This window comes from Rousettus aegyptiacus, unplaced genomic scaffold, assembly GCF_014176215.1.
Source record: "Rousettus aegyptiacus isolate mRouAeg1 unplaced genomic scaffold, mRouAeg1.p scaffold_m13_p_10, whole genome shotgun sequence".
Classification (NCBI taxonomy): domain Eukaryota; kingdom Metazoa; phylum Chordata; class Mammalia; order Chiroptera; family Pteropodidae; genus Rousettus; species Rousettus aegyptiacus.
This window is the reverse complement of record NW_023416285.1, coordinates 67,880,907-68,025,085: the sequence shown is the minus strand read 5'-3', so window position 1 is coordinate 68,025,085 and position 144,179 is coordinate 67,880,907. Positions and strand designations below refer to the sequence as shown.

At 34.8% G+C, this 144,179-nt stretch overlaps 1 protein-coding gene across 2 annotated transcripts; it reads right to left on the bottom strand.

Moving 5' to 3' along the window:
• Window positions 1-26,136: 26,136 nt before the first annotated feature.
• LOC107519004 (cytochrome c oxidase subunit 7B2, mitochondrial) lies at window positions 26,137-140,160 on the bottom strand. 2 transcript variants are annotated; one of them, XM_016161199.2, is made up of 4 exons: window positions 139,582-140,160; window positions 93,050-93,214; window positions 84,484-84,590; window positions 26,137-26,556 (listed from the first exon to the last, which is right to left on the bottom strand). In XM_016161199.2, the coding sequence occupies exon 4, from the start codon at window positions 26,497-26,499 to the stop codon at window positions 26,254-26,256; it is 246 nt and encodes an 81-aa protein (XP_016016685.1). In that variant the 5' UTR covers window positions 26,500-26,556; window positions 84,484-84,590; window positions 93,050-93,214; window positions 139,582-140,160; the 3' UTR covers window positions 26,137-26,253. The 2 variants fall into 2 exon arrangements, with proteins under 2 accessions (XP_016016685.1, XP_036083858.1); XM_036227965.1 differs by lacking the exon at window positions 139,582-140,160 and having other exon boundaries at window positions 93,050-94,721.
• Between the last annotated feature and the right edge of the window lie 4,019 nt (window positions 140,161-144,179).

Genomic DNA, 144,179 nt, shown 5'->3' with positions numbered 1-144,179 from the left:
TACATAAAAATATATGCGCTGACATTTATCAAGTGTTGTATTCTGTCAGTACGTTGTTCAAGGAGGAAAGTAAAGCCCTGCATAATACGTAGGTAATGCTACTATTTGTGCTGACATTTGGAACTTAGATCCAGAATGGAGTGAAAGCTTCTTTTTTTCTGCACATATGTTCAAATGCTACTATTTCAATTTGTTACTTAATTAATAACAATGCAAGCAATAATAAGATTTTTACACTAATATCCTGACATTCAATATTATGATGGGTTGTCTCCAAAATCAGATAGAGTGGTTATCCAGAGCACTGAAATTTTAACCTATATTACATTACCCTTCTCACAAGATTTATACACAACAAACATGAAAAATGGGAGCAAGTATCTTAGGAAAAGCTATTTTTAGTACTGAACCTCAAAACTTGTAGCCATTTTAAGTCAGTACCTTTGAAGCTTGACCCATCACCTTCTCTATTTCACTCAAAATGGCCTCCCACACACACCTTGACCTAAAGGTTTTTAATATTATCATGTTCTAATTTCACGGCCGAGAGAGGAAGAAGATATACAAAAAAGAGAAGAAAAAAGTAGACTCCTGGCCAAGTTAGTGAACTATAAGAGTCGAGGAGGCATTAGAGAGAGAGTCAAGCTGTGCCAGCCCTTTGATCCACAGATTCACTTCACTTGTTGGCCGTTACGGCCTGTTCAGCAACTGACATAAAATAAACAAATTTCTCCTTTAGGAGACATAAGGAGGAGAAGAGTGTGAGGGTTGGAATCTTGAAATCTTTGTTTCCCCTGGAAACTACAAAATGACAACACTTAAATCTACACTGAAAACTCAGTCCTATATTCGGAAATCCGATTATATTTGTAACTAAACTAAATCTCTTAATTTGGATATCCCACCATTATCACAAAATTAACTTGTCCTAAACTAAACCTATGATTTTCTTCTAAATCCGTTTTTCTTACCATGATAGCTCCTGTTCTGGTTACCAGTAACTTAGACATTAAAGATTAAAAAAAACACGGTATTCCTCCAAGCATCATTGACTGAAGCAAGAGGAACCCCTGCGCAGAGCCACACACTTTAGACAGCCCTGGGTACTGTACACACACGCACATATATGTGCACATGTGCACATACATGGACATGCACTTTTTTATTAAATTTATTGGGGTGACATTGGTTAACAAAATTATACAGGTTTCAATTATACAATTCAATAATAAATAATATATATATTGCATTGTGTGTTCACCACCCGAAGTTAAATTTCTTTCCATTACCATATATTTGACCTCCTTTGCCCTTACCTATTTCCCCCATCCATCCTTGCCTCTGGACAACTAAGCTGTTGTCTGCGTCCATGAGTCTCCATTCGTTGTCTTGTTCATTTGTTGCTTTTGGTTTTATATCCCATATATGAGTGAAATCATATGGTTCTCAACTTTTTCTGACTTATTTCACTTAGCATGATTATCTCAAGACCCATCCATGTTGTTGCAAATGGCAGTATTTCATCTTTTCTTATGGCTGAGTAATATTCCATTGTATATATGTACCACATCTTTTTTATCCAATCATCTGTTGAAGAGCACTTTGGTTGTTTTCATATTTTGGCCACTGTAAGTAATGCTGCTATGCTGCTGTCACCATACACCAAAATTAAATAAAAGTGGATCAATGAGCTAAATATAAGACCTGAAATGATAAATTGCATAGGAGAAAACATAGATATTAAACTCATGGGCTTTGAATTTAGAGAAATAAAAGCAAAAATAGATGAATGGGACTATGTCAAACTAAAAAGCATCTGTCACTCTGAATCTGGCACTCAGACTGAACTCGGATGAACTCTACCACTAATATTTTTTCTCTTGACCAGAACCGTTTAGTCTCCATAAAAAATATTTCTTGTATTTCTTTGCCCTATATTTTTGAAATAAAAAGGAACTACTTCTGAATGATGGGAATGTATGGGGACTCTGGAGGATGATGAGGATTTAAGCTGTGGATGTACTTAGGTAAGTGAAAAGACAAATTAATAAACTTGTCAAATACTCCAGATTGCAATAATGAACTATTTCTCATTAGTCCCAGCATCCATTTTATTGTTCTCTTTGTGTTCCAATTTTTAGTTCCAAAGGTACTCAGGAATTAGTATCACATTACCAAATGCTCAATTAGACTGTAATACATTTAGCAATATTAACAATTCATACTGATTTTAATTTGTACATATAAAGGTCTAGAGGAAATGCATGAAGCGTGATACTCATTCTTTACATTGGCAACCAGATGGATGTTATATCCTAGAACTGTATTTTAAATTATAATATTAATTATAATTTGAATTTTGCATCTTAATTTTAATAAATAATTTAGATTGTTTCTGAAGGAAAATCTTCCCTAAAAATATGAAAAAGCTTGTTAAGTTCTTAAATTTACCATTTTATTAAAGATATATTAAATAATGTATGTTTGAGTACAATTGCATTATAATTTTTAATCCCTTAAGCTATTGCTTTCATGAAAAATTATTGACCAGAATATTGGATATGTATAATAATGGATAAAGTTGGCTGTCTTTGATAGTTTGCCAATGTTGTTATGTAAAAATCACAGATTAACTCTATAATTAATCTGTCATTATGGAATTTTATTTTCCAGGATGAGAGGATACAACATGTTTTAATTAAGAGTTAACTTTATTTATAACTTTTAACTATTCATGCTATGTTGACTTGCATTGACTCGAGCACTGGGATCTTATAAGGTGAAGGGCCAGCTTAGTTTTTCTAGTCTTTTCCTATTCCCTCATTTTTCACATTCAACCCCTCACCAATTCCTGATAGTCCAGCTCCTAAATGCTTTTTGAATCTTTCCCCTCTTTGATAGTTAATTGTCTATGTCCTCAAGTATTTAACCTGGATGATGACAGTAGTCCTCTTACTGGTCTCACCTGTTCTGTTCTCACTCTAATACAATCTATTTTTCACAAAACCAGAAGAGTAGCTTTTCTATAGATCAAACATGTGACGTTGTTGCCTTGCTTCAAATACTTAAAGACCTTAAGGGCATTATGCTGAGATAGAGTAGAGAAAAACAAATATAGTATAATATCAAGTATTTGTAGAATCTGGAAAAGATGAACTTGTAAAAACAGAGAGTAGAATGGTGGTTACCAGGGGAGAGTTGTGGGGTGGAATTAGAGAGATGTTTAAGGCTTCACACTTGCAATCAGTAGACAAGTCCTGGAGATCTAATGCATAGTATAGTGGCTATAAACAATACTCTAATAGAAACTTCTAATTTGCTTGAAGACTATAGATTATGTGTTCCCACTGCAAAAAAAAAAAAAAAAAAAAAAAAAGATAATTATGCAGCATGATAGAGGCATAATGCTATGGTGGTAATCATATTGCAATATGTAAAGGTATCGAATCACCAGGTTCACCTTATAGTTACATAGTGTAATCCATCATATCTTCATAAAAAGAAAATTTAAAATAAGTAAATTAATTAAATAGGTAAATGTTTAGAAAAGAACACTATGATTATTAGGAATCAGGGACAAACTAAAGTAAAAAAAATTTGGTAAAACTAAGCTAATTTTTACTGCGGGAGTTGTGGTGGTGGTTGTAGTGATGGTGGTTGATAGAATTATCAGACTGATAATATCTCAGTGACTCGATATTTGGTGAGACTTTCAGTAAAATCACAAGATCTTGAAGATAAAAATAAAATACATAAATTTATAATCAACCCCAAAATGATTTATGGTTAAAATCTGAATGTGTTATCTCGACATTCAAGGACACCGAATAGCATAACTTCAATGTTTAATCTGTCATTTTCTCTCATAATCTATTCCTAGTCATATTAAATTTTTTTAAATAGGCTTTGTTTCCTAGAGTTTTAGTTTCACACCAATATTCAGCAGAAAGTACAGACAGTTCCCATATACCCCCTTGACCTCACATAAGCATAGCCTCCTAGCTATCAATATTCCACACCAGAGTGGTACATTGTTGCAATCAATGAACCCACCCTGACAAATCATTATCATGCAAAATCTGTCATTTACAACAGAGTTCACTCTTGGTGTACATTCTATGAGTTTTACAAATGTATAATAAGCTATAGTCACCATTATAGTATCATATATTTCACCATCTGAAAATCCTTTGTGCTCTGCCTGTTCATCACGCCCTCTTCCCTAATCCCAGGCAACCACTAATCTTTTCACTGTCTTTATAGTTTTACCTTCTCAGCTTTTCTACTTGCTTTTAGGAGAGAGTGACAACTCCTAAATGCCAGACCAGAAACACCCAAATGTTCTTATTTTCTTAACATGTTCTGGTATCCCTCTTACCTCAATGTGTTGATCTATCTAGCTGGGCTTCTGTGTACATGCTACCACCATTTACAGACTTACACAGTATAAAAAGGATTTATTTTCATTTCAGCTGAAGATGAAAGCTGTGTACCCAGTGTCTACCCAAGGCATCAGGACCCTATTGTTTAACAGGAAACAGAGAACCAAACCAAATTAACTTAGCTGGAAAGTAAATCTATTGGCTCATTTAAAAGAAAATACATGTGGTAGTTCCTGCTTTAGGCTTGACTGGATCCCAAAATTCAAATGTTTTGAAGAAATTATTGTCTTTTCATTCTCAAACTATGTCTGTATCTTAACAAAGATGGGAGATCTTGATTTTCTGTTTTCTTGTAACTAATATTTCTGCCATAAAAATATTATAATCCCTTTTCTACCAGTTTCTATATTAATCCCTTAAAAAATTCTGGAGCTGTGTACTGTTCCTAATGGTAAGGATTAATTTTACAGTTCAGCCTGGATTATATTCTTTCTCTTGCTGCCAGAAATCTCACATATAGAGGAGAGAAACTTCCCCAAAGGAAGAAATACAGACAAGACATAAAGGTCATAGATAAATTCTGTGTCTTGTAACCTAATAAGTCTCCAAAATTTTTCATGGAATAAATTTTGACAATCTGAAGACTAGACAACTGAAATTATTCTTAACCTCATTTTTTTCATATTCATTTTATGCACATGTAGTTTAAATTCACTGAAAATGTATGTAACTCTCATACCTCGTTTGAACTCTCCACAATAGCCTCTAACAAATGTATATCTATCTAGTAATAGTTAAGAAAATAGAATGTAAATTAACAACAGCCATGCCTTTTGATAATTTATTTTTTTTCAAAAGTATCCTTAATATGATTCTTATATTGTTTTTACAATGAAAAGTCTTCAGAAAAAAAAGAGAGAATTCTTCCAAAAAGAGTAACTTTAAAATATTTCGAAGGTTATTTCTATTGATATAGAAACAACCATACCACTAGCTATTTTTTTTAAAGAGCCAACTTTCGCAACTATATCAGCCTTGTATGAGAATTAATAACCTCTCCATTATGTTGGACAACTTGATATGTACTAATTGTATTTCTTGAACTCTATTCTGAAGAGTTTAGGCCATTTTTGACAGCACCAGCTAATAAATACATCACCTTGAAGGAATGTTGTAGATATGATTATTTTTAGTAATACGGATAAACTAAAACAAAGGGAGAATTTCTGATCTGCCTGATTTACTTACCCAATCAAAGAAAAGACTGAAAGAAAGAGGAGATGTCATCACCAGCAGTTTCTGCAGTCCTCTGCTTGCTCACAATCCCTGACTCGTTCATTAACAAATTGGTTTGGAGTGACAGCCTCTCACAGGCACTGTACTAGACACTGCACCTCTCTGCATTCTTTGCAATTGTCTTCCAATTATTTCTCTTGAGCTAAGAATATATTATTATAATTCTTGTTAAGTATTTTTTCTTTATGTTTCTATTGCGTTTATGATTTATTTTAAAAATTTTGGCAACATGCATAACCATGTAGATGATGACATTCTCCACAGCACACTTAAAAGTTTACTGGACATGTCAGGTGGGTCATACAGTACAAAATTTCCAAAACAAGTGATATATGTGGGTATTTTTGATAGGAAACAAATTTTAGTTCATTACAAAATTTGAAAATATAACCATTACATTTCGTAATTGCAAAAATCAGCAAAGGATCCAAGCAGATGATTAATGAAAGAAGAAAAAAAAGACAGCTAAATAAAATTGAAAAGCTTTGACCTTGTTAATGATTAAATAAAAAACAAGTAAAACAAAATGCAATTTCTAGCTATAGTATTGTCATTTAAAACATATTGGTACTATAATATGCAGAGTGGGTGGTGAAAGGGCCCCTTATATACTCCTGATAAGTACATTTGTTTGGTAGAGCAATTTGGCACATGAATTGTGAAATTTTATATTTTTAAAGCCTTTGATTCAGAATGTTCTCTTCTAAGATAAAATCCCAAGAAAATAATCAAAGATTGGGATAAAGATTAATGTAGCAATTCTCATTTTATGTAAAATTCTCATTTTAGCATTACTTATAACAGCGATAGGGAAAAATATTTTAAATCATAGCCATGAGTGAATAGTATATTTATTATAATACACTAGTGAATAAAATCGAGAATTTTGTTTCCTTTAAAATTTATTTATGAGTAATTATTATTCACATGAAAAAGTCTCACAATATAATATTGTGATCAAAGTCAGATACAAAGATCGATGAGAGCTCCAGAAGTAAAAGAGATACCGCTTTGAAAAAAAACATACCAAAATGTTATTATAATTATTAATGAGACAATTCTTCACACTTATTTTCTTCTTTATAAGTTTCTGAGTATTGTAAGTTTTCTTCAATGATTGTATATTTGTTTTTAAAACAGAATACAATGAAATTAATTTTTAAAAGTAACTTGTGGCTTCTGTTTCAGGTCAGCTGACTAAATACAATTTTTTTCTCTTACTTCTAGACCCTCATAAAGGGACAATAAAGAATAAAAAGCATAAGTTAAAATAATAAATAAAGTGGGACAAAGCCAATCAGCAGACAGAAGATTTATCTACTGTGGAAAAACATTGATCCTAGAATTTAAGAGGATAGAAGTGGAGGAAGCTGACCTTCCAGATATAATTTTGAAAAGGGCCGAATTAATCTCCATTTACCCCTATGTAATGCAAACCCATACAAAGTTGTAGAATAAAGGAGAGGAGGATTTCTTCATAATGAAACTGAAGTGGCTTTTTGTAGGCGAACTAGGATAGTGGATATTTACTTCAAAATCAAAATTGATCAAATTCTGCCATTCAGAAAAATTCCAGTTCCTTCCTCAATTATTCTAGTCTTCCAGTTGATAAGCTCCATCCATATGCCCAGGCTTGCCAGTCATTCTCAGTATGAAATGATAACCAAAATTCCTAGAAACTGAAGAAAAACCTGCAGCAAGAGAGAGATCATAATAAACAAATGTGAAAAGTTACCATGGTGGGAATATCAATTATCAGAGAATTGAAAAGAACATAAAAAATGATATTAACCCTAACACAGAGATTTGAAAAGGTTTTGTAGACCCCAAAATGAGAGCAATGTGGTACAGGAAAGAAATTGCTAAATATACATCTATCATACAAAGACATCCATAGACAATGATTGAAATGGATTAATCAAGCAATATCATTTTAAGTTTTATAATGCAGAGATACAAGAAGAAAAAAACAGAAAAACAGTTAGAAAACTGTAAAATGGTCTAATGAAAAAGACACGAGAGAAGGAGGTGGTATGGGAGACTATTATTTTTATTTTAAGCCTTTTTTACACTTCATTTTTAAAACCATGTACTTGTATTACTTTATTACAAAAAAGTTAAAAATAGCAAGAAAACATGTTTTAAAATGTTTCTTTTCAAAATAACATGATTTCTAAACAAAATTCAGGCTTCTAAAATCACACTTGCTTTAACTCTTATCTAATTCAGAAATGAAAAATTATCTCTGAAGTATTAACAAGAATGACTTATTTTGTTGTTACTGAAATTCTGTAGTCAAATACGTACTTATATAAGTTAAATATTGAGAGGAAACTTTGGAATTTCATCAGTTTAGATAAGCTGTTACCATAAATGAAGTTCTCTTAATATTTTGCTAAATATCTTTTATGTCATCATTAAACAGACAATGCCAACAACAAAAATTAAATTCTGCTTTTAAAATGTTGATGTTTTCCGGTTTATTCTCCTCTGTGTTTTCTATCCATGACCTGCTTACATCAAAGCCATGTGCTCACTCAGAAAGGTGTTGGTGAGTCTAGGCAGAAGTTGGCTTCCACAGCCTTTAGACGAATAACGCTCCTTAGCTCAATGTCAGGAATCCTCTGCTGAGATCAGGTTCTTTAAAAGTCAGGAATTTTCACCCATTCAAACTACAAAACAGCTTTGGACAAGTTGATCCAGCTTTGAACTGCCTAGAGAGCAGGAACATGCCATTCTCTGCCGAAGTTGGTAAAGAGCTTAGCAGATTCAAGGATATGAAAAAAAATCAGTAGACTAAAGCATTTTGGACAGGGAGAATAATGTCTCAAAAACAAATCAACTAATGCACAAGTCTCTTAATGCTTCTCGGCTGTTGTGATCCCAGAAGACTGCCCCAGCAAAAAAAAAAAGGCTCACTGTAAAAGGTCACAGGAAATGATTGATTAAATGACTGTATCAAAATGGAAAATTCACCCATCAAAAATATTCTGAACAAATTTCAAAGCAAAAAATAAAATAAGAAAACATTTGCAACATATATGACTAAAAAAGAACTGCTACTTCTTTACTATATGAAGAAGTCTTACAAATTAATAAGACAAGAATATCAGTAAGAAAATACACAAAGGAAAATAACAGACAATACATATACACACATACATACATTAACATACAAAATGGTCTTATTTCAAAATGTCCAATACTAGTAATAATCAAAGAAATGAAAATTAACATACAAATGACATGGCATTTTTCACCTCTTAGTTTTCAATTCTGTTTTTTTAAAAAGAGAATACTACGTGGAACTAAAGCATACTGAATTCCTTATAATACTGCAACTGCTATGTACAATTGTTGGAAACTGGCAACATTCTTCTAAAAAGGGTTATGATAACATATATCAAAAGTTTAAAAATTGTTTTACCTAGTAATTTCTCTCATAAGGCTCTGTTTAAAAATATCAAAAATGCAGATTCAAGGTTCATATATATTACTGCATAATGTAGTGTCATTTCCAATGGAAACAGTGAGAAATGTATACGTCTATGCAGAAGAGAAATACCTTAAATAGGGTCTAGATAGGTCATTCTCAACTCATGCAAGCTTTCCAAGCACAGTAAAATACATTTAGTTAATAAAATTTCTACTTATAGGTAGTTAAGGGCAACAAATAAATAACATACAAAATCCTTAGAACAGTGTCTGGCACATAATAATAATGTGCTAACATTATTATTTAATAATTATTAAATATTAGTATTTAATGTTTATTAAATACTAAAATGACTTATTCAATGAAAAACTTGCAACTGAAAACTTTATCAGCTTCTACCACTAATTAGATGTAATGGCAGAGAGGTAAATAGTTGAAAGAGTAAAGGGTTTGAAATCAAACAAATGAAAATAACCATACAAAAATTACATGTTTATTGACAAAATTTAAAGAAATAATGCATTTAAAGTGCATTTATGGAGACTCAAACATCATAGTATTCAAATGAAAGGCACATTGTCATCATTATTAATCACTGTAATTACCAACAATATATATTATATTATAATATATACAATTATATATATAATAAAGGAATATATTAAATGTATATATTTTTATTGGGGAAATTTTCAAAAGCAAGGTATAAATATAAAAATAGAGTAATAAGAAAATGAATTTCCATGTACATAATTCTAAGTTTGAATGTTTTCAATGAACGTCCATTCTTGTTTCATTTCTGCGCCCACCCACAACACACACACTGGATTATTTTGAAGCATATTCTAGACGGTATTTTATTTATAAATGTCTCAGGGTGTAGCTCTAAATTATGAGCATTCTTTTCTTTTTAACGTAACCAAAATATCATAACTAAAACGATTCTTTAAAATCATCACATGTCCAGTCAGTGTTCAAATTTTCTGTCTCATACATGATTGTTTCTTTGAATCAGGATCCAAGGAAGGTTCATAACATTGAATTTTTTTCTTTCTTAAGTTTCGTTTAATATATATGTTCTCACTCGTGCCTTCTTTTTCTTTCTTTGGCATTTATCTGCAGAAGAAAATGGATACTTATCGAAAGAGTTTCTTAGTCTTGATTTTGTTTACTATAGCTCCATGGTATTATCCAAAATTTCTCTTTCTCCTTAATTCTTATAAATTGGTAATCGGGTTTGAAAAAAACTTTCATTTTGGGGGGAAAGAGTAGTTCGTAGATGGTATTTGCATTTCCACCAGTAGACATTATAAATGTGTGATTTTTCTCTTACTTTGTGATATAAGTAGTCACCAATTATTGCTTAGATCCATTCTTCCATTTGAAATGTTATGTTTTAATTCTCATCTTTACTTATTGGCTAAAACAATATAAATAGAAGCTTTTCACTATTTGTTAATTCTTTGTCAGAATTCATATAGAAGAGGCAAATATATGCTAGATTATAAATGTGTGTGTGTGTATTCCAATTTTTAAAATGCTAAGATGATTTCCTAATATTCTCTGAAGGGATTAGTTGATTCCACAACAAAGTTTTTTCTAATTCTCATAGATGAATACTTCTCATGCTATAACAGATACTAATCAGCCCCAGCGTCTGGTTGCCCCTCCTTGGAGGTCTGAATACCAGCTCTTGCAGGACTCCAAATTCAAAGATCCCAGCACCAGCCACGCAGTGCCACTTCTTCAGAGATATAAATACCAATTCCGTTGACCCCTCTTTATGCTTCTGAGTTTTATTACTGAAACTTTTCTCTTGGTTTCTTTTGTCCACAGGTGATGCTGTTACCTGTAGTTACTACTTGCATGATATCTTAGTATTCCCATTTTTTTCTACTTCTATGATTTCATTTTTAAAATACGTAAATCTCAGAACAATTTGGAATCGATCTTATAAAGAGTGCCAAAAGTGAAATCAGTTTTATCTATTTTTCTTATGATTAAACAGTCCAACATTACTTACTAAAAAGTTCAGGTTTTCTTACACATTGATTGTTCTTACAAATGAATTATATAATCAACATGACAAGCTCCAGACCAAAGCATTTAGTACATTATAAAGGTAGATGGGGAACAAATTCTTGTTGGAGCGAAGAAGTGCTGCTGTTGCGACACTCAAAAGAAACAGAGACAAAGCAGAAATGCTAGCATCCTTATTTCCCCAAAGCAGACTAGCATCCTTGTAGCCAGTCTTGGGATAGTGCCCCCTGCAGGCAGAGACTAACAGAAGCCAACACGAAAACGCTGTTAGTAGAAGTTCAGATTGCAAGTCTAGTCAATAACACGAGAGGAGGTTTTGGAGCTGAGAGACAAGAGTATAATAACCGGCTATTTACAATATTTTCCTATTGCAAAAGAGTGTTGCCATGAATAGCATTCTGCATATACTTTTTTCATTTATTTGCCCATGCACTTTGAGATAAATTCCTAAAACTGAGATTACTGGATCAAAAGATAAATGAAGAACATTGTCAAATTCTCCTCCAGGGAGACTTACCATTTTTGCATTTCCAACAGCAATGTTTGATAGTGCCTGTTTTCCCTCAGCTTCATCAACATATAGTCAAAATTCGAGGTTTTCGCAGGTGTGATTGTTGAGAAATAGACTCTGAGTTGAACATTTCTCATATTATGAAGAATCATGAATATTTTTTATGTATATAAGAGCTATTTCCATTTCTTCTGTAAACTGTCTATTCATATCTTTTATGTCCACTGGTCTTTTACTTCTTCCCCTTCAGAGGCTTTTATATTTTAGTAATTGTAACTTTTCCCCCCAGCTTTATTGAAATATAATAGGTAATTAGTTGCTCGTATTTATATTATTTAATTCAATGTGTTTTTTCAATTACAGTTGGCATACAATAATATATCAATATTTTCAGCTATATAGTACAGTGATTAGAGATCTATGTAAATCACAAAGTGATCACCCCCTAAATCTGATCCCCCACTTCCCCCTACATATTTATTATGACATTATTATTAACTACTTTCCCTATGCTACACTTCACATCCCCATGTCTATCCTGCAGCTATCCATTTGTACTTCCTAATCCCTCTTGCTGCAACTATCTCCCCAACCCCTCCCATCTAGTATCCCTCAAAATATTCTCTGTATCTATGGGTTTGTTTCCAATTTTGTTGGTTTGTTCTGTTTTTTTAGATTCTACATGTATACGAAATAACAGGATATTTGTCTTTATCTGACTAACTTCATTCAGCATAATATCCTCTAGATCAAGACAATATCTTTTTCCATCCCCTTCCTTTTAGTCTGTGTGTATCTTTTAATCTGAAGTGAATCTCTTATAGGCAACATGGGTAGGGGTCTTATTTTCTTATCTATTCAGCCACCCTATCTTTAGGCTGGAGCACTTAATTCTTTTTCATTTGAGGTACTCGTTGATAGGAATGTAGTTGTTACCATTCTTTATTCATGCTTTTTGATACATATTTTTTTTCTTCTTAAGGAAACCTCTTTATCTGTTCTTTGACTCTAAACAATAGCTTTGCTGGATAAAGAATTCTTGGTTATAGATCCTCGGTTTTCATTTCTTTGAATATTTTGTGCCAATCCCTTCTGTCCTGCATAATTTCTTTTGAGGAATCAAAAGAAATGCCTGTCTTATGGATGCTTCTTTGTAGATAGCTAACTGCTTTTCTCTGGCTGCTTTTAAGATTCTTTGTAATTAACCTTTGGCATTTTAATTATGATGTGTCTTGGTGTGGTCCTCTTTGGGTTCATCTTTATGGGACTCCATGAGTTTCCTGGAGTTGTAGGTCTATTTTCTTCATCAGGTTAGGGAAGTTTTCCATCATTATTTCTTCGAACAGCTCTTCAACTTCTTGTTCCCTTTCAGGTACCCCTATGATCTAAATGTTTTTACATTCAATTTTGTCTCTTATATTATTATTATAGTCCTGGCTTCTTTTTTCTTGCATTCTGATTGGGTGTCCTTGGCTTCCTCATCTTCTATATCAGTGTTTCAATCATCTTCTTTATCCACTCTGTTGATTCCCTCTAATATACTTTTCATCTCAGATAATGTGTTCTTCATTTCTGACTGGTTTCCTTTTGTAATTCCCATTTACATTTTTATGTTTTTTATCTCAGTTAAAGTTCTCACTGAGTTCATCTATGCTTCCCTTAAGTTCATTGAGCATCTTTATAACCAGTGTTTTGAACTCTGCATCTATTAGATACTTGACTCCATTATTTCTGGATCTCTGTTCTGTTCTCTCATATGGCTTCTGGTTCTTTGTCTTCCCATTCGGACTGCCTTTCTGTGTCTGTTTCTATGTACTAAGCAAAGCTCCCAAGTCTTCCAGTCTTATTATTGTGGCTTTGTCCAGTGGCACAGTCCTGAGAGCTGAGCTACTGGCCAAGTTTACCCTAGCCCGTGCCCCTCCAGGGTCACCTGCTAAGATCAGTAAGCAATCCACAGATGCTGTACTTATGGTTGCCACAAGAGGCCACACCAGAAACTGAGGCCAGCTGCCACTACTGTGGGTCTTGGGTTTGGTTCAATAAAGAGCATTGAACCCAAACAGGGTACAACTGGATGTGGCTTGGGTGGGGCTGTAAATTGGGGGAGGAGGATTTTCAGGGAATCCTCTGGGCAGAGTGACCTCTGTTATGCTGTTTGATGACATCTCAGCTATGGCACAGCTGTGTCCATACGCTGGGAGTGGGGAGGGCTCAACAGAGGAACAATGAATACTGCTGGCTCTTCTGCCAGGGAGAGAGAGTTGCCTCTGGCCTTCACTCCAACAACTCAGTGTTCTCCTGTAAGTCCCTGGTGCCCCCCAAGTAGCTGACCTGGCATTGGTGCTCAGTGGTAGCAGATCCATCACCGTGAAAGTCTGGTTGCAGACGTGGTTCCTTTCAGAAGCATCTGCAGCTGCCATAGCCTCTGTCTCACTCAGTCGCTCCAACTGGGCAGCCTCGAGTCTTTGCCCCTTCCTACCTTCTACCATCAGAGGTTGATTAATTATTTTTCTCCCTAGTTGTAATGCTTCTGTTCATCTAGATCCCAGGCAACTTTACCTGTTGTTTGCTGTGTTTTTGTCCCAACTTTAAAGTGGTTGCAAGAGGGATGAACAAAGCCTCTATTATCTATGCTATTTTTAGGTTCTTCTCCAGTGATAGCAACTCTTTTTACTGACATAATTTTAAAACAGCTTTTCCTATTAGTTATTGGATTTTTGCAATGCAAAACTTATTTCTTATGGTTAAGTTTATCAATATATTTTCTTACTGCATCTGGATTTTGATTCGTAATTAGGAAAATTTTCTCAGTTTCAGGTTATAAATAAATTCTCCCACGTTTCTTCCTGATTCGTAATTTTGTTTTGTGTATTTTAAGCTCTAAGCCAGTTGTAATTTAACTTTTCTACAATGTCAGAAATGAATACAACTTTATCTATTTTCCTTATGGTTAATTGGTTATCCTAAAACTATTTATTAAAAGTTCATCTTTCCCCCACTATTTCTTCCTTTATCACAGTATAGTTCCTATTCTATGTATTAATCTTCCTTCCACAACAGCATAGTGCTTTAGAAATAGAAACTCTATTTAAAGCATAGAGAGTCAGCCACTACTTCTGGAATTTTCATATGTCCTGAATACTATTTGCTCTGCTAACTAAATTTCATGTTAACTTGCCAAGCTCCAAAGAAATACAGCATTTTAATATTTTCTTGGAAAACTTTTAATGTTATAAATTATTTCAGGGAAGATTAAATTCTATACGATATTCAGTCTCCTGATCCAAAAAATTTTTTTGTGTTTTCATTTGTTCATATAGACATGTATTTGTAGGGCATGTTTATATAGGTGTATTCTATGTGTTTATTTTCCTTTGTAAATGGAATTTTCTCATCCAAATCATATTTTTGACTATTAATTTTATGATTTTATAATGTGATATCACCCTAGAATTATCTTATTATTTGTAGTTTCCCCACCAATTCTTTTGGTTTTCTACATACTTAATTCTGTCAATTGCAAATAGGAGTTAACTCTTCACTTCCAATTCTTATGCCTCTAGTTCTGTTTTTCCTTAAGTACTTTTGTAAGCTAATATCTGTAATAAAAAAATGTTAAATAGTAATAGAAATCGAGAATATATTTGCCTTGTACTGGACATTAATCAGAAAGTCTCTAATGTTTCTTATTAGATAAAATGTTGACTATGTGTGAATCATATTGTTTTTAAAGCATAATAAAATTTAGATATTGTTAAGTATCTTTTGCATCTATAAACATGAGCATATGATTTATCTCCTTAGTTCTATTAATATAATGGCTTACTCAATATATTTAATATTTAACTATCATTGTACATTGCATTCCCGAAATGCACATGATCATCATGTGGTACAATCTTTATAATTTGAAGAGAAGGGTAAATAATACACTAATTTTATTCCTGAAAGAAATTTGGATTTTTCCTTTTTTTCCCTGTTTTAGATTAATTTTAAAAGACTGGTGATTTTCTTAAAGTTTGGCAAACTTTTCATCTGAACCCATTCAGCATTCTTTTTTTTTTTTTTTAAATTTACTGGAGCAATCTTTTTAACTATTTCCTCTATTTATTCTACGGTAATTGGTCTGTTTAGACTTTACATCTTTCGGGCCGAGTTCATTTTGATAAATTGTATTTTGCTAGAAAACTATTCATTTTATCTAGATTGTTAAATATATTTGCATAGTGTATACAAAACACTATATTTGAGGGAACTATTGCTGTTTCTAAATGTCTATATTCATTCACCCACTTCAGGAAGGAACTGAACTCATGGGAGACAGGTGCCAAGATTTTCCCCCCAGTGGCCCTGGGCTGGGCCTGGCCTCTGCAGTATCTTTTGGTGAAAGGGGGTACTCATATGGATACCTATATGGACCCTAGGCCTCTGAGAAATGTCCTGACTACTCCCCAGGGCATTTGCCTCCATCCTCGCCCCAGGTTCTGGGTTCCCTATACCCCTGACTCCACCTCCTTCAATCCTGGGTTGTCTATATCCACAGCCCTTTGGGACTTAAAGTTATAGGCTTCGTTGAGTGCCCCTTTCCCTAGGTGGCTGGTAGTAGATGGGTAAAGTTCTGGAGTCCTCCTTTCTGCCACCTAGCCCAGCTTTAAGTTAAAAAAAAAAAATATTATTAAAAATGTAAGTTTAAAAATATATAGATGATTATCTATATCTATCTATCTATCTATCTATCTATCTATCAATCAATCATCTATATAGAGAGTTGACTAGTGGTTGTTTCTTATGTTCACCATTTCACATAAGTAAGTTCACTTTGGATTAATTTATTAGTTCTTAATAATGTGTTTTATTATACTTTGGTATTGGGGTTAATTCTGTTTGCTTTTTTCTTTCCTTGTGAAATTTCTTTTTCTTTTACCAAGCAATTAGGTGTTCAATCCACTTTTCATTTTCATTGTTATAAGTACTTTATAAACTGGTAATTTATAAATTTTTCTAATACTTAATTTAGCTATATTTCATTAATTCTTAAATAATTCAGAATTCTCATAGATATTTATCTTCAAGAAAATCTGCAACTTTGGTTTCTATTTCCTCTTTGACCCAGGAGTTGGATGATAGTTAATTTTGTGTGTCAGAATGACTGGGCCATAAAATATCCAGATATTTTGTCAACTATTATTCTGGGTGTGTCTATAAGGGATGTCTTAGAATGAGATTAACATTTGAATTGGTGGACAACTGGATAAAGAAGATTGTCCTCCCTAATGTGGGTGATTATCATCCAAACAGTTGAAGACCTGAAAAGAATAAAAAAGTTGACCCTCCTACAAATAAAAAGGAACTCTTCCTGCTGACTGTTTTAGCTGAGAAATGGTCTTTTCTGTCCCTTGGAACCAGACTGAAACATATCCTCTTCTTGGGTCTCTGACCTTCCAGCTTTCAGACTGAAACTTCTGAGGCCTTTGGATTTGGACTGGAGCTACTCATGGGCTCTCCTGGGGCTCCAGCTTGTCAATTCACTCTTCATATCTTGGAACCTATTAGCCTCTATAATCACATGAGTCAACCTACTTTCAACAAATCTCTCTCTCACTCTTTCTATCCATAGATACATAGCTAGATATAGATGACAAATAGATGATAGATAGATAGGTTATAAAGATAGATGAGAGAGATGATAGATGATAGATAGACGAATAGATAGATAGATAGATAGATAGATAGATAGATCTATACTAACACACATACATACATACACATGTATAAATAATAGCTTATGAGTTGTGATTCTATAGATAACTCCAATGCAAATTGTTTATAGTAGAGTTTTATTTTTATTTTTAATTCCAGGTGGAAGGGGCTTTCTGTTTTATAATTTGGGGGAAAAATTGTTTTATTGCAGTACGGTCATAGTATTTATATTATCTCAATCACACACAGACACACAAACACACACATTCTTACTGTTTCTATTAATCTTACTGTTTTGGCGGAAGAAGGAAACAGTCTATTTTGGCTTGAGAGATATGTAAATCTCCTACCAGTTATGAATGTTTCCAATTTCTCCTTTCATCTCTTGTGACTGACTTCTATTTTTTAGGCAAGTTGTTGCTGTGGTGTGCAACTTATAGCCCTAAACTGCCTACATGGAACTGCTGAATTGGAGAAAAATAAACTTTTGTTTTCTTGAGAGTACATTTTAGATCTCTGTTTAGCTTAGCATTCCATTACTAAACTTAACCATAGACACACTTATGAAGTTTGTAGTTCTGAAGAGAGATTGGTATAGTGACAAGGATCTTTACAAAATGGCCAGTTCCAACTAATGCAAATAAAATGTGACATGCATATTGGACTAATTAATAAAAGAAAATGCTTTCTGTTACTTTGACTCTCTCTTCTCCAGAACCACTTCAGATTCTAATAATTTGGTTTCACAAACTGGCTAACGATCTTCCATTCTGATGAGATCCATAACACAACCCAATAATGTTGAATAAATAAAGAATATAAAACATCTATCTTAGCACATCAGGCTACTATACCAGAACACTGTACACTGAGTGACTTATAAACAACAGAAATGTATTTCTCACAATTCTGGAGGCTGATAAATCGAAGATCTATACACAGGAAGATTTGGTATATGGCGAAAGCCTGCTTCTTGGCTCATAGGTAGCTGTCTTCTTGCTGTGTCCTTATATATAGTAGGAGGGTCAAGTGAGACCTTTGAGGTCTCTTTTATAAAGGCACTAATCCCATCTAGGAGGGCGCTGCCTTCATGACCTAATCAGTTTCCAAAAGCTCTATCTCCAAATACCATCACATTGGGGATTAAGTTTCAACATGAATTTTGGAGGAATACATTCAATCTATAGTATATTTTATTAGTTAAATTACTATATAAATATGTAGCATGTAAGTAAAGATCAAATAGTCTTGCTTAAATTTTTATGAGACATATAAGAAAAAGTAGTTGTAAGGAATATGAAATTTCTCTTCTAATTGTCCTAGAAAATTCCTTTTAAGTATTATTAATAGCATTTTTGTTTCATTTTACAGAAGCAATGATCCTAAATTTCCTTATTCCTAAGGTAATAACTGAAGACTTGACCACTTTGAAATTGTATAACATTTAGCAAATAAAACTCCAATTTTTTTCTTGTCGGTTAGATTCCTTAATTAGCCAAATATCAATGCATTTTTTTCCATCAAGATGAAGTAAAAATTACATGTGTAATTTAAGATATTTTGAAATTACAATTTTTACCTAACAGGTTTATTATTTATTTTGCATTCTTTTACATTATAAATTGTATTATTTTTAAATTTATTTTTATTATGGTGACATTAAAAATCTGGTTCAGGTATACAATTCAACAGTAAGTCAGATATATTTTGCATTGTCTGGTCACTGTGCATAATTAGCTTTCTGTCATCACATATTTGACCCCTTTTATTCTATCTATCTTCCCCCTCCCCCCACCCTCTGAAAACCACTAAACTATTGTCCATATCCATGAGTCTCTGTTTTTTTTGTCCTGTGCGTTTGTTGCTTTTAGGTTTATATTCCACAAATAAGTGATATCATGTGGTTTTCAACTTTTTCTGTCTGGTTTATTTCACTTAGCATAATTATCTCAGGGTCCATCCATGTTGTTGCAAATGGCAGTATTTCATCTCTTCTTATAGCTGAGTAATATTCCGTTGTATGTATGTACCACAGCTTCTTTAGCCAATCATCTATTGTTAGACACTTCGTTTCTATGCCCTGGCCACCATGAATAATGTTGTTATAATTATCAGTGTGAAACTATCTTTTCAGATATATATTTTCAAATCTTTGGGTAAAAACCCAATAATGGGACTGCTGCTGAATCATATGGTAGATCAATTCTTAGTTTTTTGAAGAATCTCCATACTGTTTTCCATAGTGGCTGTACCAATTTGAAGTCCCACCAGCAGTGTCTGAGGGTTCCTTTATCTCTGCATCCTCTCCAACACCTGCTATTAATTGTCATGTTGATTATAGCTATTCTAACAGGTGTGGGATGGTATCTCATTGTGATTTTGATTTGCGTTTCCTTAATAGCTAGCAATGTTGAGCATCCTTTCATGTTTGTTGGCCATTTGTATGTCTTCTTGGGAGAAGTATCTGTTCAGGTATGAGTTTATTTTAGAGCCCACTCTTACAATATGATGGAACCCCTCTTCCAGGCCATTCATGTGACTCAAGCTCAAGACAATTTTAAAAATGAAATTTTGGAAATGTGAGTTTTAAACTAGTGTTAGCTTTCGTATTATCAAAATTAAATCATAGTGAGCACTCTTAATATTAGAGAATGTAGCATTCATATTTAGTCTCTATCATCTAGAATAGTACTATCCCTTAATAATTCATAAAAGGGCTGAAATCCTCCTCTTCTTCCTCCTCCTCATCAAATTTCCATCATTTATGTATTAATTTTACCAGAAAAAAAATGTATAATTTCTCATTAATCTTTAATTTAACTGATTTAATCTGCAAACTCTGTAAGTCAGGGATTATCTCCCTCAATTTCATAATGAGAAAATGGGAGAGATAAGCCAGATAGCTAAAAGAGGCAGAGCTAGTCTCTGAATATAGATCTTTCTGAATTCAAGTCCATAATATTTTAGAAAGTTGCCTTTATTGCAAACATCTAGAAAGAACAATATTTCAGAAGAGTGACAGAACATTGTTTTCAAAACTGTATTTTTATTTCTGTGGTTGGCATCATACTAGCCATTTAAATGTTCTCATTTATGAAGCAGTTTTAAAACTCTCCTGCATGTACTATATAATAAAACATCCATATAGATCTTTGTTGTTGTTGTTATATTTGTCAGACACCCATCAGTTATGGTTGTGTGCCTGATTGGAAGATCTTTCATTTCAAGAAAATGTGAAATGTTTCCATGGAGATCAGCTTGAGATAGCCCAATGACGAACTGCTCAGCTATAATTTCATACTGGTTTCTATGGTTTCCAGATAGAAGAAAATGAAGTTGCAAATTTTTTTGTAATGTAAAAGGTTATTGGAAAATAAGAGATACTGCTCAAATTAATGTCATCTCCTCAGGAAAGCAACCGTTGTTATTTCAAAACATGAAAGATTTAATGATGATGTACATCTTTTTTATACTTGTAACAAATGAGGAACTATCATGATAGTTAAACAATTTCCAAAATTAGGAGAAACTTTTCTTAAAATGGGTTAGTTCATTGTTGAAATTTGTTTTAACAATGGTTACTAATAACTGACTTGCATTCTCCATTTAATTTTTCTTACATCATATCTTTAAAGATGTCATATAGTGCATCTGTTAAATCAACTAAGGACATGAGTGAAAATTATGACACGGAGATATTCCTTTATTCATTATTTATATCAAAGGCCAGAATTTATACAGTTTTTGGATATTCTTGTTATTATTATTTAGAAGGTTGTGCCATGAATCAAGAACTAGTAAATACTAGACCTCATATTCAAATCCAATTAAAGTGGCTGCACGTAAATTAAACTGATAACAAGCACATCAACCTTTTGGCCCTATTTTACACCTTGATTCTTTTACTTTTCAATCTTCACAGTGCCGGCATGCAGCCACGCCAATTATTTATCAACTTACCATCATCACTTGGGATAAAATCAGGGTTGTCTTTTCTCAGAAAGCAGGCAAAATTCTTTATAAGGAAGTAGACCAAAAGCCAGGAGACACGGATTCTATTTTTATCTTCATTTTTAAATGACTTCTATGTCTCTTAACCAAACTCATAATCATTGGTGTGTATCTATTTAACAGGATACATGACCAGCTTACAAACCGTACAGAATTACTGTAAATTTCACATGAGAAAAGCATTAAATCCTTTAACAACTTAGTATATAGATGTAAAAATCTTTAAGGATTAATTCTTCACTTATTATTCATATTGAATCACAACCTAGCAGCAACATGTAGCCTTGATATTTGTTTTTCCAAAAACTGAAAAATTTGTGTTAAAATGAAGTTCTCTTCCTCTGCTAACAGCAAGCAAATGTATGCAATAACTGTGGAGTAATATTTTCCTCATAATAATATATAATAATGTAATTTCCCAAGAAGTGTGTGAGATAATATAAGAATTATGTAGTGGCTGGTAATTTGATAAATGTATTCAAAACTTAGTTTTAAGATACATGGAGAACAACAAAACAACATACATCTGGTGTTTTACATATGATCAGAATATAATATCCAATGAGAAAGATTAGAAACACTAAGATTCAATATCTAAATTTTGTTATAAGAAACTAGAGGCTACAAATTTTAATATAGTAATTTTAAACATATATGTGTGTATATATATATATATACATTACTTAAAATAACCATGCTTTTAAAAATATATGTATATATGAGTGTTAACTATATTTATATAGATATATGTATGTATGTGTGTGTGTATAATCTTTACCAAAACAGCTGTAGATATATATATACACACACATATTCTCTCTCCCCCCCAACAAACACTTACACATACATTTATAAACCTAAATAGGTAAGCTTTAATCCTTATTTCAAATCAGAAAATATTCAGGGTGAAGGTAAGGAAGAAAGTAATTGTTTTAAAATACTCATGACATACCATATGCATTCCCTATCCCTACTTCCTCAATGATACATTCTCTTGATAATGTTTTTCACTCCCATGGTTTTCATAGCAATTGATGATAGCTCCCTATCTTCAATAGCTCCAATTTCAATCCTTCTCCAGAACTTCCAACCTGTACAACTGAAGAAAGACGAACAGATAGTATACTTTGGAAGTAAAGTGAGAAATTCTAAAGCTTATTCCTGAAAGTGGACAGCTTCAGCAATACAGTTTAATTCCAAATTTACAAGAACCAAAAGAATAGAAGAAATCCACATTCAAGCACTTCAGATAATGGAATTATTACAGAGTGTCTCCAAAATAAACATATTTATCACACTCAAATAATTCTGTTTAAATCGTAAAATATATTCTATGAGCAGTACATTAAGTTGTTTATAGTACACAGTTGCTCATTTGCTTGGAATGCATAATGGCCAGAGGTACAATTCTGTATTTTATCATGGGGACCAGCTAAAGGTTTGGCAGGCTGGTCAAGGAATTAGAAGAAATGCTATTGGAAAACTGGTGACAACAGTCTGAAAAGACGGACTTCTCCAAATGAACACAGAATGGAAAGACATTTATGTACCATATACTCACAAAAAGGATACTCAGCAGAGAAGTATCTAATAATCAGAAGGACGAGATGGCCCATTCTCACGGCTTTCACTCTCTTTCTCTGCCACTCTGAGTTTTCATAATGACTCAGAGGCAAAATGGATATGACAGCAGGGGTGAAGGTTATGTGTATGGGCTCAACATGATGGACTTGCCCGCATAAAGGCTAATTTGTCTGTAGCCACTGATGAGTGCCAAATCTAGCAAATGGACAGATCAACCTCCATTTGGCATCATTCCTTGGGGGAGAGGAGAGAATCAGGTAGCTAGCAGTTTGATTTCATTGGACCATTTCCATGATGGAAAAAGGTGACATTTTGTTCTCGTTTAAATACACAGTTACTAACAATGTAGATATACCTTCTTTCCTGTGACTTTTCTGTGAATATCTCCATCCATGAACTTCCAAAATCCCTTATTTAGCACCATGGTACATGACAGCGCATTTATACTGACCATGAAATTTTATTTTATAGCAAATGACATACAGGAATGGGCTCATACTTATGGGAGTCAATGAGCTTACCATGTTTTCCATCACTAATAGGGTTGTGTAATGACCTTTAAAAGTGTTACTTACAACAGCAGTTGGATAACACTGCCTTGCAAGTTTGAGGCATCTTCCAGGATGTTGGACATACTCTAAATAACCAAAAAATACATGATTCTATTCTTCCTAGAGCCAGAATTTAGGACTGGGAATCAAGAAGTAGATATGAGAGTAGCTTCTCCAAAATTACCCCTAGTGATCCACTAGAGAAATATTTATTTCCTCTTCCAATGTTTTTGTAATTTGCTGGTCTAGAAGTATTAGGCTTCTACTAAGAATTACAGCAATAGTTCCACTAAAATGAAAGACGAGAGTACCACCCTTCCACTGGCAAAGGGACTTTGTATCTACTTTAGGGGATAGATTTAGTGAGTTTTATGAGGAGAAAATGCATCATGTCTTTTTGCTATTGTCTTTATTTTTTAAAAAAGGTATGATTAGAATAAATGTGCACTGATGTCAAGTTGACAAGGGGTGGATTACTGTGGCTTCTGTCAGCTTAGCTAGGCACAAGTTCTAATTCCCATAATTAACCCAATATTCTATCCCATTCATATTGGTTTTGCCTCTCTCATTAAACAATAATTAGTATACAGAATACATTTAAAAAATCCTACAAATGAGTAAGACAAATAACTGAATAGAAAATTTGTAAAAGAAACAGAAAAGTCACACAAAAGAAAAAAAGCAAACACAGGATGTCCAATCTCATCAGTAATCAGGAAAATACAAATTAAAACATGAACTACTATTTCATACTCATCAAAGTAACAAATACTAAAATGGATGAGAACTTTGAGGAGGAGCTTAGAAGGAGCTAAGAACGAAGGTTGGGATAATATAATCATTCAATCACTATAGGGAATAGTTTAGTAATACTGATAAAACTGAGGGTGAATATTCCCTAAGACCTACAAATTCTAAACCTAGGAAGGACTGTAGAGAAACTTTCACATGGTAAAAAGTGGATGGAAACATGTAATGTCCTTTATCTAGAGCAAATGATATTAATATAGATTTGAGATTGAAGAATAAGAAACTTACTTTAAAGTTAGTAATTTAAGAAAAGGAGGTGGTCTCCATTGCCAACTGTGGTAGACAGCCTATAAAATAATCCCCAATGATCCCTGCTTTCAGGTAATCATGTCCTCCTTTAATCTCATCCCTTTTTGTATGGCCTCAGTGACTCACTTCTAGTAAAAGAAACAAAAAATGGTGGAGGTGATGGAATGTCACTTGAAAAAATAAATTATAAAAAAATTGTGGCTTCTTTCTTGGGGACCCTCTTTTATTCTCAGGGATGTCAGCTGTACAGTGTGAGCTGCCCTATGGAGAGACCCACATAACATGGAACTGGTGTCTCCAGACAATGTCCATAGAGGTCCTGAGGTCAATTGACAGCCATGTTAGAGAGTATGGATGTAGGTCCTCATCCAGTTCTGCCTTGAGATGATTGTATGCCTATCTGACACTTTGATTGCAGAAGTGTAAGATCCTGATCCAGAGGCATCCAGCTAAGCCATCCTCAGGTTCTAGAACCACAGAAATTGTGAGATGATGTTTATTGTTTTAAGCCAACACATTTAGGGGAATTTGTAAAATAGCAATAGATAACTAATATGCCCCCCTATAATAACTGTAAACCCATACCCACAGTGGTAAACAAATTCATTATTTTAGACTAACAGGGATATTGAATTATTTAAAGTCACTCATTAATTCATTAATTCAACCAATAATTTCTGAAGTCCAAATTTATCAGTCTCTATTGTAGGGATAATGTCATGAAAGAAACAGTCCCTAGCTATGCTTTTATGAAGTTCTGCACACAGACAATAAACAATACAATATATCTTATGCTGATAAAGATAATTGCTACAGAGAAAAATGAAGGAAGCAAGCAAGATAGACAAAGCTCAGTCTAAGTAGAGGTAGTAATTTTAAAAAGGGTAGTCAAAGGACTTTTCTGAAAAGATGACATGTGAATGAAACCCTGAAAAGTGTGATGGAGTGAGTCACACAGGATCTGTAGGAATGCATTCCAAACAGAAAGAAGAGCAAATGGAAAAGTCTTGATGCAAAAGTGAAACCGAACACTACAGCATTTCAAGGATCCTGTGAACATTTCTAAGGATGTTCGCTTTAACTCTGAAGTGAACAGGAGTCATTGGGCTTTAAAAAGAGGAATGATATCCCCAGGATAATAACTTTAAATGATCATTCTGGCTTCTGTGTTTTAAAAAGATTATGTGTATTTTGGGGTAGAGTTGGTAGGTTTGAAGAGAAACAAGTGTAGAAGCAAGAAGACCAGCTATAAAGTTTTTATGATAATCCCAGTGAAAGTATGGTGGTTCAGACCAGGGAGAGAAAGACGAAAACTCAAAAAGTCAGATCATGAATATGTTTTAAGTCAGATCATGAATATCTCAATGAGATTTGCCAGACAAATTAATTCATAAGGTACATATATGTGTATATCCACTGAAGGATACCTAGTATAAATCGTTACACCAGTAGAATACATGATTTATTAATTCTACTTTCAAATATTTGTTATGCATAAACCCCTGTAATGTAGACCCACAGTTACTGCCTTACTTCCAGGCACGAAAATGATTACTTTCAAAAACATTTTAAAGGTTTCAAATATAGTTTAATTTTTCAATTACGTTACATTTAAACAAGCAACAGAGTGCTTAAATGACAAATTAGTTTTGAAACAATTCTATATTACAGTAACTGTGATGGTTAGTCGTCATTCCACTCTTTTGGGGTGACTCTGCCAACAGGGGACAGGTTCCACTTTATTCCAATCTGTATGGTTGCAAATATCCAGGCAACAACACAGAAAGTGATTCCACTGGCTAGTAAAGTATTACCATATTTATCATGAAAATCTGGGGAGTGTTTTCTGTGGCTCTGTCTTGCCCTAATTTGCCGAATGCTTCGAATCTTGAAACTTCTTAATGCATTTCTAGCCAAGGGAAACATCATGAAAGTGTGATAGAATTGCAGTTGATTGCAGCTGCCGGTCTATTTCCTTGCAGAGACCTGGAAAAACAAAGATGAGCAATGACTTCTGATATGTATTCATTTCCTCCCTCATCGAATGTTTTGCCCACACCACTTCTCGGAGTGTGGCCAAGGCATGTAAGTTTTGATATCATGATATCTGGATTTAATTCTCAGCTCTGCCCCTGATTAGCTGTGAAATGGGGCAGTTATTTAACCTCTCTTTGCCTTAGTTTCTTCAATGGCAAACTGAGACAATAATGTCTAACTCCAAGGGGTATTGTGAAGATTGCATGTAATAATGCATAACAACCACCACAAGAGTAAATAAACACACAGTAAGTGTTAGTTTTTCTATTCTTCGCAAACAGCCAATGGCTTGCTCTCTAGAGACTACAAAATCATCAGTATGGCTGACAAAATGGATAACATAGCTAAAGTTACCAATTCGCTCCACTCTTCCTATGTCTACTATAAGCTCTAATTTCAGTCGGAATTACAAGGCATTCACAGAGTATGTAATAACTTTTTCTCCTGTTCCTTTCCTCCCTCCCAATCCCCTTTCTCTTCCCTCATTCTTCTTCTCTACCTGTAATTCCTGCCTTGAACCTTTCTACAGGTAAAATTCTCCTTGTCTTTTAAATCTCAGCTTAAAAATCATTGCTTCCGTGAAGTGTTCTTCAGCACCCCACAAGAGGCTGAATAAGTCCACTCTTTTCTGGCGCTTCGTAAAACCCTTCTTTTGTGGTATGATGCATTGGCTTTATCATATTTAAGACTATTTTTAGAGCAGTTTTGGGTTCACAGCCAAACTGAGTGGAAAGTACAGAGAGTCCCAAATACACCCTGACTCCACACATGCATAGTTTCTCCCTCCTATACCACAGATTTGTTACAGTCAATGAACCTACATAACAAAAGACTTCAGACATGTCTTTTGCAAATATTTCCTCCAAGCCCGTGGCTTGTCTGGCCATTCTTTAGAGGAATTATCTTTATATTCTCCTCCAAGAGACTACAAGTTCTTCAAGAGCAAGAGACGTAAATTTGCATACATAGTAGCTGACACAAAAGCCTAAAAACAACTTTTTGAACTAATGTGACATATAAATAAATATTAGTAGCTTCATAAGAAGTTAAAATTTACACCGAGAATGAGTTACAAATCATGAAATCAAATGTAGATGTCATAATAGCCCTAACAATTTTATTTTTTAAACAGGTATATGGAATAGGAGATCTAGAAGCAGAAACAAATAGTTCTGTCAATTTCTCTTCTTTGTGCAAGCTGCCAAACAGTGCTCTTATTCTAGCAACAACATATGTTAACTGTGGCCCAAATGCAACATGGATACAAAAGAGCCTGAGGTCAGTACTTGTAAACTTATAACTATTCACCAAGATTTGCCAACACACATGACTTTATTCCCAACTTAGAAAACAGAACCCAAAGGCTCTCTTTTCTTTCCTACCAGATGGTTAACTGGTAGTCTTCATAACTGTAACAAACAGAGCAAAAACAAAACCAAATGCATTTCTTCTGAGGTTCCAAATATTCAGAGTGTTTTTCCTGTTAGTCATGAATCTGTCCATCAAAAGGCACCAGAGTTTTAATTTGTACAGAATTCAGAGAGTAAATTGAAGGTGAAATGGGTCAGGGTAAGACAGGTGCAGCCTTAATCTAATACAAAACCACTTGTGCCAAACATTGCTTTTAGTCTTTAGGAAGGCATATAACCTGAGAATAATCTGGTATAATAAGGATCTCTTGCTGGTCATTGACTCATCCTACTGCTTTATGACAAATCGATTTCATTATTCTTATCCTCATGATGTTATGTTGAAACTCAGATACTTTGTCACTAGTAGTTTAGTTCATCATTTGGCTATCTATAAAGATTTTGTCTTCCATCTAACCTGAATCTTCTTGTACCAAGAAATGCCTATTACTAAGAACTTTTCTTCAGGACCTCTTTTTGTAGTTTGTAGTTGCCATTTCACCCTATAATAGAAAAAATGCAGGCTTTCCATTTTTTTTTTTCTTTATCAGCATCAGCTACATGCTTTTACATCTACTTTCTTTCCAGTTTTGTTTATAAAGCACATGTAAGATCTAGGAACCCATTGATTAGAGAAATTTTCCATATTGTTGAACTCCACGTAAATTCCTCCTACAATAAATTTTGCATTAGTGGAAAAAAGCCCTAAGCCTATTACTAAAAGAATTGAAGTTCTAAGTTCTAATATCCATATGAAAGCATAAAGAGAAAATTCAATAATAAAATGCAGGTAGAGAAAACATTTCTAAAAGTAGATGCTTTCTGATGAAAACAGACCACAAAAAGATGGAAGAAGACAGATTTCTCTAGGTAATAAGAACAAAGTAGAAGTTCTCTCATGCTTCTGGCAATAAAAGAAATATGTTCAGAATAAATATAAATAGTTCAAGAGCGTGAAGTAACCTATGAGGATGAAAAGGAAAGAGTGTGTCATCTATTTTATATAGTAATTTTGAAACTCAGTTTGGAAAAAATAACTAATACTAGAACTCAAACTGTAATAAGGAGGTATATAGATTTGAAGCTTCAGTGGTAATAATAATTTCAAATCACTAAATGCTATAAAAAGAAGTAAAGCAATAATGAAGAAAGAAACTAATATTTATTGAATACAAGCCAGAATTTTGCACAGCTGCAAAAATGTTATGAAATGGAAATTATCTGCATTTTACATAGAAAAACAGATGACAGGATGGGATATGAACTCAAGTTCTTTGATTCTAAATCCAGTTCATTTTTCGATTATATCATATCTTCTTAAAGTATATTCAATTCTGAGTACTGGAAACAAACAAGTCAAACAACAAACATCTCTGTGTGGTTACCAGAGAGGGCCTATTATGTGAAAATGATTCAGTTTACTACATATTTATTGAGTGACTATTGGGTGTCAGGGCTTGGGCTGAGTGCCAGATACTGGTACCATGCCTACTCCTGAGAATTATGGCAGAGTGAGGGAATGAACAGAGCCACTGTCCTAAGGTAGAAGACAGCCTAGACATGAGCACAGGGTGTCCTTCGTCTGCAGAGGAAAGATACATTTCAATCGGAGTTCTTGTAATGGTTTTAGAGCAGCGGTCTCCAACCTTTTCGGTACCCGATGATCTGAGGTGGAGCTGAGACTGCAAATACAGATACAGCTTCACTCCAGCTGTTCACCTCCTGCTGTGTGGCACAGTTCCTAACAGGTCACAGACCTATACTGGTCTGCAGCCTGGAGTTGGGGCTCACTGTTTTGGAGGAAATGATACCTAGGCTTGATCTTGAAGGATGATGAAAAAAATAGGAAAAAAAAGAAAACTGGGGAGGAGCCGTAGATGATGCAGCAATCTGGCGAGATAATTAACACTGCTGAAGCAGCAAATGCCCACAAATACGCCCAGAGGGACGAAGAAAGGACAGCATTTTAGAACTTTATATGCCTCTCCATGGCTTTTGGACTAAATTCTATGGGTCACTATTTGTCATTGTTGAGAAAACAGCACTCAAAGTCAACCTTTTCCGGGGGTTAACAATGAAAATTCTTAAATCTGTTTTTACTCTCACAATAATATAAAATATAAGAAAATAATAGGAGACCTGTATGATGCAGTGTATCAGTTTCTAGTGCCTGTGTTTATCTTTGTTCTGGATTTTGGTTGTACTAGGTGCACAACAGCTATTTATCCTGGACTAATGTGAAGATAATGGAGGAAGCTTTCATATTTAAATGTGTTCAGGCCAGAGACAAAATGAAGAATTAGAAAAATTGAGCCATACAACAGCTCACTATATAGCACAAGCATTTGTATATAAAAGAGTTTGGGGCCACTAAAAACCGTGTTACAGTTTCAGGACAATATGAACTGTTACATTGAATTAACATTGCAAATTGAATTTTTGCTGTACAGGTTGGTTCAATTTTTTGAAAATAAGTTCTGTTTTCATAGTTGTATTGTTTTAAACATAAAGAGGATGAATTTGGTTTTATGTTTACACATATATAAGTGATTCTATAATGAAATAATTTAAGATAATACAAGTGATATGAAATAATTTTCTCCCTTTAAAAAGATTCCATATGTAATACAGTTTGAGAAACACTCATAGTTGAGGAGAAATTACCAATTGGTTTAATCAGGAAAAGATTGAGGTGGGAAAAAATCTGGGAGAAAAAGCACTTAACAAAGATGATTGTTAGCTGGAGACTGGGTGGGAAGACAACAAAACGGCAGGAAAGTTAAGAGATTAGCTATGTGTTTGTTTCAAAGGTTCATGAAAAAGATGATGATGATTTGAATTAAGTACTGACAACAGAGATGGAAAGGAGATAGAACTGAGGAATATCAGAAAATAAAATAAGAGAGATTTGGAAAATAAGCTACTAAAAGTAAATTAAAATTTCCATTCACTTAACCTCTGGGTTAAGATTTTGGCCAAAATCTCTGTCTCGATTTCTGTTAAAAATCAGCAGACATTGACAGTGTAGCTTGTACCTGACCTCAGGGAATTGGAGTTTGGGTGATCTAGGTACAGAAGGCAGCAAGGTCAAAGTGAACATAATTGAGGTGCTCCACAAATAGGCAGGTCTAGGTACCTGAATAGAAAGAGGAGGAGAGATTCCAAAAGGATTTACTATATGATCCTAAGGGGGAAAAAAAAAATCAACTTAATCAAGTCTAAGTATAGACCAACACAGACCAATAAATAACCTGCTTAGCTTTGAAATAAGGCTTTCTATCTAATATCAGGAAGAAAATCAAAGACTGTGTCTTATTTCTCAAATGTGCCCAGATATTACTATTAAATATTTAATAGTAATTATCACACGGAGGTGATAGTCAAGATGGGATTAAGTGAATATCAAAGTTTCCCAACCTGGACACTATTGACATTTTGGTCCAGGTAATTCTTTGTTGTGGCTAATGTCCCGTGCACTGTAGGGTGTCTGGTACCACCCCAGCCTCTATGCACTATATGACAGCAGTACCTTCCCCACTTCAGTTGTGACACCAAAAGCATATCTACAGACATTGTTAAATGTTACCTGAGAGCAAACTTATCCCTGGTTAAGAATCATTGTTGTATACAGAGCAAAATTTCCCCTTGTCATTTCTCTCACAATCTTTTAAATGACATTTTTTTAAATTCAATATAGAAAGCTTAAATTCTAAGAAAATGTACTGTCCCATTCCCTGCCATGGGATGCTTAAAGGTTTCCATCAACATCTTTTCCTAAATTATTCTCAATTTTAATAAAATGTTTTGCAGTACAATTTAGATGAACTACTTAATCTGTTAGGGCATTTGCTTCCTCATCTATTTAAAAAAAAAAAAAAAGGTGTAACTGATTTGTTTTTTCTAAAACTTGCCTGAGCCCAATTGATCTGGAATTTTTGTTCATAAAATATAAATTTTGGGCTTCATGTCAAACTTACTGTAACAGAGTATCCAGGGAAGTGACCCGAGAATCTGTATTTTTAAAGCAAGTTCTCAGAAGAGTTTTGTCAGACAAGTCTATGGAACACTGAATCAGATAATCTCTAAGGTCCTATCTGACTTTTACACGCCAGACCTTTCCAAAGAGAAAAGTGTTTTAAGAAGACCATTTATTCTTTTAGGCCACTGAAAAACTACAGTAGTAATTAAGTTCACCACCATGGTAATTTAGAAAGCAGTACCTGAGTGACCTTAAAGAGTTAATAGGGACCGCCTGGGAATAAGTTAGTCAACAGAAACATTTGGCAACATTTAAAAACATTAAAAGCACTAGTAATACTAGTGTGTGGCAAAAAATGAATGAGACATTTTTGAATGAAGGCTCCTATGCTACTTTACTCAACTGTAATGTCTTCCTTTCCACCTGCTTTTATTTCTACTCTTCTTTTTACAGCTTCAGAATATCAACACAAAATAAGAAATGATAAAAAGACAATCTCCTTAAAATGAAAATGCACATAACCTGTAATCTCGTCCATTCATTTATGTATTTCTCAGAAGACTATGCTTCTCAAGAAGGGATTAAGTGTACACAGTGCAAAGTGTCTCCCATCAAGACTACTTAAGACTTCAGCCTTTTCATAATAGGAAATATGGGGATCCTGAAAAAAAAAGCAATGCTGCTGGTGGAAATGCTGAACAATGGTTCTATTTCATACGTAATGGCGTCATCTTCTGGGTCATAGAATTGATGGATGGTGCAACCATTTGCTTAAGCTGTCACTTTGTTAAGCCTAAAAAGTTACATAAATGGATGCTGCCTGAACAGATAAAAAAAAAAGGCAGATTATAGCAGTGGACCGATATGCCAGGAAGGAGAAATAACAGAGTGGACGCCTTGTGAGCTGATGTCCTCAAATAGCAAATTTTGCCTGAAGAGTGATTGAATAGAAAATATGTCCTCTCCTTCACATTTCCACAGCCAAAGTCTAAATGAACAGACTGTTTCGATCCTGTGTAGAATGCTGCAGGTATTCAGTAATGTCCATCCTGGGAGCCACAGTGCTTACTCAGGCAATTCCTTACACGGACCTGATCACTTTAATGTGGTTTACTCATTAAGTACCCATTATATTTTCGTTAGTCAAAAGTGCTTTCGGCTATATTATTTTTCATTCTTTTCTGATAGCCATGTGTAAGAGAACAAAACAGTAACAGAGGTTGAGGGTTTTTCTTCATGTCACACTGCAAGTCAGTGGCATTACTGTGTAATATTTCTTTTTTTTTTCTATTACACTTTAGCAGGCCCAGAAAATTTTCTCATAAGAGTAACCACAATAGCTCTCTTCCTAAAACTTAATACATTGCATGAAATAACATGGTCACCAGTATATGACTGATATATTTATATATCAGTATTCTAAATTAAACTTTTATATATCAAAGACAATTTAATTTTGAAAGACATTTACCAAGTGTTTCTATTTTTCGTGAAAATTGTTTTCTGTTGCTAATCAGATATTAGTAAGGGTCTACTCCAGAAGTAAATTTTAACCACATTCCAAGTTCAGATTGAAATATTTAGTGCTGCAAAATAATCCTTTCCTCCTTGTTCCTGAAGTCTCCAGATTTTTCATTTCTAACTTGGACTACCTCTCCCCTCCTAAATTCTGCTCAAAATATATCTGTACAAAAAGCCTTTATGAGTAAGGCTTTTGTTACTGCCATCACCTGGACAACTTATGGAGCATTTGCGGAGAAATTCCATTTGATAAGACAAGCACGGAACAGCCCTGAAGTAGTTAACTGTGACCACTTTGCAAGTTGTTTTACCAGGCTAGTTCTGTATTTCAGTGTGTCTGTGTTTTCGCTTTCATAAACTGTGGAAACTTTTTGAAAAATTTAACAAGATATTGGCATTTTACCTTTTCCTTTTTTTTCCTTCCAATTTGTATTCATTATTTGGAAGTGAGAAAGACTCTGGCCAGAGGGGCTGACTTCAGTAAACTAATTTTTTTCCTTGAAGATGCCTCACAAGAAAGCAAGATACAATGCACTTTGCAAAACCTTGAGGCATGGTGTCTGCTTTAGTGAATTGATATTTCATTTTAGCTTTTAAGTTCCTGAGGAATGGACACTAAAGAAGAAAGCAAGGCTGACAGAGGTTACCTGTCTAACCATATGTAACTGAAATTCAAATCATGGTACTTGTTCTGAAATCCTAAGATTTCCAATTAAAATTCTAGTTTCAAAAAGATTATCTTCAGTTTCTCTTTCATAAATCTACTGGAGTCTAAAATTTCAGACTAAATGGACATTCTTAAACTAAATTAGCATAACAACCATTTGAATAATTGTTAATTAGAAAAGTATGATTTTTATGCAAATAGGATATAATTATGATTACTATACAATCTATACAGCTTAGAACCATTGTTGACAAAGGAACTGTGGGCTTCTTTATATAGATCATGTATGTTATCACATTCATAGAATCCAAATCATAAGATCAGAAAGACGCAGACATCGTTTTAAATTGCCCTTTAATGTTTTTAGGAATCTTTTTGTCACTGCCCATTTATGACTTCATATTATAAATATATGTTGAGGAAGAGCATGGGTAGAAATAAGAGGATGAGGAGGAGAAAGTATATATAAAAATCCAGCTACTTCGATCCTGGATTCACATTCTAATTGAGGGAAAGGTGGAGAACCAATCTCATGTATGTATTTTTCTAACGTAAGCTAGTTATAAAAGGCACAAAGATCTATGTATAGAAACATGTAAGGGACCTGAATCTTTTGCCCTGCTCTAGAATCAGGACATTGACTCAGAATGGAAGTTGGATGGCTTCCTAAGAGCAACAGGTAGCTGTTACCTGAGAAAGGTGTGATACACACTAAATCGGGGTGGGGGAGGGGCAGGGAAAGATGACCATTATACCGAAAGAAAAATGTGATCCAATTATTATGTCTATTGGAAGTGGGGAAAACAGATATTAATTCATTGTATGATGAGGACCAGTAGACTAGATTTTCTCTAGTTTTTTCCATCTCTAACATTTTGTTTCTATATTAAAAGTTACAAATAAATGTGTTGCATTGGCCTAGAAAAGTCAGTGTGAAGAACAATTAGTATTGTGTGAAGGTCACATGTATATTCTTCTTCTGCTACTTATTTCTCAAATTAAAAGTTACCTTTTCAAGTTTTTTTGTAAAATGAAAAGGTCCTCTAGAATATCCTAAAGATCATTGCAGTTATTTTGTTGCTAAAACATTCAACTGAGCTTCTATTATGTGGCTACAGCCTGCTAAAAACTGGAGTTTGCTATCCAGGAATACTTAGTTAGCAAGAGGGACAAAAAAAAAAAAAAAATGATCGTAAGGTTTCAATTTGAAAAGTATTATAATAGACATGATCAGAATGCTATGTCACCAAAAATAAAAGACAACTTTCTCATCTAAAGAGCTCATGAAGAGCTTCCTGGATGAATGAGCTAAGTTCTGAAACAGGCTAACCGGGATAAAAAGAAATGGGGGTAGAAAGGTTTATGACAGGATTTTCTCAAACTATCAAGGCTAAACTTTCAAACACTTTACTTTTAAAGGTAAAATACTGTATAAGTCAAGAGACTCTCTTTTAATGTCAAATTCATAACAACAGTACATGCAATGGTGACACATAGCATCATATTGAAATAAAGCTCCTTCTGGCTTTTTGCCAATTCCATAACACATTTTCATTTCTCTTGAACATCATACTGCAATAATAAAAATTTGTTTTTAATGTTACTAAGAAACAACAGCAGATAAGCCTCAGAGACTTCTTTGGAACAAATGTATGCAATTTACAAGAATGGATAAACACAAAATAATCAGAGTAAAGATAGTTAGAATCTAAATGTGTTTATAATTAATAATATCCAAAGCGGAGCCATTTCCTGTATTTATTTCAGAGTTCATGATGTTGCAATCTCACCTATAATTTTGTAATTTACATTAAAGAGCCAGGGAAAATAACTAAGAAAATCTTGGAATTAATACTGGGAAGATAAGTAGTTTTCATGCTTCATCCAGCATTGGATATAAACTAGATTATGAAGGTATTTCCTGAAGTATGCCTTACAGTCATAGCACATGTTATCTAAAAGTCTACAAATAGTGACTGCTGAAATACTGGCAAAGACCAAAACTATTGATACAACGTATACCCAGTAGCTAGATGATGAGAATTCTTTATATAATTCATTTTTTAACTGCAGAAAAGAATCCAGTTTCGAACAACTACTTAATGAACCCTGGGTGTTATCTGAGCTTCCATTTATTCTTCTTGAATTCCACCCAGTTTGCACCCCAACATTCTATACAAATATATATTATAATGATCAATAATGACCTCTTTGTCTTTAAAATGGACATATTAAATTACTTTTCTTGACTTTTCAACTACCATAACACCAATGATGTGTTCCTCCTCTGGATATCTCTTCTTCCACTAGCTTCCCTTAGTTTTCTTCCTATTTCTATGGCTATTTCTTCTTTATAAACTCATATTCCTCTAACAGGTCCTTAATGTTGGCGTTTTTAATGGCTCAGCCATAGGTTTCCTATTATTTTCACTTTATATTCTCTCCCCCTCCCCTCCCCATCTATCTCTCTCATATTCCTAGCCATACTAATAAACTTACTTATCATGGGTGATTAGATGACTCTGGACGTTCAAAAGATAATTCAAACACAATTTGATGTCTCGAAAATCAATAGGCTTATGTGTACAACCATGCTCTTCCACTCTTAAACTTGGTCCATTCCAATGTTTTCCAACCCAGTAAATATCCCCTCTGCCCATGTGATTAAGCAAGTTAAACTTAGAAATCATTCTTGATGTCTTTAACTCTCTCGAAATATTTACTACAACACTGAATTATTTTAATTCTTCATCCTAAAAACACCTCAAATCTGTTAAATTCTCTCCTTCCAAACTTCCTCCATCATAGTTCATCTTCTTTTCACATGCTTTCTTTAATGGTGTTTCTATAACACCTCTGCCTTTTTCCATTCCACATCTATTCTCCCTATTGCTAAAAAGTGATCTTTATGTATTTGTTTTTTGTTGTTGTTGTTGTTAACTATAGTCACCAAGCTGTATATTAAAGTCATACAAGTTATCTTATAACTGGAAATGGATATCCTTTGACCAATGTCTTCCCGTTTCCACCACTTCCTTTCCCTGACAATAACCAATCTATTCTTTGTTTTTATTTTTATTTTTTTTTTTGAGTTCAGGTTGTTTTGTTTTGTTTTGATTCCACATATTAGTAAAATCATGGAGTATTTGTTTTTCATTGTCTGATTTATTTCGTTTAGCATAATACTCTCCAGGTTCATCCACATTGTCCCAAATGGCAAGGATTTCTTTCATTGTTATGGCTAAATATATGCAATGGAATATTATCTCAGCCATAGATTTGGCAGAAGTTGTATGGTAGTTAATTTATGCCTCTGCATTCTGGTAAGTGGCTAAATATATAGATAATCTCTGTGCTTTTTATTGATAAAAGTTTTATCTATATTCCACCTCGACAAGAAAAAAAAAAAGTAAAGTATACGTGTAGCTATATTTGAGTCCAAGCTCTTTTCCAGAATGTTTCTGATTAAGATCTTAATCTGTAGTAACATTGCTGAATATATGAATGAATATATATATATATATATATATGTGTGTGTGTATATATGTGTGTGTGTGTGTATATATACATATGTGTATACATATACATATATATGTGTATATATATGTATATACACACACAAACACAACACTCTGGAAAAGAGCTTGGACTCAAATATAGCTTAAAGCAGAGGTTAAGTGAAGGAATCCTGTTAAATAAGCATGGAGTTCAGCCACCATTTGTTCTATTTTTCACAAAAAGTAAATTTGAACTTCAGTGTTCATGATTTTAATGTGTGTGTAACCAAAGTTACTAGTTTGGTTACTAGTTGGAGACTAGTAACTAAAGCCCAAACCTTTCTAAAGTTGGAAATCTATCTTCTTACAACTGTGATGCCAAAGTGTTCTATCTTCAGGGAAAAGATGGGTCAGAAAGAACCCACTCAGCAGAAAATTACAAAAAAACTAACTCAACACTTGAAAATACCTAGTGGACATTGATTAAAAATGGTGATTAAAGTTTTGGAATCAAAGACTAGCCCTCCTGCAGGTTTACAGCCCATTTCACACTGTCTCACACCCTCAAACGAAATATAATTTAGAGATCCTAAACTCACAGAAGTAAATGTAAATACTCTCCAGAATAATGAACTTTTATTCCAAATCTCAAAGGATTTTCACAATTAAAAGTCTAAGGAAAATGAGCAGCTCACAGACAAAAATACCAAATACCAAGAAAACAAGGCACCATGAGCAAGAACCAAAAGAGCAGAAGAAATTCACACTCCAGTACTTAAGATAATGGAATTATCACAGACTGTCTCCAAAATAAACATATTTATCACACTCAAAGTATTCTGTTTAAATCTTAAAATATATTCTATAAACAAGAAACTACAAAGAATGACTAAGGAGATTTGAAAAAAACTGAAAAGAATTTCTAAAAATATAAAGTTAAAAATCCAACCAATAGGTTTAATGACAGTTTAGCCAAACTAAAGAGAAAGTTAGTGAACAAGAGGGGAAATATGAGAAAATTATTCAAAATTTAGCAGATAATAAAAAGAAAAAATATATTAAAAATTGTTTTTGAATATGTTCAGAGGCCTAGAACCCAGAGTCATTTTGGTAAGTGTACATAGTAGTGAATTACAGGAAAGTACGCCTTTCAACTGGGTCTCCCAGGGATTTCCTCATTCTTTTGACCCTTAAAACAACTCTGGCCCTGAATTTCTCAGTCACTTGAGCTAGCTGCAAACCAAACACAAGAAAATTTCTTAGAAGGCAAGTAAGTTATAGCTATAGCAAGCTAAGTGTTCTCTTAGCAAAGTCTCAGTTCTTCCTCAATCAGAGCCTTTTTAAGTGCGTAGAGAAAACTTTAAAAATGATGCTATGACAGCACAAGCTAGAGCTACCTAAAAAATAGTGCTCACTTCTTGTATTCAACTACCTTGTCAGCAGAACCAGTAGCAGGGGGCCACTTAAATGGTAGCATCTGGAGTGCAATATAGTTTCCTGCTGTTTTACTGATGCCAAGGTATCCATTAAAGAACTGGCGCAAGTTCCAAATGCACATTAGAAATGGACGTTACTAAATATACAGTTTCCTCTTCCTTCCATGTATAGATTATATTGCTTTAATTGGTCAATTATTCCTATTGTGTTCTCCTGGTCCCAGGACAGGGGAGAGAGCTGAACTGTCCCTGTATTTGTTATGGTACTACTATTGCTTGTGGATAGAATTAAGGTTGAGAATGCATTTTCCGGAGGCTATTAGTTCCTTTTAGTTTTACTTCTGAAATCTGAATGTTTGGCCTCAATATCCCACGATATTTAAAACTCGAAGGTTCGTTGCTTTGCCCTCGGGCAAAGCATCTGCTGGTCAACATGATGAATTGCTTTTTTTTAAATGCCCTTCTCAGACCTTTGGATGTATTAGGGATTAAAAATCAAGAGAGCTTAGGAAGAAATCAGAAATTCTAACTATAGGTCAGAAGTTGTTGAGAACAGTGAATCTTAAAAAAAATAAAAATCCCATCATCCGTTAAGGCACTTTATTGATCTCTTTAATCAGGACTGTCATCTTTTCACCTATTGTCTACATTATTTTATACCACCTTGGTGAGACTGCAAATAACCATATATAAACAATGTGATCCTGAATGTAAGACCCAGGAAATTCTAGTCTCAGTTCTGCAACTTTATTAACTATGTGATCTTGGGCAGGCTGCAAACTTTCATTGCTTCACTTCCTCATATGTAAATAAGGATAATAATAATTATTGTAGGCTAAGAAAAAATGGCTTTGAAGAGGTGTAATAAGTATAGGAATGTAGGTGATAATGAAATAGTGTCCAGCAGAGGCTGGACAACAAAAAGGCTCTTAGTTCTGTAACTGTATATAATTTATTAACAATGTCTGCCCTTATTTTATTCCCACTTAATCATAAACTTATTGAAAAGAGGAACTCTTTTATTCATATTTGAATTCCTAGCACCTATGGAGTATTTTGCATATAAAAGTTCTCCATAAATGTTTGCTGAGTGAGTAAATTCTGACACAGTTAAGTCAAGATAGGTGTCTCGCTATAGGGCCATAATGGAGAAAACAAGGGAATGGGGGAACAAGAGAAGAGTTATGCAGTTTTCACTTGTCATATCAGTTAAAGGACAACATAAAGACATGTATTTACATGTGCATATTTACACACACACACACACACACACACACACACACACACAATCGTTTCAATTTCCCTTTCTAAAAAGGGTTTAACTTCACAAACTTAACTTCACATTTCCCATTTCCGTGTGTGTGTGTGTGTGTGTGTGTGTGTGTGTGTGTGTGTGGTCTTTATATCAGATGGTCTTAGAGCAGATCCAAGGAAAGAATCCTGTTCCTACCAATGGTAATCAACCAAGGTGATCTATTTGGTCTTAAAGTTTTCTTTAATATATTTTCCAGAGCAATACAATATTTAAGTCTTCATGCACAAAATAAGGCCTCTCATTTTGCTCCTGACCATTTCCATCAGAGTTCATGAGTATGATAATAATTCAGACAAATTTAGCCATATTTAATCAGACTTGATATGTACTAATTTAATTATCTCCCCACCCTTGCAACATCATATGAACTTAAGAGGCAAGAGATCCAGCACAGAGCAGGCACGAGTATATGTTCTATATGACTTCTTAAATGGAAAACCAAAGCTTCAATTACATAAACTAAGGGTGAAACCATCAGAGAATTCAAATATCATTTATATTTAAAGTTGTATCCACATAGGTATGTATATGTAAACATATATACATATACACATACACACAAAATAGATAAATGACCAATGACATTAGCAAAAAATGAATTTTCCATCTAGGTTTTACTTAATCAAATATTTGAATCTCTTCATATAGTCTGAATATAATTTATCTCTACACAAGGAAGGTCATTCAAATTCTTGCAGTATATTAGGGAAGACAGAAAATAGTTTAAAATATAAAATGTAGTCACAATGTCAACACACTCAGGTCAGCCTCACTCTGGAAGTAGTGATCTGAAAGATTGCCCTTCCCAAACTGTTTCCCTTCTCAAACTGCTACTATGCCAAAATTCTCTAACATTTTTGCTTATTTAGGATTCTTAATTGTATACATTTAGGCAATAAGTATTATGTAATTACCTCTGTTTAGATGCTATCAATTTCTAACATTTATTTAGATATTTAAAAAGAAAGTACTGCCACATTAAATGTGTATATTGATTCTACAGAATAAAGAAATGCCAAGGAACAATATAGTAAGCTACTTTAGATGCTTCAGTGGAGTGATAACAGTCCAGTATCTGATCTTCATCCTCTCAGAAATTCTTTGACGATGACAGTGAGAAGTCAGCAATCTAAGGCCCAGAAAAGGGGTCTCACCCTGCCATGCTAATACACCCATTTCAGACTTCCAGTCTCCAGAACCTTGAGAGATAAATCTTAGACTTCCAGCCTCTAGAACTGTTGTTTATAACCTACTCGATGTGTGGTATTATAGCAGCCTTAAGGGAGTAAGATAGATGTTTTAGCCAGACAATGACTAAGCTTAATTTCATGATCCAGAGAAGGTATTCCTACTACAGTAACTGGAAACATATACCCTCCTAATTCCCTCATTGTACTCTTCTCTTTGACCTGACCTGAATTTTTACTCTCAGGCTCTCTCTCTCTCTCTTTTTTTTTTTTCAAGTTTCCACAAACAGTCCATTAACAGTTTCTTTCTAGAAATTCAGATACAAAACTGGTTAGGTTATGCTCTCTGTGAATGTTTTCAATAGTTTAAAATAGCCATTATTTCCTTGTTGGAAAGTGCTTCCAATTTTGACAAGTGATTCTCTTTGAAAATATTACTTTCCTTACTTTCTATGGCTAACAATAGATTTATGACTCATTATTTTAGGGCCTGGTTCTTCTTTCAATGGCTGCTTTCAATGACTATATGCTGGATTTAAAATTTGCCTGAACTTTTCCTCAAATTCAAAGAAATTATACTAATTCCCTGTCTGACTACACTCAGTACTTCTTCAGCGCTCTAGTTTTATTAATTTTTCATGTATGTTACTAACTTTCCACCTAAAATTTTTGTGGATAGTCTTACTATCCACTAAGTTGATATACTTGACTTTAAAGGGAAGGTGATGTCTGTCATTCTTTTTCCATTTGCAACCGTTGTCTATTTCCTCTAATTCTATGCACAAGGTATCACTTGTTGGTATTGATGACTATATAGAGCTTACCCACTGTTGCTATTTTCTCCTTCTCTACTGTACACCCTATTCCTCTTTTATACTACCATCCATGTTTAAAGTTCTGGACCTCTCTTCCTCTAATATCTTATTGTTGGTGAGTAGAAATGGTAGCTGATTATAAACCCACTTGTGAGTGATGAAGAAACAATATTTCCTATGGCTGATCCTGACTACAAAAGGGAAACAATTACAATGTATCAGAGATTTAACTAAATGTAAAATTTACATTTTCATCATTCAATTCACACAGCAAGTCATCACTCAGAAACCTAAGGGACTGTATAAGAAGACAATTTATGTCTAGTTTGAAATATAAAGATGTACTATTTAATTTTCAAAAAAGATAATTGATGTTTCTATACTTTTGAAATAAAATGAGTTTTCTATAAATTTTAATATTAGTATTTGTTACCTCAACTACATAATTACCTCAATGCTAGACATTATCTCTGATACCACTTGACAGTTAAAAAATAAACTGCAAGTATACATAGTTTGCTACCCAAAGTCTTTAATATTATTAAAGATAATGACTAAAAAAGATAAGTTATATTCTTAACAGTAAAATACAAATATGACTTCCAGCATGTAATTAAGAGTATATCTTACAAGACCAAATTTTACAAACCAGAGTATTAGGCTTTCTGAAGCCAAATTTTAACATTTTAGTCATATATTGTTAAAAGAATCATCTCTATTCAGTTTGGTGTTCTAATGCTATTATAAAAAGTCATTGTATTTTAGGATAATTTTAAATCTTTCATCATGGAAAGCATAATGCTCAGTTTTTAGAATTTTACATTTTCCTGAAGTATACTACACATTACTGTGTATTACTTTTATTAGCATAATTTTTCACTGTTCAGTGATAAATATGTTGTTTAAATGTTTTGGTCTAATTGGGTAATATTCCAATGAACAGTCCTCTACATCAGGTATGAATATATAATAATAAGCTCCTGAATAATGTCTTTTTCTCCATATACAAAGTAAAATCTGTTATAGCAGTAAGATACATCTAGAGACAAACCTTCTATAATATATGATGTTTACAAGAACAGCAGATAGGGTTCAATGGGGCAAAAGTAAGACAAATTAGAATAGAACTTTAGAGGTAAATTTTGGCTCAACATGAAGAAGAAAATTATAAATATTAAAGCTATCTAATAGGGAAACAGTCTTCTTGGGGGTAGGGAGATCCCTATTATCTGAGATGTTTCAAGAGGGCTGATGATGGTGAAAAATTCAAATGTTAAGCAGGATAACAGTCAACATCATTTCCAAGTCAATGTCAAAAGGTGAGATGACAATAATTGGCAAATTTAAAAAAGATAGTAGACTATTTAAATTGAAGACTATTTATCTAAACATATATTTTTTGTGTATTAGGAATTTTCCTGTGCTCCACTGATAAAACAGCAAATAAGACGTACTTTCTGATATCATAAAGCTTATACTTCTTTGTAGAAAAAGGACCACAAACAATTATAGACAGTTTGGAAACCACATGCCCTTGGTTCTAAAAAAGCATGGAAAGTAAAGATCGTCTAGTAAACTAAGCCCATGCTTGCAACATCATGAAAGCTGGGAACCAAAAAATAAAAATAAAAATAAAAAAGATGTTCTTAAAGAAATTTTCATGTGATATAAAATAGCAAATAAGTCATGATGGCAAAAACTTTTTAGGACTTATTCAACATTTACTGTTAAGATGTTTGGACTAGATACCGATGGCCATGAGAGGCCACTATAGAATATCAACCAAAGAGTAATAGTCTGATGATATACATGTGTTACAGAAAGATGACTATGTACAATTTAAAAAGAGGCAGACCCGGAAGCAAAATGAACACTGTAATAAACTCAGTGAGAAGTGATCAGAGTTTAAGATAGTGGCAGAAGGGGAGAAGATCAAGAAATATTAACTTCTACTGAATTTGATAACTGATTAGTTATAGAGAAGAAAGATAAGAGAGTAATTAATAATGCCTGTTGGATTTCTGACTCCTCCTTTCTTTGGCCATTTTATTTTTGCAGATGAAGAAGGAGCAATAAAACAAGCCCCTGTACTCAGGAGCAACTCAGTAAAGATTACTTACTCTATACAAAAGAGAAGATCCCCAAAAATTCTATCCCATATATCCAGAGTTCTTCTTGATCACCATACAATAGCTAGTTTAAAGTTAAGCACTGTAGACTGTTTTCCTTCTTTTAACCTACACATTAAAACAAATAATTTGCAAACATAGCAATAAGGTGGTCTTAGTCGACCTTATTTTTAAGTCAACTTCTCAATCTCCTCTTACCATTTATGCCCTCCACTGGATGCATTTTACATGTAAATATTCTAAAGATACAGAAAAAAACTGCTGCTTCAACAAGAGTGAATATAATGCATATGTGTGTTAGTAAGCTTATGCTATGGATAAAAAGCTAGTCCTATATGGAAATCAATACTACACTGTCTTAAATGCATTTTATGTCTCTGATAATTATAATGTTTTGAAAATTTATTCCATGAGGGAAAAAAATAAATCTTTAATAAAATTACCTTACTGTTAAGAGTTACTTTTCCTATGTACAAAGATATCTATCCACTAAGCTGAAAGACAAGGTCATGAAATACCTTACTAAATGTCTAAATGATTGAAAGCCAAGAATTTTTAGGAAATCTCTGCTTGATGTGTCAAAATACACTGATTTGGAAGTGATCCTTTCCTGTAATTTATCCTCATGCATGGCAAGAACAATGTCTGAGGAAATATTTTGTTGACTTAAAAGATGAAGCAGAATTTCATTATTATTTATTTGCTAATGAAATTAAGAGAGTATATGTCTTAATTATCTTGGACTGCTATAAAACAATACCATAAATTAAAGGGCTTAAAATGATAGCCGTTGATTCCTTACAGTTCCGGAGGCTGTAAAATCCAAGAACAAGGTGCGGCTGATTTGGTTCCTGGTGAGAGTCCTCTTCCTGGCTGGCAGACAGCTGCCTTCTTATTGTGTCCTCACATGTCAGAGAGAGTAAAAGGCAGAGAGAGAGAACTCTCCGGTCTCTCTTCCCCTTCTTATAAGGGCATTAATCCCATCAGGGAGGCCCCACCCTCATGACTTCATCTAAATGTAAACACTTCCCAAAGACCCTAACTCAGTACCATCACATTGAGTGTTAAGGCTTCAACATATAAATGTTGGGGGAACATGAAATTCAGTTCATTCTGCCCATAGCTCCCCAAAGTTCATGTCCTTCTCACATCAAGTATACGTTTAGAACTGATACTTATTTAGTATCAGTTCTAAAGACTGAAATTTAAAGTGTCATCTCAGTATCATCAAAATTAGATATGGATGAGACAAGTTATAATTTATCCTGAGGTAAAATTCTTCCCCAGCTGTAAACCTGTGAAAACCAAACGAGTTATGTGCTTCCAAAATACAACTGTGGAACAAACACAGAATATATTCACATTCCAAAAGAGAAAAATAGGAAAGAAGAAAAGGTAACGAATCGCAAGAAAGTCCAAAACCTAGCAAGGTGAATTTCTGCAGATCTTAAGGCTCAAGAATAATCCTTTACCAGACCTGCTGGTATAGTAATCTTGTCTCCATAGTTCTGCTCCAAGGTTATAAATACAGGGCAGTCCTAGCCCAGAGTCTTCAACTGGAGGCCATTTGGTTTATTGAAACCAAGGCAGTGACCCATCTCTGAGTCACCTTTAGGTCGTTTTTCTCTCTTCTTGAAAATAGTACCCATTTGCAAGAGTATCATTCTATCACCTCATCCTGCCAATTCAAAGGAGCCTAACAGTCTTTGTTTCATCCCACCCCTATCCCCTTCAGTTCAAATTAGCAGTGTTTCTGCTATTTTAAAGATTGTGGTATATTTACCTCTGAATGAGATGGGAAGCTAATTAATAGTAATGAGTAAAAAATGACAATTTTCATTTTCATTTCGAAATATTACTGCTATGTTAAAAGAAGCTATGGAGGAGTAAGAGTGAAGGGAAGTTCTTTTAGATCCAGGCAAAAAATAATTGGATTTAGACTAGCATAGTAGCAACAGAAGTGGTAAGAAGTGGCAGGATTATGGATACACTTTCAAAGTAGAGCCAACAGTACACCCTGATTGGAATGTGGAGATAATGACAAAGAGAAAAATCAAGGATAATTCCATGTCTTTGGCCTGAGCAAGTGAAAGGGTGACATTCATGGGGATGGGCCCAGTAGTATATTGGGAAAAGGACAGAATTTTATTTTTGGATATGTTAGATTTGAGATGTCTGCTAGTCATCTAATTTAAAGTGTTAAGCGAATATTTGAATATGTAGGTTGGGAGACAAGGAAAGATTGAGCTAGAGATAGAAATTAGGGGTCTTTAGCACATAGATAATATTTTTGTCAGCTCAGCATCAGAAACAAACCTGTTTCTCAAATCTCATTGGGTTAAAACAACAAATATTTCTTTCTTATTCACATTACTTTTTGGTAGCTATATGCTGCACTTCTGTTTGTGTCTTCTTATTCCATCATCCTGGCTGAAGGAAGAACCTCTTTTTGGTATATACTAATCTTGTTTCTTATGAAAACGCAAAGTGTAAATTGTTGACATGAAAAGCTTCTGCTTAGAACTAGCATATTGTCACTTCCACTCATATTACATTGGCCTCTCAGTCAATCACATGATCAAGCCACTTACAGGGAGGCACTGTTCAATGCTAGTTACACTGCAAGAGAAAAGAAAGTGAAGTGAATTATTGAGTGGAATGGTGTAATTTATCAGAGATTATATAAATGTATTTAAAACTCTAAAACTAGGAAAAATCACCCAATAAATGAAGATGGCAAAGTAAGAGAAATTACCAAAGACCGAGACCTGCATCATCCTGCCATTAGAAGGGTGACTAAATGAAGAAAAATTGACAAAGGAAACTAAGAAGCAGCTACTGGTGAAACAGAAAAGAAGAAGAATGTGCTCCACTGGTAGCCAAATACAGGAGTTTCAAGGAGAAAAGAATTATTATTTGTGTAAAATGCCATTGTAAGTTAGTATGAACTAACAAATGAACATTGGACCTAGCAAAATGGAAGCCCTTGGACTTAGACAAGGAAATTTCAGTGGAGAAAAAGGGAGTAATAGCCCGAATGAAATAGTTTTAAGAAAAAATTGAAGAAGAAGAATTGGATATAGTCAGTATAGATAACTCAGGAGAAACTCTGTTTTGAACAAAGAGCAAATAAACAGGTCAGTAACTGAAGGGGAAAAGGAGAGAAAGAGAGACTGTGTGTGTGTGTGTGTGTGTGTGTGTGTGTGTGTGTGTGTGTGTGTGTGTTTTAAATAATAGGAGATAATAGCACTTATATCTCAAGAAATACATAAGAAGCAGTATACTAGGGAAAGCAGACTCTCATGAGAGAGCAAAACAATATAGAGTGTTAGTTCCTGGTTCAGTCCTTACCTAATCACATGACTTAAAATAAATTATCAAACTTCCTTATGCCTCAATTTCTTCAGTGGTAGATGGAGGTAATACCAGTGCCAACTTCATAAAATTGGAATTATTCAAATGACATAATGTATCCATCTTTCCCCAATTAAATATAAACTCCATAAAGACATAGATTTCCCTTTTTTAATTTTTTTTTGATGTTATAGCCCTAGGGTTTAAGAGTCCAAGACTTAGTAGGCATACAACTAATAATAAATAAAAAACACCTGAAAAGTATTTATATGACACCTGGAACATAGTAAATATTCAATAAATGTGACCTATTATTTCTATCACAGATTAAGTTTACCACCACCTTCACTGATTTTGGGGAAAATGATCTCTTCCAATGAACATTTCCTTATGGTTGAAGTGGGGGTGAGGTGGAGGGAGAGCAGATGTGAGAGGGATAATCTGAAAATCAAATTCCTATCAGTAACTTTGAAAACTTGAAAATTTGTTCTGAAGAGTACTCATGAACAATGCTAGAACCTTCTCTGATTCTATCATTTCTGTTTATACTTCTCCTAAAAGGGTTTATAGTATTGCCTATTCTCATTAATTTTTCTTTCTACTGAGTAATCATGAATATAACATGCATTTGTCAAATCATGTTATCTTCTGAATTCTCTATGCTATTTTCTCCTGAGAATACCGCAGTTATAGGTAAAGACATGCAGATCTTGAGTTTCATTATTTTTTGTGACTAACCAACCAAAAGGTGTAATGACTACTAGAACAAAAAATAAACACTGTATATCAAATTCAATTATGAGTGACCAACTTAAACAGTTTCCTACTGTTGCAAATTAAAACAACGTGCATTTTATGCTAATGTATGAGATCAAGCATATAGAATCAGTAGACATTTTTAAATATAGCTAATGCCTTGCATACTTAATCACATCAGCTGGTGATCCATTGAGTAATCTGATATAATAATTAGCTACATCAGCATTAAAATATTTGCTAGTAATTTGAGCATCTGTCAATTCATTCAGTAGAATAATCAATGAAACTAAATTTTTACCATAGTAATTCAATAGTCCCATTGCCTATTTTACACAGCTGTGATACTCTCATTCTTTTCAAATTACAATATTTTATGAGGCATGCATATATTTTTATTCACTAAAACACTAAATTTTCATAACTTCATACATTCAAAAATATAATGTCAATCACATATTAGATGTTACTCTTACATTATAGATACTGGAAATGTTTACATTCATTGATATCATTTTTATTTGACAAAGAGAATGTCTTATACCAAGAAGAGCTTAGAAGTCATTAACCTAAAAATCCACAAATGTTTACTGAATAACAGATGCTACTAGCTACAATTCATTTAAAACCTATATTCCAGAGACTGTAATTAGAAGTTTATTTACATTACTACCTCTAATTCTTCACACAACCAAAAAAGACAATGTTATTTCCAAATCACAAATAAAAATTTAATAAGCTTGATTAGAGTCAATGACTTACTCATGGTTACATGGCTAGAATACGGTTTCAACCCAGTAATCAAACAGCTGTGATTAAAGCCAAAGCTCTACTCTAAATCTGTAACTATTATGTCCCATGTTATCACATCCCTAACTAAAAAGCAGGTTATGAGATATAGAAATGAATAGTACAGTCCCTGCCTCAGGGTCTGGTTGGGGAATAATTTCGGAACTAATATAAAAAATTACTTTGAGAGAAAAATGTATAGAATGATGTAAGCATATGATCTTTGGCAGAATTTGCTTTCCTGAAAACTTAAAACATCAGATCTGTGATTACATGCACTTGAAAAATAAATACATCCCTAATTTTACAGCTTTTTTTGTCTTCGGGTTGTTATGCCTGTATATCTATGTACCATACAAATATCTACTTTTGCTCTAATTTTTAATCTATTCAAACAACTTCAAAATCTTTGTTTATATGTTATACCATAAGTAACACTTGGCTTTGGTCCATACTGATCATCTCCATAAAATTAATGAAATTAAGACAGTGCATTGTTTAACAATACTATGTAATTTTTATGATGTAGAGTCAATGCCATCATTTATTATACTTAAGAAACCATTAAATTTATTTAAAAAATAATTCAAAATTAGTATTTTAGAGACTGTAGATGTTAGACTTTTATAAAATGTGATTGACCTATAACCAGATACTTAGCTGATATCTTAGAAATATTATTTCATGTTAGGGCCCTGATGCTTACCAATGATTTAGAAAAATTTGGCACTCACAGTGGGAATAGCAAGTTTTGGTGAGAGAAAATCCACATTGTTGAACACACCATCAGTTCAGTTCCATAGTCACCCTATTTTGGCACTTTTAAATGTGCCTACTTCATAAGTGAGTTAACCCTAGAAGACTAAGAAAGTAGAATGTACACCTATAAAGTGAGTCATCTTATTAACTTGTTTCCTTAGACTTTTCTTTGAAGCAGGGTCTTGCAAATGAAAACTCACACATGGGCCCATTTCATGAAGTCAATTCACGTTTTGTTCATAAATGATATGAACTGAATTCACATTAGCTTAAGCCAGAAAACAAAACAGTTCATTTAATTGGAAAGATTAGGCTGATATCTACATCAGACATCAAGTAATCAGAGAACAATGACAGGTCTCCGAATTGGTCAGCTCTGCTTCCTTCTGTGGTTTCCTCATTCTTTTCTACTAAAGGTAGGAGGAGTCCTTTGGCAGAGGTCATGATTAATACAATATCATAAACTTATCTTCTATTTTCCATTATCTGTATATAATATTTCATAAAAAGCTTCTAACTCATTCATCTTGGGTTATGTGCCAATCCCAGTCACAGTCAGACCTCAATTATGTTACAAATCTTTCTGTACAACCCAATTACCTTTGTGAACAGCAGTCCCATCAAAACCTTAAGGAGTAGGAGAGGGGCAAAGCGCAAAGAAAAAGGTACTAGTATTAGCAAAACCAATACTGGGCAGATAAAAATCAATCTGTGCATTATGAAAAAATAATATTTTGTAAAATATAAAGTACCATATAAATTTAGCCTTAGTAAAGATTGAAAAGGCTTAGAGAAATAGAAGAAATTATATAAAACAAGTGAATGATCTATTTCTGTATTGTTAAAAAACCAACTAAAGTATAATTCTCTACTCCAAGATCTGTCAGTCATAGATCAGTTCTATCATAATAGGTTTTAATTCTCACAACTCGATGGGTGTTTTACAAATAAGTGCTGACTACTTAGCTTTATCTGTACTGCCAACTAGAAGAGCTACTTATACTTAGTATCATATTTGTAAAATATTTAAGATCATCAATCATTAGCTCCTTGATTCTGAAAGGATCATCTTTCAATTTTCTTCCTCCCTCCCTCCTTCTCTCCCTTCCTTCCTTCCTCTCTCTTTCTTTCTGTCTTCTTTTTGTAAAAGTGTTTACTAAGAACAACAATTACATAGAAATATAATACACTTAAGGCACACAAATAGAATTTAGCATCAAATTACAAAGAAATATAAAAGTATCCCAACAAATTTTCAGAATCTACTTCATTACTCCAAGTTCTAAAAATATATTTTAATAGCATTAGAAATCAACAGATAAGGTGGAAACTTTTATTATTTTATGTCTAATTGCTTGTGCAGTTGTTGTCTTGTCTGATTTTAAAATTAGTAGAGCTTTATTCACATGTACATTAAATGAGTGGATGACAAAGAGTTAAGGAAATTTATAGCATCATGGGTGTGGAGCATGCTGCCAATGGTTACACCTAACACAATACTGCTTCCTGAAAAACTCTCAACTCTTTTTAGAAAATGAATGAAAAAGAATTCCAGAAAATTTGATTCAGAAATTTGTGTGGAAACTCCCCAACAGTTATCTTTTAAAAAATCATATTTCTTCTCATTCCAAAGCTTAAAGTCTTTTTGTTGCCACTCCTTCACCACATTCTACCCAAATTAAAAGTAATGGCATGTGTGTTAATATATTAAAAAGAAAGGAAAAAAGAAAGCTTTGGTAGCTAGGGGAGATCTTCTTTACCTAACCACATGAGTAGAGAAGAAAGAGGGGCCACCCATGAGAGAGGAGCCTGTTATCACACAGCAATCCTGCCCAATAGAAAACATGACTTTTCCATCTGCCAATCTGATTAATATTTCCTCTTCTAGGAACAAAGAAGGAAAATAAACAGAATAAAAAACCCTATCTTCTACAAAAGTTTCAGGATTGGTGATAAGAAAAGATATAATGTATGTGAAGTATCTACCAAAGTGACTGACACACAGTAAACATTTAATAGATGGAAGCGATTACATCTTTTTTTGATATTCACAATAGTTCTTTCTGGTTTTATTTTCATGATTAAAAGGAACTACATATTCCTGAAAGGAAAATAAAAAAATGTAAGTGAACAAAAAAGTAAAACTGAAAACTCTTGAATTCCTACCAATTGGATTATTTAGTTATAACCACTGGTAAAACTTTGGTATAGAAATTGTCATTCATGTTCTTCGTAACCTATTTTTGCATCTAAATATGTAGCATGAACATCTCATATCAATATCAACATCATTTTAATGCCTTTGTACCCATGTAGTATGTCCTGTACAGCCACCAAATACTTTAACCACTCTCTCATTGCTGAGCACTAATGTTGATTAATGTTGATTTTTTCTAATAATTGATACTGTGATAAGCATAAATGTAGTTAAATATTAGTGTGCTTGCCTATTTCGAAGAATAAATGTTCTAAGTGTAATTGATATCTATAATTACAATCATTTTTCTCATCCATAATAGTCACTTGTTCAATAATTGTTTTCCACTTTAGACTGGCAAATAAATTTGTGGGAGGTTCAGATATATTTTCTCCTTCTCTTTTCTCCACCTTACCGAGATAATCTGGCTTTATACTTCCCTTCAGGGTTTATAGCCTGGACGAAAATGGAAGCAGCTGAAGAAGCCTGTCCTTGATAAAAAGCAAAAATTATGGAGGAAATTACGTCAAATATTCCCAGGGTGAGGGTAGGAGGAAAGCAGTAAGGTAAGAGTGCCTGTTTGGAGAAAAAGATGTCTATTTGTCCCTTTGGTAGTATATACCATAGTTGGTCCCCACGGAGGTGACCGGACCTAAGAACATATGGTAGCAGGATAGCACATCTAAGAAACACTACATGGAGGACAGTAGAGAAAGTTCCTGAACTTCAAGGGTCTGCTGTGGTCTTGGAAAAGATGATGATACTAATAACCATCACAGAGAGAATCGGGGGTCTCCTTCCATCTTCTGATAATTTCAAATTCTCCTTGTGTGAGATTAGAACTGGAGATCAATAAAGACTGATAAAGAATTTTCTAGCAGAATGTCTGACACAATGCACTCAATATTTATTGACTTGAATTAGAAAAGAAAAATACAATGATAATATTGGTAAAGTATTGTGGGGACATATTAACTGTAATTTGGGAGATATTGAAGAGACTTTATTACACAGACAACATCTGAGATAATAATTCTAGGAGGCTGTGCAACACCTGAGATAATAATTCTAGGAGGCGGTGTCTGCCAGAGCTGTGCTATATGAAAACCTCAGCACCTGCTCAACAGGACTTTATTAAACTGCAAGGAGGCTGAAGATGAATTCTGAAATTACTCTCATAGCCTTCTTGGCTCTACTTACACTATGTTCTCTCTGTTTTTTCTCCTGAGGTTTCAGTCTACGCTAGTTTTAGTGGCCTCTACTTAACCAGTTCCCAACCACCCATGTAATCCCACCACTTGAAGTGTGTCTTCTCAATTTATTTTTTTTGTAATGTGTATAGTCTCTTGATATCTAATTAGTTTTATAATCTCTCCTACTTTTTATTATAGTAAGAACATTTAATATGACATCTAACCTTTTAACAAATCTATTGCTAAATATGATATTAACTCACCACCCTATGGCTATCTCCCTTGTAGCTTGGGACACCAGGTAACAAGGCTTTTAACAATGTGAGCTGGGTACTTGAACTTGAATAATGTGTTTCCAGATTGAAAAAATGTCATGAGTAAAATCCAGGAAGGAAAAGTAAAGGGAAATGTTGTAGAACAGCACTGTAGAACAAACTATCAGATTCAAGAGCAGCCCCAAAATTCCATGGTTTAACATGTTTGATATTGTTGGTCACTTATATTTAGTCAAGTTTCATTTAAATCAATATAAATGGAACCAATAAATGACGGCTATTACACAATACTTAAAAGCTGAATTGAAGAACACATTTTCTTTCTACGACAGACAATAAAAACATTATACATAACAGGATAATGCAAGGCAAAAATTGCTTTTTTAGTTTCAATGACATTAATGTGTCTGTGAAAAGACTTGTCTTGTTAAACCCTTGCTATTTTTTAATATATAGGTATTATTTTTTTCAGTTAAAAAATCTGTATAAAGTAAAATAGTTATTTTTAAGAACTCAGAAATACAAAAGTTAGAAATTTAAAAAGAACTTCTAGTCAGCATGCCATGATCAAAATGATAATTTTTAGAATTCTCAGAACTACCAGGATTGTTAAACACTGAATTTTTTGTCATCTTAATTATACAGATATATAATAATAAATAAAACTTACTTAAAATGTCACAAAAAGAAATATTAAAATTAAAGCAAGACAGTAAATTCATACTCTCCATGTTAATGAAATGCTGCACAAAAACAACAAGGAATCCATAGGATATATGATTTTATCTAAAAGCAAAGCACAAAAACTGTGTTGACCTAAGTTAGCCCATGAATAATCCATGGAACAAAATTATTTATCCTCAGAATTACAGATGGACTTCAGTGTGGAGATTTCTATTTCTAACAAGCACCATGCTGATTTGGTAAGCTTCCCCAAATATCTGTTTATTCTGTTTTCTGCTTTGAACCCTAAGTCACCCATGGTGTGTTCTAATTAGTATTTGGTTTTTAAATTTCCCAAAACTTTTTTATTGGGAAGCAAAATTAAGTCAAGATTTAGAAAAACTTTACACAACTCCATTTCATGGCCTGTGAATCCAATCAACGCTCCAAAATTAGGTTGATTAGCTAGCGTGTGGATTATCGAGGCTTTTTACTTCTGTTCCTTTGGTTGCCTCTTTTTTGACTATTCGCTTGCCTCCCTTCATCTACCAAATAAGACCCACATATAGAAAAATAAAAAAATAAATAAACAAGTAAACAAGACTACTGAATACAGAACATAACAGATCAATATTATGCCTCTCCAACTTATTACGTTAGTGCTAGTTAAAAACAACCATTACAAAAAAATAATCTCAAAACAGAAAATAGATTTAAAAAATTGCATTCTCTAGGAATGCTAAAATTGTTTATTAAATTAAAAGATCCTTTTGCGTTATCTGTCAATTTCATTGATCTATCACTGCTAACTATTACTATAGAAATCTTAGAATGAGCTATTTCTGGTGGGTATATTACTATTTATGGCATTAATAATATAATCCTGGAACACCAGAAAAACACATAATATGAAATAGGACCATACATTTTATTGAACCCAAGGGAGAAAAAAATGAATTGTCATCCAAATGAACCATAAAGCTTCATTCCTGTAGTCATTCCTCTAAATATTAAACCGAGCAAGTAAAGAGTTGTGGTTTTTCAGTATTTTATTTTTTTCTGTCTGTAAACTCTGAATTGGTTTCTGTAAACTGATCAGAGTACACTCTTTGGGGAATTACTTTTATAGATCCAATTAAAGCGTATCCTACTAGCATTCAGAAAGTTCAGGTTTAGCAAACGTTTCCAATGCACGTTACACTTCTTGGGATTTTAAAATAATAAAAAATGTGAGACCGTCTCTGGAATTGCCACTTAGTAACTAAAGAAAATAAAGGTTATTGTACATTTTCATCAAAAATATTTTTGGTGTGTTTATTTTTTAAAAGAAAGCAAAAATATACTTGTTTCGACAATGGAATCTTAAAATCAAGTATACTTGATATGAAATTCTATATTTATAATTTTTCTATCTGTCATATAAGCATATCTTTATACCACAATGTTTGCTTACAATAGAGAAACAGGGAAATTTGCGGTAGGAATAGAGTAAGCAATTCATCTGTATTAGGTGTGTTCTTTGTGAATCTATTAACTTACTCAGCAAATGTTTATTAAGCCCTGGTCTATAGGTAGGCTCTGTAAATGATTCTCAGTTTGTACCTTAAATGTATGGGTTTTATTTCCTTTGGAAGGGGACAGCTAAATTGTCCCTGAAGAATCAGACTCCTGAATCTTTTATTCATACATATAACATTTGCAATATTTTGAATGATATTTTTAATGAATAAGTTGGGTCACTTAATTTTCAAAACTCAAATTTATATATATAGCTAATTTATTACTTTATTATTGCTATGATTGTCTTGTTGCTCCCTTTTCATTGTCACTACCAATCTCCCAGCTCATGATTGACTGTCCTTTGTCAGACAAAGACAATCAGAATTACCCCAAACTGTTTTCCCTGCCTTTGGTATCCCACTTTCTAATCCATTATAATTATTTTTAGCTCAAACTTATTCTGGGTCACTATATCCTCTTGGCCCTTGTAAGCTATGCCTCTTACTATTTCTAAGACAAATCTGTTTAAACAAAACACATTAACAGTCTCTTGGAGTCTGTTGAGGTAAACACTATTGGATGATCTCTGGACTCATGCCTGACCATCATTTTGAACCATTTATTAACCCAATACTCTGTTGATAAAACACATGATTCTTTTTTCTTATGAATCAAACCTTAGCCTGGTCTCACTTTTATTATTATTTTTTTTCTCCAAAACTTTCTTAGTGAGAGTGGAATTCTATTGTGAACCTCAGTCTCTATCAAGAGGGTACTTTGTTTTAGCCTCAGCTAATACTTGAAAGTCCTAATATCATGTACTAATTAAGTATCTAGGATTTTGAGTAAAAATATTATCAGGAAATACCTTTGACATTTTATAACTCTAATGCTGACAAAATGATATTATTTTGAACAAAAGTGATAGCTTTTTAAATAGATTTGTAGGTGAATCTTGACAGACCTTCAGATTTCCACTTGTCTCTTTTACTTCACATTGGGTAGAATTGTCTAGTGAATGACCTAGGGAACTTCTCTGGAGTGCTTTGCAGTTAGTTAGCCAGGACAAAGTGCTCTCCTTCTTCCAAACTAAACTCCCAGAAGGACTGGGAGCCTCAAAGATCTAAAAGTGCTGGAGAGCTGGTTTTCGAACATTCAGCTAAATAGCTAACACCTAGGGCAAACTGTCCATTTCTTCCCATGAAAGGCTATTCTCACATTTGCCTTATTTAAAGAAAATAATAGGTGCTGGAGTCCCTCTCCTGAAACCAAACTCATGGAGCATACAACTGCACTCTCATCTAAGCATTCTTTGTACAGGACACTGAAAGAACAGGGGATTTCTTTATCTGCTGACCCTCCTGCCTGCGAATACCAGCTTATATCCAGTGATGCTTACTGGTATTCGCCCAAATCTTTACTAGACACTACAAGAAAAAATGATACTGTAATTAACAGCTATTTTCAATTCTGCCTTTAGTATATATCAGTGAAATAAGATAACATTGTTCAAATGGATACAGAGCCATGAGCATCTTAAATCCTCCAATTATTTCAGTTATCACAAAGATCCAAGGAAACATGACTGCTTTAATTCCAGAATTAGCTTTTGACATCTGTAGTAAGAATCCCTATTGCATTCTTGCAAGATCAGGGATCCTTTAGGATGGTAAATACTTAGCTTAGAACCTTTCAGTTTCTCAACCAGATTGTCTAACATCTTGTCCTTCAGATGCTTAAACAAGAATTAAATAAGGGTCTACACTGACCCAGAGGAGATGTCATTCAAGTTATTTCTATATTACTCAAACCAGCTATTTTTGCAAGATCAATTACTCCCATTGCAGATTCCAGGGAGTCAAAGAGAATATGATTCATTAGGCATCAGCAATCTCCAAAAGGATCTCATAACCCAAGTGAAGTATTTGGCACGGAGGTCAGCCATATCAGATCTTAAATGCTCTCTTTAACACTCATTGCTCTCCCACTTATTAATGAATTAGATTCACCTGGGAGGTCAAGTTTAATGAATGTTCTAATTTTTCTCACTCCATCTGACAAAGTAGATTGAGAATGAGTAAGTATAAGAAGACTGAGGATCAACCCAGGCCCCAAATTAAGTACCTAATACTCTTGGTGTCTCTGAGTTTCCCATTAGTTTTCTTAACACAGAAGTACTGCTGCCTTTGCAAGCAAGGTTGAGGGACTTACACAAAATTTACCTCAAGAAGCTCTAAATGTATCCTTTGTATGTATAGATCTTTGTATGCATAGATCTTTAGAGCTTAGAAAAGTGAGCTCCAGGCACAATGTCAATAGAGTAGAGATAGTCCTTTCCTGGAGACAGTTCTTTCCTACTTTAAGAGGACCTCTTAATAGACAAAAGACATCATAAAGGTACTTCTGTATGAGAGAATTCAGGCTGAGGTGGTTTCCATTCATGTGATTAGGAGAAACCAGACAGGTTTGTTAATCTAAAGGGCCAGTATTTAGGTGAGGAGCCCAAACAATTGTTGGGGTTATGATACGTGTTTTTGACTGCACGTTACATGGACAGATCTACTAGTCTAAAGGAGATATAAAGTTCTAGACAAGAGAATTAGGTTGAATTAATAGGAAATGCCTAGGAATGTGTTCTTCAATATGCAAGAACTTGATTATTTAGCTAGTTTCTATGGTTTATTTTATGGAATGTCAAATGAACATTGGTTTTATGCAAATGCTGATATTGAGAAAATTATGCATAACAGAGAATTTTGCAGTTTTTTTAAAAAATTAATTCCTTTTTCTGGGCACACAACTTTAAGTCAGATAATCACCCCCCCACACACACACACACATACGCACACACACACTACTGTCATTTTATATAAGTTAAGCAACAAATTAGTTACAATTTTGCAATCTATTTGAGGGAGTCCTACTTTGAGTTAGTTCTCCAAGAGTTTGTAACCACCATAATAATTGATTTATTATGGTCTCGGTGCAGTCAAACTAAGATGCCACATTTGCAAAGTGTCTCTTGCTTGGGTTATTTTGTAGAGAAGCATGGAAAAGGAAATTGGAGGTATACGGGACTTGCTTAAATTACCCCTACAACTATCTATAGTGAAATAACTAAAACTTCAAGGATTGATTAGCTGAAACAGTCCTATAAAACTGTGAAGGGATTATACCTGAGGGGATTTCTGTTAAGGCTTAAAAAACAGGCTTCCAGGTCTAAAAGGTACCTAGAGAAGCCTACCTTTCACTCCCACATGCTTAGTAACAATTACCCTCAGGTCAGTGATCACCAACCTTTTTGGCACCAGGGAGTGGTTTCGTGGAAGACAATTTTTCCACATATCAGGGCACGTTACGTTTCTTATGCACTTTATTTCTATTATTATTAATTGTAATATATAATGAAATAATTATACAACTTGCCATAACGCAGAATCAGATGCCACCAGATGCAGCTATACAACTGAAGTACATCAACTCACTTGCCACTATAAAGCCTGCCACCAAATGCAGCTTAATTGTCTTTTGCCACTCACTCATAGGGTCTTGATATAAGACTACGAATAATTGATTTATTCTGGTCTCGGTGCAGTCAAACCTCTCTGCTAATGTTAATTTGTATTTGCAGCTGCTCCCCAGGGCTAGCTAGCATCACCGCCTCAGCTCCACCTCAGCTCATCAGGGATCAGATTCTCATAGGACCGTGAACCCTATTGTGAACTGTGCATGAGAGGGATCTTAGCTGCATGCTCAAAGCAATCCCTGGCACGCGCATTTCACAATAGGGTTCACAGTCCAATGAGAACCTGATGCCTGATTAGCTGAGGTGGAGCTGAGGCAGTGATGCTAGAGCTAAAGAGCGGCTGCAAATACAGATGAAGCTTCCAGCGCTTGCCTCACCTCCTACTGTGCGGCCCAGTACCTAACAGGCCACAGACTGTAACAGGTCCTTAGCCCAGGGGTTGGGGACCCCTGCTTTAGATGGTTTTGAATCACCTATAATAAAGAAGATTCCATAAACTTTCTTAGCAATACATATATGTGGCAAATGACTTCCTATTTCATTATTTTCTGTCTTAGAGAAGATAAATCATCCATTTTGTTCTTTAAATGAAGCAATGGCCCAGATGTCATATAGGAGTTCCTTTCAGTCTTGTAATTCTATGGATTCTAGCGTTTGGTAATCTTGGCAAAGCCCCTCAAGTCAGGTCTCCGAGTAGTTCAGGGCTGTGCTAGTAATTTCTTCATTCTCTATTCCTTACATCCCCAGAAAAAAAAAGTATCAATGAGCCAGAGATTCATTGAAAAAACAAAATGTCATGTTGCCCTCTAGAAGAGGGTTGCCAGATAAAATATTTGGAATTCACTTATACTAAAAAATTCATTGTTTATCTAAAATTCAAATTTAATCATGTGTCCTATAATTTTATTTGTGAAATCTGCTAATGCTACTCTAAAATAACCTGACTTTAATCTCATTTAGAATGGCAGAATCTTAGCATTGGTAGAGAATTTAAAATTACTCTAACTCAAGCTTCCACTCAGTTATATTAACAATAAGACTCTAAGGTAACCTTTATTTAAACACTTTTAGGGATAAAAGTTTTATTACCTTCTGAGCCAGACCATCAAATTTTCAGTCACTGCAAATTTCCAGCATGTTCCATCTTTCATTGTGCCTATATGTGTTTTGAGGTAATAAACTTTTTCTACTGGTTTTCAGTATGCTATGTGGAGTTAAGAAATTCTGTGTTTCGACTGCTTACTACTTTTTGGAAAAGATATAATTCATATAAGAGCACAGTTTGTGTCTGACTATTGTTGTCAGATGTTAACATCATGAGATATTTACCTAACTAGGATCCCGTCTGGCCTTTCTTATTACAGATCAAAAAAAATAAAAATAAAAAAAATTCCCCGTTTCTTGTAGCTCATTCTGCTTTGTTTGCTGTTTCTTCATGATACTCTGTGGTAAACTGACTCTCCTTTAATCTTTTCTCTGGATCCTTTATTAAAAATCTGAGTCCAATCAGTGTTCCCAGTCTAGTTACCATGATCCAGTTATTATGCTTCCAACTTCTACATCAAATATTTTTGTTCATTGGAGTCAATATTTTTAAGATTCTCATCGGTCTTGAGCCAATATTCCTCTAAAAGTTGTAGACTATACAATTATATCTTTACATTACCTCTCACTCCCTTCCCCCTCCAAATATGTTAAACACTTATAAATACAGTACATCTTTATTCTCATATAACTTAGACCCTTCCTTTCAATAATCCCAGTGCTTTGATATCACAACTGTTCTTGCTCATTGCCAAAATAAGCCTGTGTTACCTGATTGTTTTTTCCACTTTCCAAGAGATAAGGCTGTCCACAAAGAAATTCAAATATTAATTATAGTTTACAGCCCCTTTCATTTTTTGAAAATCAGAGACTCTAAAGCCATCTTTCCTACTGAATCTTGCCTTTTTGCTACTTTTGAGCTTCCCGTGAGAACAGTATCATCAATACACTCCTTCTAAAAGACTCAAAATGCTACATGTCAATTAAAGAATATACTACAAAAACTATGTATATGCGAGACTATTTTATAGGTTGCAAAGCTCTTTCACATCTATTATCTTATTTCATCTGTGTTCCGCATGGATGCCAGTACAGTTACCATTTGTAAGGGATGTGATAAGACTCACCAGAAGCCACTGGAAGAAGTTTCTCTTTAGCAATTTTGAATGTTTCTGAAATTTAAATTTATAATCGGTTCTTTTTTCTATGTTCTGCTGAGAAATGCGTGGGTTCAAAGAGTTATTCAAACATCTCATATGCAAAGCAAGTTCTGAAGCTTAGGGAAAAAACATGTTTAAAGAGGATCTCAATAGGGTGATCCTCTAACTCTACTCAATTGCAAAACTTTAATCTACTCAGATGATTAGAGAATCTGGCCTTCTTTCAGCTGCCCCAGTTTGAGATTTGCCCCCCATCTTCTTGTTTGTCTTTAAATTTCAGTGAGCCAGACTACAACAAGAATGTAAGCCTTTTTGTGCTATTTTTTGCTTTAGCTTCATGTTTCCTCAAGATGGTAAAGTAATTCAGAAAGTGCTGTTTACTCCGTGACCTAGGATTATGTCTTAATTATGTAATTATTTAGAATGCCTAGAGCCTCTAGTTAGATAGCGAATTAAAGTTGCCCAATTGAAGAATATCAGAGAATAATAAAACAAACAAACAAAAGTACCATGGAGAGGTCACAGACTTCGGGTAGTGATGGGTTGCAATATGAACACCAACTTGGCTTTTAACCTTGCAGCTATACTTATATCCTCAGAGCCTCAATTTCCTCAACTGAGGAAAAATTCTAGACCATTCAATTAGCTGTCTTTATTCCAAAAGGCAATTATGTAATTTCTTTGAGGTTCACTGCTAGGTATTCAGACTAAAATAACCCTCTAATCTGATGAGTTGCTTTTTGCCAACACATAACATCAGGCAATGTAAGTCAAAAAGTAGTCCAATCTAAAGTAGAAGTTAAAATTTATATTCAATAGCCCATCACACAAAGTCAAGCAGAATTAATACAGTTTGAGCCTAGGAATCTGAATTTTAATGAGTTTTTCAAGTAGGTTTTATGCATAATAAGGTTAGAGCTACTAATTTATGCTGACTTTGTTTACTTAAAAAACACCTGAGTTTCATACCTGGTGGCTCTAGCTGAAGCTCTTTTGTTCTGAATTCAACTCAAATATGGATTTTCAATTAACTATTTTTTTTTTTTTATCAAGGAGTCATTTAAATTCAATAGAAAATCATGAGGTAAAAACCATGACAGGTACTTTGAAAAATGCACTAGAGAGAATTCAGTCACTCTCATCAAAGAAAATATTAGATAGCACAGATAACACCTTCTGACAGAAATTACTTTACCAGAAAAAAACATGAACTCTATTTGGTAGCAACATTCTTTGAAGTTTTCAGTGAATCCCAAACTAACTTTAAATATATTTGACTTTACATGTTACAGCCTATACTTAAACTGACATAAATTCTGACACAATATAATAAGTAAACAAGGCTGATCACATGCAGCAGTGTTTTCAGTGACACAATAACTAGATTTAGAATATGCTGATCTGGTGGTAGCTCTACCACTTATTTTTTTATATTAAGTGGATCATTTAATCCTTCTGGGCATCAAGTTTCCCAATTTTTGATATTTGGACAACTACCTATACCACACTTATAGAAAGAAGAATCAAATCGAATAATGAGAACAGTATAAATTCTGAAGTGTTATTCAAATATGTAAGTTAAGTGATAATCATTGTCACAAATGTTGAATACTTGAAATTATAATGGAATATTGCAGGAGTTTTTGTTGATTAACTCCATTATATACTAAGCTTAGGAAACAGAAATCATGTTTTATATCTCTCTAACATTGGCAAAATAGCTGTGAAGTGTTTAAAACACTTTAAGTACTCGATTTCTTCAATTGCTTTTAATAGAAAATATTGGCGCTTCTCTTTCTCAAGGAGAGGCCACTAACATAAACTGGATTCCTTCCATAAAACCAACACAAGATATGCCTCAAAAGTGAGTGTTTAACTAAATGAGCCCAAAATACAACAACAAATGTGAGAAACTCTTAGAGAGACAAAATATAATGTGAAGGGGATGCAGGTGGGGAGAGGGTTTTGGGATAGAGTGTACAGGAGAAGTATTTTCTATTTTTGTATTTTTTTCTCCCTCACATGACGTACATGAATTTTTGCCCACCCATAGCCACAGGCAGGAAAACAACAGCATCGTGCCAAATTGGAACAGAAATAGAAAAATTAACTTGATAAAAAAAAAAAACTGAAATTATATTAAAAGAACTGTCTTCCTTTACCAAAACTGCATTTCCTTTTCCTTTATAAAAAATTCTAGATGTTTTCACAATTATAGCAAATTTTTTAAAAAATAATATCTATCTCATATAAACTGCTAGAGAAAAAGAAATGATGCTACCCAATTTATTTAATGAGTAACTCTAAAACTGAATAAGGAGTGTTCATGAATGCAGACAAATTATTAAACTGACTACACTAATATATTAAAAATAATAGATTAGAGAAAAAAAAGAGCTGTCAAGAGCCTCACTCCTACCTTTACACAACAAAAACGAAAATTCAACAAACAGAATATTAACAATTTTCTTTACTACATCAGAGAACTGAGGTCTCAATACAAACAACCAATCCAAAATCTGGAAAGAAATAGGCACTTGCAGGTTGAAACAGGACCAGTGTTGGCTTGCCTGGTACAGATACTACCATATACCATATAAGGTGCCAAGAAAAAAAAAACGCTAAAAATATTTAACAAACTTCTAAAGGCTGACGCTGGGCCAGTGTTAGAGTGTGAAGCCCCTGAAGCCTATAGACATAAGGGTGTTCCATGCTTTTATAGGCTTTTGTTCCAGGAAACTTACCTGATATTAACTGGGAAGATGAGGGAAAATCCTAAAAGAGCTTCCTCCATGGTGCTAGCTGGGAGAGAACAGCAGGCACTTTAAAAATTCCGTCTAGACACATCATTATTATTTCTCCTATAGAACAAAAGCTTTAATATGCCAGGGAGAAGATTAAAACAACAAAAACCTATAGCCTGAGTGAACTGATGGAAACCTGCTACAGGTCGAAGAGAGAACTGCAACTAATACCAAAACTCCATCTCATGTTTTATGTCTCCTCAGGAACAAAAACCCTTTACCTACACGGAGAAGGGCAATAAAACTCAAGCACTGGTGGAAAGATACTAAAGCTGGGGGAGGGCAACAGAATTTTAAAAATAAATAAATTAAATAAGCTCTATATTTGGAGTCTGGAGTAAAACAAGAATATGTGCTATCTCAAGGATCACATTTGAAGAAGGAACAGGAAGAATTGTGAAGACCATACCCCAGAGAATTAAGCTCACAGTGCCAGTATTAAGAAAGGTTTAATCAGCACATAGGAAAATCACAAATTCCCCTAATTCTCACCACAACACTAAGTATAAAGTAAAATAACAATGGAATGCAGCACAACTCTTGACTACATTAAGACAAACTCTACCCTATAGGCTTAGCAGAAGAAAAGATGTGTCAACCTCTAGGCATACAGAAAAAAAGGCATTACAAAACAATAAAACAAAATAAAACACAACAAATATTAAGTATCTACTTTCTCATACAGCATATCACAAGGCATATGAAAAAGCAATGGGAGAAAATTTAGAGAGACTAAACATTCAGATCAAGATTCAGATCAGGTATGGCATAGATGTTGGAACTATTGAACAGGGTATTTAAAATAATTATAATTAATATATTATAGACAATAATAAAAAAGATAAAAATCAAGCAAGATTGAGTGGATAATTTGAGAAAAGTGATGAAAATTATAATAAAGAATCAAAAATACAAAGGTCAAGGAACACGTTAAAAAAAAACCCAAAAACCTTTGTTTTATTTTCACCTGAATTAAGAATCTGTGAAACTGAAGATAGAGCAACAAAATTACCTTAACTTAAAGGCAAAGAGAAGAATGAAAATACAAAACAAAACATACCGCAACCGAACTGAACTGTGGCATAAGAGCTGTGAGATATTATCAAAAAAGATTAACATATGACTAAACTGGAATTCCTGAAGCAGACAGTGCAAATGAGGTAGAAAAAATATTTCAAGAAATAATGGCTGAGAAATTTCCAAACTTAGTAAAAGACATCAAATTACAGAGTCAAAGTCCTTGGTGGACACCAACCAAGAAAAACACAAAAAATGTATTTTTTTTAAACAGCTAAAAACAAAAGATAAAGAGAAAATATTGAAGACAGCCAGAGAAATAAAATATGTTACATAAGGACATAGATAAGAATTATAACAGACTTCCTAGGCAAGCAAAAAGATAAAAGAGCAATAGCTAAAGTGTTAAAAGTAAACAAAACAAGCAGGCAAACATTTTCCACAAAGAATTCCATACCCACGAAAAATATCCTTCAAAAATTAAACTGGAAAATAAAGAAAGATGTTTTCAATGTAACTGAAATTGACATTCATTGCCAACAGGCCTCTACAGGAAACTATAAATAAAGTTTTTAAAGTAGAAGTGTAATATAGATCAGTAACTTGGATCTACACAAAGACACGAAGAGCACTGAAAATAAAATAAATAATGGTAAAATATTTATTATGTTTTTCTTTGCTTTAAAAGATAACTGACTATTCCAGATGGCGAAGTAGGTAAATGCTGTGCTTGCCTCCTCTCACAACCACATCAAAATTACAACTAAACTACAGAGCAGCTATCATTGGGAGCTGGCCACAGCCTAGCTGAACAGAAATTTTATATCTGGGAACATAAAAAAGAGGCCATTTCGAGTCTGGTAGAAGGGGCAGAGCCACCAAATTGCCTGGTCCCCTTCTCCACTTGTAGCAGTTGAGAATTTGGAGGATTATCTTGGCGGTGGAGGTTCCCCCAGAGAAGCAATGGTTCCAGCCCCACACCGGATTCCCCAGGTAAGGGTTCCAGTGCCAGGAACAGAAATCCCTACAACCTCTGGCTGTGAAAACCAGCAGAGATTATGGCTGAGTGATATGGAGGGTAGCTGGAGTCACAGACATTTCTCTTGAATGGCCCATAAATGAATTTACTTGCTGGCAAAATCATTTGCTCTAACTCTAGTGCTGGGGCAACAGCTTGAAAGGTACCAAGGTCATATGGGGATAAACTGGGTTGTTTGGTTTCAGGGTGAGAGCTAGAGAGGCAGCTTTCTCCTAGACAGAGGTGCTGGTGGAATCCATCATTTTGTTGTTGTTGTTGAGACCTCCCTGTTCTGGGTGACACATGGGCCACCATATCTGACGCTGGTTGCCCCACCTTGGTGATTCTCTAGGACCCCACCCCACCCAAGTTGTAGGCCTACCCAAGCCACTTCCAGTGGCTTTTCCATACAACTGGACTATCCCAGATCATGCTGTGTACCTTCCTATAATTGCTCAAAGGTTCACAAAACCCAAGGGGCAGCATCTGGCCTCAGCATACCCCATGCCTCTTATGGACCAGCCCCAAGCCCAGTGCTAGTGGCAGCCAGCCTCAGTTCATGGTTGTCCTCTCCCAGGCACATTCAAGCCCAGTGTGGGTGGTGGCCATCTGCAGAGCATTTGGTGACTCTTGCCAGGTTGCCCTGGTCAGGGCACAGGCTACAGCTGAACTTAGCCTGTGGTGGGGCTCCTCCCAGGATGCCGGGACTGCATGCCTAGTGGCTTTGAACCTGAGCCAGAGAACCACCTGGGGCTGCATCTGAGAATGGCACACCCAAAGGGCAGACTGAGCAGGCACCAGAACCTTGCTAAAGCTAATCCTGTTCCATATAGTGAGCCTCTCACCTGCCAGTGCTCAAAACTAATCAGCCTGTGAGTCAATCCCTCCCACTGATGTGCAAACAGCAATCAAGGCTCAATTATAACAGGAGGGAACACACAATTTATACAAGGGACACACCTGAAGCACCCAACTCAGGTGACAAAGAAGATTGCATGACTGGGCCCCAGAGGACACCTACTATATAAGGCCATTCTACTAAGATTAAGATACATAGAAGCCCTACATAATACAAAAATAAAACTAAAAATACAGAGAGATAGCCAAAATGGGAAGACAAAGAAACATTCCCAAATGAGAGCACAGAACAATCTCTAGAAAAAGAACTAAACAAAATGGAAACAAGCAATCTACCGGGTCCAGAGTTCAAAACAATGCGTATAAGGATGCTCAATGAACTTAGGGGAAGAGTAGAGGAACTCAGTGAGAACTTTAACAAAGAGATATAAAACATAAAAATACAGATAGGAAACATAGGAACTAGTCAGAAATGGAGAATATATTACAGGGATTCAACAGTAGATTAGATGAAGTAGAGGATCGATTCAGCAATTTAGAAGATAAGGTAGCAGAAAACACCCAATCAGAGCAACAAAAAGAAAAAAGAATCAAAGAATATGAGAATAGTTTAAAGGGCCTCTCAGATACCTCACACGTACCAGCATTTGCATCATTGGTGTACCAGAAGAAGAAGAAGAAAAAAAAGCAAAGCATTAAAAAACTATTTGAAAATCCATGATATACTACTGGGTTAAAAAAAAAAAAAGAGGAACAACATATAGAAAGTTTTGAGATTCATTTAAGCAGTTCAGAGGAAAATTTTAGCTTATAAGGTATTGTCGGTTTGTACTTTAAGAAATTAAAATGATTGCAAATTTAGCTCAAAGTAATTAGCTATATGTAACAAAGGTAAGGCAGAAGTAAATGTAATAAGAAAATAGAAGACAAAATAAATAAAATCAAAAGCTATTTCATTGAAATAACTGATAACACTGAGGAACTTCCAGCTTTCTTATGAAGAAAACAGAAGGCTAACTACTAATAACAGAAACAAAAAAGATAGCACTACAAAGCTTACAGGTGTTGAAGGAATAAAAGAATATTATTAATAAATTATACCTTTAAATTAAACAATTTAGATAAAATAAAATTCCCCTAGAAATAAATATTATCAAAACTGATTCAAGATGAGATAGTAAAACTGTTACCATATATATATTAGGTTGCACTTATTTAAAAATCTCCTCACAATGATTACTTTAGACCACATTATTTTGATAATTCTACCAAACATATAAGAAAGAAATAACATCAATCCAGCAAAGACAATTTTACAAAGAGAGGAAGATACATTATAACTAATTATTTGAGTCCAGAATTATCCTGAAACCAAAATTAGACTAACAAATTATTAGTTAAGAAGACTACATAATCAACATTAAAATACTTAATGATATATTAGTCAGTCAAACAGAAAAATATAAAAAAATGAAGATAAATCATGTATATGTGTTTACTACCTCACAATCAGAGGTCGGTTTTACCGTAAAACCAACCAATGAATACACAATAATAAGAGAATGAAGTAGAAAAATAAATTTGTGTCAATAAATGAGGAAAAAGTTAACCAATTGGGTGAGCCCTAGAATATGAGTATAAACTCTGTACATAAAATATTTTGGAAATTATTAAATTTCAGGCTCAGGCAAGATTCCAGTGAAGCAAGATAAAAGAGGAAGAAAGAAGAAGAAAGAGCAGAAAGAGGAGAAAGCCAAGAGGAGGAGAAGGTAAAAGCAACAGCAATAGCAGCTGGAAGATGAAAAAAAAATTACAGTGAAAACATTAGCTTCTGAACATTACAAAAGAAATAGAATTCATAATTTGAGTCTAGAAAAGTTAAGTTATGAGGAAAAGAAGAAAAACAAAAAAATAACGATGACAATAATTATCATCATTGTTTAAAAAAAGCAGTTTTGAGTTGCTAAAAGATATTCTCTATGATGTCCACTTTTCCACTAAAAATTACTAGACAAGCTATAAAATAAAAGTAAAAACAGGAAACTGAAATCCCTATTCATGAAATAATCAATTAATAATCTCTTTCTGAATGGGCACAGATGTTGGATATACCAGGCAAAGAATTCAAAAAAGCTATTAAAAACCTGTTCAAATAATTAAAGAGAAGCATTCAAAACTTAAAGGAAAATATAATTCAATATGTAAACATATGGGAAATCTCAACAGAGAAACAGAAACTATAATGACATAAAATTTCTAAATAGGATCAATACCAGTTTTAAGATGGAAAAGAATCAGTATATTTAAAAATAGGTAAAAAATGTGAATTAAATTTGAAGAAAGAAAACATTTAAAGAAAAATGAGTAAAGGCTTAAATATTTGTGTGATAATATCAAATGATTCACTGTAAACATCCCTGAAGTTCCGGGAGAGTAAAACAAAAAGTAAAAGAAAAAAAATACTTGAAGAGATAAGATCTGTAATCTAAGCAAATTAAGTACAAAAGAAAAAAGTAAATATTAATTTACAGATCCAAGAATTTTATGAAACCAAATTAGGATAAGCACAAAGGAAATCACACTCAAATATTTCATAATCAACTTCTGAAAGCTGCAGATAAAATCTTGAAAGCAAGGGAGGAAATGATACATTATATAGATGTTAACAATGATACAATCAGTGAAGGATATTTTTTTTTTCTTATATCACAATGGAGGCCAGAAGACAACAGAATGGCATGTCCAAAATACAAGAGGAAAAAGAATTCAGTTAAGAATAAATCTATATCCAGTAAAGATACCTTTCAAAAATGAAGTTGAAATAAATTAAAAAAAAAAAAAGAAGAGTTATTAGTAGCAGATTTGCACTCAATAGAACATAAAGGAGCTCTGGAGGATCGATGAGAAATGATACTTTCTCTCTTTCTCTCTCTCTCTCTCATTCTCTCTCTCTCTCTCTCTCTCTCTCCACACACACACACACACACACACACACACACACATATTCCTTCCTATATATACTCAAATATAAAAAGGACTGCAAACTGTACATATGTACATGCATATATATGTATATACATATATGTGTATCTATATATAGTGTATGTATATATGCACTTATATACATATACATGTGTATATACATATACATATTTAATTATTTTAATTTCTTTCCAAACATGATGCTCAGTAAAAGAAGCCAAACACGAAGTGTACCAACTGTGTGATCTTTTTAATATAAGATTTTTAGAAGAAAAACTAATCTTTAGAAACAGAAAACAAATCATTGGTTGCTTGGGGCTAGGGTCCAAAGGCAGAAATCGACTGCAAAGGGTCATGAGGGAAAATTTAAAATGATGAAAAATTTCCACATTTGTCCAAAGTCATTAAATTGTACCATTAACAAGGATGCATTTTACTCTATATAAATTATATCTTATTAAATATGACTCAGAAAGACATAAAGCATGTCTATAATGAATTTGACAAAATATAAAGAAGAATTTCTGTTAATAAAGAATACTATAAACCAAGTTAAAAGAAAGATTAAAGAGTGGGAAGGATATTTGCAGTGTCTAAAACCAACAAAGTATTAACCCAGAATACACAAGGAACTCCTTAAAATCAACAAGGAAAAGCCTGAAAATCCAAAAGAAAGAGTGGACAAAAGCTGTTCATATAAAAAAAGAGGTTCATATTCACTAATATTAGTAAAATATTACTATTTTTTATTAGTAATACAAATTTCAAATTACCAGTTTTCAAATTGAGAGAAATCAAAAAAAGTTAGATAGTACCAAATGTTAAAAAGTATAAGTGTGAAATTTGGCTGTCAGGTTTTGCTGCTAGGCCTGTAAATAGGTTCAGCAATTCTGCAAAGCAATCAGAAAGTACTTACTAAAAGTATATGTGCATGTGACTTACAAACCCTCTTCTCGTACTAAGTGTCAATCATAAGAGGTGAGATAAGTAAAATGTGGTATGTGCATGTGATGGAAGATAAGGCAACAGTCTGAAGAATAAAATTATATGCACAGAGTAGAATTAATAAATTATAAGAAAAAATAATGTTGAGTAGAAAACCTATTAAACAGAGTAAAATAATTAAATGTGACTTTCGTAAACTAAAATCACATGAACACACACACATACATATATGTATATATATGTATATATATACATATATGTATATATATGTATGTGTGTGTGTATATATACATATGTGTGTGTATATATATATATATACACACACACACACACAGAATAACACTATATAATTATCAAAGATACATTTAACTCACAAACCTAATATGAGTTTGAGTGGAGAGGAATGTCATTGGAAATGAGGAATCGAATAAAAGAAGTAATTATGGGAGAAAAAAGGAGAGATCTTCCATAGATTGACATCAGAGAAGTATAATTAAATATCTGCACATAAAGGAAAAATGTGGTTGTATGTGTTCATGCTTCTCAACAATTTTGTAATGTTGTGTCCATATATCTTATATCTGAATGTTACTCCTTTCTCAAGTAAGAGCCTAAACTATGAAGACATCAACAGTATTCTAAGCATATGTTTTGGATTACTGTTTTTATGCATATCAAAATGGATACAGCAGTCCTTAGGGAACATCAGAGAGTCATTTCATCACTATGTTTTTCCCCTCTAAGGAGAATATATTTATTTCTCATGATGTGTGACACACCACCAAGACTTATCTTGTTTTAAATTGAAAAATATGTCAAGAATCATGATTCAGTTTAGTTGAACATTATGAAGTGATGATGTCTCTCATTTTGTTACAATCATTTGGTGACCATGGAGTAAGTGTATTTCATAATGCTTAAGAATAATCTATTTAAAAATTCCTTGGAGATCTACTTTCTACCTCAACATGACCCACTTTTACTCTTTTGAGAAAAATGTTAATACCTATATTTACATGTTCATTTTTTCAGGTAAAATTCTATTAATAATTGCTTAAGAAAAGAGTGTCATCATGAAACTCTTTCTCTAGTAGGGGTGATAAGACATACAAAAATAACTACAAGAAAAGCAATGTGTCATAAATGACACACATTCTTTGGAGAACGGAGAAATTATTATAGAAGGGGATCAGAGGAGCTTTGTGGGAAAAATAACATTTGACCTTTAAGTTAGGGAGGTTTCAGATATTCTGAGATGGAGGGTCAAGTTATTCCAAGTAAAGAGAGCAAAGAGAGGTAAGAAAATAAAGAGTATTCAAAGGAACTGCTAGTATTTCAGTTCCCACAATAAATTGTACCATATGGGGAGCCATAGGGCACAATCAAGTTGAAGGACAGATCACAGATAAAAGAATTCGAACTTTATTATATACAATTTGGGTAAAAGGTAATGACATATGTGAAACAAGTTAAGAATATTAATGTACGGGAAAAGCTTGCAAAAGAAATGAAATGGATATGACATGAAATGAAATTAGTATGACACGACATGACATGAAATAGGGAGATTGGTTACAAAGTTTTGGCAATTGTCCTATTAAGAGATAATGAAAGTCTAAGGTAGAGATATTATGGAAATGAAGAGAAGAGGAACAATATATATAGGGACAATTTTCTAGGAAAGGGAAGCAATTTGGTGAGGGAGATAAGAAGTAAGTTAAAATGACTAATTTTTTTTTAGTCTAAGTGACTGGTAGTACATTTATTCATTACTAGAAAGAAGGAAAAGGATTGGAAAAGCAGGTGTGAAATCATATTATTTTAAAATAATTTTTATATATTATATATTGGATCCTGCTAATATTTGAACTTTGACCCCAGTTCCTAACATGGAGCTCTTAAGACCCTTGTTTTCCTGACTGATAGGAGTGTCTGACATGGACTTCCTAAATCCCTTGGAATGTCCCAGATGACAGAAACATCTTTTCTTCTAATAAGGTGATTCTTGGTGGCCTCTGATGGGGTTGGTCACGTGAAAGACCAAGTCATAATCAGAACCTTGGAACTTCGACACTATTCTTTGGAGAAGAGGGGCTAAAAGTGAGTTAATAATTCATTACGCCTACATGATGAAGCCTCCATAAGAATTCCAAAAGTACAGAGTTCAGAGAATTATAAGGTTTCGAACACTTCTATATACTGGAGGGGTGGCACACTCCAATTCCATGGGGACAGAAGAGCCTGAGCTTGGAATCCTTCCAGACCTCACTCTGTGTATCTCCTCTTTTGGCTGTTTATTTGTATTCTTTAAAATATCCTTTATAATAAATTGGCAGTGTTGAATACAGTTTTCCCAGGTCCTGTCCACCACTCTACCAAATTACCAAACATGAGGAGCATGTTGTGGAAATCTCTGATTAAGAGTCAAATTGAACAGAACTCGTGGGTAACCTGGAGACCTACTACTCATAATTGGCTTCTGAACTGGGGGTCAGTCTTGTGGAACTGAACTCTTAGCCTGTGGGGTCTATGCTAACTCTGGTTAGTGTTAGAATTGAATTGAATTGCAGGACACTGAGCTGATGTTGAAGAATTGGTTAGTAAGGCGGAAAACCTTACAGATTTGGCCCCTAGAACATTAGTAGAGGGAAAACAAGATTTTTTTCTTTCCAGAAATCAGATTTAGTAGAAGATAAGTAAATATATTAGACATAATGAGTTTGAAGTGTCTAAGATACTTTTAAAGGGAAATGTCCAAGGACATTTGTATTAGTTAAAGGAATGCTAGCTGCTGTTAAAAGAAACACCTTGGCATCTAAGTGGCTTAACACAATAAATGTTTATTCCTTGCTCAAGTAAAGCCTAATAAAGAATGTGGGATGAGGAGAGAGTCTGCTTCACAGAAATTTTGGAACCTTGGCTGAATAATTTCTACCATCTTTATCATATGGCTTCCACTGTTTCTCTGGGCAATGAAAGGCCTATTCTTAAAGTAGAATGCATAAGAAAAGTTGTTTCAAAAGGAAAAGTATAGAACAAGTAGAGTCAAAATACAGACTCCCAGAAATCATATACTTTTTGAACTAAGATTCAGAAGGAAGATTAAGACTCAGAAATGCAATGTCACTAAACATAATGAAAGGGTTTCAAGAAAGAAAAAGCAATAAACCATATCAAATTATGAAGAGTGGGACAACATAGAACAGAGAGAAAATGGATGAGAATTGATGATTATGTCACTTTATAATCATGTGATTTTAATATTTCTGACAGGAGAAATCATATCAAAAGTGATGAAAGAATGAATAAGTTGTGAGAGACTTCAGTCTATGGAAACAGAAATTTAAGAAAAAAAAGAGAAATGTGCACAAGAGTATTGAATATTGAAAATATGGTGGGTTACAGGGAATGCTGTTTGGTTGGCAAATTGGAATATAATGAAAACATTTTAAATTTAAAGATAAAAATATAGTTCAAAAGAAGATTATTAATTTGTAGCTTTATAAACTATAGGACTAATAAGCAAGGTCATAGAAAAGTTGAAGAAGAAAAGAGTTGGAAGAATAAATGGAATAAAATACATAAGAAATCCAGAAAAGGCAATTAAATAGACAACACAGTCCTCACAAAGGATATGTCAGTTCTTTAGGAAAAAACTTAAAATGATTGAAAGGTAAAAAAATAAAATGAAAATATGAAAAGATATACATATTCTTGGATGGGAACACTCAACATCATAAAGATGACAGTTCTTCCTAAGTCAAACTGTAATGTAATATGATTCCAATTTTAAAAAGCCAACAGGTTTTGTTTCACTTGGAGAGCTAGATGTGTATTCTAGAGTTCATATAATAAAACAAACAAGCACAAAAAGCTGAGAAATTTATTTTTAAAGACAAGAAAAAATATGGGAATAATGCTCCTCTCAAATGTTAAAACATTTTCAGCTACAATAACTAGGTCGGTGTAGCACTAAGCATGAATATATATAAGGTCAATAGCATAAAAACACTCTGAAATTAACACATAGAAAGTTGTGTATATGACAAAGGCAGCATTGCAAATTAATGTAAAAAAGATAGGTTTTTCAATAAAAAATGTTGGGATAACTAGGTCGCCAACTTTACTGCTTTTATCCATCTTTCTTTCATAAGTATTCAATGTGAATTATTCTCCTCTTTTCTTTTTCATTTTGATTATGACTTTGCCTCATCAGTCCAACAGCATAAATTCTCAATAAATGAAAGATTTAAGTATATAAAATGAATGTGCATGAAATTACTAAAAGAAGCCATAAAATTTTTAAAAAATAATCTCACCTACAAGCCATTCTGTTCACGAAAAGCAGATTTTCTTTTTTAAAAAAGTAACTTCATTTAAAAAATAATGAATGATAAATCCCTATAGGAATAATATCAAAAACAAAGCAAATTTAAAAAGATAATGGCAACTAATATTACAAACAATGTGCAAATCTCTAAATCGTTTGAAAAAAATCACTCGGAAGAAAAATGGGCAGGTATATAAATTGATAATTCATCAAAGTGAAAATATGAATGATTCTTAAACATGAAAAAATTCTCAATATCATAAGAGATATAAAAGTAAAAAGTATATTGAGAACACCTTTTTTCCCTAATAGATTGGTAAAGACTCAAAAAATTGAAAACAGTGTGTTGATGAGAACGATGTAAGGAAATGCATGTTCTCACATATTTTTAGTGGACATGTATATGATAGTGTAACTTAAAAAAATTTTGAAAGCATCTATCAAAATTACAAATGCATATATTTTTAATCTTCAGGTATATTTGCACATAGACACAACTGTATGTACAAGGCTATTTGTTGCAACATTGCTTATTACAACAAAATTAGCAAACAAAATGTTTCTCTAGTTTGTAAACATCCTATGATAAAAACGGATTGCTTTAAAAGAAATGCAATAACTATTTTGAGATTCATAAACACATCTTTATTCTAGACTATCAATCTCCTTAATTCTTTTATATACTTTCTTCAGACTGACTAATGACTACTGTGATGAAAGTTTCAATCTCTTCATTATAAATTCACCTATTGAAAAATACTTTTAACAAGTAAGATTTGAAAGGTTTTTTTCAATAAAATATTAATTGGAACTTTAGTTATCTAGAGTTTTCTGTACTCCATTAGTGACATAAAGTGGCATGTGACATACATATAAAAAGTTACATTGGAGAATTCCCTTACCAATAAATACCCATACTTTTTAAAATCTTTATCCCTTTACATTACTATAAAATGAGAAATCTGCTTCAGAGTAGAAGTTTCCAAATGCAGAAAAGGATTCATTTATGATTGCTATTAAGGGAGAAAAGATAAGGATAGCTGAAGATGTTCAACAATGACAGTCACAAGTAAATTCAGCTCAACTTTTATCAAAGATTCAATTAATTAGAACACTATTCTCTAGGCATTATATGTCACCAAGTTTTTCAATATTGTAATTTAGTTATAGAAAATATTTGTATTACATTTTCCAAACATTATATTTCCTAACAGGTCATCTTTTTGGTAATGTCCATTATCGGTCATTTGGTTACCATCCTTTATTGATATTTGAAGGCAGCTGTGAGTTTAGTAATCAACCTTAATTTAAAAAAAGATTTGAAATTTTTCAAATTGTTCCTCGCTTCCAACTCATACTGCATTAATCTGCTTAGGCAACTATAACAAAATATGATAGACTGGGTTGCTTAAATAACAGAATTTATCTCACCATTCTGGAGGCTGAGAAATCTGAGATCTAAGAGCCAGCAGATTTGGTTCTTAGTGAGGGCTCTCTTCCTGGTTTGGAGTGTGTCTTATTTCACCATGTCCTCACATAGAGTTCAAATCTTGTCTTCTTATCTTAAGTATAATTATGATTCTTATACTAATACTAATTCCATTACATGGACTCCACCCTCATGACTTCATCTAAACTAAATCACCTCCCAAAGGCCCCACCTCCTAATACCTTCAAACTGGAGGTCAGGATTTTAATATATGAATTTGGGGGGAATATAAACATTCGGTCCATAACAAATACTTTGCAATTATATTTAATTTGAAGTTAACACAGAACCTTAAACACATTTCAAGAATCATCTCATTGTAACAATTGTCACTCTGCACAATTTTATTAAATATTTTTTAATTTTTTCATATATGGTATGCACCAGACTCACCTGGGGGAGCCTATGCAACATAAAAATGAGATCCAACCTAAATATACAGGTATAAATATAAATTATTGAAAAAAATTAACTTTGTTTCTCTATAGTAGAGAAAATTACTAACAGGAAAAAATAAATCTCTTCCTATAAATTAATCATATAAGGATATCAAAAAGTTAAAAAAAATCTTTAAATCAAACTCCTTTACAAATAACTATTTCTTAATTATTATATGTCTCCGATCTCTTTTGGAAATCTAATGCAATCTTCAAGACATATTCATCATATATTAATGGCTCACTATAATCATCCTCTTGTTTATAAAAATCAGAAATGTATAATTTTGAGAATTGGTTTCATCATCAGGATAAAATGGTGCTCTTAGAAAAGTAATGACAATTAAATATCCCATAAGAGTTTTTTTGTAACATTCTAATTTATGTGTTCTTATACTACTCCAAGCTGTTTGTTGCCACATTTCAGAAATACCAAAGAACAAGGTGATATATGGAGAAGAGCAATAATGATAATAAACCATAGGAAGGATTTATAAATGAAGAAAGATACAAAAGGTCAGAACTCCTGATTGTGAAAGACTAAGACTGACATCTTGTAAAAAGTACATGGATAAGACGAGCATGGGTATTTACTGAATCCTAGATGCCTAGAAATTAAATCCAGAAAACAGTATTCTCTTTGAAAGTACATTACTATATTTCACAGGTGAAGGAAAGCAAACTGCCAACTACAAACAAAACAATTTCAAGAAAAATTTACGTGAATATGTAAACATTCTAGATCAACATCAAGTTATGACGGAAAGTTAAAAGTTATTTATGTCACATCTCTATTCTATAGCATGTGACATCATGCAAAATAGTTATGCTTTCAAAGTAAAAAGTCATAAATGAATTATCTGTATCTTAAATTTATATTATACATTATATATTTTACTATTACATATGATCTAATACATCTCAGGTATAAAATATAAAATGCAAACAATATTATATACATATTTCAGAAAACCACTCAAGCTTAATTAGATAACGTAATTATTATCATTCCTCATTAGATAAAGAGTACAGATGGGGTATGGTCAAAATATATGTCATCTATGTTAGTTTTCTGTATTTTTCAGGAAGATTGGACTTGTGCCATAGAAAAGTTTCTATAATCCTCTATCAGACCCTGGTGGCTATGTATCAAAGCATAACTTTGTCCATTAAGCCTGGGTAGAGTAAAAGTAGAAAATATTTTGTAATGACACAAACATATCTTCATGCCTTATTGGTATTCACAGCTTCTCTCAAGTATGTGGTAGACTGCGGATGGTCAGTCTTTATTATTCAAACCTGGATCGTTGGCAACTTTCCTTCCATTCATCTGGGAAAACCCTGTGTGTCATAGAAGAAATGGTAATGTGCTCAAATTTCCTTCTGTATCTTATCCCAAGTCCTAAGAATTCTGAATGGCATTTGGCCCAATCCCAGAAATGTTATTCACATTGATTTTGCCTTTCCTGGGTTACTTTTTTTTCATCTCAAAATCTCTACCCCCAAAAGTCACAAGATCAAGCACTAAAATCAATGCCAATGTCCTTGGACCCTCTTTTTGAATCAGGTTCTTTGAGTATTTAGTGCCTTTTAAAAATCTACTGATTATAATTATGTTTTATTTTGAGGCCATTTTCTCATTTTAACTCCTTTGAGTCTCTATGATTTTATAAATAGAATTATGGTCTGCTTTTGGCTTTCCTCACAGACGTTGTTGAGAGAGTCCCAGAGTAGAGCAGCCTATTTTTGTCCTCTCTTAGGAGGTTCGTTCCCTAGCCCTTTCTCATTGTGTGTTTGTTCCGGGCTGTCGGCTGCCTGATGTTTTGATGTCTCTCTCCACTAACTCTTGCCTTTCAACCACTGAGCTTCATAGTTTCTTGTATACTGCCTGCCTTCCTTGTTATAGCTCTTAGCTTACTGCTTCAGTCTGTGTGTCAATAGAATCGTTGGCAACTTCCTGTGTCATTTCTTACCCTTTCTTCTCCATAGATTGCTTTCCACCAATTTGTCTTTCCAAAGATGGCCTCCTTGTCAGCAGTCCAAAATATAGATTTAATCTCTGGTCTCTTAGACCGTTCATTTTAAATATTAGCAAGAGGCAGAAAGGCTGACATGTAAAAATAAGTGACCATTTACACCGTATCATTGAAAAGTCACATGGATTAAGACCTGTACAGGGTCCCTAAAAACCCAGAGGAGAGATTTATTTCTCTGATTTCAAATAGTTTAATAGTTTAGGAAAGCTTGATCAAATTTCAAATATTCTCTTCTATTTACCCTTAGGTTTTTCTGTATATACTACTGTGGTGCTTACCATATTATATATTATATCTTATATTTTATTATATATTATAATTATTTTTATGTTTCTGTGCCCCCATAAGTCTATAAGCCATTTCCATAGGAATAGTGTTCCAGTCCATATACCTTAGGGTTTAGAATAGTACATGGTGACAATGGTCTAAATATATGGTTGTTAAGTTAACAAATACAAGTGTAGGTAGAGAGGTGAAAAAGTTATACCATTAACTTCTAAAGCATTCAATTTAACTGTAATACTAATAAGTATTGGTTAGGGAACTAAGTCATTTGATGCAACAGAAAACCCAAACAGCAATGGCTTAAACAGATGGGAAAATTTTCTCATAATAAAAAGTCCAAGTGAAGGAAATTACTAGTATCAATTTGGAAGTTCAAGGATACCATGGCTAAAATCTCAGTAATAATCCTGGCCTTTTAATGCTACAACATGGCTGTTCCAGTTCCAGTCATCATATGTAACTTCCAAGAATAAGAAAGGGCCAGAAGGAAGATGAGGCAATATCGTTATCAAGAAAGCAGACTCCAGAAATTCCATCAGATTTTCTTTATATTTCACTAGACAGAATTATGGAAGATTGTCTCCCATAGCAACAAGAAGGGTGAGAAAATAGGGAGCTTATATTCTTGTGTGCTCTCTCTCTCTCTCTCTCTCTCTCTCTCATTGTCTGTCTATCTATCTATCTATCTATCTATCTATCTATCTATCTATCTATCTACTGACTGTAACAATATTGAGACTCCCCAAATAAGTAGTGGAGAATAAATATTGAGAAAGTCACAATAAATCTGTCACGGAAGGATACTGAGTATATGATGGGAGTGTCAATGTAAATGAAAATGTAAATACAAGAGAGTCAATATCAATGAGAGAGTATACGATGTCAACTAATGGTTACTTCACCATCCTGCCCAGTAATGCCTGACTGAAATCAGGCATTTTGATCTATAAGTTTTAAAGTCTAATTGAGGCATGGGTATCACAGGAATCCTAATATAGTATCTATTTTTCATTCAGCCTCTTCATGGGCTTCATAAAGTTTTCCTGAGCATTTTCTATACATCTGGTAATATGATACATAGAGCAATATAACATAATACTTGCCTTCTTCAAGCTGCCCACTGTAGCCTGAACTTTGCAATAACATAACAGAGCATAGAGTATTGCAGTGGTCCACTGATGAGGCACTTAACTCAGATTGGGTGAGGGCTTTTAGAGTGGGAGTTTAGCTAGGTAAGGATTGTCATAGAAGGAGAAAATGGAGCTTACCGAATAAAGTACAGAAGGCTGTTAGTGGCATAAAGCATTACTACAGAAAGGCACAGGAAGGGAAAGAAAGTAAAAATCATTCTAGGATTTATTATTTTTTCAGTGGCACAAAGCATAGATTTGAAAGGTTGAGGACAATGGTAGTGAGACAAATTAGAAGAGAGGTAAGCAAGAACGAAAGGGTGTTTTTGAACAATGAGACACTAAATAATTTTAAGTTGTTACTAGCTCTATGCTTTAGAAAATTATCCTGGTCCCACTGGAGACAATCTATTGGAGACAGGTAACAGGAGACTATTCTAATTGTTCAAGTGAAAAATAGGGCCAAACTCAAAAGACTATCAGAAGATTTGGAAAAATAGAGACTGATTCCACAGATATTAAATAAGTCAAAGTTAAAGAATACATTCAAGAAATGGTGTCTGCCTGTCTGTCTGTCTGTACATGAGTCTGTGGTGGGCAGGTAGGAGAGACAGAAATGAATGTACAAAACAAAGATGACTCCCATTTCTTTACTCACTTATAGATTCAGTAATGATGACTGAGCAAACTTTCCTAATGATATTGCATGTTTAGGGCAATGTGCTACCTTAGTAAGATACAATAATATACACATTTGTTCATATTAATGCCTATATATCTGGCCCAAGCATAACACGAGACGACCTCGACCAGAAAACGTATACTAAGCCACTGAAACTGAAGCCAGTGAGCCAAGTGCCATTCAATGTGCTCTTCAATCATAGTTGAACAGGCTACTTCCTAGAGTAAATCTCAAGGACCAAGATAACATGAAACATCAGATTTTATTAAGCAAAGAATATGCCTATTCATACCATGTTTCCATGATGAGTTACTTAGTAGACTATAAAATGATGTAACAAAATGAAAAACTTATTACATTGGCCTCTGTAGCAATTGAAGAATAAAATCAGATAAATAAAATGTCAGGAAAGAAATCTTAAACCATTAAGGAAAATGATGCAGGCTTCAAAGAGCAAATAATTATTATACTTAAATAAAATAGCATAGCATGCAGGAATAGATTATATTGCCAGGTCCAAAAATATGGTGAACTGGAAGCATGCAACAGTTTCTAAAATTAGCATTCTATTATTCTGCCTTTATACATAAAGGGGCCTAAGGGTTCACCAACCCAATAATCCTTGTCACTGCCATTATCAGCTCAAACATGCTAATAATAAGGAATCTCTTAATGCACTGCCTGGTTTGAAAAAATTGTATAGAAGAATAAATGTCCACCGTATTCTGGTTTCCAGATAAGATCATCCATATTAAAGATTCACCTCCTCTTTTTCAAAAGAGTTTTTCTCCATGTTCATACATTGGGAGATTATTTGACTTTATGAACAATGAAATCAAATTAGCAGAAACAAGTATGATTAAAACAAATACATAGCATAGTGGTTATGAGCTCACTTTAAGTCAGAAAGACCTCAATTAGAATTTTGGCTTTTTGTACCTGTCAGTTTCTTAGCCGCTCTAAGCCTCATAAAAAATATAGAAATATTAGCATCTAGTTCACAAAATTGTTGCGAAAAGTAAATGCTCATGAAGAACTCGGCCCCAAATATGGCATACTGTAAGTCTTAAATATATAGTAAATAAAGGATGAATTAACAATATCCTGTGAAGTAGTGATTTGTATTCCCCTTTTACAGGAGAAGAGATTGAGGAGCTGAGAGGGTCAGTCAGTGACTCATCCAAGATCATGGTGCTAGTAAATATAAGAACCAGGATTCATACGCAGACTTATAATGGTAGCAAACTCGCATTTTTTTGTTCTCATTTTTTTGTATTCTACATTTTAGAAGATATCCTTTCATCTAGCCAGGACTTAACATAAATACTGTGCTGATGTTAAGGCTACCGAATTAAATAAGAGGGAACATACAGGAAAAAAAGAAAGTAAAAGCAGTCTACCACAAACAGTTCTGTTTTAGAACCCTGCAAATGATGAAGTTTAGAACACAGAACCTATGAGAAACCATCAAGATAATTTAGTCTGGAGAAGAGATAGTAGAAGGGAAATATAATTGCAATTATCAAATTTACAGAAATGTAGTTAAAACATTATGCACACTTTCACTTTGCAAGGATGGTTTAATTATTCCCAAAGGAGTAAAAATTAAATGCAAGGAAAAATGACAGTTTTAAAATAGGTACTTTACTGCCAGTTCTGAATGAGAATTTACGTGGGTGGCAGTGATTTGAGGGGATAGACGAGAGCTCTATTTATGATTCAGGGAAGAATTATGTTTACCCGAGCAAGTTTTGTTGCTCTAGGGGGGCTGCTGGGTTGTAAGAAAATACCAAAACCTGGATTAATATTTTTCACACCATGAATATTTCAAAAAGAAAATGTAGTGTCTGAATTTTCATATTTAATTATTAAAGTGCCCATGAGTTTATCAAAAAAGAAAGCAATTTTTCACTTAATGAAGTTATTACCATCACAGAATTTGATTATCATGTAAAATTCTATATCAGTATATAATTTCACATTTACTAAATGATATATTATTGTTTATCAACTTGAATTTAACAAGTTTGGGGATATTCCCTGATTCTACTTTTAAGCTGACCACTGACTACTATATAACCATAGATAAGAGCAAGAAAAAAATTATTCATATTTCTAGTTACACATCATACTGACCAAGCCAACCTAGCATTTTAAAAATTGTCATTCATCATCTAATAGCAAAATGATATTTTAAAAACAATGTCCAAATGTCTCAGAAACATATTATACAATCACACCAGGGGGCGCTCTTAACACTGAAATGGCAGATGACATTTTAAAACACGTGGTGGTCTCACCTGGCCAAAAGGAAAGATTTTTTCTAAGCATGTAGTACTTGCAATAAATGCTTCTCTCTCCAAAATGTTTGCTGAGAAAAACACACTTTCTCTTTTTCATCCAACTGTTTACTTTGTTAAGACTGTCGTTAGCCCATCAAGTAAAACATTTTCTGCTGAAAGGCAGTATCTTATTTTGGAAACATTTGTCTATTTAGACTGGCATCTTTCTTATACTTTCTGTTATTGAACTAATTCTGAATAATAAATAGAATGCTTAAGAGTATATAAAACTTTTAAAATGGTTTTACTGTCAATTTTATTTTTTACAAATGTCCTATCAGAACTTCAGCTTATAATTTTCTTTCATAAAAAAGGGAGGATTCTTAAAGTTATCTAAAATTGACACTCACAGTGAAATTCTAATCTGGGCAGTATAGGCCTTTCTCATATTTTCTTATTACCTCGTAGGATCTCTGAAATTCAGATGCTCTCCTCAGAAAGTTCAAGATTCAGATTCCTAAAAATTTAATTAGAAAATTGGTGTTAGGCTTCAAGAAACAGAAAAAGCAAAAGGTATGGGCTATATTACCCAGAGAAAAATCACCATATACTACTCTATTAACAGTAATGTTTTTACACAAATGTACCTGATTAAATTAAACTTTAAGAAATAACTCAAAGTTGAAAAAATCACAAATATGTGAAAGGATGAGGTTATAACTACCCGTCTTCCTATAATGGTAGAGAAAAAGTTTATGAACTTTTCTCAACCAGTGTAGATGAGATGACTCTATTTTTTCTGTCAGTTGCCTCCTTGAGTCACCAGCTACATGTCCCCAAGCTCAATGAGGGAGAGTTCTGGCCAAGGTTCACCTAATATACAGAGAGGGTAGTCATTGCATTGAAAGATTTGCAGCTGCTTTTAGCAAAGATGAATTCTCTACAGATTTTTCTGAAGGCGGAGGGTCCTTGTTATCTGGGTAGTTCACAGTGATTACTATTGAAAGGGGCACGAGAAGCCAGGTTGAGTCACCTTCATTCCAGCCTCCTTCTGAGGAGAAAGTGGTAAGAGACAATACTAAGTAAAGAACATGCAACCTTATTAGGGTTCCTGGAAAGCCCAATTAGTGCCAGAGTTGTGTTACTTCACAATTTATAAGGTTCTGAAAGTTGGTATTTCAAAACTGGCAAACAATCAAAGTCAGCTCATTTTAATTACTGAGTATCTAACATGACCTATTTTTTCAATTTTTCATTGTTATTAGACATGCTTAGATTGGCTTTTAATTAATTTATTTTTAAGTCAATACATCAAAACCTAATGATCATGCAAGATCTAAATTAAGTAGGTATAACTTAGTGAAAGAAGTTGCCTTGTTGCTTTTTGTACATCTATAATTTATAAGAAAACTTATACTATTCATGAAAGCACTATCACACAGTGAAAAGCTATATTATGCCCTAACGTGATTAGTATTTAGCTTTTATCTAGATTTATCTAGAGTGAACATCCTATTTTCCTATAATGCTTCAAAGTCAATTTCTTCTTCATTCATTAAATGAAGACATGTTGAGCACTTACACAGTTACATAGAGGGGAAAATTGGATAAAAAATAAACAAGTATTAAAAGTTTTTATTTTATAAAAATGATATTATCCAAAATTTTATGCCCTCAAAATTCTTTGTGTGTGTGTGTGTACAGTTGACCATTGAAAAACACGGGTGTTAGGAGTGCAGACCCAGCGCAGTTGAAAAACCAAAAACACAGTAACTTTTAACTCCCTAAAAACTTAACAAGTCAGTCCTCTGTATCAAGAAGGAGATTAGTTCCAGGACTCCCCCATGGATACCAAAATCCACAGATCTTCAAGTCCCTTATATAAAATGGTGTAGAAGAATGCATACGTGCAGCCCACTGTATCCACAAATTTTGTTTTTCATTAGCAGTTAGTTGAATCCATGGATGTAAAACTCAGGGATACAGAGAGCTGACTATATTTATTTTAAAGAAAATCACATATAAGTGAACCCACGCAGTTCAAACCTGTGTTGTTCAAAGGTCAACTATGTGTGTGTGTGTTAGGCAGAGTAATAGTAATATACATAGACACATACTAGGTATATTTAAACATACTCTGCCTAACTTAGCATTACAGCTATGCCCCTTGTGCCATCAGCTTTTCCCTAGATTTTGTTCTATCATCAAAGCTAAAAGATTAAATCAGCTGTTCTTATTTTTCAGTTTGTTCAGTTTATTAGTCTTAATTATTCTCAGCAAAGTTCTTGGCACTGTAAGCAAAATGAGCATAAGCCTAGATTATGACATAGGGGAGTTTTCAACCTAGTTACCTACAAGGGGGCTCCCATAAAACTGTCATATAATTTCTCAACAGAAACTTTGCAGGCCAGAAGGAATTGGCATGAAATATTCAAAGTGATGAAAAGCAAGGACCTACAGCCAAGATTACTCTACTCAGCAAAGCTATGATTTAGAATAGAAAAATAAATAGAGAGCTTCTCAGGCAAGGAAAGCTAAAGAAGTTCATCATCACCAAACCAGCATTATAAAAAATGTTAGAGAGACTTCTTTAAGAAAAAAGAGAAAAATATAAATATATATATATAATCATTAATAAAATGGCAATAACTATATATTTATCAATAATTACTTTAAATGTAAATGGATTAAATTTTCCAATCAAAAGATAGGGTTGCTGAATGGATAAGAAAAAAGACCTTTATGAATGCCTCCTACAACAGACTCACTCATCTCAGATCCAAAGACACACACATACTGAAAGTAAAGGGATGGAAGAAGATATTTCATGAAAATGGAAAGAAAACAAAAAACATAAAGCTAAGATAGCAGTACTAACACTAGACAAAACAGACTTTAAAATTAAGGCTATCCTAAGAGACAAAGAAAGACCCAGTAATCCTACTTCTGGGTATTTATCTGAATAAACCCAAAACACTACCTCAAAGGGTCATGTGAATCCATATGTTTACTGCTGCATTATTTACAATAGCCCAGATATGGGGACAACCCGAATGTGCATCAATATATGAATGGATAAAGAAAAGGTGGTACATATATACAATGGAATATTACTTAGCCATAAAATGAAATGAAATCTTGCCACCTGCAATAACATGGATGAACCTAAAGAATATTATGCTAAATGGCATAACTCAGACACAGAAAGGCAAATGCCATATAATTTCACTTACATGTATTACCTAAAGAACAAAATAAACAAACAAACAAAACAGAAACAAACTCATAGATACAGAGAATGATTTGATGGTGGTTAGATGGGAGGAGGGTTGGAAAGTGGGTGAAAAAGGGGAAGGGATTAAGAAGTACAAATTAGTAGTTACGAAATAGTCATGGGGATGTAAAATATAGCATAATGAATAGTCAATAATATCATAATAACTGCATGTTGTCTAGTGGGTACTAGATTTATCAGGTGATCACTTCATAAATTATATAAATGTCTAATCATTATGTTGCACACTTGAAACTAATATAAATTGTCTGCCTGCTATAAGTGAAAAATAAAAATTCATTAAAAAATAACTACCAAAAAAACTTATTTTATTACTAACGGTTTTTCTATTCTCCTTTTCTTCTACCTATCCTCACTTGAATATAAGTTCCTCCATAGCAGAGACTCTTAGTTTGTCACTGATATGCTTTTTAGCACATAGGATGCTTTCGATATGCATTATTAGACTGATTAGCTACTTTCCAAAATGATTGAGGTAGCTTGTATAAAAATGAAAATACAGAAGGTCCTTAAATAACATCATTTTGTTCAACAATGTTTTGTTACAATGTTGATGAAAAAAATTATGAGTTAGGCGACAGAGGCATAAAGAAAAAAGTAATATAAATTATTTAGAAATATAGGCATAGAGGGCAGCAGAGCTGCCATTAGAGATGTTTGGGCCAATGACAGGATTTAAGAAGGCAGATGGCCCAGAAACACTAGCTTCGCAATTCAATACAAATCCATTTGTATTCTAATAAGAAAACAATTCCTTTTTTTCCAGCTTTAGTTACATATAATTGACATGTAACACTATGTGTGTTTAAGGGGTAGAAAGTGATGATTTGATACACATATATATTGCTAAATGATTACCACAATAAGGCGAGTTAACATAACCATCACCTCACATAATTAACATTTTTGTGAATGTAGGGAGAACATTTAAGATCTATTCTCAGCAATTTCCAAGCATACAATACAGTACTGCTAACTATAGTCACCATGCTGTACAGTACTTTAGAATTTATTCATCTTATCACTGGAAGTTTGTACTCTTTCACCGCCACCACTCTTGTCAAATATTGATCATACACATGTGGATTTACTTCTGGGCTCTCAATTCTGTTCCATTACTCTATGTGTCTGTTTTTAATGCCAGAACTATACTTCTTGATTATTATAGTTTTTTTTTGTTGTTGTTCTTTTATAATTCAAAATCAGAAAGTATGATGTCTTCGGCTTTGTTCTTTCTCAGATATGTTGGCTATTTGGGGTCTTTCATGGCTCCATACAAATTTTAAGACTGCTTTCTCTGTTTCTGCAAAAAAAAATCCCATCGAGATTTTGATAGAGATTGCACTGATTCTATTGATAGCTTTGGACATTATGGGTAGTTTAATAATAGTATCATTTCTTACAATCTATGGAGAGTGTAAGATATATTTCCATGTAGCTATGTCTTCTTTCTTTCATCATTGTGTCATAGTTTTTAATGTATAGGTCTTTCAACTCCTTAGTTAAATATATCCTAAGTATTTTATTGTTTTTGATGATATTGTAAATGAGATTTTATTTTTTGAGATAATTAGATATTAGTATATAGAAATGCAACTGATTTTTGTATGATTTTGAATCCTGTAATGTTTCTAAATTTATTAGTGCTAATTGTTTTTGGTGGAGTCTCTAGGGTTTTCTATATATTAGATCATGTCATCTGCAACAAGACACTTTTACTTCTTTTCCAATTTGGATGCCTTTTCTTTTTCTTGCCTTATTGTTCTGACTAGGACCTCTAACATTATGTTGAATAGAAGTGGTGAAAGTTTTGCAGTTGTCCAATAATTTCAAAACACTAGAATGAGGTTATGCATTTTTTTGGTAGGAATACCACAAAAAAAATGTTGTGACTTTTTCAGTGTATCATACCAAGAGGTTAATAATATCTATCAATGTTATTAGTGATGTTTACCTTGATTATTTCATTAGGTTGGTGTTAGCCAGGTTTTTCCATGAATTTCTTTTTGTAGTTGACAAGTATCTTGAGGATATATTTGAGACTATGCAAATCCCGTTTTTCCTCTCTCTCCTAAATTCAGAGGATTTTGTCTGCGACATGTATTACTGCAGTGTTTGCTAATGGTGATTCTCTACTTCTCTATTTTCTTCTACATTTATTCATTAACATTCTACTGTGAGGAAGAGCTATCTCACCTCCTGTATTTGTTTACTTATATATTTACTTACTAATATCAGTAAGAATTTGTGGATAGTTTCTTTTATTCTGTGTGTTAAAATACAGTACTATCAATTATTTATTTTGTTGCTCTATTTGTTCCAGTGCTGGCCATTAGAGGATCATTTAGGTTGTTTCCTAAGTTCTTTTGACAAGCTACTACTTAAAAAAAAAAAAAAAAAAAAAAAAAACATTCCTAGCATTTTCCTACTTTCTGGAACCACAGATGTTACAGAATCATTTTATATTATTCCTTTCCTATCCTGAAATCAGTCTGTAAGGAGCCCTGTTTTCTTTCTATTGGAAAATGGTGTTTGGGGACCAACATTCAGATGCTAGGTATACTCATTAATGGAGCATCATTGCTTCTGAACCTCTCAGCAAACATAGCTAGGTTATATATGTATGCATATGAACCCACACACTTGCGGCTGATCTGATTATATTCATGATAAACTTACTTGTTATAATTTATCTGTAACTCCCAAGTCAACAATTCTAGCACTTTAGTAGTCATTTTCAGACATGTGCAGGGCAGCAAAAAATTTAGTCGCCCACCACATATATTTTCAACTAAGATCAAACAAGGTAATGCTTCTCCCTTCTTGTTTCAGCTTTCATTGTGTAACATATGTCCTGTTGGCTATTTAGTGCCATGGTTTTTTTTTTTTTCATTTTTGTGTTTTTCGTTGGTTATTTCACTCTTTAAAATGGCTTCCAAGGGTAATACTAAATTGTCATGTAGTGTTTTTAAGTGCAAGAATGCTGTAACATGCCTTATGTAGAAAACACATGTTAAAATTAATTCAGTGATGAGTTACAGTGCTTTGGTTGTAAACCTAAAACAAGGCTATATATTGATCTGTTGATGAAAACATTGCGAACAGAGGCTCACAGCAACCTAATCCTGTATTTCCCTTAGGAGTAATGGTTTGTTTTCTCTAGCTCAGCATTTCTGGGGACTTCATAGATCATAGCTGTTATGAATAAGTAGACTATATTTTCTATCTATTTATATATACATTAAAACTATGAATTTACATTGCTACTTCTGATTCCAATTCAAAACCACAGAATTCATTTTAGCCTTTCCACCTTTCTTTATGTATACTTCAATTTGCAACAAAGAGGAACCCAGTTCTCATTATCTAAAATCTATTTATTTATCAAATCTAGTATATAAATAAAAATTCTAGTATATACATATATGTAAATCCATATGTTTATTTATATATAAACTTGTGTATAAATACATGCTTTGTTAACCCAATCCTGTTAGAAAAACTTACTAATTCACATACAACATTTACGTACAACTTTTGTTTTAAGTCATAAAGAAACCAGTTAAGATTCTATTTTCCACAGTAATTTCAGTTATTTTCTTCCCTCTTTTCTTCAGCATGGTTATATTATTCATTTGTAATATAGTTAGGTTTATTTTATTAATTGTATTTTATTATCACTTTTCCCCATTTCCTCAATTATTTTAAATGTATAGTTACTCATTTGAGGGATATGTAAAACATTACTATAATTACAAGAGCCAGAGTTATAGAAAAAGATACATCCATAGAAGTGTTATTAATGATATATTTTAATTCAATTGATCCTGTTATTTACAAATTATGAATTTAAATGTTTTCCATTTCAATTCTAGAATCTAAGTTTGCTACAAATTCTATATAACTATAGATTTTCACATAAGTGGAATTAAAAAATTAAAAAACAAAAGAATCAAACGTCTCACTTATAGATAATTCAAGAAAACTTTGCTTCTTTAAAACTATTTTTGACAATATAAATCAAAGAAGCAAGATATAGTGATTAAAACGTAGGGTTATTATTTTTAAATAAGACTACCTGTTAGTTTCTCTTAATAATTTGGACCAAATATAGTACAACCTATATTGATATATGAATCAACAAGTATCAACATCTACTTTAGGTAACTGATTACCTAATATATTTAATTTTTATAAAAGATTATAAAAATAATACACTGAATTTTTCAAAAGTATTACTGAATTTAGTTAAACATCTCCAATAAAATAATACAAGGCATTTATCTTTACAGAATATGTGAAAGGACACCTTAGTACATATTCTTTGAAAGTTCTGACAGTACAAGTCAACATACAAATAGGTAAATTCTACACTTGCTCTATCCAAGATACTAACAATATTTGGCTAGTGAAATTAGTTAGAATAACTGCATTTAACAAGGAAGAAGTTTCTATCAATGCAGAAAGTCCTAATGGATAGCGTTGTCCTACATTATAAGTTTCATGATGTTAGTGGCTATTTTCCATGTGTCAGCACAGTGCCTTAACACATAGCAGTCACTCAGACATATATGTGAAAGAAATGAAGAAGTGGAAGATAGTATCAGAAACAACATCTGGTGACATGTAGCAAGAGATTTTTGTAACAGAATTTTTATTGGAAAAAACTTGTATATTCAATAAAATGCAGTCATTAAACTAACAATATATTCTTAAGAAGGAATTATAAAACATTAAAAGAAGTGTTTGGAAAAAATTAATGACTTGGAAAAATAGTGATGTTCTATAGTTCAGTGATATAAACCATAGTAACAGTTTAATAAGAAATCATTATGAAACATCAAGAGTTTGAGTGAAATCTAGTTATCTGATTATATTTTATTTTTCATTTTGTCAATTTGTACTTTTTAGAGTTTTTATAATAATGTGTTTTACTTTTGTCATAAGAAAAAAAATGTTGGTTTTTTTTAAAGCTCATATACTTAAGCTATAAAGCGTAGATCTGGGATTGATTTCTAAAGAAATTAACAAAAAATTACTTCCAAAAATAATTAGATATTGACTTTATTATTAAAAATATCAAAGATTTCTGTATAAGAATGTTCAACGCTTATTCCTAATTTAAAATGATGAAAGAAGAGTGTAACAGGAGAATAACAGTATATGCTATTCATCACAGAAGAAAACATGGCAAAGGCATTAAAACATACTTTTGAATATTAAACCTATGGCAAACTAATCATGTATATTGTGTTTCTGATTTATGAGTTAAGTGAATAAAAAAAGATTAAATTACATAGACAATCTGATACTAAATTTGTTGAATTTGTATACTACAGAGGCAACAGACAGGTATTTAGACACTTAAATACATGGACCCAGAGAAATAGATAATTAACTATTTACAATAGATTTCTCTGGGTGACGGGGTGACAATATTTTTCTTCATACTTTTTTACAGTTTTAAAATATCCATGGTTAAGTCTGGCTTATCAGAAAAAATAAAATATTCTATTAAAAAATAGCTCCAAGTATGAATTATATGCTTCATCCAAGTTCCTACCAATCATTGTGGAATGAAAGCACAAGGTGTGACCATGTGATCAGGACTGGACAAGATTTTCTTCCAAGATCACCCACTAGCATCACCTGGCTCAACATGCTTCACTTCACACACTCACCTTAGCTCAGCACTGGACCGAGACACTGATTTTCACTGCTCAGGGTTGCCTTCTGTGGACCTAAGTATTTGCTTTGTTCTTTAAATATTCTACTTTTCAACTGCAAACTCCAATTTTCAATCCTTTAGTCTCTAACCATAATGTTTTATCCAGCACTGAATATAGCTTAAAAAAAAAAAAAAGGAAAAAAAAGAAAGAAAATAAAAAAAGACAGACATTAAAATGTTCGACAAAATTCTCCCTTGAATCATAAGTGCACAATTTTTCATCCCAACAGACACTGTTTAGGTAGGAAAGGCAAACTTAACAGTTGAAGAAAAAACTAATCCTAAGGAAAAAAAGATTTTTTGAATATTTGAGGAAAGTCTTGAGGCAAAGTTATTAAGATTGTTTTTTACTTGTCCAAAATTATCATAGGTGAAGTGTTTGTTTATTTTTATTTGTTTTTAAGGGGCAAGGATCAATAAGGGATATTTGCAGTGGAAGGACATCACAACAAGAATAACTTCAGAATTTCACAGATTACGTGAAATGGCCAATAGAAATAGAAGTAGCTGGAACAATAGAGATATAGTTTGTAAGAACCCTGTAATGAAAATAAAAATTTTCAACTTTAAAAATTAAACTTTAAGCAATCACAGGTAGAAAGATTGAAAACTTTGTCAACATTATACCAATTCTTATACACAGGCACAACAAACAAAGAACAGAATAGGGGAGATAAGCACATGAAGACAAGGCAGATGGCCTAATGACTAAGGGTACAAAAGCTTAAGTCTGACTGCAGGAGTCAAAAATCTTACCTTTGCCATCTCTAGCTATCTAGCTCTCAACAACTTATCTAATCATTCTAGACCTCACATTTTCCTGTTATAAAATGAGGATAATAACACAACTCCATATGGCTCTTAAGAGAAAAAAGTTATCTCACATATTAAGTTTAGTAAGTACAAAAGTTGTTGATTTGGATTGTGAGATGGAGGACATAACTATTTCAGTGGTATCCATTTTATTTGGTTTATAAACGTCACAAAAGCTAAATTTTTATTTAAAATTTAAACATCAGTTTTAATTGGAGTCATGAGTGCTAGGTCCTAATGGAGGTTCTTCTACCTTGAGGTGAACTGTGGGCACACCATTTTCTTTTCTAAGCCCCAGTGGAGTTACGAGGAGGTGTACTGGATAAGCTTCGTACATTATTTTGTTGCTTTCAAATTTATATGAACTATAAGGCTGGAGAAAAAAAAAGTGTTTTAATACTGCTGCTCACAAAATATTTTCACAGTAGGAACTAAAATAGTGGAGCATTTCAATATATTTATGTAACAGCTAAATTAAACAAAGAGGAGTAGAATTTCCCAGCGGGAGAGCTACAGAAGTAAAAACTGATCAAAACAAAAGAGTTTTCAGAATGTATGCAGTATGAAAGTTTCAGTGAACAGAAGAAAGGCCCTGTAAAACCAATCCTGGTGTGGAAAGAGCAGAAGACATAAGAAAGAAAAATGAAAGGAATACTAATAACACATAAAGTGTTATGAATTCCACTGATACAACTACATCTTTTCACCTCATAATCCAATTTAACTAGTATTTCTTACCTCAAAATGTGGTATAACTATTAGAAGCCAGTAGAGATTTTGGTAAATTTAAAAAAAAATTCTTGTCTGCACTCTAGAAGCCTATGTATATGTATATGTATGATGTATATATATTTATATAATATAAAGAGTGACAAATATAAAATATATAACATGCATATCATAGAATAAGATACACACAGATAAAAATGAAAGATAGAATATTTTCAAATACAAAAATAAATGGATAACTCCAGAATTATAATACAAATGATTATCAGATCCCAGAAGGCCAAGCGAGTAAGTGCAAAGGGCAGGTGGATGGATACGGAGCCAAACTGAGGCATGTTCTCTCAGAAAAGCTGCATACTTAGTGTCTGTGATTACTGCCATTTAGGAATGGAGGCTCTGTGTTCTCAGATGTTCTAATATTTTAAACAGAAATGAGAATCTAGATGTTTATGTAAAATCTCTATTGTTTTTAAGGTTGGAAACTAATTCGAACATTTCGAAATATCATGAAAATCAAACAGATACATCTCTGAGGCATATGCATCTTATGAGTTATTAGTTTATAATCCTTGGTTCATTAAATTCTGTTGAAAAATATCTGTTGACACTTTATGCTTCTTCAGATGTTTAAATGCTATAAATTTGTTCTCATAAAATAACACCACTTTTTACAATTTTATGGGGAAGCTAAATGTCTACACAGTCACATAAGTAAGCAGATTGTGGTTCAAAACCAGGTTTGACCAACTCCAACATCTATACGTTTTCTAATATAAATACTTTTTATCAAAAAGGTCTGTGTGAAAAAGAGAACTTTATGTTAGACCTGGGATGATAAGTAAGATGTAGGAAACTTAAGGGGAGATATGACATAGTTTTAGTTAGAGGCAACATGTCAATACTAGGAAGAAGGAATAAGCATGGTATTTTTAGAGAATAGCTTGGAAACTGGTCTGGTGACAGCAGACATTTCATATCAGGCGACCCAGGGAAAGTGAATTACATAAGACATTAGTAATATTTAATTTAACATTCACCACAAAGCAGAACAATAAAAGATAATAAGCTTAAAAAAATGAATTGTATTCTATTCATTTAATCTCCAGTATCAAGCAATGATAAACAACAAACTTTATTGTCTTTACTATTTTTCTAAAAGCAATAGATTTTGAAAATAATTAAGAGACGAAAATCACATTGACACATGTCCATGAAAAACATTATCTAATGCACTGTCCTAATTCAGACATCTAAATGCAACCCCAAAATACAGTTATTCAATATTTCAAAGAAAAATTAGTGTCATTTCTAGATAAATTATCCATAAAATTATATTTCTTAATTTCCTATGATGATTACTCAGCTTCTCTATAAAATGTCTTACTCGACATCGCAGAGAACATTATCACATTATCTTTACCTCAAAAAAGTTAAAAAGATGCCTTGATTACTATGAAGAAACTAGTCTACATCCTCAAATAAGTAATTTGTTTAGTTTCAAACCATGAAAAGAAGACTGATTTTTTTTTAATTCAAAATATATTATCTCCATTAAAACAGCCCTCCCTTTGTGGGAAAATGAGAAATGATATATGTGAGTAAGGTTATTTATCTTGGAATTAGACTTCGAGAGATGGTTCAATGTACTAGAACTTCTGATACTTATTTTCTTCAAAAGCAACTGAAAAGCTTGTTTTATTAAAAGCAAAGTAGCTTAATATTTTAAACTTTGGCTTAGTTTTAAAAAATAACTCGAAAGCCAAAAAGAAAAAATCTGCAGATTCCCCCCTTTATAACCTCTGGGTAAAGACTGCAATAGTAAGCAAAACATAATGATCTCCCACAAAGACATAAAGTCTAGTGAAAGATACAGAAACTTTATTAGGCAATTAAAATTTGAAATATAAAAGTTATAAAAGATGAATCGAGAAAAAGAAATTGGTAGGGTTAGCCTCCAAGACTTAATGAAGAGGGAAAACGTCCCAAGGCCACTCACCTGTATACCAAGATCGAAGGGAACTGTAGAAATTAGCCAGGATTGGGGGCAGAAGAGAGTAGAATTGCAGCAATGTTCAAACAGAAAAAAATGGCTTATTCATAGGTGGCAAGGAAAAGAGACTGCTAATTACATTTGGGAAACAAAAATGTCACTTGTTGACTTTCTTTACCACACCTCTCTCCTCCCACCCTGATTTCTCAAAGTGAAAAAAAGTCTTGTAGCAGCATTTACATTTTAAGATATTTTAATACACTAACTCAAGCAGTATATGTGTTTCAGGCCACTTGTATTCATGAAAAGATTAGCTCTACATTAAATACATTTAGAACATTACAAGGAGGAAAGATATAAAGATTATCCTAGAGCTTTAAAATACTGCATCTCAGTTAAATCTGATCTAATTATTTGGTTCAGTGATACTTTTAAGATTCCAAAATATACTAAATGCAAAGCTCAGGCGTTTTTAGTTCCAGTGAAGATAGAGGAAGATCTCAAAGGAATAAAGTGGGAGCAGACTTTCACCCCTGAAATCTTTTCTGGCATATACTCTTTCTGTTCCAACATCTAATGTGCAAAACCGAAAAGCAGGAAGTGGAAACCTATCTGGTCCTCATTTTATATTCCATTTCTGTAACTACCAAAGAACATATGGCCCATCATATAGATTCTTTTGTGTTTTGGTATTGTTGCTGTTGTTGTTGTTGTTGTTGTTGTTGTTCCAAGAGCAGAATGTATTCTCAGCTATATGAATCATATTTCAAAATCAAGTTTATGCCTTGATATGTAGGTTTTACATAGTCTCTGATGCATTCTGAGAGCATAAAGTACTTTTTTGTCTATGTACACCTAGATATGATGTTTTAAAAATGCCAAGAAAATTGGTAACTTGGCCGAATACCTGCAAAGCTAGCAGATGTTTTCTGGAAATTTCTCTCAACAGTAATATTTTTGTATATTTTTTAAAACAAATACATGCAGTTCTACGCTGGTTGCTTCTTTTCTGTTGTTTTTGCTTATACACAGCCATAACCATAGCAATGTTTAACCAAAGCACTCCCTACCTAATATATATATATCTGTGGTTACCAGTTGGTCTCCAACTCACTCCTGCTTCCCAGTACCACTTATTAAAAATACTTTAAATCTCTCCTTTGCTTCTAGGACTATGGCTGGTAAAGAAGGCTGCGTAACTTATTGAGGTAACTACTACACTGCATATAGAGATACTTTCTCACAAGTGTATGTTTCTAACCATTTGTCACTTTTTTCTTTTTAATTCTTTTTTTTTTTAAATTTTCCTCTCTGTTTTGGTTTTTTGGGGGGCATTTTGTAGATTTTTGTAGACATCATGAAACAAAATAATTACTAAACAATGAAATTAAAGTGTTTCAAATTCAATGGCAGGTGTAAAATATTAGATTTTAATGTTTCTTTCAGAGAATGCATCACCCCCTCATATTGCCTATCTTCCGTAGCCACTTATAACTGTCAACTTTTTTTTTTGGCTTTGTTTCACTGTGTTCTCAGTTGTCCCTGGAAAGAGCTCAAACTAGTTCCACATTCTTTTAATTCTTAGTATCATAGCTCAATTTTAGGCTCCAGACACTTACAGCTCATTTTTAACTGTTAATTTTTTTCCCCACCGTTCATCCACACTGTAAACATCCTGTAGATTAAATTTTCTAAAACATCATTTTCATCATGTCAGTGTTATTCAAGACCTTTCTGTGGTTATTCTGACTAGGGATAAGTCCACATTTCTTACATGATAGGTTCCAAGGCTTGGGAAATAGTATCATATTTTAGTTACCAATCTAATCTCCTATGACATTTCAACTTACTGTTTATATCAGAATAAATTCCTTTTCATCCTGCATGTGCCATTGCTAATTCTGCTTCAGTGATTTTCCTGATATTCTCTTCTTCTTTTTTTCCCATCCCTTTAGCTGTCCAAATCCTATCCTCCAGAGCCAACTGAAGTGTCACAAATTTTATTAAAAATGTCAACTGCTCAAGCCCATGAGTCATACTATTCTTTGAATTTACACTATACTTACCAACTAACTATGTAATTCAGTGAAGTTTATATGCTGCGCTGCAGTGTTTCTCCCTTGGAATTACTCTTAGTCTAAGTAGATCGTAAGTTGCTTGAGGTCATGGAATATTCCTTATAGTATCTTTCATTTCTATTACCAATTGTCCTTTTTTTCATTGCTGGAAACACATCAGATACACAAGTATACAAAGTGAACTCAATATGACAATCAAAAAAAAAAGTTTACAAAATGCAATCATACTAATTGTAGTATTATCTATGATAGATTAATCATCTAAGAGATGTGAATGGGGCAAATATATGTGGTGTAAAAAATCTTAAGTAGAGATCAAATTTTTATAAACAAAATAATAGGTTAAATATAGTAGATGATAATATTTAATCTTTTGGTGACTCTATAAAGAGATGAGCACTACCTGATTTTCAGCATTTCAAATACAGTTTTCATTATTGTTCTCTTAAGAAGAAAGCTTTTTAAAGAAGATATCCACATAGGGGGAGTTAGAATTGAAACACGGTAAGAAGGGCATCTGTGTGGGGGAGGAGTTGGAAAGGAAGATAAGAGATTGGTACATTAAGGATAATATATTTCCAAGGAGGACCCAGGAAGAAGTTTTCTCAGAATCAGAGATGAAAAGACACCTATGCAAAAGAAGAATACTAGAATGAACCTTATGGTTTTGAGTTTTCATTATTTAGAGAGAAAACTATTGATATGAATGCGTGTATGTGTGTATGTGTTATTCAAATCAATATTTCCTAGATATATCCGCTGTAAGGCCTGAAAGCAGTGACATTTCAAAAGTAATCAGTACACTGACTGTTGGGTCTCAGCTTCCACCATTCTCCACTAAAAGGAATGAAGCCACCTAGAGAAAGAGCAGATTCTAGCTCTGAGATAGAGAAAGTACAAGATTAGCTACAAATATTCATTATGGGGTTAATATCCAAAATATATATGAAACTCATACAACGTAATAGCTAAAAAACAAATAACCGAATTTGAAAAATGTCCAAAAGACTTAAATATATGTTTTTTTTAAAGAGATATACGAATGGCCAATATGCAATATGAAAAAGTGTTCAGCACCACTAATCATCAAGGAAATGTAAAATAAAACTACAATGATATTATCACCTCAAATTTGTTATGATGGTTATTATCAAAAAGTCAAAAGGTAAGTGTTGGCAGGGTGTAGAGAAAAGGGAACTCTTACACTGTTGGTGGGAATGTAATCTAGTACAGCCATTATGGAAAATTTTATGGAAGATCCTCAAAAGATTAAAAATAGAACTACCATAAGACCCAACTGTTCTACTTTTGGGTATATAACAAAAGGAAATGAAATTAGAATCTCAAAGGGATATCTGTACCCCCATGTTAACAGGAACATTATTTATAATAACCAAGACATTAAAACAACCTAAGTGTCCATCAATGGATAAATGAATAAAGAAAATTTGCTATATATGTGTGTATACATACATAATTTTTATCCATTCATAGATATCTATATATATTTTTATTTATATATTTATATATAAAATATACATATGTAATACATATAAATGTTTTATGTATACATAACATAAAAACATATATGTGTGTGTGTGTGTATATGCATACACTCAATAGAATATTATTCATCCGTTAAAAAAAAAAGAAGGAAATCCTGTCATTTACAACAACAGAGATAAACCTGGAGGGCATTATGCTAAGTGAAATAAGTCAGACACAGAAAGAGAAACACTGCATGATCTCACTTATATGTGACCTCTAAAAAAATTGAATCCATAGAAACAGAGCATAAAAGAGAGCCTGAAGGTGGAGGAAATGCAGAGATATTGGTCAAAAGGTATAGACTTTCAGTTTTAACATGATTAAGTTCTGAGTAGCTACTATACAGAATGGTGACTATAGTCAAAGATAATGTATTGTGTATTTGAAATTTGTTAAGAGAAGAGAACCTAAGTCTCAACACAATAAAGAAAAAATTTAAAAATTTAAAAATATTAACTATGATGTAATGGATATGTTAATAGCTTGACTGTGGTAATCACTTCACAATGAGCATGTATACTAAATCATTACATTGTACACCTTAAATATATACAACTTATTTTTCAATCATGCTTCAATAATGCTGGTATAAAATTTAAAAGAAAACCTAACATAAGGAAGTGCTCAAATAATGAGTCATATCCAAAGAACAGAGAAGCCAGCTTAAGTGAGCTACTGTTTGCCAAACTGGGAACAATCTGAGCACAAAAATAAAATAGAAACTCTTTAGTTTATATAGATAAAATTAAATTAAGCAACAGATTTCTGAGGAACAAGATAGTACCAAAATGCCCTCCCACAAAGTATTTAACACTTTCAATCCAAAAGGGTACAATGAAAAGAAGAAAATATTTCTTCTTAGGTTTCCTGACAAAGATGTCTAATCTGAATGAAATCATGAGGAAACATCAGATGAATGCATATTGAGTGAACATTGTACAAAATAACTTCAAAAGTGGCAAAGTTATGAAAGTCAAAAGAAAAAAATATGGAAATGTTCCAAACTGAAGAAATGAAAAGAGACAAAACATCAAAATGTGATGTTATTTTGAGCTGGATCCTTTTGCTATAAAGAATGTATCTGGTACAACTAGCAAAACTTGAATGAAATTTGAGGTTTCTCCAACTGTATCAAAGATGTTTTCTTGGTTTTGATGATGGTATCATAATTATGTGGGAGAATGTCCTTGTTTATACGGTGTAAACACTAAAGTACCTAGGAATGATAGCAAATCAAATCAGTAACTTATGAAGAGTTCAGGAGAATTAATCATTATTTGTACTGGGTTTCTAATTTTCTGTAAGTTTGGGATTTCAGAAGAAAATTATTAACAATAGATACTTTGAAAATCATTAAAACATGTTAAATATGTTCTTATAAAAACACATGTATATAAAATAAACTAAAGGAGGGAAGGTTAATGCAAGCACCAAAAGGAGTGTGTCATCTCATCTAACCTGAAAACATATCTGTCATTGTTTGTACTGTGGAGAGTTGTTACACCTAAGTAGTATTGAATACAACTGATGATATTAGTAAAACTTTGGTTGTTCCAAATCTGTTTCTTAAAAATCATCTCAGATAGGCCATTAGTCTCGCCTGACAATGACTGGCTCAAGCTCAAATACGTTGGATTGATTTTGTCCTTGTCAACCAGAAGAGGCATAAAAGATTTAAATAAATAAAATACTACCATAAGAAATAGATTCTTGAACTCATAGGAAAAATATTAGAAAAATGTAGTAGTTCAAAATTTGGGGCCAGCAAATCTCTTAACAGAAATTCCACTCCTACTATATAGATAGGTTCTCTCCTCTTTTTCTAGTATCATGAGCATGATTGATCAAGAAAAGTTCTGAAAAAGTGGCTGGTATAATTGATTGAACGCTTTGCAGACAATTTTTACTGAAAGTCCTGGAATGTTTTATGTATATATCCCAGGATAACAAAAATATCTCTTTGACAACCAAAGCTCTTTTTTATAAAGTCTCTGTGTTATAAATATCACCTACATGGTAATTTAGAGATCTTATCCCAAATCTCTGTAAAATAAGGAATAGATTCTCACTTGCCTGGCTTTTCTTCACCACTACTCCTGCCACATCTAAAAGATAAAAGATACTAAAGGACTGAATGATTTCTTTACTTAACTCCTCATGTATGTGCTCTACATGACATTATGTAAACTCTGCCAATAGACATATCAATCTGATAAACTACCCTAAACCATAGACTATTTTAATAGATCCAACTGAACCTGGGCTATACTTGAACTTTTAATTTAGTAAACTTTTACATTAATATTTCAAGAAGTTTTAAGAATTTTCCTAAGATAGAGAGCCTAGGGCTGCTACTTCCTTTGCATTTATAGTACAATTTAACTGAACATCTTGTAAGATTTGCTTTTTGCAATACAGCATGCAAATTTGAAAAGACTCAAAGGATATTAGCTAGAGCCTAAAAGAAAGCAATTGTTTGAATGCCTTTTGATATAGTGGCCAGCACAGTAGGGTAAAAATCAAATAGTAGATCCTAGCCATTTCTTAAATAGTACTATAGCCATGATCCTTAACCTTTTTTCCATCTTCAACTATCATTATTACTGTGTACCTGTACTATATCTCATTACTTGTGATGAATTTTGCAATTGGGAAGACACATTTAATGAATAAGCTATCCTTCATTTGGGCTATAAAATAATGTCAGGTTCCTCTTATTTTTAATAAGCAGTAGGAAATAAAATTTCTACCTTAGACTGTTTAAAAAAAATCAATATTGATAAGTTTCAGTCAAGATAGCACACTAGATAAATGATGTGGTGTCCTCCTCTAATGACATCAAAATTACAACTAAATTACAAAACAATCACCATTGAGAATCACCTGAAGTTTAGACAAACAAATGTCCTATAACAAAGGTTACACAAAAGAAATCTTGGCAAGACTAGTGGGAGGGAGAGAGACACAGAACAGGCTGTTCCAACACCTACCTGTGGCAGTTAAAAACTGAAAGGTCTATCTTGGCTGCAAAGGTCCCTCTGATGAGTGAGGGGTCCCAGCCCTATGCCACCCTCCCTGGCCAAGGGTTCTAGTGCCTGTAAGAAAAGTCTCCACATCTTCTGGCTGTGAAGACCAGCGGAGATTTTGGCTGAGTGAGACTGAGAGTGACTAGAGCCCAGCCATCTTCTTAAAGGGCTCCCTCACACAGAGACTTACTCACTGATAGATTTACTCTGAGCTCCAGTGCTGGGGAAGAAGCTCAAAAGGCACTAGGGATGTACACGGAGAAACTGAATTGTGTAGCTTTGGAGTAAAGCTAGAGGGACAGCAGACTGAATACTGGCAGAAGCCATTGTTCCTTTGTTAAACTGTCCCCCAATCCAGCCTACACTTGCAGGTAGATGCCAAGTCTGAGTCTCCATCAACCTAATTAACATCATTTGTCCTGCCCTGATGATTCCCTGAGGCCCCCCTCCACCCAACTTGCAGGCCTACCCAAGCTGCTTCCATTGGCTTTTCCATACAAATGGCCTATCTTGACTCATGCTGTGAATTTTCTTAAAATTTCTCAAAGGTTTAAAAATCCTAAAACATAGCATCTGACCTGAATATGTTCCATATCTCTTGCTAAGCAGTCTTAAGCCCAGGACTAGTGGCAACCATCTGCATATCACTCTGTAGCTCATAGGCAAGTGGCCCCGTACAGAACACAGGCAGTGGCTGACGTTGTCCTGCACCTACTAAAAGGCCCCAGAACCAACACACCCAGTGGCCAGTTCCAGAGCACAACAGAGTACCAGCCAACCACTTCCACAAATGACATATCCATAGGGCAGACTCAGCAGGCACCAGAGCACTGCTAAAGTGAATCCTGCACTGTAGTATCAGGCCCTGCACAACAGCTTTTCCACTGTAGTCATGGCAAGTCCTCACAACCAGTCAGCATGAAGGTCAATGCCACCCATTGATATGTAAACAGCAATCAAGGCTCGACTAGAAAAAGAGGGCACATATGACCCATATAAGGAGCACACCTGGAGCACCTGGCTCAGATAACAAGGAAAATTGTGTTGCTGGGCCCCACAGGATACCTACTACATAAAGCCACTCTAGTACAACCAACAGACAGAGCAGCAATATCCAATAAATAGAAACAAACACACAGAGGCAGCCAGATTGAGGAGATAAAGAAACATGTCTCAAATAAAATAATTAAACAAAAGAACTAAACAAAATAGAGGTAATCCATCTACCAGATCTAAAGTTCAAAACACTGGTTATAAGGAAGCTCAATGATCTCAGTAAGAACTTCGACAAATAGATAAGAAACAAACATGAAAATAGAACACCTTAAAAAAAAAGTCAGAAATTAAGAATACAATAATTGAAATGAAGAATACATTAGAGGAACTCAATAGTATTTTATATGACGATCAAAGTAGAGATTTGGAAGATAAGGTAGCAGAAAACACCCAATCAGAACAACAAAAAGAAAAAAAAATCAAAGAATATAAGGATAGTTTAAGGGGCCCCTGACACAGCATCAAGCATACCAACATTCACATCATAAGGGTACCAGAAGAGAAAGCAAGAAATTGAAAACCTACGTGAAGATGTAATGACAGAAAACTTCCCTAACCTGGTGAAGAAAATAGACATACAAGTCCAGGAAGCACAGAGAGTCCTGAACAAGATGAACCTAAAAAGGCCCACACCCAGACACATCATAATTAAAATGCCAAAGGTTAAAGACAAAGAGAATCTTAAAAGCAGGTAGAAAAAAGCAGTTAGTTACCTATGAAGGAGCTCCTATAAGACTGTCAGCTGAGTTCTCAACAGACACTGTGCAGGCCAAAATGGATTGGCACAAAATATTCAAAGTGATGAAAAGCAAAGACTTACAACCAAGATTACTCTACCCAGCAAAGTTATCATTTTTAATAGAAGGACAGATAGAGTTTCCCAGCCAAGAAAAAGCTAAAGGAGTTCATCACCACCAGACCAGTATTACAAGTGTTAAAGGAACTCCTTTAAGAAAGAAAAAAAAATAAAAAGATCAAAAATATGAATAATTAATATGGCGATAACTACATATCTATCAATAATTACTTTAAATGTAAATATATGAAATGCTCTAATCAAAAGACTTAGGGTGGTTGATGAATAAGAAAACAAGATCCTTACATATGCTGCCTACAAGAAACTCACCTAAGATCAAAAGACATACACAGAGTGAAAGTAAAGGGATAGAAAAAGTTATTTCATGAAAAGAGAAAAGAAAAAATATAATAATGTAGAAATGCTAATACCAGACAAACACACGAAACAGACTTTAAAATAAAGGCTGTAACAAGAGACAAAGAAGGACCCACTTCTGGGTATTTACTCAAAGAAACTCAAAAAACTACTTCAAAGGGACATGTGAATCCCTATGTCCACTGCAACAGTGTTTACAATAGCCAAGATATAGCTATTATAACCTGAGTGTCTATTAATGGATGAACTGATAAAGAAGAGGTGGTACATCTATAAAATAGAACATTACTCAGTCATAAAAAAAAAAAATGAAATTTTGCCATCTGTAACAACATGGATGGACCTACAGGATATTGTGCTGAGTGAAGTAAGTCAAACAGAGAAAGACAAATGCCACACAATTTTGCTTATATGTGGAATCTAAAGAACAAAATAGATGAATGAAGAAGGCAGAAACAAATTCATAGCTACAGAGAACATTTTGATGGTTGTCAGATGGGAGGGAGATAAGGGGTGGGTGAAAAAGGGGAAGAGATTGAGAAGTACAAATTGGTAGTTACAAATAGTTATAAACATGTAAAATATAGCATAAGGAATATGATCAATAATACTGTAATAACTATGTATGATGTGATATAGGTACTAGATTTATCAGGGTGATCACTTTGTAAGTTATATAAATGTCTAATCAGTATATTAACACCTGAAACTAATATATTGTATGTCAACTACAATTTAAAAATTTTTAATTATTTTTAAAAAATCAATGTGCATTAAATTTTCAAACTCAAGGTTGAATCATAGGTTAAGCTATTACTACTGATCCTGAGTATAATAAAATTGACATTACATATGGATTAATTTTTTTAATTCTAGAAGAAAAGATATAACCATGTGAAGAACATTATCAATCACTGTCAATTGTTTTAGTATTTTCAATCATTTATTTTCTTCATGCTTTCTTGATATTACTTCATAGATTTGATATTTTGGTATGTCTTAGTCATTCAACTTAATTTAGAAAATAATGTCTCTGATTTGGTCCTTTCAGAATCCCCTATCTTTCCCATTTTTTTTCGTACTAAAATGTTCTCTAAAATTAATTCTTATCTCCCAACTGATATAGTATTAAACATTTAATTACATTGCCTGAATATCAGTTTTTAAAATTCTTGTCAGGATCTGCTTTAGTCCATTTGGTCTACTACAGCCAGACACCATAATCTGGTGGGAGCAGGGGCAGGGGGGTGGGAGGGTTGTAAACAACAAATATTTATTTCTTACAGCTCTGGAGGCTGGAAGTACAAGATCAGAGTGGCAGCACAGTTGGGTAGGGGATGTCTTCCAGATTGTAGACTTCGTATTGTACCCTCACATGGTGGAAGGGACTTAGGAGCTCTGTGGGGTCTCTTTTACAAAAGCACTAATTTCATTCATGAAGACTCCACTTCATGACCTAAGCACACCCCAAAGGCTCCACCTCGTTACAGCTTCCCATGGGGCACAAGGATTTCAACATATGAATTTGGAGAGGATAGCAACATTAAGACCATAGTAGAATCTCAAAATTTAAATCTGCTTTCAGAATAAAGTTTCCAGTATTGTATTTTTTCTTCTCCCTGCTTCATTCTGGAACAGGATTATCCTAACTAGCATGGAGAGTTTAAAAATGACAATTTCAGCGCCATATAGTGGAAATCAGAAGAGCTGGGTTTGAGTCTTCGTTTTTCATAACATATTATTGGATAAATTATATAATTTCTTGTCCTCAATTGTCTCTAAGTTTTGCTCTTCTCATTTCAGAAACTGGGAAACCTGAAGCTGCAAGAGGTTCAAGTGCTAGCTCATGGCCAGACAGATAAAAAAGAGTCATGATTCAAAACTATAACTGCCTGTCCTAAATATCTGTGTTTGTACTTTTTAAATTTTCTGTTCTATAATGACATCATCAAATATTCTACCTAATAGAAAGTTCTAATCCAAATTATGTCAATTTTTGAAATAATAAGATACATTCTGTTTAGCTATGCTGCATATTTGATATCAGATACTAGGATAAATATAAAGATGAATAAAATACAATCCTTTAACAAATTTACAGTCTAAGGTAAGAACAGCAAAATTGGGCTTGATTAATTTTGGAAAGATGTCGCCCCACTCCCTTATCTTGGCATTTAAATATTCCACTGGAGGTGGAACCTATAATATGTGAGAAGGCAATAAATTGTTAGAAAAATTTGGTTTCAGGTCACATACTATCATTGTCGGCCCAGTCACAAGAAAACATCACAGAAAGGTTACCTAAGTGTTTAAGGATTTTTTAAAATTGAGTTTCCAGGCCAAAACATTTATTTTTTTATATTGGAATAAATATATTGAATGAACTAATAGAAACTTCACCATGCAGACAACATCTCAGTGTCTATAAGTCCCTGGTGAGATGAGATTTCCAAAGAAGAGGGGTGAAAGGTAAGAATTCAGGGATAAAGCAAGATTGATTTATTCTCAAAAATGAGAATCTGCACTTATCCCAGTGGCCATAAAGAAATTGCCAAAGACACTTATCTCAGGTAAGCCTAGAAAAATAACGTGTAGAAGTTTCAGCGACCAGCTTAAAAATGACTCAAATGCCATAAAAATGACGTGTGTGCCAGATTCCTTGTTAAAAAATTGATTATGTAAAAAAAATTACTTCAATACAATATGAAGAGACTATGAAAATATTTACTTTTGCAACAAATATAATTATTAGTTCTTGGTGTCAATATATGATTATACTAACTGTAATTATTCACCTATTTGCATATTGTAATGAGTATAAGCTCAGCAATGCAATTTATTTTAAAAGGATCCAATGATGATGGTAAGATCAGTTAGTGCAAAAGAGCTCTGATTTATAAATAAAAATGTCAAGGTATAAACTAAAACTAAAATGAAATAAAGAAAATAAAGAAATGACTAAAAAAATAAAGGAAACAATAACTAAAGATAACTATTTCTTAAACAGGAATAAGCAGGATCCTAGTATCTATTTTCAGCCTTTCAGATAATAGGTGAAACCAAAAGTTCAATATAAGGAAATGCCTTTTCACAGATTTAAGGAACACTTGATTAAAGAAAAAAGAAAACCCCAATGTGTACATAAAGGAGTCCACCTACTGGACAGAACTGTTAATTGATGGGGGCGGGAAATCACAAATAGGTGTTTTATACTCTAGGCAGAATTATTCTCTGCAACTGGAAATGTAATGAGCCTTTTTTTTTTTTAACAATTAGTATTACAATTCCAACAAAAGTCAGGACCATTAAAAGTACCTTACTAATCTTTCTGTTTCATCGTATTCATTTTTTTCCTGAGAAGCATTTTCCATAGAAAGATGTTATGTCCACCTATCCTGAGTATTAGCAACATCAACAATCAAAAAAAAAAAAAAAAAGCAAACTCACTTATTTAAGAAGCAAAACTTCAGTCTAGTCCTAGCCAATTTAACATCAGTAAGGAAACAGTTTGCCTCATGCCCTTCATCTGACCACTACCTACTAATCAGGCTCAGAAGTTTCATCTAAAATCATGTATGTAAAATTACTTTACAAAGTAAATATCTCCTACAGATATAAGACAATCAAGTCTTATTTGACAGTTCATAGGAAGTGGGCAAGCAGTCCTTCTACCTGACTTCCCTAATCACCTCATCCCAGAAGAATTAGGTTCTGCCCGCTGCAGGCAGCTTGGAGAATGAAAACAAAAGCAGGACTTGGTTGAGGTCAGGGATTTCTTTGCCATCTCCCGGACATGTCTCACTTCTATTTGGCACTATTAATCAGGTCAGAACCAGTAAGCTGCCAGCCCTTGCTAAAGGTATTGATGCCCAAATGGAAGGCCTGCTTGCTGTGCTGACACTACTCTTAATCTGGAAAAAAACATTTCACAGCGATGATCAGACCTTCCCTGATAAGCAATAACTCACATGCTGTGTACCGTGCATCGGGAGCACATCAGGAGTAGCAAAGTGGTGTGTCTTAGAAGGTGCCACAAGAGCTTAGTGCTTTCCTTTGAAACAAAGACTTTGGTATCTGAGAGAGGTATCTTCACATAATAGATTACATTCCATTAAGACTTCAGAGAATACCTTTGGGATCATAGGAAATAAATGGCATTTAAATCTTAGTCTATTTCCAGCTTGGTAATGCCAGTTTAAAATTTTAAGTCTTTTTTAAATAGATTTGTTTCAAATCACAAAAGTAATCCATAGCAAGTCAAGTAACAGTGATAGATAAAGTACTATATTTCTAAAGAAGACAGATTACTATTTTTCTTCTTGAATAATGATATTGCAATGGTACATCATTCCTATTTGTCTCTTATTTATATTTCTTCCAATTCTCTATTCTATTTTTTCCTAATCCCCCAACCTAGATACCATCAAAACCACAGAGCAAGTACCAAAAGACATCTTTAAGGTAAGTATGTAGCTACTTATCTGTACTTTCAAGTGTCCTACAATAATAATGTATTAATTAATTAAACAAATCTGGCATTGGGGAGATCCATTTGGTAGAACTAGTTAAACCACTCTATGAAAAGTTTCCACATTCCTATCATCTGCTATTCTTATTTTCTGCATTCTCTCTGGCTAGAACGTAACATCTTCCTTGTTAGGTCCTGGCCTCGGATCTATAAGTCCTGTTAGTTCTCTAGATTTAGATACTATCATAAACAGTTTTAACATGCAACTCTTTCATCATATACATGAAATGTGATACCATATAGTACATTCTTCTTCCAGTCCAGGATACATTAACGCACCTTTACTCTCCTGTTTTCACTGACTGAATTCTGTTTTCCAGTGTTGCTCTTGTGGGACTGAGCAGGCTGCTATGGGCATTACCTCTCAGAGAGAGACAGTGATACATAACTGTCACAAAAAGGACAAAAGTACATTCAAGCGCAGAGTAATGGCAACATGGGAAGAGTGAAGTCTAATTTCATGTAAAAATATGTCTTCTGAGTAGCAGTTCATAATGGACAGAAAGTCAAATGACCCTTTTTAAGGTCACTTAGGGCAGAAGCAAAGGGTTTTGAACACAATTCTTAATAAATGTTGTTGGTTTACCACAACTATATAAATACATACACACACACATGCACGCACGCATGCACGCACACACACACGCGCGCACACACACACTCAAATGATAATAATAAGAAATATATTAAAATGTTAACAATGGCTGCTTCTGAGGAATGAAAAGTTGAATAATTAATTTTCTGCTTCTTTTTAACAATTGTTTTTTCCATGTTTCCTCATTAATGTTGTGTTATTTTTACTATGAGAGAAAAAATAACTTATACAAAGAAATAAATGTCAACAACATGAATGCTAGGAAATTTACCTAAGTATTGAACCTCTAAACCGCACAGCCAGCTGAGCGCAGCTCCAGAAATAATCTAACTGAAGGCAGTAGGACAGCAGACTTAAGCCCCCCACTAAGCTGAGCCTGAAATACGTCTTGAAGCTTTATGTTACTCTGTATATTTGAGCAGAAAAGAAGCCTAAGTCTAGGCCTTCCTTAGTACATGCCACGTTTTCATAATCACAAGGATTTGGCTTCTGTTCTAGTACAGATTAGCTGCTGAAGCTGGGTCTGGCAACTGGCTGCAAACTACAAAGAATCTGACTATAAATATCTTCCCTTTACCTGCTCTAAAGCAAATGGAGCCCCTAGAACATTAATGATCCCTTACTCATTCATTCCCTAAATATTTACTCAATATCTACCTTATGCTAGAACATTTTGGAGTCTGCACATATAAAGGAGGCAAACCAGACCACGTCACTTCCCAAATAGATCTCACACTGGTGTAAATAATAAACAAAGGTATAAAGAAAAATAAAGTAGGGGAAGGGTGCAACTCTGAGTAGTATGGGTAATAAAGTCTTCTCCGACAACTTGATATTTAAATAGAGACCTGAAAGGAGCAAAAGAGTAAACCATGTGCACATCTGGATGAAGATCATTCTGGACAGAGGCAACAAACAGCAAATGCAAAAAACTCTGAGGTAGAATCCTTCAAGCGTTGGGTAGCAGAGCAGCTGGAGAATAGATAGTAAGCATAGAAGCTAGTTAGTCCTGAGTGAGATAACATAAGGCCTTTGGGTCATAGTAAAGATTTTTGACTGTATTGAGTGTGACAGAAAATCACTAGAGGGTTTTCTTCAGAGGTTAATAGCATATTTACATTTTAAACGGTTCTTTTTGGCCATGGGTGAAGTGTAGCTAAATGGAGATAAGAGTAGACACAAGGGGGTAGGAAGATAAAGTAAGAGTCCAAGTTAGAAATGATGATGGGTCGAATGAAAGTGATTACAATGATATGGGAAATGTAAAGAAATCTAAGATGGCTACCCTGTCCCGAAGGAATTTTTCCAACCTCCTCTCCCTGAAACCCTACCTTTCCCGAGGGTGAGAAACAAAAGACCGCCAACTATGCAGAAGTAATCAGTGTATAAATTTACCTGCCTGCCTTTGTTCAGGGTTCTGACTCTGGAGAGTGAGCGACTCCTCTGATCCTGCCAGCGTAAATAAACCTTCTTTGATTCTTAGTTCTCTGAGGGCCACTTAGTTCTTCCCGGTACACAGGCCAAAATCTACAACATTTTGGTTTCCTGACCTGGAAACCCAACCGCGCTGGCTCTTCGAAGCCACCGGTTTGGGCGCAAAGCAGAGACACTGATCCACTGAAGCAACTGAGGAACTAGAAGGTGCACCCCGCCCCATTTAGGAGGTCTTGGGCCTGGCACTGCTCGCCGCCCCGATCCATTGTGTCCCCTGGACTCTGAGCAGCAAGAACCAGGAGATTCAGTGCATCTACATTAGACATGGTAAGGCCGGGGCCCCAGGAACCCAGCTAGGCCCACCTTACGGGTGGAAGAGGAAACTGATCACCTCCTAGGGGAAAGTGCCCCCCTCAGGCAGGAACCACCAGCGAGGGAATGTTTTAACCTCTGAGAGCCAGTGAGCATGTGCGGGCATGCGTGCCTGTATCTCAGAGACCTGTCTCCGAGCTTCCAGTCTGTGGCCTCACGGTGAAGTACCACGGGATCTGAGAGGGCCCCAACCTGCAGTTCTGTAGCAAGGTTATATGGCATAACGGTGATTCGTCCCTCCAGGGAATGACCACGCCCTGGGTTTATAGGGGTACACCTTAGCCAAGATGTACTGAAAGTCTCCAGAGAGACCCGGCCAAGCAGTCATCCCGTTGTTTGTCTTTGCAGCACCGACACAGCGGGGAAACTTGGGGTCAGGTCAGAGTACGGCAGTGGTCCTTGAGACTATGTTAAAGAATTTCAAGAAAGGTATTTGCCTCAGAGGTGGTTATTACTGAACTGGTGAAAAGAGGTAAACTGCAGGAATAAAAAAAGTGAAAGAAGGTTTGCAGGAGTAGTAGGTCTGTGAAAGAAAAATCTTGAGAGGAAATTTTGTGAGGGAAAGGTGTAGGAGAAGATTTGTGAAAAAACTCTGAAGGGAAATTTTAAGTAATAAAGTGAAACGAAGTTGGAAATTTAAATGCTGAGATCAAGCCGATGCAAACAAACAAACAAACAAACAAACAAACTGAAATTGTGTTTAATGTTCTTTAGTCTATTGGTCTGATGCAAATGTTTTGAAAAGGTTTTTTGGGAAGAAAACTAAGATTCTGTAGTTCACAATAATTTTAGTATTTTGTGTTGCTTTAACTAGGTTTCTAGGACTTTAGAGAATATATTAACACTGGCCTCTGTGCCTACTTCTCAAAGGAAGCTCCCTGCAAATATGGGGATGGGGGGGTAGAGTTGCACTAAACCAACCGTCTTAGATTGTACGTTGGAAAATTTTAAGGAGGGTTTCTCTGAGGAGTATAGAGTCACGCTGACCTCGGAAAACTTCGTATTCTTTGTAAGCTTGAATGGCCTGCCTTAGGCGTAAGTTGGCCCTCAGAAGGCACCTTAGACCTCCCCAGAGTGAGGACAGTGTATGGGGTAGTGACAGGGACCCTAGGATATCTAGACCAAGTTCCATACACAGACATATGGTGGCAGACCGCTACTATAGTGCTCCCTTGGACCTGGTTCGGCACAAATAGGCGGAGATGTAGAGGGCATTTGTGGCCTGCCTGGCTAGGCAAAAGGACAAGGAGATGCCAACAAAATTAATTAACCTGGGGACCCTAAGGAAGATTCTATCTTCTGACCACTGTACATCCCAGTAGCTCCATCAGTCCCCATGAGGCCATTTTACTATCAATTGCCAGATAGGCCTCTACTATCAGTGCCTTTGCCACCCACTACTGCCCCAGAGCCCTGGCCCGACACCATGCCTCTCATCTCATTCAAGTTCGACTTGGTAATAGAAAAGTCTGAAGAACAGTGGTGGAGTGTCCGGAACAAAGATGGCCAGGTTGGAATGATTCCTGTCCCTTTTGTTAGAAAGCTCTTGAGATCCCCACTACAGGGAAAACATCGTGGAAAGTCTAAATTAGAGGTAAAGGCTAGGGCTAGGAAGTCAACAAGTGTGTCAAAAACAGCAGAGACAGCAGGAGGTGACTGACAAACGGGGAAAGGAGAAGGTGTCTCTGTTGGCAGCTGTTAGGGAACCCAGGTCTAATGCAACAGATGGCTGCTCCCACATGGCAGAAAGAAACCAAAAGGAAATTACACCGTAACCAATGTGCCTTCTGTCGAGAGACTGGTCATTGGAAGAATGAGAGCTCTTGTCACAGGGAAACTGTAAGTCCAAATGGGCCAAAGAATTTAAGACATCGACCTGAGCCAGTCATCAAAGAAGACTGGGTCGAAGGACAATCAGACTAGGAACAGTCAAGACAGAAGTGTGTTTCTGGGGGAGGGTCAATCAATAATTTGTATAGTAGACACTCAACACTGTAGCCACAGCCAAACGTCAAAAAAGGGTCAGTAAGTTTCTACAGGCAGCTGAATTCTGTCAGTTCTGAGTCCTAGGTTTAAATGTAAAGGTTCCCCCATACTGTAATTACATTAATGAATAGTCAAGAACATAAGCAGCTGACCAATGCCAGAATATTTTATTATTAGGGACTGCTGTGCAAAAACCACGAGTCCATCTCAATACTGTAAGTACATTAAACCCTGCAAACTGCCTTGGTGCCAGAAGTCTTTAAGGTGTCCAATAACTGGGACTGGGCAGAGAAGGAAGCAAAGTACAAAAGGCTGCCAATTTTAGCTGCCATAATACAGGGACCACCTCGAGGTGACCTTAGGCAGTAAAAACCTTGCAGGCCTGAAGGGCCTAGATCTTGGTTGGCCATGAGAGGCATTATTGGACTTAGATATAATCAGTGTGCAAACTGCAAAAGGAAGGGCACTGAAAGGGCAAGTGTCCATCTAGCCCTGGGGAGCTGGGGAGGGGTGGACCTCATAAGCCCTCGCCCCACATAGCAAGCCTCTTGTGAAGGGGCTTCTCTCTCCTCTAACAATGGAGGTCCAAGCACTTGCAAGTTCCAGTCCTAGAAAAATCTGCCAGGATCACAACAGTAGAACCTCAGGTCACCCTCGACATGGCAAAAAGGAAAAACTGAATTTTTACTAGATAGTAGAACTGCCTACTCTGTCCTGACCCTTCCCATGGGTCTCTCTCTCCAATGCTAACTGCACAGTGACAGGAGTAAACAGTCAGCCTAACGTAAATTTCCTTTCCCATTGTGAGACCAGGATTAGCAATGAAGTTCTCTGCCACACATCAGGACCAAGGTCCAGTATGGAAAACACTTTGTCTGGGAAACCAGGACACAGCCAAAGAGGGTGTCTACTATAACACCAGCAGAAAAAGTGTAACATTTACTAAGTGTGCTAACTAATGTTTTAACATTTCAGATAATATGACATTGAACTGAAGCTTCACTACTTCTGTAAGGTATGCAAATTGCTCACTAGTTAGTCTCTTATTAATGGAAGAGCTATTTATTCTTATGTTAAAACCAAAACCAAAGTAAGAATTTTCTTACAGCAACAAAGCGATCAACTTCATCTTAAGCTAGTCTCAGATATAAAACCCATCAAAAGAGGGAAGAAACAAAATGGGACATCCCTCACAGAGTTAATCTTTTTTAGTGAACCTAGTTAATTTTTGGTCCCTCTCTCTTTAGGAAAACGGTTCTCTCACTCAAATCCTGATAATTGCCTAAAACTGATAATTTAGATTCTCTGGCTATTGATAAGAGTCATCAGCCCATTGTTAAGCAGAAATGGTGTTAAGCCAGGCAGGGCCCTTAAAGTTCGAGGGGGGAGGGGACTTTAGGCCAGAGGTCTTTTTATACTTTAATATATTAACCAAGCCTGTTTCCCTTTACTCGCTTAATAGGCAAATTAATAGATATATGATTTAAATAATCAGTTTGAATCTTTTTCTTTGCCTAGGTACTGAGGCTGCACCTCAGCAAGAAACCTAAGACCCCACCATGACTGAGACAGAAAGGGAAAGAGCTCCATGAAACCCCAGTTGGCAGGGACTAAAGACCCTTCTCAGCAAGAAGCAGATACGGAAGAGACCTCCCGTCTGTCAACATCCGTATTAATAATAAGGGGGTTCATAGTTCTTAGAAGAGAGGCAGGAAAAATAGTTAAAGGGTTTCTAGGTATGCCTGCAAAGACACTGAGGTCATCCTATCTCAGAAGGTGTTCGCGATAATCCATCATGCACCCCAAGGCCTCTCCCCTTACAAAATCCTTTTCAGGAGACTTTCCCCCCAGCGCAAAAGCGGGGAAGGGCTTAACTACAACTATGTTAGCAGAAATTTAAGAAAAATAGAGATTTAAGGGTATTCAGTCAGTAGAGAAAGAAATGTATTAAGTTCTGTGTTAGGATCTGGCTGGCAGTATTAAATTTTTGAAAAAGGTTTATACGCAGTTATTTGTAATAAATTTGGAGTCATAGTCAGAAGACTCAGATCATAATTGGCTTATTTTCCTAACTATTCTAATATAATTTTCATTTAAAAGATAAATTAAACTTTAGAAAGAGCCTCTATCCTTCTAGGGAATTAGGTCCACCCCTTTTCTTCAAGAGAAGAATTATAGGTTAAGGATAGAAAAAGGAGCTGTTCCAGCCAAACTAAACAGGCTTTCACATTGTTATATTAGCAACTCCAGCTGCCATTAAAGTTACAAGTATTACTCTGTGAATCCGCCACACCTGGGTAAAGAAAACAATGTGTCCACAGAACTGGGAAACTTAGACTGCAGAACATCTTCTTGATCAGCCATTCCAGAGCGCATTCCAGAGGCAGCAGAAAATCCACCTAAGATCATCGGCCCTTCTCTGGCCACCCCCGGAAGCTGGTCAGCCTACACACAGCGGAAGCTTGAGGAATTTCATAGTGGGGCTCCTTATAATTGGACTTTAGAGAAGAAATTGATGCAAAGAACTGTGAGCTATGTATCCATGTTACCAAAGGAAGTCAGAAAATGTCCACTACCTCCGTTTTCTGTAGCTACTGTGAATGACAGTGCTTCTCTTATATATATTCCAGAGCCACGCTGTATGTGGCAGGATTTACCATTTGGTTGGATGAAGCAAGTGGCACCCGAACAGGGACCTGAGTACAGGAAAACACGTAAATAAGTTAAGATAAGGAGACTCCCTTGGGAAAAGCCTACACAAAAGAGCAAAAGGGAGAGAATACAGATCACAGACTAGTAAAATTCAAGAAAGCAAGCATGTTAAATAAATTTAAGGAATAGGCTGTCATAACCAGGAGAAAAACATAGGACAACAAGAGTCAAAGGACCGCAATGTTTTTGTACAGATGCTTAAAGCTATACTTAGGGCTAGGGAATACAGTGTGCACACTCACCAGCAACTTTAGATCTCATATATGAAGCTTGTCCCTGGTTCCCAGAGAAAGGAACTGTAAATAGTAATACCTGGGGAAAGACTGGGATGCTACTGAATTGATTCCCACCCAGGTAAGGTCTGAAACTGGGTGGCCCCACATAGGCTTTACTGGATTTGTAGAAACACGGCCTACAATTGCCTCCCCAAAAATTAGGAAGGAAGCTGTATAATTAGCATGATAAAGCCTATTATGGGTGGACAATTTTCCAGTAGACCAGTATTAAATATTTACTTCTGATACTGTTAACCAGGGTGTGGTGATCTGCTCAGGGATGTGTTGGTGGCTATATAAATTGCCTCTTCTGGGAGCTCGGGGCTGATCTCTTCTAACCCTGTGTGGTAAAGAGTCAGTCGCCAGCCGGCTAATAAAGGGTCACAATTTATCTCAATTGGCTCCGTGGGTCTTGGATTTGATCGCACCACCACAAGATAACAGGAAAGATCTGTATAACTAGAAACATAAAACCCTTCTTTCTCAGAAAAACCAGAGACTAATCTCTCCTTTAGAGACTATTTTCTTCACTCATCAGCCCACCTGGGATGACTGCCAGGAGCTCTTGCAGATTTTATTCACTTCCGAAGAAAGGAAGCCGATCCTGCAGGAGAGCGCCAAGGCTGTGTTAGAGCCAAATGGACAGCCCACTATAGACCCAGCTCATATTCAACATGTCCTCTCATACACCCGTCCGCCTTGAGACCCAACACCAAAAAAGGTAAGGAGACTCTCAATTGGTATGGCCAGCTTCTGATAAAACCTTGCTTTTGTCAGTTGGCCCCAGATATTAGAAAAAAAAGAAACGAAGGAAGGTTGAAGGACAAAATTTAACTGAGCTACTTGAGGTAGCCCTGCGCATCTTCAATAACCGGGATGAAGTTAATATCACCCAGATTAAGAAAATGACTAAAGTCCTACTGTTGTGGTGCGATCAAATCCAAGACCCACAGAGCCAATTGAGATGAATTGTGACCCTTTATTAGCTGGCCGGCGACTGACTCTCTACCACACAGGGTTAGAAGAGATCAGCTCCCAGAAGAAGCAGTTTATATAGCCACCAGCACATCCCTGAACAGATCACCACACTCTGGTTAACAGTTGGTGTTAACATATCCTTGATCAGATTACCACACCCTGGTTAACAGTATCAGAAGTAAATACTTAATGCTGGCTTACTGGAAAATTGTCCACCCATAATATTCCCTACTGGTTTTCTAGGGGAATTCAAATCATTGAATAGTAGGTCTAGGCCTCATCTAAAGCCATACAAAGACCCCCTCATTTTAGGATGGAGAGGATCAAGATGGTCCAGACTGGACCCTTGACAGTCTTATTTTTAGTGGGTCCTCTGTCTGACGCAGGGTGCATTGTTCTGATGTCTGTGGTGGATGCGCAGCCTTGATTCTGGTCCAGTGAATCCAATGATGGCGTCCAGCTACCTTGACTGCGGTGGGTGTTGTGAGGATGACAGGAAAAGGTCCGTCCCAGCAGGGCTCAAGAGAAGCAGGCTGTACCTTTCTCACCCATATCCAATCACCTGGAGTGTGGTTGTGTGGCTGGACTGGATGCTGAGCAGCTGTTCTGGTGGCAGAGACCAGCTGGTGGGTCTCCTGTCGTGTGAGAGAGAGCTTGCAAAGATTTAAGCAGTGAAAAATTATGAATTTCTGTTAGCTTTTCCTCCCCTAACTTGGGGAGGAGAGGTGGGGGTCCTCCAAACATTATTTCATAAGGCGTGAAGCCCTTATAATAGGGTGTGCACCGTGCCCTTAAAAGGGCAAAGGGGAGGAGACTCACCCAGTTTTCGCCAGCTTCCAGTTTGAACTTAGTTAAGGTTTCTTTCAAGGTCCTATTCATCCTTTCTACCTGTCCTGAACTTTGAGGCCTATAAATGCAATGCACTTTCCATTTGATCCCTAAAGCCTTTGCTAGAGATTGGCTGGTCTGGGCGATGAACACAGGGCCATTGTCGGACCCCAGTGTTATGGGCAGGCCAAATCAAGGCACTATTTCTGAGACTAATTTCTTTGCTAATACCTGAGTGGTCTCCTGCTTGGTGGGGAAGGCTTCAGTCCATCCTGAAAACGTATCCTCATCTCTACTGTTGAATACTCATTGGACTATGTCGACCAGCTCAGATAGGTTCTTTCCTTCAAACCCTTCCATCCTCTGCAGTTTCTTTCTAATATCTGGGGCCAACTGACTGACAAAGGCTAAATTCACAGCCCTCTTATTATTAGGGTCCTCTGGATCAATAGCGGTATATAACCGGTACGACTTTAAGAGTCGTTCCAGGAATGCCGCCGGCGACTCATCCTTAGTTTGGATGAGCTCGCTTACCTTAGATAAGTTAGTGGGTCATCAAGCGGCAAACCAGAGGCCCTGGAGCAGAAGTTGGCGATACCGTTGGAGAGCCTCCTTACCTTGGTCGGTGTTGGGGTCCCAAGGCGGACGGGTGTTTGGGAGAACATGTTGGATGCGGGTCGGGTCGGTGGAAGGCTGTCCGTTGGGCTCTAATAACACCTTTGCAGCCTCCCTCTGGATCCACTCCCGCTCCTCTGAGGTAAACGGGACCTGGAGGAGTTGCTGACAGTCGTCCCAGGCCGGCTGGTGGGTAAAGAAAATAGTCTCTAGGAGAGAGGTTAATCTGAGGTTTAACCTGGGGTTTCTCTGAGAATGAGGGGTTCTGGTGTTTCCAATTGTACAGATCGCTGATGGAGAAAGGGACATAGACCATGAATGGCCTCTGAGTTTCTCCCCCAACTAGGGGAGCCAATTGCCGGAGTGGGGCCAGGACTGCTGTCTGGTTCGACGAGTCAGGGACATTATCAGAGTATTGTGGGGGTTGGTACACAACCCCAGTGTGGGTGTGGGGAGGACTAAGGAGGGGTTCTGCCTCCCTGTTAGATTGCGATAGGACTGGGTCATAAGGGGCGTAAGGGGGAGGATTAGTGATCTCGGGGAGGATTAATGATCTCAGGGTCCTCACGGGGCACCTGTAAGACAGGGTAAAAAGGGTTAGGTCTTTGTCCGGACGGTTTCTCTTTTTGCTCCTTTGGTGTAGAGAAAAGGACAGACTTGAGAGTTGTCTTTGATTCTTTTCTGCTGTGGCAGTCTTTCAAATACTTGAGGGCATCAGAAACAATATCGATCCACATATCGATATATGGAGCCTGATCAGGGTGGCCAGGATTTCCATAGATAATATTCCGTATCTGAAAGGCTGTTTGCAGGTCGAGTGACCCATCTGATGGCCACCGTGTTCCAAATGCGGGCCAATCTAACTGGCAGAACCTCTGGAGGTCAAAGGGAGTGACACAGGCTCCGTAGGCGTGCGCTCGTCTCCTGAAATCCTTAAAATGATTAAGGAGGCACTGAAGGGGGGTAGGATGATTCGAGGAAGAAGCTTGACTCATGTTAATAAAAACAGGCAAGACCCCCACAAAAGCCAAATAAGCCAGGGCTAGGATCAGCTTCTGACCTAGTGTCCAATCGGACGGGGCCACGGAGGCCAGATCTAAGGAAAGAATTAAGATACCACACATCAATATATGGAGTACGCATATGAAAGCCAAGGCAACAAGAAGGTAACAGTGCATTTTGACCAGTCCGGACAGACAGACACAATACAAACAGACAAGAACAGTAACAGACTAAGGTAGACCAATCTGGACAGACAGACACAAAACAAACAGACAAAACAGACTACAATTAACAAAACGCTAGCGTATCAGGCAGGTGCTGGGTCAGGATCTGACGTCTCAGACCTGACCGTACTAGGGAAGTTGTGCTGCACCCAGCCTTCCACTAGTTTTTAGGGCCCACAGACAGGAACAGGTCTAAGCCGAGACTTAGACAAACTCTAGGGCTTACCAGCAGATAGGTCTAAGTTGAAACTTAGACGTACCCTAGGGCTCACAGACAGACAGATACTCAGAAACCCGAATACCTGTAATACCAGAAGTCAAGTCTGATGTCTCAGATCTTGACCGAACTAGGGAAGTATTGCTGTGTCCAGCCTTCCACTAGTTCCCCGACGGATACCCAGAAACCTGGATACCTGTAGTGCAGTCTGACTCACCAGTGAAGCTGCTCCAGATGACTCATGCCCAATTGTACCCTTTGTCCACCTGCCCTCGTGGGCGAGTCTGCCTGGCATCTGGGGCTGAGGAACGTCTCTCAGCGGCCGTCCCCTCGATGGGGCGGGTCCTCGCCCAAGGTGGCCGGGGTCGTGGGTCTTAGAAGATCTCCCCTTTTGGAGATATCTCACTGGAGCCTCCAAATGTTGTGGTGCGATCAAATCCAAGACCCACGGAGCCAACTGAGATAAATTGTGAGCCTTTATTAGCCGGCCGGCGACTGACTCTCTACCACACAGGGTTAGAAGAGATCAGCCCCAAGCTCCCAGAAGAGGCAATTTATATAGCCACCAGCACATCCCTGAGCAGATCACCACACCCTGGTTAACAGTTGGCTGTTAACATATCCTTTGATCAGATTACCCTGGTTAATAGCATATCCTTGATCAGACTACCACACCCTGGTTAACAGTATCAGAAGTAAATATTTAATGCTGGCTTACTGGAAAATTGTCCACTCCTAACACTACTTAACGTCAATAAGCCCCACATTCAGTTCCTGAAAACTGCTCTCAACCCGGCCACTCTGCTACCAGATGACGACCCCAAGCAGCCCATACACGACTGCCTTGAGGTCCTAGAGAACGTCACCTGTACCCCACCGGACCTGACAGATGACCTCTGGCCAAATCTAGAGGCCACTCTTTTCACAGATGGAAGCTGCTTTGTCGCAGAAGGAATCAGGTCTCTGAGCCCAGGACAGGTAGAGAGGATAAATAAGACCCTGAAAGAAACTTTAACCAAGTTCAAATTAGAAACTGGCGAAAACTGAGTAAGCCTCCTTCCCAACCCCCTGGTTAAGGGCATGATGCACCCCCTACTGTAAAGAGATCACACCTTATGAAATCATGTTTGAAAGACCTCTTGTTTGTTTTGATATATTCAGAATCTGTAAAATGAACTATGAATTTTGTATAGCTTTAGGTAAAACCTGCTAACCATTCAGGCATTATTAGAGGCCTTAGTCAAACAACGGCTCAGCAACAGAGAAGAACAATGCCGGAGGACAGAATCCTGGTATGAGAGCGTGCTTAACTGGTCCCCGTGGTTGACTACTTTGCTTTCCTCCATTGCAGGACCCCTAATATAAGCATTTCTAGGGTTATTATTTGGACCTTGTATAATTAATTGGTTAACTGCCTATGTCGAAAAGTGTGTACAGGCAGTAAAACTCATGGTCCTCAGAACAAACTACTGGCCACTCCAGGTTGAAGATTCAATGATTTGAATTCTCATAGAAAACCAGTGGGGAATGTTAAGGGTGGAAAATTTTCCAGTAAACCAGCATTAAGGATTTACTTCTGATTCTGTTAACCAGGGTGTGGTAATCTGCTCAAAGATATGCTAATGGCCAACTTCTGCTTCTGTAATCTGCTTGCTTGATTGATGTTAACCAGATCTGCTAAAGGTCATCTTCTGCTTCTGTAATCTGCTTACTTGTTCTAGGCTTTATACACTGCCTCTTTTGGGAGCTCGGGGCTGATTCTCTAGTGGGGAGAACCAGTCGCTGGCCGGCTAATAAAGTCTCACGATTCATCTCAATTGGCTCTGTGGGTCTTAAATTTAATTGCACCACAACAGTAGAAAAAAGTCAAGAATCTAAGTTTAGATTTGTTAGATTTAGGCAGAAAGATATGGGTCTCAAGTTTCAGGGAAAGATTCAAATGAGATATACAACCAGGGGAAGTCTTCAGTGTAAGAATAGTAATTAAAAGATCACCTAGGGAATGAATGGCTCTAAAGAAGAGAAGAGGTCCTGGACAGTCCTAGAACACTGCAACATTTAAATTCATAATGAGGAAGAGGATGTGGCACAAAGAACTGAAAGAAAACAGTAATGGAAAGAAAATGAGAAAAAAAATGCCCCAAAGCCAACTGAACTGTGTATAAGAAAGAGATTACACTTTGAATAACACAACTATATAAAATTTCCTTATCTCAGAGCCCTGAAGCAAACACATTAGCTTACATTAAATTTAAGTTTTTACCATCTCTTTGAAATCTATGTAGTAGACTAGTGAATACTATGCCATCCCATTATGGGTTAGTTTGTTTAGCCCTGAGCCCACTCTTGCTTTTTCCCTTTATCATTCAGTCTGTATCACCATGGAATGACACTGGATTCAGCATAAGCTGTAGATACCACAAATTTTTCAGGGTAACAAATCCTAAAAGCCAATCTTGACTGTGAGCATTGTAAAACCAAATTAAATTGCAGGCATCCTGATGCAGTGAAAAGAAAATAAGGCTCATATGTAAGTAGGTTTCTTTTGTTCCAGCTCTGTGCAATGGACCTTATTTTCACCCTATTTGGTCAAATTTATTTTTAGCTATTTTGGGGCATCTTTAAAGAGAGGCAAATACTAAGGACTATAATTGAGTACAACTCAAAGGTTCCAAAGAATAGCCTACTTAATACATCGGTGTCAAAGAACACCTTTCCTCCCACAAGAGTTAAGGACTCCCTCTTGCTAACTACCCAGTAGCCTGTGATCTTTCCTGATTTTGATATTAACTGCAGAAACTACTGGTACTACTGTTATATAATAATTTAGACTAAAAAGAAAAGAAAAACAATATCGCACATGTTGTTTATTGGACTTCACTGATATTTCTGATGTTAGTGAGACGACTCTCAAGAATATCACAGGAGTTAATACATTAGACAGTATAAGTGGACATCTTTTACGTCACTGTCATGTATTTTTATTTCTATTATCCATGATGGAATTTGATGTGCTTTACGAGAGGTTTTTATTGGCTTGGCCCTGATACAGGAACTGAAATACCCAAGGGCATGCATTCTTTGCATAGAAGTTACTTTGCATGAGACAGGACATCACTTGTAAAATTCTTAATCTTTTAGCAGGAAATGAAATGGGACATCTCTTGCAGAGTTTATCTTTTTAGTAAACCTAGTTAAGTTTTCTTCCCTCTTTTGGAAAAAAAAAAAGGCCCTCTCTCCAATTCTGATAATTGCCCTGGCAATTCAGATCCTCTGGCTATTGACAAGGGTCATCAGCCCATTGTTAGAAGAAATGGAATTAAGTCAGATGGGACCCTTAGAGTCTGAGAGAGGAGAGGACTTTAGGCCAAAGGTCTTTTACTCTTTAAGTAAAAGACTATTTCCCTTTACTCGCTTAATAGGCAAATCAATAATAGAAATTAATAGTTATATGGTTTAAATAATAAGTTTGTATTTTCTTTTCCTTGTCTAGGGACTGAGGTGGCACTTAAGCAGGAAACCCAAGACCCCCACCCTGACTGAGGCAGAAAGGGAAAGAGCTCCATGAAACCCCTGGAGGCAGGGACTAGGGCCATTCTCAGCAGGAAACAGATACAGAAGAGTTAGGCAGGAAAGTTAGTTAGTGGGTTTTGGTCTGCCGGCAAAGACACTGAGGTCATCCTATCCTAGAAGGGTCCACCCTAATCAGACTACAATTAAGCAAGCCAAAAGGCTTTTTTTTAACTCACGCAAAGAAACCAGGAGTCAGAGAATTAGGTACCAGTTTAAGCCAGTCACTGCCACTTGCACAAGGAACACCCCAAGGACCTTCAACTCACCTGACCCTCATTATTCCATTATAATATATTGTATATGCTCATAAGTTCATTAATATCATTATAACAGACTGACTTCTGGGAATGAACATGAAAGCAAAATGATGACTCACCAAGTTCTGTCAATCTTAGTTGTCAATCAAGGAAGCCCATCCTTCTAAGAAAAATAACTACCCACAGCAAAAAGAGATAAAAACCCCCGAAGGCTTTGTTACCAGGCCTTTTGAGCCATGCTTCTCTTGCTCAGGCCCGCTTCCACATCTGGAAGTGTGCTTTCCCTTCTAATAAAACTTTTCTTTTCTACTCTTTTTTTGGGTGTCTTGCTCAATTCTTTGAGACATCAAGAACCTGGAGAGTGCACCGGGAGAGGATCCCCACTCTCCGGTAACATGGGGACTTGCCATTGGTTTATATGGTAAGCAGAGCTTAGTGCACCTTAAGAGATGACTTGCTCAGTGGTGCCTGACTCTTTCACTCAAAACCTTTACTTTATTCCCCACATGAATTTCCATTGTGAGAAAAAATAACTAAATAGAAGAAAATCAAAGCAGACTCCACCTCTTAAGAACAGAATAAGTCATTGTATCCCTGGACCGCTAGCTCTTTTGGTAAGATTTTTTTGTTGCTGTAAAAATAATTTTTTATAGACAAATAAGCTTGGAGAATGCCAGTTAAATTTATTTTGGGGGATTTTGTTTTATTTATCATTTTAATGTGTGATTATAAATACTCACTGTCTTACCTAAATATATACACATAGTTTTATTTTTTTATAAAGGGGCTCCAAAATTAATAAGCTCCAGGATGCACCAAACCGACATTTCTCTGAGGTAAAAAATATTTATTAAAATCATATAGCTGGGAAAATGTTTAAAAGCAAAATCAAAGTTAGGGCTGTTTGGTCTCAAAGAGTTCTTTCTATAGTACCAACATTATCTTCATCAATTAAACCTCAGTATGAATGAATTTCATCTCTTGAGGATAAATAATTTTGAAGGGGAAAGAAAATTTATGTGGTTACTAGAAAGAGGATATTATTTGGCACACAAAAAGGAAGTTAGAGGCACCTAAATATAAACTATTTCTACTTCACAATTTGGCTAGACTTGTGCCACTGGCCTCCTGTTATAGGGCTGGCTAAAAATAATTATTTATTGAATGTACATAAGTATGATCTTTTATTTTGTCTTTACCTTTGTATTTCTATAAATTTGGCTATGGTTACACAGCATGCCCATGAAATTGTCTGATTGGAAAAAAAAAAATCTGCAGTATGCCCTTTGTTTATGGAAATCTCTATCTCAGAGGTACCAAGCTACTTTTATTTTTAGATGCCTTGTATTACTGTGATGATTGTGCTATTGGTAAACATACTCTGTGGCAATTTCATGACTTCCATGCCAAATAAATGCAATAAATAATTAAAGCTATCATTAGGCATGCTAATAAGTCTACAGAATTGTTTCCTAAAACAATTACACTAGTTATGTAAAAAGGTTATGACAGGCAAGCTAATCACACTTGAAATTTGATCATTTTTCTGAAAGACTCACAGTTGCTCTGCTATTAAAGCTTGTGGGAAAACCTTCCTCTGGGGACTATTTTCCTGGCTCATTTTGTACCATTGCTACTAGCACTGGGAAAAAAAAAGAAAGGAAATGGACTAAAAATACAAAGTTCTATCTATAATAGGAGTAAACTTCAACACACTGAATACACAGTTTTAGGCAACTGAATTTTGTGGTTTTTGTGAATAGTAAGCAACAGGCACCTTTTGTTTTTATTAATGCAATTCAGCTAATATGAGCAAACAGAATTGAAAGAGAAGAATGTGCTTTATCATCTATAAACAAATTTCAATTTTCTCTTTCAAGTACAGTTGAATGCATTTCCTTTGCCACCCAAAGACAGAAGATCTTGATTACTGTTACAAAAATAATCTCTGTCTTTGTGTGAAGAAAATACAGAAAATAGTCTCTCTGGATGGTGTGTCAGCTTGTGAACTTACAAAACAAGATATATTCTTAGAGGTAGGGAAATTAAATTAAGGTGAAATGATAGAACCATTAAAATGACAACTGAAGGCTTATTTTATAGGCCACTGCTGGCTTCCCAATTGTCCTTTGTCCTTAGCCTCACCCCAGGGGCACAAACAACAGAACCAGAAACAAACAGGATCAAGACAGGGTCAACTGTCTGAAAATACAGGTCACTCAGGTTGTGCATCCTGTCACAAACTGCTAACTCTTATGTAAAATTAAGGTTTCATCTCTCTTCTTTTCTCCCACAACCCATCGCTCTTGTTTTAGGTCTTTAAACAAAAAAGGAGTCAATAACTCCACATTTCTTCTCCATTTGATCCATGCAAAAAAAATAAAAATAAAAATAAATCAATCCAAAACCAGTTTAGTTAGAGTCTTTCTCCTTTCTCTCTGTACAGAAGAATGCTAAGCATTCACCCTCTTGAGTATTAGGAAAATTTGTATTTCTCTATCATCTATACTTAATCCCCTCAACAAATATCACTTGGGCCTCTACTAAGAAAGAGTAGTTATCTTTGGTCAAAATGGTGGGCTAGGTAAAAGCAGGATTAGCCTCTTTCCATGACCAAATTACAACCAAACTGTAAAACAATGTGAAGAACCACCTGAAGTCTAGCCGATCATAACTCATACATCAGAGTATATAAAGAAATTGCCCCATTGATACTGGTAAGAGGGGCAAAGATGCAAAGTGGGCTGTTCCCACACCTGCATGTGGTGGTCGAGCAGCTGCAGAGGCCCCCCTGAAGGAAGGTTGAGTCCCTAACCCCATGCAGGGGATCCCTAACCCAGGGTTCCAGTCCCAGGAAAAGAAGTTCTCACAAAACTTGAAAATCAGTGGGGATTCTGGCTGTCTAGGTGGGACAGAAGGAACCTGAAAACCCAGACATCCTTTTTAATGGGCCCAGGCGCAACCTCACTCTCTCACAGATCCTCACCCTGGGCTCCAGCAGAGGGTCAGCAGCTTAAGGGGCATGAGACATATGGGGAGAGACTGAGTTGTGTGGCACCATAATGAGGGCTTGAGGGACAGTTGTCATTGCTCCTTTGTCAGGCTTCCCTCCTGGGCAGTCTACAGATAGGCACGATCTTGCCTGTGTTGACCCTTCCCCTAGCATGAAACTACATTGGCCTGGTGAGATTGGCTCGCTCTCCAGCCTGGTGTCCTTGAAACCCTCCCCACCCAAAGTGCAGCCAGCCCCACCCTACACTTTCCTTGGACTTTGCATTTGTGTGCAAGATGCAACCTTCGGCTCAGCTCAGGCTACCCATGTGTGGCATGCACATTATGGGAGGGACTTTTGTTGGTGGGCCACCAGTGCCAGTCCAAACTGCCTTTCTCTTGGGTAGATCGTTGAGGTCTGCAGGCTGAGGACAATGGCAGCTTGCCTCGCTGCGATCTGTGACTTATGGAAGCCTGCGGGGTCAGAAATGGTAGCAATTTGCATCGGCCTGATGGAAAAGGCTTGGTCCATTTCACTGACTACGTGAGATCTGCACACTCAACCCCAGTAATTTCCAGGGTCACCTCCCCACCCAACTCCCATATTAACCAAAGGCTCTTATAGCTACGGAGACTTACAGGGAACTGGCAGACAGCCTCAGGCCTTGAGTGCACTGGTCTTTCTGCTGAACCATTCCAGGGCCAGTACTGGGGGTACGCAACCTAGGCTTCCAGCATGGTCTCTCCCACTTGCCTCCAGAGCCCGCACAGGCAGCAACCATTTGCAGACCGCTCTGTAGCTCCCACCAGATAGCCTCTTACCAGATAACAATCAAAAGCAGCACCTGACGTTGACCTACATAGGAGCCCCTCCAAAGGGGCTCTGAAACCAATACACTCAGAGGCTGGTGTCAAGACCACAAGAGAATCCCACCTGACTAGCCCCAAAAGTCATGCACCCAAAGGATGGTCTCAACAGGTACATGAGCCTGCTGGAACAAATTCTACTCCCTGTGGTCAGCTCCCAGGCAGCAGTTCATACCCCGTGGGTGTGGCAATCCTCACAGCCAGTAACCCAGTGAGGCAATCCCATCCACTGACACGCTAACAACAATCAAGTATTAGCAACAACAAAAGAACATACACAACCCACTCAAGGAACATGCTGAGAGCCCCTGGTGCAGATGATCAGGGAAACTGCACCACTGGGCTACATGGGACAACTACTATGTAAGGCCAGCTGGTCAGGGCTGGGAGACATAACAAATCTTTGTAATATGCAGAAACAAACACAGAGAGGCAACTATAATGAGATAAAGAAACATGCCACAAATGAAACAACAGGAGAAAACTCCAGAGAAAAAAACTAAACAAAATGGAGTCAAGCAACCTACCAGAGAAAGAGTTTAAAAAACTGGTTATAACAATGCTCAGTGTACATAGGGGGAGAATAGATGATCTCAGTGAGGACTTCAACAGAAAGATAATAAGTATAAAAAAGGACTAAAAAAAAAAAACATAAAAATGAACCAGTCAAAAATGAAGAATACAAGTGAAATGAAAAATATACCAGAAAGAATCAATGGTAGAATAGATGAAGCAGATCAAATTAGTGAGTTGATAAACAAGGTAGCAGAAAACATCCAAACAGAAAAACAAGAAAAAAGGATAAAAGGAAAAAAAAGGATTGAGGAAAGTTTAGGAGATCTCTGGGACAATATTAAACATACCAACGCCCATATCAGAGGGTACCAGAAGAAGAGAGAGTGAGCTAGGGATTGGGAATCTATTAGAAGAAATAATGACAGAAAACTTCCATAACCTGGCAAATAAATTAGACATACAAGTCCAGGAAGCACAAAGAGTTTTAAACAAGGGGAATACAAAGAAATCCACACCAAGACATATCATCATTAAAATGTCAAAGATTAAAAACAAAGAGAAAATCTTAAAGGCAGCAAGAGAAAGGCAGCTAGTTACTTATAAGAGTACTCCCAGAACTATGTCAGCTGATTTCTCAACAGAAACTTTGCAGGACAGAAGGGATTGACAAGAAATATTCAAAGTGATGAAATGCAAAGACCTATACCCAAGAGGACTCTCATCAGTAAAGTTATTATTTAGAATCAAAGGAAAGATAAAGAGCTTCCCGGACAGGAACAAGCTAAAGGATTTCTTCACTAACAAGTCAGAATTACAAGAAATGTTAAGGGGACTTCTGTAAAATAAAGAAGAGGGGGGAAAAAAACATAAATACAAATAATAAAATGGCAATAACTATGTACCTTTCATTAATCATTTTGAACATAAATGAATTAAATTCTTCAATCAAACAACACAGTGTAGCTAAATGGATAAGAAAAAAAGACCCATACATATGCAGTTTACAAAAGACCTACTTGAGATCAAATGATATACACAGACTGAAAGTAAAGAGATGGACAAAGATATTTCATGTAAATGGAGATGAAAAAAAAAGCTAGAGTAGCAATACTTATATCAGACAAAATAGACTTTAGAACAAAGACAATAATAAGAGACAAAAAGAAGATTACATAATGATAAAGAAATCAATACAACATAACCCTCGTGAACATATACACACCAACATAGGAGCACCTTCACATACAAAGCAGTTATTGACCAATATAAAGGGAGAGATTGACAGTAATATACTAACAGCAGGAGATTTTAACACTCCCTTGACACCAATGGACAGACAAAAAATCAAGGAAACAGCGCCTTAAATGACACACTAGACCAGATGGATTTAATTGACATTTTCAGAGCATTTCACTCCAAAGCAATAGAATATACATTCTTCTCAAGTGCACAGGCAACATTTTCCAGAATAGACCACATGTTAGGCCACAAAACAAGTCTCAATAAATTCAAGAAATTAAAATCATGTCAAGTGTCTTCTCTGACCACAATGGCATGAAACGAGAAATCACCTACAAGAAAAAAACTTCAAAATATATAATGTATGGAGGCTAGACAAATAGGCTACTAACCAATGAATGGGTTGATAATGAAATCAAGGAAGAAATCAAAAGATATCTAAGGCAAATGAAAATGAAACCAAAATTCAAAATCTATGAGACATAGCAAAAGCAGGCCTTAGAGGGAAATTCATAGCAATCCAGGCCTACCTCAAGACACAACAAAAAGATCAAATGAACAATCTAACCTGAAACTTAAAAGAACTAGAAAAAGAACATCAAACAAACCCCAAAGTGAGCGAGGAAAGGTAAGGAAAAAGATCAGAGTGGAAATCAATAAAACAGAGTTTAGACAAACAAGACAAAAGATCAATGAACCCAAGAGCTGATTCACTGAAATAAACAAAATTGATAAACTTTGAATGAGATTCATCAAGAAAGAGAGGGAGGTCCCAAACAAATAAAATCAGAAATAAAAGAGAAGTAACTACAAACTCCACAGAAATACAAAGAACTGTAATAAAATACTATGAGCAATTATAGGGCAACAAATTGGATGTGAAAGAAAGAAATACATTCCTAGAAACATACACTCTCCCAAAACTGAGTCAAGAAAAAACAGAAAATCTGAATCGACTGATTACCATCAATGAAATAGAATCAGTAATCAATAAACTCACACACACACACACACACACACACACACACACACACACACAAACAAAGGTCCTGGACTCGATGGTATAATGGGTGCAAACATTCAAAGAATTAACAACTATTCTCCTCAAATTACTTAGTTAGCGAGGGAAGACTTCCTAACTATCCTTATGAGGCTACCATTATCCTGATTCCAAAACCAGACAAAGACATTACAAAAAAAGAAAACTATAGACTAATATCCCTTATGAATGTTGATGCAAAAATCCTCAACGAAAATATTAGCAAACTGAATTCAGAAATGCATAAAAATATCATAAATACAATTAAGTTGGATTTATTACTGCAATGCAAGGTTGGTTTAATATCTACAAATCAATCAATGTGATACAGCCCATCGACAAATTGAAAGATAAAAATCATATGATCATACCAACAGATGCAAAAAAAGCATTTGACAAAATCCAGCATCCACTTATGATAAAAACTCTCAGCAAAGTGGAAATAGAGAGAACACATCTCAATTTAATAAAGGTCATGTATGACAAACCTATAGTCAACATCATACTTGATTGAGAATAGTTAAAAATATTTTTCTTAAGATCAAGAACAAGACAAGAATGCCCACTTTTACCACTTATGTTCAATGCAATATTGGAAGTCCTACCTACAGCAATCAGGCAAGAAAGAGAAATAAAAGGCACACAAGTGGAAAGAAAGAAATAAAACTGTCATTGTTTGTAGATGACATATTACTATATAAAGAGAACCCTAAAGATTATACTGAAAAACTGTTAGAACTGAAATGAATTAAGTACAGTAGCAGGATACAAAATTAATATTCAGAAGTAAACTGCATTTTTATACACCAGTGATAAACTATCAGAAAGAGAAATTAAGAAACAATCCCATTTACAATTGCATCATAAACAATAAAATACCTAGGAATCAAATTAGCCAAAGAGATAAAAGATTTGTTCTCAGAAAATTATGTCACTGGAAAAAAAAAAAAACATTGAAGAAGATATTAATAAATGAAAGCATACATCTTGTTCATAGGAAGAATCAACATCATTAAAATGGTCATACTACCCAAAACAATCTATGCGATCCCTATCAAAATATGAAATGGCATTTTTCTGAGAAGTAGAATAATCCTAAAATTCATATGGAATCATAAAAGATTCGAATAGCCAAAGCAATCTTCAGAAAGAAGAACAAAGTTGGAGGTATCACACTACCTGATATCAAACTATAGTACAAGGTATAACAATCAAAACAGCATAGTATTAGCATAAAAACGGATATATAGATCAATGAAACGGGAGAGCCCAGAAATAAATCCATGCCTATATGGTCATTTAATCTATGTCAAAGGAGGCAAAAATATAAAATGGGGTAAAGATAGTCTCTTCAACAAATGATGTTGGGAAAACTGATCAGATACTGGAAAAAAATTAAATTGGACCAACTTCTTATACCAGATACAAGAATAAACTCAAAATGGATTAGACTTAAATGTAAGGCCTGAAACCATAAAAATTCTAGAAGAAAATACAGGCAATAAAATCTCCGATATTGCTGTTAGTAATAATTTTTCTGATATATCTCCTTAGATGGGGGAAACAAAAGACAAAAATAAACAAATAGGACTACATTGAACTAAAAAGTTTTTGCACAGCAAAAGAAATCATCAACAAAACAAAAAGACAACCTACTGAATAGGAGAACATATTTGCCTATAATGCATCTGATAAGGGCTTAATATGCAAAAGTTGTAAAGATCTCAGACAACTCAACAAATAAAAAAGAAACAATCCAATTAAAAAAATGAGGAGACCTGAATAGATATTTCTCCAAAGAGGAATTACAGATGGCCAATAGACATATGAAAAGATGCTTAAGGAAACTAATAATCAGAGAAATGCAAATTAAAACCACAATGAGGTATCACCTCAAACCTATCATAGTGGGTATCATCAATAAATGAAAAAACGAGTGTTGGCGAGGATGTGCAGAAAAGGGAACCTTTGTACACTGTTGGCGGGAATTACAAATTGGTGCTGCCACTAGATAACAGTTTGGAGAGTCCTCAGAAAATTAAAAATAGAGCTACCTTTTGACACAGCAATTGCACTTCTGGGTATTTATCCAAAGAATATTAAAACATTAGCTTGTAAAGATCTAAGCACTCCTACGTTCATGGCAGTGTTATTTGCAATAGCCAAGATATGGAAGCAACCTAAGTGTCCATCAATAGATAACTGGATAAAAAAGTTTATGGTACATATATACAATGGAATAATAATCATAAAAAAAATAAAATCTTACCATTTGCAATGACATAGACAGATCTAGAGGGTATTATACTGAGTGAAATGAGTCATACAGAAAAAGATAAATACCATGTGGAATCTAAGGAACAAAAGAAATGAACAAACTAAATAAAATAGACTCACAGATAGAACAAATTGGCAATTGCCAGAGGGGAGGAATTGGGTGGGGGGCGGGGGGGACTGGGTAAAAACAGTGAAGGAATGAAGATGTACAAATTAGTAGTTACAAAACAGTCATGGGGATGTAGAGCACAGCATAGGGAATATAGTCAACATTATTGTAATGTTTGTGTGCAGTGCCAGATGGGTGCTAGAGTAATCGTGTTGATCACTTCATAAATTATATAAATGTCTAGCCATTGTGTTGTGTATCTGGAACTAATATAAAATAATAAAGACTTTAAAAAAGAAACAGCAGTATTTGCCCCCAGTAGTACCAGGAGATACTAGTCTAGGAAGCTGTACATTACTGCCCTCGCTCAAGTACTCTGTTCTCTCAAGCACCCTTCAGGATAACCCCTATGGCTGCCAACTTTCAGCACTGCTCTCCTATCACTACCTGCACTCCTACCCCTTCTCTCTCCCCACTGCTCAAATTAAATAGCTCGTTCACAACTTATCTGATAAATCATTCTACAATAATAGGTGACCTGTTTAATGTGCAAATTCACATGGATATAAGAGTGCAAGCCTCCCTATATTACAATCCACCCCACTTCAGGTATTAATTTAAACCAGAAGATTAATGAGGATTTCTCAGACCTCACATCCAAATTTCCTTTTACCTCACATCAAAATTTGACATAGTTAACCACGTGTAGTGTAAGCTTTGATTGCCAAGGCATCTACTTCAAAGAGGTATCCACTTCTAAAATGGCTATCTGGAATAAACACGTTGCCATCCACAGGACTGGATAAGAAGCCAGACCACACCCCAGCTTCCTTTCTTTAGAAATCTCAATTGATTTAGATAACTGACTATTTGGGCTCCTTGTGTTTTCTCTTCTCATACTTTAAATTTCTGCTCTTAAGTTTTAAATAAATAGTGATCTCTCAATACCCTAGGCTTCCAAGCTCATTTCCAATAAAAGCAGAACCACAGGACTTCTCACTCTCCTCTTTCCTCTCAATCTCAAAAACAAGGAGAGAATAAGGGGATCCCACTTTCTTCTCAATTCAACAATCAAATAACTTTCTGATTGGTTGGTAAAGATACTAATGAGGATAAGCTACACAGCTCCCATTGGATGAGGAAAGTCGATTCTATTGGTTGAAATATGATTCCAGGAACTCCTTTGTAAGGGTTGGCTTAGCTGGCTGGAACACAATGTAGGTAGGCAATTCAGAGTAGGAGGCAGGCAGTTCAGTACAGGTGACAAGTAGTTTACAGCAGGCTTGTCTCTGAAGTATGGCTCGCTTTCATGCATATTTAGCAATGTGTGCTAGGCTATGTTTTAAAATTCGAACACTGTTAGCCACTAGGAGCTTTTCTTAGTAGGTATCTTCTTTTTCGGGGGCAACATTTTTAAAAACTTAGAGAAAGTCATTTTAAAATATGATTCAAAACCCATAAAAAATACAATACTGATATATTATAACTACATTAAAAAGATAAGCATAGTCAAATGACAAATGACCCACTTGGGGAAAAAATATTTGAAAATACCATCACAGGTGAAAGGTTCACCTCCCTCTAAAAAGAGCAGCTATTAATCAGAAATAAAAGACTAAATCTCTCTAGAAAATGGGGAAGGAATGGGGAATGAGAGCCAGTTCACAGAAAAATAAATTCAAATAGCCTTTACATAAATGAAAAGATATGCATTCAACTCATTCATATCTTGTGATTAGATAATAAGAATTAAAACAACACTAAAATAACATTTTTCACTTATCAGACTGGCAAAAATGTAAATACTTCACAATATTGTTTATGAGGCTGTGATAAAGAACTTTCATGTTATAAGAATGCAAAATGGTATAAAATTTATGGAATTTGTCAATATATGAACATTAACTATGGATTTATCTTTCAATCCAACAATTCAACTTCTAAAAATTTATTCTACAGAGATACCTGTCAAAAATGACAAGTATATATTATTATATATTATTTATTATTTTTAATTAGAAAAGAATGGAAATTACCCATGTCTATCAACAGGAGACTGTTTAAATAAATTATGATATATTAACATAAGAAAATAGTAATACTAATCAGCTATAAAAAAAATGAGCTCTCTACATACTGATGTGTAAATATTTCCAGAATACATAGCTAAGTAAATAAACAAACAAGATGCAGGACAGTGTATAATCTGCTCTCTTTTGTAGAGAAAAGGAAAAATTAAGATTATATATTCAGATTTTCATGCATTTGCATTTAAAAAGTGGCACTTGATGCATACGCGTAGTAAAGGTCCTATTAAATAGTTTACCTAATTAATCTGACTAGAGACAGACTGCCTGTATCTTTCTCTGTCACTTACAAATTAATTAACCATTATAAGGTTGATACATGAAATGAGTTAACATTTGCAAAGAACACAGAAGAGTATCATGCACTTAGTATTGTGAAATGTTCATTAAATGAAAAACTAAATAAGTAAAAACTGCAGGGGATAAAGTAAGAATTGTCAATGTATACTTATTTTTTTATGTCACTTTAGTTTTTGAACTATTATACTTTCAGTTTTTAGATTTGGATGTATGTTTCAAAAAAAACAATTGTAAATAATATATAAACTTGAAAAAACTGGCCCTACATCCATGAAATTTAAAACCAAGCTATTTCCAGATCCTAGAATATTTATCCCCAAAAAAACATTTGTGTTCTCAGAAACCAGAATTGAATGGCATATAAAGGAAGAAAGGGACCTGGAAATATTCTTGGTTTCAGCTTCACCAGGATGCTTGTCACTTTGTATAACATAGATTCCAGAAAACTATTAATAATACATTAATTCTGACACTATGGATTCATCATCTGTGGGAGAAAAATGCACTAAACATACTGTTTTCTCAAAGAATGACATATGAGACATTCCTTCCTTCCAGGAAAGTTTAAAAATTTGCAATCAAGATCATTAGATTGTATTTGAAGTACAATTTTTTCCTCTGCAACATGTTTTAAAATCCTCTTCACTTCCATTCTCTCCCTTAAGTCCCAGTTTCTGGTGCTCTGGCGCTGTTGGAAGTGGAGACTGTCTTCTGAAACGGGCCTACTATCTCCAGTAAGCAGACATTTTCAATCCTATACCTATCACAGTGGCTCTTCTACTATCTCTTGTTATGAAATTGCTAACCTGGTGAAATCTCTTAGGGAGATTTTTTCTCTTATCCCATTTGCTATGGCTGGAAAATCACTCTCAACAGATTCCTTAACTAAAATTGCAATTGATGATTCTGAAGCCTGAGGCCCTAGAAACCCAATAAGAATGAACACCTCTTCCATATTCTCCTTTAGGCATTGTCTTTCATCATTAAATTGTTCACATCTTTAACAGCATTTTTTTCTGCTACATATTTTTCCGCAGCAATGAAATATGCCTCTAGTTTTAATATTCTTCTAGCCTTTAACTACATTAACTATTTAATATGTTTAGGAATTGAGTTTCTAACTGCAAAAGCTGCTTCTTAACTTAGTCTCTTCTCCAAAGAGGATTATGCTGTTTGCTGGAAATGGATATTTTTATATTTTCTAGACATTAGTTTGTTCTAATATATTCCTCTATTTCTTAAATTCCAGAATCATCTCTATCATCCATGATGAAATAACTAAATTCTGAGTTTACTAAAAGCGTCTACTATTTAAATAAATCTTTTCTCCTCTACTTCCTTGAGAGAGATAATTTCCTGGAAGAACTCTTCTACCATCAGACCAATAACAAGCCCACGAAAGTTTGGTCTTAATTCATCTTGCATGGCCCTTTCAACATGCCTCATTTTGGTGAGCCATATCTTCAGTCTTGATTCTAGGGCATATTCCTTCAAAGCACATGCTATATTTTCAGATAAATCCACAATGATTATATTACCTTGAAAATCACCTAATGATACTTTTGTGTTTTCTACAGATCTTCCTGTCTTTCCCAATCTTTAAAATGCTGTTTTAATGTCCTTTACATAATCCCTTTTCTGTGACCTCCCAAGAGTTTCCTATTTCCTAACTTTCTCTGAAGGAGTCATTCCATTTAAGATCTTGCCTCTTTCTCTTTTTGATTATTTTAAGACCTGGGCCCCTATTTCACCTCTCCCTTTTCCAACGCTCTGTTGTACAGTATTTAGATTCCCTTGAATCTCCATTTATCTCTTAGAGATGTCTACTCGAATTTAGAATTGTTATTTTCTATGTCACTTTTTTAAGTTAGTCCTCTAATTTCTCAAGTTTTCTGCGAAAAAGTTTATTTTTCTCGTCTATTTTTTTCATTCTTCTATTTTTTCTATATTAACCCTGAAACTTAAGTTTTGAACTACCCTAACACCTTGAACTCCTAAGAAAAAGAATTAAAATAGAAGCATTATGAGCACAAGCCTTTTGTACTTGCTTTCCTAGCCACTGTTTTTTCAATGATTTTATTGAATTGTTTCTCAACTTAAGAAGGTATATGATCTTTACAGTAAGGGCTCTCATTCCTTTTTTATTTGGTATCCAACAACCTCCTATGGGTGGAGTCTCAGTTTGAATCACAATGATCAAAAGTCATGGTCAGACCATATGTAATTGTCAAATTCTGAGGCACTTGAGATCAAGAAGTAGCAACTTTTAAACCTATGGGCAAGTCACATGACTCCTAGATTTGTCCTTCCAATGTTTTCTCTCTTGATTCTGAAGGGGAGTCAAAACAGTATAAAAGAGGATCGGAATTTGAGGACACTTTCCATTCCACCAACCTAGCCCTAAAGAGTTCCTGCAGGTACCGCTGGATATAAGACAAGCATTTTGAGACCTGAAAAAGGATGATACATGAAAAGACTCTCTCTATAACCAAATCAGTGTCTCACTAAGTCTACTTGGAAAAAAACATGTGTGCAGAGTTCAAGGTCAAACAGTAGCAATTATTTTGCTAGAACAAATTTAATAAGGATGTCTCAGCACTCCTGGTCAAATTTTGCTTGCTGAGCCCTTCAAAACTTGTCTGCCTTTGCTGACAGCCCAAAGCATGCAGACTTGCCTCTATAGAATGTTTGCTTATATAAAAACAGCCACTCTCCCATGGACAAAATTGCCATAAGCTGCAACAACCCATTATAGCTGAAAAGACGTGGTCGTTGTCAAAGTTTAACATCTCAGACTTTAGCCATGCTAGAACCGGACCAGAAGTTTTACAGAATTCCTCTTTCTCATTTTCTCTTTATTCTCACTCTATTTTCTAGATGGTGGGGTATGAGGAGTGTCTGAGAAGTAATGTCACTCTTTTTCCCTGAGAGATAAAGAAGCAAAGCAATAGGAAATTTAAAATATTAACTTATAACTGCTAGAGGAGATATCGAAGGCTGTGGCTTATAACTGCCAGTTTACTGATAAGACATCCCCAAATTAGACTTACCAACGACGTCACTGCCAGCATCCAACGGAAGATGGCGCAAACGTAAATTCCGTACCTAACAACTGCACAGCCTGGAGGAGCAGAGTAAAATGGCTCTTCCTATATCCTCGCTAAGAGGAAAGGAAGAGGCAGTTGACACACTCCAACTTTTCTTTCCAAATTGACCAATCGGATAACTGATCGTCACCGCCACCGGAAAAAGTGAGAGACAGAGAAGTGTTAATGGTGTTGTTCTTAAATATGTCCCTCCAGAATGAAGGAAACAGCACTAGGAGAACAAGTGTTCCTTCAACGCATTGCTTGGTCTCTCCTGTTAGGATCTTCTCCTTCCAGATCGCAGTAACATGTCGTAAGCTCACTGATTCTCTTAGTTACATCTTCATCCCACTTGGTCACAAGAGAACTTTGAAATTGCCTGTAATTACAAGACAAGCTACAAGTCTCTCTTAGTGAATATGATCTCTCTTCAGCATGTTAGGTTGTTAATTATGGTATATTGTCCAACTAGGATGCTTGAAAGTGAAAGGAAGCACAATAAAGTTAAATAAAATTATAATAACATTTGAGATATTATATCGGTGAATTGATAAAAAGTGCAATTCAAAATTGATTTTGTTAAATAAAATTATTTCTAAAAATCAAAATAACTATATTCCAGTAAAAACTTTTACAATGTCTTTATATTGATACTATATTTAAAATAACATAAAAATTCTTGGCATGTGTTGGTATATTTCAGTTACTATTTACACCTTAAATTATCTATGAGTGCATTATTAATATTTTTGAGGAATACATTCTAATATGGTGTTATTGTTATTAAATTTTTAATTACCTTCTGTCTTCTCAAATATGTGTTTTATGATTGCTATATGGGGAATTTTAACACCTCAATTTAATCTTCACTGTAGATTATATTATTTTAAATTAAGAAAATAATCTCAGAGAAGTTATATAAGAGAAATTATATTATTTCTGTTTTTATACTTAAATATGTAAAATTTGCAGCCTAAATAGTTTCACAAATACTCTCTTTTTGACTCTATTCAGAGTACCAATCTTCACCAAACATTTATATGACACGAATGTCATTGTTTTCCATTGTTTATGATTCTTTAGAAAGTTTTGCCAAATTTAGATGCTGCACATTGGAAAACAGTTTAAATTTCATTTTATTTCTCTAAAAATGTGAATTTAATCAATTACAAGAGTAGCACCATCAAAAAAGTCTTAATGTACATTAATACATTATAGGGTACAATTATAGAATTTCACAATTAAATCTTATATCATACATCATTTGAAATGCAATTGATTTGTTTAGGTTATTTATTGATCTTATAGGGGTTAATTGAAATGTTTTCCTACGTCACAGACTTTTTCCAACAACTGCAGTCTGCAAAATATTCAAGATATAAATTTTACTAGCACAACAATTTTTAAGTTTTTTGCTTAAACATTTCTAAGTGATTTTTCATAAAATGTGACAAAATTTTATAAATTTTGTTTGTAAAATGAACAGTAACTTTATAGACCATGTCAATACCTATATAGACCATCTCGAATTTATTTTATTTATCAAGTATGTTTTTTTTGTAGTGTCAGCCATCAAATTGTTTATATATATATATATTCGTGAATTTTTACAATTGAGGCTTCTGTGTCAATTGCAGTTTGGATGCATTTATAAGTGTTATGCACACCATAGCCAATTCTAAGGATATAGTTATTCAAAAGATTTCTCAATAAGATTTTTTCTTTTTCACTACGACTTTTTGTTCTGCCCAATATAAATTCATATTATACTGGGGATAGTTTTATTTTAACTATAATCCTTTAACTGAATATAAAATAACATTCACAATAATAAAAAAATATTTTACTTTTAAAGAGTGAATTTTCAAGTTTTGGTTTAACTTCATAAATTGAACAAAAAGCAATACATTGGAAGTTATTTAACTAATTTTCCATTTGAAGCATTTGACAGCAATTATAAAAACAGATTTTAGGATCTTTGGAAACATGGAGGAGTGAGAGATTTCCCCAGATCTCTACTCTTGAAACAACAATAAGCTGAACATCTAAAACTCAACCAAAATCACCCAAACTGCACACCAGCACATCTGATCGTAGGATCTGCACATAAGAGCTACCACAGGTCAGAACCCCAGGTGTCGGGTGGTGGCCTGAGAAAAATAATGAAGCTGCCTAGGCAGTTGACAGAGCTCCCTGCAGGAGGAGGGGGAGGGGAGAAGGAGCAGCAAGTTCATGGAGCAAATTCCCTGAACAGCCCTAGCTGGGAAAGTTGTGAGCTCCCCATGGCTGGCTGGCAGCAGGGCCCAGTCATCAGGATAAAAAGCAGAGAAACGATAGGCAGAGACACAACAGATGATTTTTAATGACTGTGGTTGCAAAACCGAGGCTGAGCTGCGGCCCCCAGCTGCCAACTCAGAAGGCCCCTCCTCCCATACCCTCTGAGACCAATCACCATATTGCCCCAGAGGAATCTGAACAAAAGGCACCAAAATTATTGCTAACACTGACAGGGACTGAAACTAAAGGTAATGAGCATGATTAATATCTATCAAAAAATAAAAAGTCATTTTTAAATTTTTGTGTAAACAAGGATCCAAGAGGCTTAGATGCCACCTACTGGGAACCAAAAAAAAAAAAAAAAGAGCACCTTCTTTCTGGAAAAAAGCAGAATACATTTCCATTAATGCCCAGGAGGAGGAAAAAGTCCATTAAATACAATGAGCAACCAAGGAGATGAGGCATGTGAGAAAGAAAGAAAAAAATCTTCGGAAAATAAGCTTACAGATATAGAAATATGGAACTTAAGTGACAGAGAACTTAGGATGGAACTTCTGAAAAAATTCAGTGAGTTTAGAAACGAGTTATATCAACAATTTCAGGAATTGAAAAAACTAGATGAGCAGAGCAAAGAGATTGAAATCCTCAAAAAGAACAGAATAGATCTTCTGGAGATAAAAAACACACTGCAAGAGTTGAAAAATAAAATAGCAAGCTTGGGAAATAGAGTCGATCAAATGGAGGAAAGTGATGTCGAAGACAGAAATCTAGAAATAAATCAGAAGGAAGAAGAGAGAAACGGAAAAGTGAAAAATAATGAAAGAGAAATTCAAGAACTAACTGATACCATCAGGAGAGGAAACATAAGAATAATGGGCATTATCAAAGGTGAGGAACAAGGACAAGGATAAGGACAAGAAAGCAAATGGAAACACCAAGGTATCAGAAAGCAAAACATAACATGGCTATAAGACCTTATATTTTAATAACCACCCTAAATGGAAATGGATTGAACTCACAAATAAAAAAGCACAGAGTTGTAGATTGGATCAAAAAACAAAACCCAACCATATGCTGTCTCCAGGAGACACATCTCAGTTCCAAAGAAAAATATAGACTCAAAGTAAAAGGGTGGAAAAGGATATTTCAAGCAAATGGCATTCAGAGAAAAGCAGGAGTAGTGGTACTAATAATGAACAAAATAGACTTCAAACAAAAAAGGTAAAGAAAGATACTGAGGGACACTTCATAGAGATAAAGGGAACCATGCACCAAGAACACATAACACTTCTTAATATCTATGCTCCCGATCAGGAAGCCCCAAAATATGTAAAGCAATTACTAACAGAACTAAAGGGAAAAACAGACCAAAACACTACCGTAGTAAGGGACCTAAATACTCCACTGTCAAATCACCTAAACAGAAATCAATAAAGAAATAATGTCCTTAAATGACACATTAGAACAACTGGACACAATTGACATTTACAGAGCCTTCCATCCCAAAACAGCTGCTTGTACATTCTTCTCTAGTGCACATGGAACATTCTCAAGAATCGACCACATACTGGGTGGGACACAGAGATAGACTCAACAAATATAAGAGGGTTGAAATCATACCAACCATATTCTCTGCTCATAATGCTTTGAAACTAGAGATCAACTGAAGAAATAAATCAGGAAGAACCACGAATACATGAAGATTAATCAACATGCTACTGAAGAATAACTGGGTCACAGAAGAAATAAAGAGAGAGAGATCAAGAAATACATAGAAATGAATGATAATGATAGTACAACATATCAAAACTTTTGGGGCGTGGTAAAAGCGGTCATAAGAGAAAAGTTCATATCATTACAGGTCTACCTCCAAAAACAAGAACGAGCCCAAAGAAACAACCTAACGCTTCATCTTAAAAAGCTAGAAAAGGCAGATCGAATGAAGCCTAATGTCAGCAGAAGGAAAGAAATCATCAAAATTAGAACAGAAATAAATGAAATGGAAAACAAAAGAACAATAGAAAAAATAAATGCAACAAAGAGCTGGTTCTTTGAGAAGGTTAATAAAATTGACAAAGCCCTGGCTAGACTCACACAAGAAAAAAGAGAAAGGACACAAATAAACAAAATCAGGGATGAAAGAGGGGAAATTATGACAGACACTGCAGAAATAAAAATGATCATATAAGAATACTATGAAAAAGCATGTAACACCAAATTTAATAACCTAGAAGAAATGGGCCACTACTTAGAAAAATACAACCTTCCTAGACTGAATCAAGAAG

What these genes read in the sequence shown, in the direction of transcription:
- LOC107519004 (XM_016161199.2), bottom strand. Translation starts at nt 26,499, where the DNA reads ATGATGTTTCCCTTGGCTAGAAATGCATTAAGAAGTTTCAAGATTCGA.